This window comes from Zeus faber (assembly GCF_960531495.2).
Source record: "Zeus faber genome assembly, chromosome: 16".
In the NCBI taxonomy this organism is placed as follows: domain Eukaryota; kingdom Metazoa; phylum Chordata; class Actinopteri; order Zeiformes; family Zeidae; genus Zeus; species Zeus faber.
The window spans coordinates 15,374,989-15,511,605 of record NC_137202.1 but is presented as its reverse complement, the minus strand read 5'-3'; the positions used below and the strand labels follow the sequence as shown (position 1 = coordinate 15,511,605).

General features: G+C 44.1%; 1 protein-coding gene across 1 annotated transcript; it reads left to right on the top strand.

Annotated features, from left to right (window-relative positions):
• Positions 1-15,454: 15,454 nt before the first annotated feature.
• On the top strand, positions 15,455-79,584 carry LOC307242056 (contactin-associated protein-like 5; the record flags this gene model as incomplete). The annotated part of the gene is made up of 24 exons (XM_080016393.1): positions 15,455-15,461; positions 16,801-16,911; positions 27,716-27,909; positions 31,224-31,371; positions 32,074-32,271; positions 38,748-38,947; positions 40,644-40,790; positions 41,880-42,150; positions 45,271-45,414; positions 46,072-46,243; positions 52,548-52,654; positions 53,055-53,174; positions 53,815-54,009; positions 54,180-54,342; positions 57,754-57,881; positions 59,884-60,054; positions 62,020-62,238; positions 64,309-64,548; positions 67,610-67,819; positions 75,404-75,537; positions 76,130-76,217; positions 77,473-77,685; positions 78,272-78,343; positions 79,388-79,584. 24 exons carry the CDS (start codon positions 15,455-15,457, stop codon positions 79,582-79,584), a joined length of 3,849 nt encoding a protein of 1,282 aa, XP_079872519.1.
• Positions 79,585-136,617: the final 57,033 nt, after the last annotated feature.

Sequence of the window (136,617 nt, the reverse complement as noted above, 5' to 3'; positions counted from 1 at the left end):
TCAAGGAGTATCAGGGCAAGAGGAAAGTCGCGGGAAACGTCATGCGTGGGCACGGAGAACGCAAATCCCGATCTGTCCGACGGAGCTGTGCCATTTCCGATGCCTTTCCCGACGCCGGCATCTCCGTGAGACTGGCTTTTCGGCGCTTGCGGCACTGAAGACGAAATACAGGAATAAACTGAGCGTTGAGACTGTCGTCCCTTAAGCCAGACGATAAGCATTTGGTGTCTGCCATGCAACACCAGCCTTCTCATGAGGTGAGTTAGTATTTATGTGCTCCTGTTATTGTTGGACGTTACGAACCTTACGCTTAAGTTCCGTAGATATAAGGTTTTTTTTAACCCACCTCTTTTTTTTGTTTCACCGCAACTGCGCCGCATGCATGAGAACCCATATGATGGTTCAAATAAACGTCCCCTGAGAACGCACCGTTTGGGTCCCGTATTACTCCTGGTTGCTTTGGAGATTTTCAAGCAGGTCCGAAAAAGTTGGGAACCGCTGTTCTGGACGTTTTTCCGGCTTGACAGCAACAGAAGTCATGGTTTTGACCCCGGCCGGTCCAGCAGGGCAGGAATTTGATGAATCGAATTGTTGGAAAGGTGGCATCCTATGCCAGTGCCACCAGTTCCTCATTCTACTGCAAATGTTTGTCTAAGGAGACTGCATGACTGTATGCTTCATCTCTTGCACCTGTTTGCAATGGGTGCGGCTGAAATAGCCAAAACCATTCAATTAGAAGGGGTGTACAGTGTCCACATACTTTTGGCGTGTGTTCGTTTTATGGATCAGAAGCAGCCGGAGGCAGGACGTCGCCGGTCGTTTGCTCTTTGAGGTATTTGGGCAGAACCGTGACGCCTCTCCAGCTCCGGGTGGGGGCTGTTCCACGGCCAGACCTCCAAAAACTGAACTCGCTCCCTGAGAAACGAAAAGAGAATTTCTTTATGTGATTCATGAGGCTTCACATTATTATTATTATTATTATTATTATTATTATTATTATTATAATAATTATTATTATTATTATTATTATTATTATTTATTGAAATGAGTGACCCGGGGGAACACTGCGCAGGCAGCGTTTCCATGTTTCCGTGTAAAACTCTTGTGACACTCAAACGCTCGGACGCCGGAGTCTGAGCAGCAGCTTTTGCCAAGCCAGCGACTTGGTGTTAGATTTAGTGGATATTAACTGTGGGAGCTTACAGCGAGATTAAAGCAAATTACTCCACTCACTTAATCAACCCATTGATTATGAAGAGATTTGTTTTCATTCTGGTCATTTGTCTCGGAGTGGGTGGGGGATGCATATGCAAGAAGGTGTGTGAAAATTTTAAATGCGTGGGTTTAAATGTCGTTCTGGCCAGTACGAAAGCCCTGTGTTTTATACCTTCAGGCCTTCAGTGCTGACATGCAGCCTAAGTCCAGGGCTCATGGACAGTTTTGGAACTTACTCACAGAGGAAAAGTAGCCAAACATGAGGAAATGCGCTCCCTCCTTGACCGCATTATTCGTCTCTACTTATTTATGCGAGTCAGCCTTTTCCCACATGAAGATTATTAAGTCCAAATAGCGTTCCACCATGACTGATGATCATTTGGAAGCCTGCTTGAGGCTGTTGCAGGCTGGCTACCAGCAGCTGCTGTCTACGCAACGCTGGCCGACTCCATTCAGTGCAAGTCATCAGAGTAAAGTAGTGACCATAAATGTATTTAATTGTCTTGTGCCGTCAGGGTTCATGCAGAGATGCATGGTACGCCAACGCGTTTTGCGTATATAAAGTATACTCAGTATATATATAAATAAATAGATTTAGCATTTTTCAATGCGGGTCGATCATTTTTGACCTGGTCATTTTTAAAAGTCGCTCGCAAGCCAAAGAAGGGTGGGCACCCCTGGTCTAAACGTATCGTTTATTAAACAGAGCTTTCAGGAGTGAACTTAAATCAGTTACTGAATCAGTGAAATAAGATTCTGCTTCGACATTATATTTTCCTAATTCAGCTTAAATGATGAAAAATATATTCGAGCGATTCTGTCTCGTGCGCTGTTAAAGATTCGGCGGCTGCAGGCAGGGAGCGGCGTGAGTCCTTCTCCAGCACGGCAAGTGAACACGACGCATTTGGAGGCAGCTCTCCCAGCGAATAAAGACACAGGACCAGAGGAGAATTCAGACTGTTCTGACTGAAGGACCCGAATAACCTCCAGTCAGTTTCAAAACAAAAACATCGTAAGAAAATCATCTTTAACCCTCTCAAGACAGAAAGTATAGTTCATACTTTAGGTAAAGCATTTGAACTTACACTGTTCTCATGTAACAGTGCAAAACTGTGTGTGTGTGTGTGTGTGTGTGTGTGTGTGTGTGTGAGTGTGTGTGTGTGTGTGCGCACGCGCGTGTGTGTTTGTGTGTACGTGTATGTGTGTGTGTGTGTGTGTGTGTGTGTGTGCGTGTGTGCGTGCGTGCGTGTGTGCGTGCGTGTGAGGGGGGGGGGGGCGTCTGGGGTCCCCTCCCCCTGGAAATTTTCAGCGGCAAACAATGTCCTGCATTGTGTTGAATTTTTATTCACCAATTTGTGTCTTTCCTGCATCAACTTCTGGTAGAAATGTCTTTATTTGTGTCAAGGAAAACAGAGGCACCGGGTGACAATTCAAAATATAATGGAATTCAACACAGGAAGGCTCTCAGGCATTCTGTTTTTGCTTTCAAATATTTATTCTCCTGTCGATCAACTTTTCTCATTTAGTATTATCCCTTCTGGACTCTTCTGTCCTCTTTCTCTTATTTGGGGGAGGAACCTTTTTAAATGTGCATGTGGCACCTATTCACGTCAATGATACATTTATTCATTCTGATTCATTTTTAAACCCCTTAATAGCTCAATCGGTTTCAGCAAGATTTCTGCTCATGTTCCAAACTTTCAGCACATTGAATTCATATCACACATATCTGTGTTTTGGGATAATCTTGAGGAATCACGTACATCTCAACTATGTTATTGAAGCTGACTGAAAACAAGAATATAAAACCTCTAAATAAATCTGGACAACATATTAATCATGATCATATTTGGGGAGTAAAAAAAAGACGCTGTGCTGAAGATAAACAGGGTCGGACACAAGGTTTTAAGCGTACGCACGCGGGTTATAGCCTCGATATAAAAGCATTAAAACATTATTTTGGGGTATTCCCATTTGGGTTGTCGGGACTTCTCGGTATTTCCCGCTCGCAGCCCATGCCGGGGGCGGGCACGTTGCGCGCAGTCCGGGTTGGAGACTTACGTTTCACCAAAAAGCTACAAGACAGACTTGACGACTGATCAGTGGCATCTTGGAAGCTCTTAGATAGACACACACACACACACACATACACACACACACACACACACAAAGTGAAGGGAAGGTGCGTCCTCACTGTTCTGCTGATGTTGGGACCATAATAGGTCCAAATAGTTTTTGTTCACTAAATAAAATGTTTTATAAATTAAAAATAAAATTAAATAAAGTAAACACAGCCCCTTTGGTGGACGAGGCCCTAAGCAATTGCCTCCCTATGCCTAATGGTAAAACTATTAATATTACTATTACTATTCTGACGCCCCACCTCTGCACGAAATAAAGCAGGATACTGGTTTTGCTTTTTCCCGGAATGGTCTATGAAATTCAAGGTTGGGCGAGAATAGGGATACAGGGTCAAACCCTCAGTATGAATTTCATTACTAGATGCAATTTAACTGGATATAAATATCCGCGTTTGCACGGCTGTGTACCCATCAGACAGTGCGGTAAACATTTCCATGGTTACAGCGAGCTCCACCAATCAGAGACATTGCTGTTACACTTCAGGATTGTGGGTAGTGTAGTCTCCATGACATCGCAAATAATGTATAATGTTTTTCTCAAAAGAGGGTTGACGTCATACAGACTTGTGGCTTCTAAAGGAGCAAGGAAACAATTATTATAAACAATGCGTAATATCTCCCCAGTTATTTATAAACCATTCAAACCCTAACGTTAACCCTGATCAAAAAACTACAACGATCTAAAAAAAGGCTACAATTCCACGCCATTTGTTATGCATCTTGATATAATTGCCTCATGGGTGAGGTGGCTGTTTTAATAAAAACCTAAAAAAGAAACAAATTTATTGGTGAAAAAATGACTTGAATGTGTGACTAGGGGTTTATTGGGTCAGGGAATATACTGGTGTCAGAATTTACATATGCAAATTTCCTATTGACACTACCACCCGTCTCAAAGTACATGTCCAGAGCTGTCCAAAACAGTTGTCCCTATTTTGGGAGCTCTTTTAATTAGTGAGATCTAGGGCTTCAGAGGCGACCACTGGTCAGGGTTCAAAGGTCAGTATCTCAGTTTAGGGTCCACTGAGGTCTCTGAAATTACCATTTGTCAACCCACAAGATGAGACTTTTCCAAAAATATGTTTGGTTTTGTTCTACAGCAAAGTAAAAAAGATCCAACCCTGCCATTTCAGTGGGTGACCATTCACATTCTAAATGAAATAAATTATGATTCTTTTTTTTTTTAACTTTGTCGTCCACGCGATTCAATAGATACATTTCCTTGACACTGAGCACGAATAAGGGTGAGAGGTTGAAAAAAATCATACATTGCAACGGGTAAGAATCTACTTCGGATCCCCCCCTTCCCCGGCAGCTATGGGGCGCCCGTGATCGGTGCGCCGAAACAGTGTGTTTTCATTTATTTTACAAGTAGGTTATTTTATTCCGTTTCCTTATGTAACGATCAAGCCCTGTGCGTGATGGGGAAAGGTTCTCCGTCACCCTCTTTCACCCCAACCCCACCCCGCCTTCCCGACCACTGAGCCATCGACTAAACAACTCCTTCCCCCCAATTTCAGCCAGTTTGCAAACCACTTCGCCCCTGTGCCATCTGGTCTCCTCCACAGCACCGGGCCGCAAGCTGGGTCTGAATATGCTGCGAATGAGGTTGATTCAAAATGCTTTGCGGCTGCCCGTGCAGGCTCGTGACGATTCGCACATTTTCCCGACGGGCCTGTTTGTTTATGTCTAGAGGGAGGAAAAAACCTCAGCGTATAATAACATTTAGAAAATGACAATGAGGAGGAGAATGGGTGGCAAATTTCCTGGAAAAGCCCCGCAATGTGTTTTTTTTTGGGGGGGGCCGTCGCCATTCAGCGAGGTGAGTAAAGGAAGAGGAGGCGAGGCGGGTAAATCCACCCTCGTATTTCTCCCTTAGTGGCGTTCGTGAATATACTGTATGCGGCGGATGTGTTGCCATGAATGGGATCGGATCAAGTCAAGGCTGTGCGGTGGGCGGGCGGCGCCCCAAAGCCTTTCAGTCACGAATCTGGATTTATGAATCGGTCGACTGGTAGTTAAGTGATAAAACTGCCAGAGGGCTGCGGTCCATCCGTCTGAGTTTGCGACACCTTGGTATTTACTCGAGGACGGTCCCGCCACGAATTAGGCTCGGCAAACACCATCCCGTACATCAAAAAGCCCCGCCGTCATTGGCTCGGATAACGTCCCGTCTGTCCAAAAAGCTGTGGCGGGCGGAGAAGGAGAAGCTCTCCTTCAAATGGAGCCAAGGCTTCGCTCTTCGCTCTCAACCGCGGCATTTCGACTCGAAAACCGCCTTCTCTGGTCTGCAGCTTACACTGCACTTAATGTTGGAGATTATGTTTTTCCAAGTTGGACTTTGCTTCACACTCGCTTCGACCCGAACAGGATCAGCATTTTTGATGGCTTTCACATTAACTTTCATATCGGGGCGGCATTAGCGTTTTCTTATCAGCCTTTGTCGAAACCGAGCCGCGAACTGCTGAGAATGTTAAAAAATCTACCCTGCGAACAGATAAAAATCAATAATCACCTGGGGCCCCTTCTTGTTATTTCTAGGCGCCCACTCTATTTCTCTTCTTTGGGACCGTTTGATTACAAGAGCATCCCAGCGATGGAATTTAGAGTGTCGGTCGGGCCAAAACGTAGGGGAAGGGTTTAATTGTTAAACGTCTCCCTTTCTCCTTCAGACCTCCCGCCTCCTCATCCCACGTCTCCTTTGTCTGGGAGCTCACCGTTGGCGAAAAAGTGATGGTGCTCGGCAAACTGTCACCATGCGCTGCTTCCCTCCGACGAACCGCTCCGAAAAAAAAGAGTGGCGTTCGGTAACTCGCCGAGTGAACCAAACACTCTATCACTGGTGTCTGGAAGGCGGGGTTTTTTTTTCCGGTGGATTATACGGTCATTTAGTGACGTGTGAATCAGTCAGTAAAAATGTGTATTTAAAGCAAATTTTTGACAAAGCTTGACAAATTCCACTTCAAGTCATTGTAAAACAACCTTTATGATTATGCACAATTCAATATGCTCCCCATGACACGGTTGGCTTTGGTAGGACCACGGCAGTGTTGCAATCGCCTCAACTTCCACCTCTGAAGCATCACGCAGCCGTAACACCTCCATGCAAATAGTGAGAATTGAACATTTGATGAGTTTATTCTCTGCATCTTCCCCGGTGGTTGTTTAGGCAAGACTATCTTTGCCTTTTTTTTAGACTCTACTGTTTGCCGCCGCCGCCGCCGCCGCCGCCACCGCCGCCACCGCCGCCACCGCCGCCACCGCCGCCACCGCGCTTTACTTATTTATTCATTTGTAGCCGCAGCCTGCTTATTGCCGGACAGGGTCACAGAGGGCTGGAGCCTTCCCAAACTCATTCGGCCCTGAAGCCAAATGAGTTTGGGAAGTGGTCTGGGACGCGGACCGTTTTACACGCACACCCGCACGCACGCACGCACACACACACACACACACACACACACACACACACACACACACAAAAACACACACAAATTAAACCTCCTCGAAATCTGTTTTCATTTTATCACCAGTGAGGAAATCTGTACGTCGTAACAACATCAATGGAAAAAATTCTTGATTAATGTTTTGGGGAACGAAAACAAATGGGCATCGGAAACACTTTTTTTGCAGCCAATCGGACGATCTCCGCCGTGTCTTGCTTAATTTGGGGGTTGACATTTCAGAAGGTCAATATAGAACGAAAACTATTTCCAGAGAACACAGGAAGGTCAAACCGCTTTCCGTTTATTTTTGTATTTATTTCGGTGGTGTCTGCTTGGGGTCCGTGGAGATTTGGCTGCAGCCGCTGGAGATTTTGTCTTTTATTTATCTGTTCATTTCTGACAAATACATCAAAAACATCGAAATACAATGAGCAGATGCAACGAAATGCAGCTCTTGATTTTAAGCCAACGGAGGAGTTCAAATCTGAAAGTCGTGGTAGCCAATTATAATGAGCTCACCATGCCAAGTTTTCCAAGTGTTCCAAGCCTCTATGTACTTTACATGTCTCCTGAGGATGCTCAAACTAACATCCCGCAGGAAAGTGTCAAAGACTGGAGGATGTTCCAATATTGGATGTCAATATACAGTACATTCCCCCAACTAAGCAGCTTAATGCTTAAGAGCTTTTCCTTAAGCCCATAAGAACTGCATAAAGCACCTAATTATGTACAAAAAGCACTTAAAAACGTTTTTTTTTTGTTTTTTTTAACTTAAAAAAATTAAATAATTCCCCTGCCCAGATTCCTCCGTCCTTAGACATTAAAGCGGTGTTTCCTAATTGGGGCCAACAATGCTCAAGTCAACATTTCACCAATTTAAAGAGGACTGGGAAGAAAAATGTGCTGGGTTCAGCTTTGGTCTTTTTCCAACGAGGATGGCAATGTAGCGCACGATAACTTTAAGAGAGATGAATGGAAGGAAGCACTCCCGGGCCTACCCTTGAAATTTCTTTTTATATCAATCCATGTTTCCTAGGAGTAGTGGTTGAGGATTCCAAAAGTTTCCGATATCGATACAAGGACAGGATTGATTGTGTAGTTTATGCTTTCTGTTCTGTGGTTCATCCGACTCATTACTACAACTTAATATTTATATATATTGATTGGTAAATGTTATCTATTAATTATTATTAATTTATTATTCATATATATTTTTTTATTTTAGACTATAGACTACTACAAAACAAATATGATAATATTTATATGATCATATTTAATAATATATTATTTATTTATTATTATTATTATTATTAATAATAATAATAATAATAATAATAATAATTATTATTATTATTATTATTATTATTATTACTATTGTTATTATTGTTATTATTATTATTGTTATTATTATTATTATTATTACTATAATAGAGGAATTTGTTTTCACTATATAAAGTGTATGCTCACGACTCCGACAACAAGAATTCAAATATCCATGCTTGGAACCTGATCGTTTTTTTCAATTCTAAGAAAAAGGCAAGACACATCGAAAAAGTCTTTGGGGCAGATGCTGGACCCGTAAATAAACCAAATGAAGGACAGGGATAAAAAAAATACAAATAAAAAGTCTGCACACGGCAGCTCTGCCTTTTGCAAATTTATTTCAGCACCCACAGAAGCACAATTTATGTGGGAAATGTGGATGCTGAAATATTTGAATGGCTCCCCAGGGGTGATGGCTGAGCAGCGAAGCCATGAAGCCATAGTTTGGGATTACTGCAGCAGGTGAATATGTGGACTGGAGGTGGCTGGTGGTGCCACGTATTTCCTACATACATACAGTACAGAGGCCATTCTCAGAATATTCTTGATTGGGGGCAATATAATATATAAACACACACTCACTGAGAACTTTATTAGGAACACTATACTAATATAGGCTCTCAAAACAGCCTCAGTTCTTCTTGGCATGGATTCCACAAGACATTGGAAGCATTCCTTCGCGTTTCTTGTCCACGTTGACATGATTGCGTCACACTTTACCTGCAAATTTGTCAGCGCCCCATAATGCTGCGAATCTCCCGTTCTATCACATCCCAAAGGTGTTCTATTGGATTCAGATCTGTTGACCGGGAATGGCACCGGAGAACATTGAACCCATTATGTGTGTTCTTTACAATCATGTCAAATTCTTAGTTGCCACGGCAACGTGACGTATAAGGGGTGCCGGAGGGGGGCCGGCACGAAATACGACTGATGATTGGTTATGTTGTTTAGTTTGCATGCTGCATCGTATCCATGACAATACAGCATTCTTTTTCTCTACGCCTTTTTCACACACACACACACACACACACACACACACACACACACACACACACACACACACACACACACACACACACACACACACACACACACACACACACACACACACACACACACACACACACACACACCCCTGGGCAATTCACCTGCGGTGCCTGCCTACACAAAATAAGCGGAAAAATCTGACTTTTAAACTTTCATTCACTGAAACCTTTAACTGCAACACGATCGGCTGACATGTCAAAGCGGGTAAACAACACGTCAATGAGATCGATTTTCTGTCATTGAACTTGTCTGTGCCGTTGTTGAAGAAAGATGTCAGTCCAGTCCATGAAGCACGCAGTATGTCGGCGCTGATACTAAGACGGGTCAGCATTTCTTGGTTCACGGAGGCAGTTTGTGTTGGGTATGATGGGTACCCGCTGCTACTGCACGCAGAGCGAGGGGCGCGTCATTTCAGACGCTCCTTCCAAAAGACCGCTCTGACCAATCGAAACCGGTCGTGTGGTTCAGGTCCGAATCAAACAGCCAAGGGGTTCAGAGGTCACCGATCCGGGACGGGCTTTTTGGATGTTCCACACGGCCAGAGAGCCGCTCGGCTTCGTAATGTGTCATCTTGGAAGTTTTCTGGTACTTTTTTTCACACACTCACCACAGACAGTTTAGTCTAACGTGTGCACGCTCAACGCATGTAGAACTAGCTTATGTGTTATGTATGTATTATGGAAAAGCGGTTAAAACAAAATTGAACGTAGGTTTTCTTTTTTCTGTACGCGTCATGCGCCACGTAAAGTACAACTCCAGGCTTGCCCCGGGATGTTGGTAATGTGTTGCTCTCCTGTGGTTCTGCAGAAGAGAAAGAGCAGGTAATGAGGTGCAGGACGCCCTACTGGTGTTTGATTTTCGCCAAGTCGACTAGAGCTGCTCCTGCTGCTGCAATGCAGGGGTTTCCGCTGCGGCCGCAAACCGCTACGCTGCACAATGCAACGCCTCCATTTGGGAAATGAAAGGCTGGTTGACGTGGCAAAGTCGGAACCTGATGCATTGATTATTATTATTATTTTTTTTTTTAGAAACCCATGCGACGATGAAAGGTGAAAAGTGGATGTACATGCCCTCATTGAGGAGCACGGAGGGCGGTTCTTTGTTTCGGCATTTTTGTTCTCTTGGACCTTTTTTTTTTAATCACTTGCTTTACTTGTTCCTAGGTTGTTTTACATTTTATTAAAGCATCGACCTATGACTTTCCTTCTGCGAAGTGCTGAATGTATTAAACTAAATTGTATAAGAATTCAGGCTTATTCCGTAATGCTGGGGGATGCAAGAGTAAGAAGCGTATAAATCTGATGTGATAGCAAAAAATAAAATAAAATAAAAAAAAAATATATATATAATAATAATTCCAGACATTTTGGGGTGAGAAATGTACATAGAGAGGTAAAGCAGAATAGAACAGAGGAGATGTGTGAAATATGTCTCCAACGGAAAATTGAGAGTCGTTCTGCGGGTGACTGATGATGTCTTTGGCTTATTGAAAACCAAACCAAACGCACTTGAACAACTCCGTACGTTCGTCCCTTTCCTCCGCGCCGTGGGTACCTGTCCTCAGGAACGCCGACGCTCCCCAGCCGCGTGGGGCGGAGCGCCGACTGGGTAATAGGAAGTTATAAACGCACGTATGAAGCTGTCATCTGCTTAGCCGCGTGGATTTGCGGCTGCTTTAATACGTTAAACACATCTCCTCCCGGGACCATTAGGAGGAGCGGCGGAGCCTGCAGCACTCCCTTTAAACTCCCCGTTTGCTATTATAATTCAAAGTGAATCATCATGTTTTGACTCCCTCGTAAGAGCATCTCCCCTACTCAGGGGGATGATTAATAAATAATACATTAGGGTTCTTTAAAAAAAAACAAAAAAAAAACAGTCGAGAAATGCTCTTCGACTGTTTTTTTTGGGGTTTTTTTTTGAGCCCTTATTCATCCGGAGAAGCTTTGAGGAGCTTCATTTTTCCCCCCGTCGACACAGGGAACCGGGGCTCCGGCCGTCTCCATCTCGAAGTTCACGTCGCGGCCGCCGCCCTTCGCTCCGCTCTGTTCACGCCAACGCAATGAGAGGTTTTGAGGCGGGCCCTCTCCGGTGATCGCTCCATCCTGTCACTCGCAACCGTCCCTAATCGCTATATAATGGGTAAAGTGATTGCGCCGATTATGTTAATATCATTTTAAAGAGAAGTAGTTAGTGTAAGTGTGCCACGGAGAGTGTCTTCTGCACACACGCTCGTATGAGGAGACGCCGCCCGACATTTGTCACCATGACGAACGCCGGGAGGCACCGGCCAGGGGACCTGCTGTGTTTTGGGGGCCCGGCGGAGGAAACGCTCAATATCTGTCGGAGGGGGTGGGCTCTGCCTTCGAGGCGAGCGATAGCATAGCTGCTGTGGGATAGTGCAAAGCCCAAATAAAGATAGACTGTGTTAAGGCAGTGAAGTTTCCCAGCAGGGTAACACACGGTCACCCTCATTTTGGGTGAGAAAATATTATCTCTTGTTCTGGTGTGTCTTTATACACTTTATTCACATGCACTTTACTGCACATATCTGTAAATAGCCTATCCCATAAACATAACTATATTCCCTTCTATTTTGTACCCCCACTCTGTATTATATTTTTGAGGCTTATTTTTATTTTATTTTAATCTATTTATATTATTTTATTCACTTACTGCATTATGTTTTAGGGATCAGTTAGTTTCAGTTAGTTGCTAGGTAGGAATTAGGTTAGCTATTATGTTCGGTTTAACATCTATTGTACATAATCTCCGGGCGCCTTGCATTGACATTTCACTGCATATATGTATGAACGTAGGTATATGTATGTGACAAATAAACCGCTTGAATCTTGAAATCTTGAATCGTGCTGTGAAAGTTTCCGTTCCACCTCACCCTCAAAGGTGAGATCGAGAGATCGAGTTCGGGGTGAACAAAGTCAATGTCTAAGCTTATTGAACCTCCTGGATATGATGTGTGATTTGTGGAGATGACCTATTATTGTTCTCGTATCCATTTCTAAAAGCATCGACTGCGGTAGGGCTGAACAATTAATCAATTTTTAATTTTTTATGTTACACATTCTAACCAACAGGGCTGCCAAGGGCTGGCTCTTTCGCCCTATAAGCGAGATAGGCGGCCACCTAGTGCACCTTCCCCCCCGGGATGGGGTGCTAGGCGAGAGTCCTAGTCCTTTTGCGTTTGTTTAAACCCTCCACACTGCCCCACCGGGGAGACCCGGTGCTCTGGCCCCGGGGCCCCGGGGCCACGGTGCACGGCGCGTGCTGCTGGCAGAGCTTGGAACACCTGTAGAGTCCGGACGGAGCCTCTGTTTTTTTGTTTTTGTGTGTTATTTTTTTTTTTTTTACCTTTTTTAAATTTAATGAGTGTAAAGCCGTCCCTCAGCACGTGGAGCGGTGCCCCGTATATGTGGGCGTATGTGGGCGTATGCGCGCAACATTTTTATAAAAAAGAATACATTTCTTCTGAAGCTCTGCATATTTTTGGAATGTTCATTTTCAGATTCGAACAATTGCAATGCTTGACGTTCAGCCAATGAGTCATTATTTTGTTGTAATTTAAGTTTTTTGTTTTTTTTACAATTCAATATTTAAATAAAGATATATTATTCAAATCAATTAATCTCATTTCATCATAACATGTGGGCCTGACCTACAGGAAAGAACAGTTTATATGTTGACTGTATCCAATTTTGTGTTGGTCATACTATAGGATGATTTATTGCTTGTGTTGAGTGAATAATTCAGAAGATAATGAACTTAAAAAAAAAAAGCGCGCTCAATCGCAATTGCAAAGAAATTCGCAATTCGATTATTTTTCCAAATCGTTCAGCCTTAGTCTGTGGCCATAAAGACGAAAGACAAAATAAAGAGAGCTCCACGGATATTAAGGGGACTATCGTGTCCTAAAACAAACATTCCCGACACCGTTGTGCCTCCACCGCCAGCCCGTACAGCTGAAGAAACGGCAGAGTGGATCCACCATCTAGAAGACCCAGCAGAGACGTCGCCATTTGACATCGCACTCCGGTTTCACGTGCACGCTACGCATCGTCTCAGCCAATCCCGGTGTGCGTTTAACTGGAGGAAAATAGAGCCGCCCCATCCGAACCTCATTACCGCACTTTCCCGTCGACAAAGCCTGGACAGACGCTCCTGTCCAAAAAGGAGGGAGCTAACGACCCCTCTGCTCATTGGTCCAGCCAGCTCTCAATCAAAATGTCAGTCCAACTGCCGGGAAAGTACAGCTTGTGAACGGCCATGCTATTTTGGATGGCGACTGACACCGTTGGTGAATGTGGACAAACTTCTGAAAGCAAAAGGTGGAAGGGTTATTATTTTGGGTTATTATTATTAGTACGTCCCGCAACGTCAACGACCAGACACTGTGGAGGTTTCGAAGAACATACTTGAATAATCGTACACGTTTGAAGCGTCGGAGCATCAGGATATTTAACGGTTGGGGAAGGGTTCAAACACTCAGCAAATATGGTGAAAGGAGAAAATAACATTTTTGGACTCCAGATCCCGGTCCGAAAGCATTGTAATTCATTTTTCAGCAAAAAAAAAGTTAATTATATAAATAATGGCTTCGTCATTTCTTTTGACTTATATAAAGTCATCGTAGACGAATCCATCTCTTCCGAAAGTTGATTGAGAAGTTGAATTTTATTTCTTCCGTTAGATTATTATATGAAACACGTGCCTGATTCATTAACAAGCGGTTCTCTCCTACAGGGCTGTCACATCCCAGCGGCTGCTGTCACAACTCGCCTCAAGGATCAGCGGGGGGCATTTAGGGAATGGTTCTCGGGAGCTTCAGCGGGACATAATGCTTGCCAACACGGGGCTTGAAGCACCGGAGCGAAGCTCTCGACTATCGAAGTCGTACGGTTTATGAACTAAACCCAGATCTATTTAAACCAGGCGACGGATTGAGTTCCACGGCCCAGACTGCCGTGGGCTTATTACTCCGCTCATGGAGTGGTTGAATAACCGGTAGATTCACCTCAAGTGCCGCTTAACTGGAGGAGTCCAGGACGGGTTAAAACGATCTGAACTTCTAAATCCTCCGCCCGCTCATCGGTATTCATATGCACTGCTTTCAATCACGGGACGCTCCAGTCCTGTTATTTCTTTCAGCAAAATGGTGAATTGGGCGCAGCGGACGGATGCACGGGCTGGAGTGCAGCCCTCTGTAGTTATCTTGTCTGATGATTTTTTTTAAACCATGTCACGGGTGTCAAGGTCCCCGAAAGACCCGGGAGTGCTTTAAATTGCGGTGGTCTCTGCATGGGAGATCTTTTTAGAATTTCCTTATGAAATATGATGTTATTTTGTATGACAGGCTGTCGCAGTGACAGGAGTTCAACTTAGTTTGCCATTGGATTTTGCTGTTGAACGCAGATGGTTGGAGAAGATGTGGTCTATGACAAGTGTGAAGTTTCACAGTTTCTAATGTATTAAGCTGATGAATAGATAGACAAATAGATAGATAGTGTTGGGATCTGGGAAACCGATCCCTCCCAGGTTGGTTGATGTCGGGAGGTTCTTCAATAAGATGGAGACGGATGCGATGCATAATGGATCCTTTATTGGCACAATAACAAAGACCAAGAGACGAGCCCAAAGCAAGAGCGACCAAGCCAAAGAGAGAGCGAGTCTTTAGACACGCTCCTATATATATATCCTCCTAGGCCAGTTGTCATAAAGGTTATTTGGCAAGTCGTCATAAAGGCTATTTGGATGAGAGATGTCATAAAGAGACATTTTATATGTTGGGCACCATTTTAAGTAAAATGCCCTGTCATTTCTATCAGCCGCCATTTTGTGCACTATACTACATCGAACAATAGATAGATAGATAGATAGATAGATAGATACATTAACATTGTCCAAAGTAAATCTAAATCCCCCATAATGCCTCAGCGGTCTCCCATACCAAATTGAAGCGATCGTCATAGATCTGGTGTGAACAAGTTCCTCAAGCTGCCTCTCGTGCTGGTTATGATGGCATTAACTCCACCGTAGGAACGCCTGGGAGAGAGACAGCGTCTCAGCAAGTCGTGGGATCTTATCGAGTTATTCACATGGAATTCAAGGAATTGAATCCACCGCGGAGCACCATGAAATGACCTGCAGCTCGGTTCACCTCCACCGCTTCCAGAGAATGTACCTCAGGGCCAGTAAAGGTTGATTTACCTTTGAAATCCTTTTTTCCCCCATTTTTTTTTTTTTTTTTTTTTTTAATCGATTTACAACATGGCAGGTAAGTGGCACATAAGGATAAACATCCGAAAATCAGAACCATGTCGAGGTTAGGTGAGCGCCACTCGGCCATGGAGGTGCAGGAGATGAAGGTCAGGCGTTTTTTAATATTCCGCTGGCTCTCCCTCTCCCGTACAAGCAGGTTCAGCGCCGGGGTTCAGCCGCCAGGGGTCCGGCCGGTATTTCTTTGGGCGTTAGCTCCCATTTCCCGCTTTTTTGGGGCTGTCTGCGTTTCAACAGCCCCACCACACCAGCTTTTAAATGCCACGACGTAAGTGAGATGAAATTACCTTTTGTGTTTCCAGATTTTTTCATATTTTTTTTTTTCTGTAAGTGTCCCAGCGGCTGCATTTGTTGTTGTTTTTTTTCTCCATACAGCTATTTGGCGGAGGAGCTCTCTCTCTCTCTCTCGCTCTCTCTCTCGCGCTCTCCTTCTGGAAGGAGTTGTCACTTAGCCAGCGGGGGGCCCAGGCAAATTCTGGGGAGATCTGAAAGGATTAATAAAAAATTATTAAAACATTTTGAAAGAGAAATGTGTTTGTATTTTAATGTGTTGGTCATTTCCTTTCCCGGACAATTTATTCAAATTGCCTGAAAGGGAGAACTTACAACTTCTGTTGAAAGCATCCTGCTGCTTATGGTTAACTTTGTGTAAATTGGTGTGCGTATGTGTTATCCCTTATCTCATTCTAATTGGTATCTCTTCCTTGACTGCATTGTCTTTGCTGCTGTGACGCCGGAACTTTCCCTCTGGGGATTAATAAAGTGTTATATTTTGGGATGGCATACACATGCCACATTAGAGGTCATCCTTTACTGAAATTGCAGATAGATATTGTCTTGCTTGAAGCAGCAAAGTGATTAAAAAAATATATATAAAACGACCACAACATTACATTACATTACAAAAAAACGTCAGATAATATAACATTAGTTGTTTATGAAATGCTCACCAATTCATTTATCTTAAAGAAAATAGACAAAAATAATGACGCCAACAAATCTTCCGAGAGATCTGATCTAACTTCACCTCGTTCCCACACTTTCCAAGCAGCAGGGAAGTGCAGCTTGTAAATTGCCTTGAATACGCAAGTACAATAACTTTTTTTTTTTTTTTTTTTTTGATAAAAAAAGACAGAGTGGCTCCGAGGACGAATCTTGATGAATTGAAAGTTTCGGTTATTATTTCATTTAATGCTGCCTCGGGCGGCTCCGTATTCCCTTGTCCCTTTGTTTGTTTGTTTTAACTGTACTGTGTGAGAGGGAAATGGAATGAATCGAGGACCCCGGTCAAGCCTAGCTCTAACTCCTCCTCGTTCTGCTTTTTGATCGGTCAACAGAGGCGTGTGACGGTCCCCTGGTGTCCAATCTACCGCCGTCCTCCTTCAGAAGCTCCTCCCAGTTGTCCAGCAGCCATGAGCCCGGCTTCGCCAAACTCAACAGAAGAGAAGGTGGGTAAGGGTGACCACTGATGGTGCCCGTGGCTGGGATACAGAAACAAGAAAGTTCAAATTTGGCCAACATATACCGTTCCCATGTAGTGTTGTCTATGGGGCATAATAAAATACATTTCTGTAAAAACCTTTGATACACAGTATGAACTAAATGCACTGAAGCCCATCGAGCAGCATCCCCAAAATGCAGAAGTTGATCCATTCAGGAGCGGAGTGAAGGGCTCACAAATTAGGTTATGGACAGGCAACATTGGTCACAACGAAGCAACAAAAACCGAAACTTTTCAACCGACGGTACATTCCTGCAACACGTATAGTGTTTAGATGCTAGTGCACGGATTCCTCTGTGGCTGCCGCGCAGTCAGTGCCGGGTAGTTGAAAAACTGTCCATTTCGTGCAGTAGCGAGCATCTACTTTTTCCAATTCAGCAACATTAAGTCTTCACGTAACTGAACTGAAGCCTTATTGCTTATTGCGGTTTAGGACTATTGGGTTTGAGATTCATTTTTTTTAATTGCCTCCCCTGAAGGAATTGGTGTAATTGGCTCTCTGCTTCTTGGCCATTGTAGCGTTTCCCCAATGTCACTGGAGCCATCGATCGCACGTACATTTGCAATAAAAGTTACACAATTACGCAAATGTACTTTTTTTTTTGACAGAAAAGGTAACCATTCAATTAATCAAATAACAACATCATCTGTAATGCTCATTTGGCCTGTCTCGATGTCGTTGCAGCGTGGCCAGCCCATCCGTTACCAAAACTTCTATCTCGCTTAAAAAAGGTCGTTTCTTCCTGCTTTCATTATCATTTGGTTTGAAAGCAGGTGGGATTCATCATTACATTTCACTGCATATATGTATGAAAGTATGTATATGTATGTGACAAATAAAAAATCTTGAATCTTGAATCTTGAATCATGAAAAGGTTCTTACAGTTGATGAACCCCATTAATTCGTAAGAAGGAACCTTTTCAATACGTATATTGTACCCTTCACAGAGCTTTCATGCCATTCGACATCACAAATCTTACTTACACTAATGCACATTTCAAAAGCCACACTTTGCCACGCAGTGATACCTTTAGAGCTGCCCGCTTCAGCCTGACAAAAGCCCTTTCAGACGGCGAAGCAAGTTCCTCCGACGGGAACCTTTGCCGTGGGCGAAGCCGCTGAGCGGCTAGACGACGAGGCGGAGGAAAGTGTTGTGCGCTTTTTAGACCGACAGTCATGGATTTGTACCATCGACGTGTCTGGCAGAAGGTAGTAGGAGACTGAGGAGAGCACGTAAAGCTGTCAATTAATTTAGATGAAATTAAACATTATTGAGTGCCTCCCAGAAGGATACACACACAGACTTTCTTGATTTATTTCCTTTCCCTCTCTCTTTTCACAGGGCACACTTTTTTCATACCATTTCCCCTTTAGGTTGAGTTTGCTCCATAATAACAATAATCATTTTCTTTCTGCCTTTCCCATTTGGGCTGTGAGTACTAGTGGGGGAATATTACTTGGTCTCGCCTGTACAGCTCATTTATATTTCATTTAATCTCGGTGTTTTCCGATTTATATACAAGCTAAACGAATCTACCCCCCCCCCCCAAAAAAAAAAAACTGCAGAAAAAAAACAAATCTCTCCTGTGGTAGGGAACTGCGTTCCGCTCATCTTGCTGCAGGCCTGGTTTCCCACAGGACAATGAGAGCGGGGGACATGAAAGACGAGTCTCAGCTGGATTCACACATAGACGCAGGAGGCAGAGAGAGAGAGAGAAAGAGAGAGAGAGAAAGAAAGGGTTGAGAGAAAGAAAAATAGATGAAAGGAGACAGGAATATAGACGAGAGCCCCTTTCACACATGTAGTCTTTCCCAGCAATTAGCTGGAACCGTTCCTGCACGGGGTCATGTGTGAATGGGAGCCGGGATCGATATTCCGGGACATCTGTTCCGGCAATTTCCCCCACCTCAAGACCTTGTAGCATTTCCTTGAAAAGGCCGGTGCTGTGAATGGAAGCAGTGACATTGCCGGAACATGCACGCAAAGTAGGGGTGGAGCTGAAAACGAATACCGGTGAAGCACAAAGAGTGGGTTTTCACAAATATATATTTAGTAAAAATATTTAAAAAAAAAAGGTTTTCTCGAAGGAGAAAAAACGAAAACATTCGGATGAAAAAGCGCATCCGAACCGTGGCGCTCTGGTGCAAAGACAGGGAACTCAAACAGAGACACGTCTTTATATCTTTAAATTGTATTATTTTTCTTAAAAGTGTTACAAGACCCTAGACGTGTTTTTTTGAGTTAGGGGTGCGGTGCGATTCCAATGACGTCATTCTGCGTAATATTTAACCATGTGCTTCTGTATTATGTGCCAAAAGTTAACAAATTAGGTTAACTATAATTTAAACAATCATTATAAATAATAATAATAATTTAATTTATCTATTAATCACACTGAATCTTCCATTAAACAGAAGCACATGGTTCATTATTATGGAGCATGATGTCATCAGACCTTCCTGGGTGCAATGGGACATTTTTCGGACTACTGCACCGGAGCTTGGAACCGGAGAGGGAACGAGCGGACAGGGAGAAATGCAACGGGTGCCGGACGTTCCTTCCCCGGAGGCAGAGAATGCAGGACAGGTTGAAAATGACCACACTGATTTAATAACATTGGGTTAGGGTCATAGCGTTCGGGGATGGGGGCTCTGTCCCCACTCCGTCAGCTGAGGGAACCGAGTCTGTCAGTGAGGGGCGGGGGGATGGGAAGCGAAACGCTGGTCTCTGATGGCTGGGAAAAAAATATATATATTTTCAGATTGTACGTCCGTTGCCGACAGAGATTGTCCAAACAATCGCATCTACACTGGAACGGACTGTCTCTTACCTCATCTATTTCGGCATTATCATGGCATGTGTGAAAAGGCACGAGATGGAATTGCTCCTGAATATAGCTGCATGTGTGAATAGTGAAAATCACCAGCGGTGCCGGAAGGTTATGTGTGAAAGGCGCTAGAAGGGAGATGGCATCTAATCTAGAGATATACACTATACTCTTCTATGTAAACCTGAACAATTTATTACATTTTTTTATTCATTGTATATTGTGTAATTTTTTTCATTTTAAGTTTATCATATATTGCGATAAAAAAGTGAGTTCATTTTTCGGTTTATTATAAATTGCCATTTTTCGTGTATTGCCAATTTATTTAGCTATTTTTTATTACTATTGCCTATTGTTTTGAAACTATGCAATTCCTTCCAGGATGAATGATCTATCTATTGAAAAAAAAAAAAAATTTAATTACAATTTAATTTAAACTCTCTTCTGACCACCACACCCAGAGCATATGTCTGAATCTCTATTTGGCCAACACTTAAAAAAAGAAAATCAATTAAACGAGAAAATGAAAAGGGGGATATTTGAACATCCAATATTTTGTTTTCGGAGCTTTCAATAAGTACGGGCGGTGGCAGATTCATCCAAACACCAGGGAGAGAGATCGGGAGATGTTCAATGTCTTTGTCTTTAACACTGGAGAGGATCCAAATGATTTTTATTTTATTTATTTATTTATTTTTTTAATTGAGACCACAACAGGAAGCCAAGCCGGTGGCATTTCCTCTGCTTTCCTCTGTGCATGTGATGACAGAGCACCACAGCACCAATCCCTGCTCGTACACCGCAGCCCGCCTGCTTCCTCTGTTCGCTGATCCCAGTTTAGACCGTGTGAAATACAGTCTAATTACATCTGAATGCCAGCCGCTTGCATAGTTAATCAACACGGTGAACGGAATGTATAAAATTGATAGGGGGAAAAAAAAGAAGAAGAAAATACTAATCCATGCTGCATATAGAAACTTACTTCCACAAAAATAATATCTTACGTCCTGTATATTGAAGGAATTATTCCGGTTGCATCGAAATAGAAGGCAAAATAAAAAACGCACACCTCAGGTTCTCAAAATAAGTGACGTGTTCCACGTTTTTTGGGTCATCTTCACCGTGTTTTCCGGGACACCAAAGCATCCATCCAAAAAGTCCTGAAAATCTGAGATAAATGCCTTCCATTGACGCGATGTCGGGGAGACATGGATTCCACGGTAAATATGTGCGAGGCGAGTTTGTGAATTCGAAAAAAACCCCCAAAAAAACAGGCAAAGGGGACTTCATTCACCGCTAATGGTGTGCGCCGCCATATTACTCTGACGTCAGTTCTTTTATCTCGGGAAAATGTGTTCCGAAATTCTGACCTTGGAAATCTGACTTAAATGGCATTAAATGTACATTCAATGGAACGTATCAATACTCACAAATAAAGTCAAGCACACGGCTGCACAAAGCATCAAATAAAGAAACACCCTATATGAAAGCAATTCTAAATGAGTGCCTCCTTATTATGTTTTCTCGGATTTTGGATGAACCCAATGTGTAAACACTCCACTTCCACTTTATGTGGAAATGTCAATGGGAGTTTCAAGTGTTTATTGACATCCGTGCATAGTGTGTTTTCAGATGCACATAATGGCGGTTATTTGTCATGTGATACCATAGAAACAGAAGGACTATGTACTCATCACAAAACTAAACCACTGGGATGACATGCTCTCTAGGTACTCCAGTTATAAGCTGCAATTTTCAGCAATAATATAAACATTTCTCATGACAAGGATATTGGATGATTATTTGTTGTAGTCGGGAAATTATGTTTACATGCACAAAGGGAGTAGCTTGATAGTTCATGTTATAAGCAAAACTGTCCCAGTTATAATCAAAATTTTAATGTGCATCGTTATTGCCGCTGCCAATTTCCTCTAGCTAAAATGTAATGAGGAAAGAAAATGGAAATAAAATGGAAGCGATAAACTTAAAAAAATTAACAATAACCAATAAAGCTCTGTATCAAGAATGTATATCTCATGATACAGTTGATATATCACCTACACTAACAATAAAGTTAGTAGTTAGTGAGTGAAGTAAACATAATCAATAATTAAAAGTTTGTTTCAGAGGTGAAAATTGATGATATTTTCCTGCATTTGCTGTTGGTGTTGGTGCTGTTATTGGTGATTGGATGCAGTTGAAACAAAAAATACTAAAACCCTAAAGAAAAGTTAAAAAGATGATAATGTATGATATTGTCACTGCATTACTTGACATCGTATATAATGCAGGAAAAACTCCCAGCTCAAAACCAAAATATCAAACGAGGGTTTGTGCGCTCACTCATTTAGTCACGCCTTTTCCCATAACACTTTTCATACCTTTTTTATTGGATAATTTCCATTTCTTCAATGTTTCCCCATGTTTCCTTCTCTTGCATAAGACCCGGGAGCTGCATTTGACTTTCTTCTGACGTGAATTCAAAAAAACAAATTCTGTTCTATTTGCCAGGTACGGCAGAAATGTAGCTCGGCATATTCTGCTCTTGTGTACGCAGAAAACAAACATTATGAGATGTCAAAAAGAGCAAGGTGTTCCATCGACGGCAGTTGATGGAAAACATGTCGCGGCGTTATAGACCCTAGAATATGTCACCAGAGACGATGTCTCACTCAGTTTATACTCAGGATACAAATACATTATTGTTATCGAATTCACACATAGTGAATAGTTTAAGTGTTGACGTGGGAACAAAAAAAAGCGGAATAAAAAGTAGTGGAATAGACACAGATGATGCAACACTAATGCCAGATGTTCTTGATATTTCTAATAGTGCTAATTAAGTCTTTGGGGAAGGTCAAGACTTGGTTTCATAAGGGCTTTGACCAAAAATATCAACCTTTTCTTTTTAAGTAAAAGTCTTGGAAGTTCTCATCGCCTGGAAGCCTCAGTTTCACTTCAGGGATTTGCTTTCATCACCTCACGTGTGAAAGCAATGCACTGTTCTCATGACAACGCTCTGTTAAAAAGTCTCCTGAACTTCCTGTGCAGGGCTCCTCCCCCGGCCGCAGGGCTCGTACTAAGGAAAGGTGGAAGGTACCAGGTTTCTGTGTGTATTTTATATAAGATCATAGCTGCAATTTGGTACTTTTGTTTGAGTTTATTACAAACAGGATTCACTTCATTTTTTCATTTTTTTTATAATAATGTACTTAAACTGTATATTCTCCAAATAATTAAAATAAATTATGGGAACGATTGAACTTATGTTTCCGTTCATCAGTGTAAGTAAAACTTTGAAGGTGCAGTGTGTTGAATTTACGGATTGGATTTGCCAGATATGGGGCATAATATTCATAAGTGTGTTCTAATTTATTGTATAATCCCATCAAAATAAGAATCATTGTGTTTTTGTTACCATAGAATGAGACGTTTTTATCCACATAGTGAGCGGGTACGCTTCCACGGAGGCTGCCATGTTGCACCACAATGTTTCTACAGTAGCCCAGAACGGACAAACCAAAAGATGGCTCTAGAGAGGGCCTTTCGCGTTTTTCGCGGCCACCATCTCCTCCATGGAGGCCGCCATGTTGCACCGTCATGGAGAGGGGTGTTCAGTTAGTTGCAATCTGGAACCTAACTTCTAGATGCCACTATATTCAAGAAGCTGCACCTTTAATTCTAAATGTGACCGTTAACAAAACACATCTTTCTCCTGTAATTTTTTTAAACTTCTATTCCATTCTATTTCTGACTTAAAATTAAAGATTTTGTTTAATAATTAACATTTGGAGATTTGTTGTTTTCCTCTTGCAGCCTGCACAATGTACACCCACACACACAGAGAACAAGATGGTTTCAGGCCTCAAACTCTTGTGTAGCATGATATAGACCCATCATTAATATTTCTATTTTAGTTAAGTTTGGCACCACCAGATTTTTGCTATGACCTAAAAAAATGAAATTTAGTTTATGGCTGCGCGGTCGGCGATAACGGTCCTCAGCTCTCAGAGAAGCGGTTCTTTTATATTCAGAAAATTCCTACACAATATATCAGATGAATACATGAAAACTTCTTAATCAAACAATGAATATTTATTTTTAATAACAGAGTTTTATAATATTGAAAAAGGTTTGAGGTAGAAAAACTAAGTTAAATTAGGTTAAAACCACAACACACATCTGGGAAAGGAAATGGTGGTTGCTATGAAAAGAGGGAGAAAGTGATCGACTGAGAGAGATTGTATGTAAAGGCACTCTATGTCAAAACGACGTATTTTAAACTAATTACCGGTTAACAGATTATCGCCGTGCCACACCAACATCACGTAGCCATGCTGTACTGGAGGCCCGTGGCTCTTTTTCTGGATCACCGTACCGCATATGTGTCACACTCAAGGCGGGCCAAGTGTGGCGAGAGCTTAAAAGGTCTGATTATCTTATGATGCCGATCATGCCGATCATGTTACCCGTGAAGTGATGGCCTCCCACCACTAGATTGCGGTGTTTCCACATCAGCGCCCTTTTTGCGAATGAAGAAATACAAACAATGATCCCAAAATGTCCAGGAAGAGAAAAATTGATGCAGATGGAAGGCTGTTCCAAGAAAGACGGGAAGGCGAATATATGTTTGTGCTTCAAGGAGAAAAACCGGTATGTCTTTTGTGTTATGAGGCAGTGGCGGTTGTCAAAGAGTACAATCTACGTCGGCATTTTGACACCAAACACGGAGCTAAGTATGCCAAAGTGAGCCTTCAAGAAAAACAACAAATGTTGCAAGAATTAAAATGCAAATTGCGATCGCAGCAGGATGTGTTCAAGAGAGCCACAACCAAAAATAATGCAGCAGTGACATTGTGGCTGAAGAAATTGCCTGCGCTGCAAAGTCTTTTTCAGAGGGTGCATTTTTGAAGCAGTGCATGCTGAAGGTCTGTGAGCAGGTGTGTCCCGACCGGATACAGACTTTTAAAAATGTCAGTTTATCAAGAAACACCATCTTGGACCGAGTTAAGGAACTAGCAGGAAACCTAGCAACACAGCTGGCCGAAGAGACACGCGGCTACATAGCTTTTTTCATTAGCGCTTGATGAAAGCACAGACAACACGGATACAGCGCCGCTATCCTTTTTTATTAGAGGTGTCAAGTCTGACCTTTCTGTCGCTGAGGAGCCGTTGGATGTAGCTGCCATGCATGGGACCACAACAGGACGGGACATTTTTGATGCGGTGGAGAAGTCCGTAAGTAAAAATGCATTAACCTGGGAAAAGTTGGTGGGATAAACTACAGACGGTGCACCTGCAATGTGTGGAGGAAAAGCGGGCTTTGTTGGGCGAATGAAGGAGAAAATGCAAAAAAGTAACTGTCACACGCCTCTGATAACGTATCATTGCATTAACCATCAATAAGCTTTGTGTGGGAAGGTGCTGGGGATAAATGATATAGTGACCACAGTCATGAAAACAGTGAACTTCATTCGGGCGCCTGGCCTAAATCATTGTCGTTGATCTTTTCATGCAGAGTAAAGGCAAACCGTTGTCTGAACTGTCAGATCCAAACTGGCTGTGTGACTTTGCTATGTTGTGTGACATAACTGAGCATCTCGCCCAACTGAATCAGAAGCTGCAGGGACGCAAACAAGTCATCACGCAGATGTCCGATATGATCAAGGCTTTCCAGCGTAAACATGATCCATGGATGTACCAAGTGAAACAGGACAATCTTGTCCACTTTCCTGTTTGTCAGAGCATCTCAGCCGCATTTCCTGGTACGTTTTCATGTACTCAGCTAGCTACCAAACTGAGCCGTTTAATGAATGAGTTTGATCGGCACTTCTCTGACTTTAGGGCACAGCACTCAGGCTTTGCCATCTTTGCCATTCCTTTCACCACTGACGTCTGCACTGCAACCCAACATCTTCAGACGGAGTTAATAGAGCTTCAAAGCGATAGTGGCCTGAGAGCAAAGTTCCAGGATGCTGCAATCCAGGACTTTTACCGTCAACTGCCCCCTGGTTTGATGCCACAGCTTCGACTTCATGCTGCCCGTGTTCTGTCTATGTTTGGGGGCACCTATCTGTGCGAGCAGATGTTTTCAATCACGAATCTAAACAAGACCAAGCACAGATCACACATAACTGATGACAACCTCCGTGCTGTTCTATGGATTGCCTCAGCACAAGACCTAAAACCAGACATTGACACACTGGCCATGGAAAAAAGGTGTCAGAAATCTGGTCAGAAAACACATAGGTAAGCATTTTTAAAAACCTAATTAAAACATAATAAAATTTATTTCAACCAAGAACAAGAATAGTTAAACTGTGTGCAATTTAATGATTGTGCTTGCATTTTGCTTTCTGTTTGTTATTTTCAACACATGATCAATGGATGAGGATGGTGGAGAGGGGATTCATGTGGTGTGTTGAAGGACAGGCAGCATCTCCTCATCAACTTCACCTTAAAACTTGACCAATATAGTTATGAACTGAGACAACCCTTGTGTTGTTATTTTGAGTTTATTACATAGACTACGTTATATGTGTAGCAATGTATTTAGTGTTTGCCGGATTATGTGTTTATGCAAACAAATGTTCACTGTAATCAAACCATCTCTCATTAGTTGGATGTATCCCCTTGCAAGGCTGTGTGCAGCCATTTGTTTATATAAAATGCTACATCTGTCACACATGTTCTTAGCAGCTCACAATTGTTGGTTGGACCGTTATTGTAGTGGTTGTGTGGCATGTTGGCGGCGTTGGGTCTCTGCAATGTGGCTACGTCACGGTTCGGAAAACGTGGTTTTGAAAGGACAAAGAAAAGACACACGGCTTGCCACAGCGCCAGGTAAAAAGTGAAAGTGAGTCCTTCAGGTAAACTTCATGGTCGTGAGAGAGCAAGATCCTTGGGAGTGAAGGAAGTCGTGAGCAGTTGTGTTCCGGTGGTTTTATGTGCTTCGAGGGGCGGAACAGGAAGTGATTTCCTTTCGACGGCCATCGGTCGAGGGTTTCGTGAGAGCTTTTCTACTGATTTCGGAATTCTCACAAAGCCTTTTGTTTGTTCGCTGTAGAGGCGGTCATTCCTCTTCGTTGTGACGGGTTCAAAACCCTATTCTATATTTTGAATCCTACAACCTGTCTCTTTCAATCTCCGTATTAAGTTCATTATATTAAATACATCTTGAAATAAATTAAGACAAAATCACCTATGTAAATGCATCTTTCGAAATGCAAGAATCTGATAAAACATACGTGAATCTTTGGTATGCAAGAACATAAACACATACGAAAAATGAATCTTTGGGATGCAAGGAGAAAAATCGTACACGTCAATAAGTCTTCGGTGCAGAGATATTATTGCACACAGAATGAATCTTTGAAATGCAAGAGGATTAACCCATAAGCTAAACAATAAATCTTTGAATAAGAAATAAACAATAGTTATACACGCTAGGAATCTGTGCTTGGGGTAACACCAACGATAGCCGCTAGAAGCCTCCAAGCTCAGCAAAAGGGAAGGGCAGTTCATTCAGTACTGTGCCTTACTTTGTCAGTGTACACCTCCCAAAGTTGAGAGTGGTGTCGTTCTTTGCACAATCACCTAAGGAAGAATGTTAACGTGGTTACACCTTTGATTAAGATACATTTTCCATCCGATTTCCTTTTAGGGAAAATAGAGTTCCGGTCATGTAAATCTTCTGAGCATATTCTCTCTCAAAGTCCAGTCGGCCTGTCATTACACTTGCATTATGTTTTCAACGAATTGAAGAAACTTGGAATAAAAGCTTTAAATGTCTCTAAAAACACCCTCAAAATGGGAAAAATATGTTTTTCCATCAACAGCCTCTACTGCCTGGATTGCTATTCTTGAATTTTGACTAATGCCCTCTCTCTCTCGCCTACCCCCGCCCCCTCCTCCTCCTCCAGGTGCTGGAGGCTGGTCCCCTCTGAGCCTGGACAGGTATCAGTGGTTGGACGTAGATCTCGGGGGCCGGACCCAAATCACAGGGGTGGCTACACAGGGTCGCTATGGCAGTTCTGATTGGCTGACGTCCTACCTGCTGATGTTCAGCGACACGGGGCACAACTGGAAACAGTACCGCCAGGAAGACAGCATCGGAGTGAGTTGTTTTGCAACTTAAACCTCAGAACATAAAACACATAAGGCACAAGATAACACACGAGACAGAAAGTATAAAGGATAAAAGACATGAAAGATCGATAGTTCTAAGAAAGAAATCACGTGTTCCCTAAGGGACACAAAATGACCAGAATAGAATACTTCCAATGCAACAGCAACAACAAGATAAAATTCCACGGTATATATATATATTTTTTTTTTTCAAAACGGTCATATTTAATTCATTTCAGAAGTTTGCTATGGAAAGTATGGCTTGAAAACAGCAAGAGCAACACAATTCCACAAAATATGGGGCATGGGTTTAAATCTCATTCTGACTATCACGAAATAAAGCGGGATATCACTTTTTCTCTATTAAATGGTCCATTATATTCAAGGTTGGGCAAGAATAGGGATATAGGGTCATACCCTTAGTATGAATTTCATTTCATCATTTGCACGCTATGTCATGGAGAAGTACTACACTACCCATAATCCTAAGTCTACCAGCGATGTCTCTATTTGGTGGAGCTCACTGTAACCATGGAAATGTTTACCGCACTGGCTGATGTGTACACATGTAGGCAAACACTGATATTTATATCCAGTTAAATTGTATCTATAAATGAAATTCAATCTTAGGGTATGAACCCATATCCCTATTTTTGAATTTAACTTTGAATTTAATTGACCATTCAATAGAGAAAAGGCTAAACCAGTATCCTGCTTTAATTTCGTGATAGAACAAAATTTAAACCCACCAGTAGCATGCTTTTATTTTGCGATAGAACAAAGTTTAAAACCACACATTTTACCCAACCCCGTGGTGGTGTACTTTCAGCAGTTTAGTTGTCTTAGTTTTAATGTATGTATCCACGCCCCCCCCCCCCCCCCCCCCCCAAAAAAAAAAAAAGAAGCTGAATAAATCTCGGGGATGAGGAAGCTGAATAAATCTCCCTAATACAAATTAATTGGTTTAAATTTTGTTATGTGTAGCATGTCAGAATGTCGGGCAATCATACTCTGGGACACGATTCAATAGATCAATTTTCGTGACTATGAACTCGGAAAAGCCCAAGACTGGGTTGATTCACCATGTATGGGTGCATCACTCATATGAAAGCACTATGTTCTTCTCTTCCGGTCTTATAAATCATAGAGGTTCTTCCATTTTGACTTAAAGGCAACATCAGTCCATTTCACCAGCACTAGACAGGCCATATGGACAGTTATGGCACGGAGCCATTTCTTCAAGGTTTCTGGTGCAGACATCAATAGCTGTGACAGACGTGATGCCCGAGCTCGTCCCTTTAATCTAAAGTTAACAAGTGGATAAGACGCTTTTTTGGGTAGAAGAGCTTCTCACAACTTAAAAGCGTGTTTATTTGACACTCGATGAGCCCCGTGGTTAATCTGGAGTCTGTTTGAAAATGTTTTCTCAGGCTCTGTGTAGACGGTCAGATGGTCCAGGACCACTCTCTTCTTCTTTTTCTTCTTCTTCTTTGTCTTCTCTTAATTTCAGGAGCAGAGGACTTTATCTCACTCCCTCTAGCACTTTCTGTCTCGTTTCACCAGAGAAGACCAAGTTACAATGGCTGATCAGTTGTTCTTTGTGTTCAGCTGTTTGCTGAAGATCTGACAGTGATTTTTGTAAAGTTTTTTTAAAGGCCAGCGCAGTGTAAACAATATCAACGTTACATTGATAATATGTTGACTACACCTCTCGGCAACCATTTTGGCAATTCTAAGCTCTAAGCTCCATGAATTAGCTTGTGGCCAAGAAAGAGACCAAAATCGCTGTCCCGGACTAATCAGAGAGAATGATTACAATAATTAGTGGAAAAACGCTGGTACAACATAGTTGGAAGTTATAATTAGAACACGCAAGTCAATTTGTAACTACAAATGTTGTCTTTGTCCTTTGGTTGTGGGGCTGTAGTAAAACAGTGATACAACTTGTTTGTTCATCTTAGATTACACCGTGATATACTGCCTAGCTCTCTGTCCAAAACCAGCTTACTTATTGATACAAGGCAGCACCTCTGCTGTCCTTTAGATCTCCCTGTTGTGTCTTCCTCCCCTTTCTTTGTATCTCTCGACCTTTTGTTTATCCCTGAAAATTCTCTGTTTGCCCGGCTGTCTCCATCTCTCATTCTTATCGCCTTCACGAGAGGCTGCCGGCGCCCGGGTGTTGTCCCCTTTTGCTCGTATTTAAATCGGCAATGCCCAAAGTAAATGAAGTGCCGTCCTCCTCAGTGGGAAACAGAGTTGTTTGTTTCAGCTTAACACTTCCCTGCCCAGCCGTGCGAACCTTCCACAGCCTGAATAAAATGCTGATCATAGAATCCCATAACCCTAATGAAGGCCATTTTGCAGCACATGTCAGGAAGACAAGCCAAGGCAGAGGAAGCAGAGAAGCACATTAACCCTCTTGTGCACGCTCGGTGAGGTAAATATTAGAGACAGTGTCACGTGCGAACAGAGCTTTTATGAACACATCGACACATTTCATTAAACACATACTCACGTCCCACAATGTCACGTAGTAACACAGGCATGGATGTGCACATTATTACTTAACTTCACGCACACAAACGCGCTGACCAAAGTCGGTAGTGACCTACATCTAACCCCAAGCCCTAACCTTCATCAGTACATGCCTTAACATTTAACCTGACCTGGATATTGATACTGTTGTTCTGTGGTTGTAAGCACAAAACCAACGGCTGTGTGCCGTAGAAACATTGGGTTGTTTTTGGGCTCACTAGTTTTCATAGCGCTACTTAACTTTAAGTTTGCGTAAGTAAAAGAAAATCCTCCGTCCATCAAAGTATTCTGCTTTATTAAAAACATCAAGACCCAGAATGAAGAGACTGTTGAACCATAGTCGGCAGTGCTCTGGGGGGGAACCAAATGTGCGACAAAGTGCTTTCAACAATTTGAAAGCAAAAAGAAAGAAAGATGGAATTATGAGTGGATTGGATCGGCCATGAGCAGAGGAATAAAGGAACAAATGACACTGGCGGGTCAATGGATAAATGATGGATTACTGGAGGTTTTTGGATGGGTGATTGATGAGTGGAAGGCAAGAAATGAATGACTGGTCAAAGACAGATAATAATTCGATGGATATTTAGGTTTGGATAAATGGAAACAAATGGATGGATATAATCTAGGGATAAAGGGATGGATGGATGACCAATGGACCAGTGGATTGATGGATGTATGTAGCCATTGACCAATTGAGAGGCAAGCATACTGTAGGCCTTACAGTACGTAACCTGCTCACAAACCTTTGGTGGCTTTTTTAAACAGGCCTTTCCAGGAAACAGCAATGCAGACAGTGTCGTCCTCCACAAACTGCAGCAGCCAGTCATCACCCGTTACCTTCGGCTAGTGACTCTGGACTGGAACCCAAATGGCCGGATTGGACTCAGAATGGAAACCTACGGATGCCCTTACAGTATGTACCGCTTCATTTTGTCTGCACAAAAAACAAGGAAAAATTGTTGAAGATAATGTTTAAATACAGTAACTTTGTATGCGTATCCCTTTCCCCCTGCATTGTTTGCCCGAAGGGAGACTCCCGCGGTCCCTGATCATGCTGTCTCTATAGAGCTGAAAGGCAATGGCACAGTTTAGAGGTTTAGTTTCCCATGAAAACACCTGCTGAAAACAATAACAAAAGAAAAGTTTATGGTTAGCAGAGCATCAGTCATTCGCGTCATGGACTCTGAATGCTTGCAATTTGCTGGCCAGCTGTCAGTCACCCCACACATTGGGCTAAAAAACATAATCCTCGGCCCCCACTGCAGGAGGCCTGCACTCCTGTCCATGTCACGTTAAGGAACAAACTCTCCCACCTTCCCTTTTAGAATATGACACACCATCCTTGCACGAGTTCTCCAGTGGAATTAAGCTTTCTGTTGACGGTCCCATGACAGGCCATGTGAAAGGGGCTGCAAAAGTGACAAAAGCAGCTTCTCAAGCACATTACTGTAGTGTGCAGAAGACCTGTTTCTCTGTGGTACAGCAGAAAGTTTCAATGTTTTTCATCCTTTGTCACGCCGCCAGGGGGACATCTGTCACCACATCACGTATAATTCCAGTGTTTTTGTCTATAGTGTGGCAAGTACCGAGCCCCTGCGTTTTGTCTTCCCCTCAGACTCAGACGTGGCCCACTTTGATGGCAGAAGCAGCCTGCTGTACTGGTGGAGCAGCAGGCGGACAGCCAGAGAGGTGATCTCCCTCAAGTTCAAAACTCTGTGGAACTCTGGGATACTGCTGCACGCCGAGGGCCACGCGGGACACGCCCTCACGCTGGAGTTGCAGAAAGGCAAGCTGGTGCTGCTCCTCAAGCCAGGTAAGGTTATTCTTCTCCGTCTAACATCTCTATCTGTAATCGACTTCGGTTTTAGACGATAATAGTTTCAGTCCAGATTTAGTCTGTAGGTATGTAGTATGTATGAGTTTGGTGTGCATTCGTGATTGAGTCTTGTGAAGAGGTATTAAAGCAGACGTCTGCCGTCCCATCTGACCGATGAAACATCCTTCCAAACTCCCATCTCTGTCCCAATCTTTACCTTTTCATCCAAAGCACTCACACCCGCACTGTGTTCATCCTTCCCTCCATCTCTCTTCACCGTTTCCTCTCTCTCTCTCTCTCTCTCTCTCTCTCTCTCTCTCTCTCTCTCTCTCTCTCTCCTCTTTCCCTCCTCCTCTATCCGTCCACATCTCTGTATTCGCCTTCTGTCTCCCGTCCCACATGTCTTCCTGTCCATTGTATCTTCCTCTCCATCTTTTCCCTTCTCTCGCCCTCGCTGAAACTTCCTCCAAATCTGTCCATCCATCTTTAAAAGCCACATTCTGTGAAGACTTTTCTCTCGCAGTGGCAGGGTATTACATCATGTCCTTCAGGTTCAGAATAAGGTGAACTTTTATCATTTCCTGGTGGCGCCTCCCTATTGCTTGTACTCCCTTGTCCATTAAATACCACAGGTTCAATCACGGCGCCGTAATTAATGTTTTCATCTATTCATTACCTCCTCTTCTCCCCTCCTTCTTGGTGGTTTATCGCTCCAAAAGGTGTATTCTTCCATCTTTTCCTTTAAATCTCAAAATCCCTCAATTTGCTCGACTTTCCTTAGGCTCGCCTCTATCTCCTGTATTACATCCGGCTCCCTCCACCCCTCTCTGCGCTGACCCTCGGTTCGTTACTGCGCTCTCTGTCCCCATCTCTCCATCCATTCCTTCTCTCCCTCCTCTGGCTCCTTCCTCCTTTGCTATCTCTGTGGCATGTGGGGACAAACCAACCCAACAAACACGGAGAGTCATTATCTCCTGTCGGAGGTTGGGATTCAGCAGGGGGCTGGCTCAGGAGGTAGAGCGGATCCTCAAGCAATTGGAACATTGCCGGTTCGATCCCCGGCCTCTCCTGCTAGCGTGCTGATGTGTAACCCCCTAACTGCTCCCCAGGCACCACCGTATGGCAGTCCACTGCTCCTACAGTAGATCCATGGGTGAAATGCATTTCATTGCTTCAGTACTTGTGCACTGACAATTAGTAAAAATAAAAACAGCAGGTCATCTCCAACATACTTTGCCCATCATTTCAAACCTCTGCTTTTAATTGATTTATATTTTAGCCCCGTCTCAGGCGTGTAATTGGAATGGACGTGTGTACTCAGGGAATCGGCGTGAGGTTGAAGCCCGGTCTTCCCCGCCGTCTCCATTGAAATGAACAACTGAGTTACAGTTTAGGAACCGTAGCACTCCCGATTTGCATCGCTTCCTCCTCGTGGGTGTAAGATTCGGCTGCCGCTTGGACACCCTGCGCCCACCGAAAGGTTCCGTCTCCTTGTCGGAACAGTAAGAGGCTCACGGTGCTCCGCGATGGCTCGCCTCGTTTTTCTGCCGCCGGCTGTCCAAACATGAGGAATAAATACTCTGCATTATTAAGATTTATGTTTGTGCTCCGCAACCGTTGTGTTTCTTTTCTGCTGAACATTCATCAAAATGTCGCTCCACTGTATTACAGTTCACTGGCTCATAATTAAAACTCAACTCCTTCCTGGTATGGGGGGGCCAGTTCTGGGAAGCCATATATTGGGGAGGGGTCAGCGAGACTTGCTCCAATGCATCCTCTCTGAGATTTTAGATTATTAATATTGTGTCAGAGAGGCGGGCGGGAGGTGTTAATTGGCCAATAGGAGAAGTGGGTTTTGCTTGTTGTGGTTTGTGGCGCAGTTTAACATCATGCCGTGGAGTTGGGCGGCAGTAGCTCAGGAGGTAGAGCGGGTCATCTAATAAGCAGAAGGTTGCTGTTTCAATCCCAGGCTTTCCCTGGCAGCATGCTGATGTGTCCTTGAGCAAGACACTTTACCCCCTGGCACCTCTACATGGTAGCCCACTGCTCCTAGATACATCAGATACTAGGATGGGTAAACGCAGAGAAATTGTGAATTCCCCCATTGTGGCACTGATAGGGATAAATAATCCGAGCATCCAAAACATTTCCAGCCTTTTGTTTTGATCATCTCCGGCCAAAAGCTGATCGGATGCTTCAGTCTCGCGTGCGGGCGTTATCAGTTGTCAAAGCTCGCATACCCTACAAAGCTGTTGTAGACACACACAGACAAAATATAATAACGGCCATGTGTCTTTTTAATTCAACTAGTGGAGCGCCCGTTCAAAACACTCCCGTCTATGGAAGTTGCGGCGTTACTCGCGGTGAAAAAAAAACACTTTCTCACGGGTAAAAAACATACCCAAGTCACCCGCTTTTGGATGAACTCAGCCTTCGCTTGTTTGTTCAAAGTTTGAGTCATGCGTCAGGTGACCGCACCGAACGTGCCTGTTCGGAATGGGCCGATTGCTTTCACAGGAAGCCCCGCCCCCGCTGGCTCGCTGTTCACTGTTTATTCAAAGTTTATTCATATTATTGTCGCATGTCCAAATCGCACCAAATTCGACACTGGCCGCCCTTGGGTCCCCCACAATACATCCGCCACGTAGATCGGATCGAAATTGAAGGAGGGGGGAGGGGGGGTATGCAGAGTGCATCGCACAGCGGTCAGCGGAGTGGAGATTGTGAAGATGGGCGGCGCTGCCAACCTCTTTTTTTTTTTTCTTTTAATTAATTTTTTTTGAAAGGTTAAAAATACGGGATATTTATGGGAGCATAAACAACTGGGGAGGAGGCGGGGGACAGCGGGAAAGAAGGTTAAAATATGGGGAAATCCCAGGATAAACAGAAGGGTTGACAGCTGCGTGATAGCGGTATAAAATAAACAAAAAAGGCTAAATTGTTAATTGCAGTTCTTCATACGACCATCGATTATCATCTAAAATCTCTTGATCTTGACGGTTCTCCAGCCATACAAAAGCATCACAATGAAACGCCAGGCAGGAAAATGTCACCCTCTAAAAATGTATCAGGCAGGCCACAGCAAAGGCAGGAAGGAGGGAAAAGCAGGGCGAGAACAAATGCAACTTCACGTCGACGTTCTTCAAAGACTCAGATCCTTTGGAGAAAGCGGGCAAAGTATTTCATTATTTCACAGCTCGGGTATTCAGAGAAAACTTTACAGTGTTTTGAAGTGGTACAAACAGCGCCAGGGTACAACTCGAATCAAAGCGACTTTAGACTTTTTTCTAATGTGTGTGCCACTCTGCGTGCACAGATATTTCAAAAGGAGCAAAACGAGAGAACCGCCGCGATTTATCATCAGGGAGGAGGAGGAGGCGGAGGAAGCAACAGATGTAAATGCTCTGTTTTGCATTGTATTCATAGCATTTCATGCCAGGAGGGAAAGCGAGGGGTGGGGTCGGGGGGAGGTGGAAAACATTTACATGATTCAAACACAAAGAGATACACACACACAACATAGAGGGACAATGAAGAGAGAGACAAAGAATAAATGTACCCTTCATCACGTCACACCAAGTACATACTATACAAAATGAATAACAAATTTAATCACACTCCTGAATATGTACATGATAATATGAACGTCGCCTCATCCGAGGGTCCGTTTGGTCAAAACAAAAGGCTCTGTGAGAATTATTTACTGATTTCATGCTTTAGTGGTTGACAGAGAGAGAGATAAGGGTTTGTTATTGTGAGCTACATGTAATGTATTTAAATGGACTTTTAATGTTTCTTTATAGCAATGTATGTACATCACTGAGCAATCAGACAATAAGTTATCATGGTATCTTATTGTTTTTACGCCGCCAGATAAATAATAATAAAGCTTGTGGGTGAATGCATTCTATGCATTTTAGTACTAGTTAAAAGAACAATGGCTTCTTGGACGTACTGCATCGTCAACTTGATTTCAGCACTTTTTTGGCTTTTACTGCCATCTTGCCGGTGCATTGCTGGATCCAATGTCATCCTGGAACGTTTTGCATGCTATTTGAGCGTACTATGGTTTTAGAGACGCTAAACACTACATTGGCGTACTAGTGAACAGTTGCTCTGGATAAAAGCCCCTCAGCTACAGGTGGACTGTGACTTCTTGCCGCAACTGTAGTAGTAAAAGTACAACAGCGACTGTTATTCCACCTGGTCCATAGTGGTTAATGGGAGACGTTCCAGTGTTCATAGTCCCATAGGGGTTTGAATACACTGCTCTATCCTCAGATCACATAAAGACTTCCCAAAGAGGTTGTCACAAACCAAACGAGCCCTGGGGGAGGATTCATCGGTAATCCCCCCCCGTTCATTAAATGCTGATTTCACCCCCTGGGTTTGAGCCACACCCCACCCACTGCACAATTTTAAGGGAGAGAATTCCGAAAAGCTTGAAAGTGGCCGTGGTATCGCAGTCCCCGTTCAGTCAATGCAGGGCATTTGCTGGAGATTGGACAGCTATTTTTTTTTTTTGTTTCTCCAAAGGTTGTGACAGAGAGCCTCTAAAATATAAACGCTTTGGGCTGATTTAAATCAGTAGATGGCTCTGTGTCAAACTTATTATCTGCAGTGTCGATGTAATAATCACATTTTTTGTATAGGAAAGTTAATGTTACGAGCGGGATTGACGAGCTCCATCGGAGAAGAGTCATATATTTTACTTTACAGCTCAAAAGACATTCTGGTGAGCAGTGCCTCGTTAATTAAGTACAAAAGTCCATTAAAAGAAAAATACGCAAATCTGCCTTTGCATTTTGACTAGAATGTAGTAGTAGCAGTAGTAGTGGTAGTAGTTCCACTTGAGTCTTAAGTTGTCTACAATTTTGCTGGAAATGGTGCAAGCTGTTAATGGCAGAGATGGACAACCCCAGGTTCAGAAAGTCCCACCGAATTTTTGCTTCAGCCATGCACCGATTCAGCTGATCTCAACTTAGTAGTTGGACCTCCAGGTCGATGCTTATTACTAAATGCACACAAAATCCCGGAGTGGAATTTCACTTTTTGAACCAGGTTTTACGTCATCCTTCATGTGGGTGGACCGTGTCCGTCGATGAGGTGGGCGGACGGACTCATAGAGAGAGGAACGGAACTAAATGAATATGGTGAGAATAAACGTGGCCAAAATCGTATAGGTCCCTGCCGTCACAATCACAGAGAAATCCCCAATAAAGTGGATTCACTGGAATATGCTGCAGAACGTTTGGTGCCATGTTAAAAAAAGAGGGGGGAAAAAAGCTTGCAGGGAAACCCCACGTTGCTTTTTCTTTCTGTGTTCTTCACTCTCTCTGCATCAATGATGCTAAAACTCTATTTTTGTGAATTTTGAGTCTTCCGGCTTCCCATTCCTGCCATCTTTTCTCTGTCTTCCTCGTTCAGACTCTACTCAATCTTTAGTGTCTTGAGTATCAATCTACCCGAGCATGCTTGATGATTAAACACGTTCAGCTCTCTCTCTCTCTCTCTCTCTCTCTCTCTCTCTGTCTCTCATTCATATTTAATGAAGTAGTTCAGTCCAAAGTTACTCCTCTCAGCACAAACTCTCGTCTCTCCCAAACAGTCGATGAAATGCGGTGACGACGCTCCAACTTATTTGTAGCTGCAGGTGTTTTGGTTTTTTTTTTGTTGTTTTTTTTCCGGTCATTAGGAGTTTCCTGTTAGCGATTTAAGAACAGACTCCGCAGCATCATTTGTTGAGCTGGATGCAGATGGCGACGGGCTGCTCAGTGGTGCAGTTCGTATCCCACAGTCGTAACTTCCAGCATTTTCCACAAGACACAAGCTGACACGAGTACAACCAGTTCTTCAGATATGATAATATAAAACTTTCTATATTGCGTTTTTTGCTGGTCAGCACCTTTAATTTAAATGTGGAAAATGCCAATTGAGTTATTTTACAATGGTGCCGTGGAGAAGTGTTTCTCAAATGGGCTGTAGTCGTACCCCTAGGGGTACTTTGAGGGACTGCAGGGAGTACTCAAAAATAAAATTTGGAAATATTGGTTATATTTAGTGTTAAAAACTATAAATACAACAACAACACAGAAATACATATAGAATGTTTGTCTATGTGTATATGACGCCTCTCTCTATTTATTTATTACCCTCTATCTGCTTTGTAACGCCAGTCTGTACCTGCTCATGGTCCCTTGACTTGTTCTATATTTCATTTCATATTTATTGTCGAATAGTTTTTCTGCGTACAAAATATCAATATTCCAAAATAAATCATGTGTACGAATACAAAACACACTGGATGAATAAACGTTTCTTCTTTTCTGATTCTCTCACACACTTTCTCTCATTTATTAATAAAACAATCTTCCCAAAACTCGAACAGAAACTTTCTCTCTCCCGCTCCCTCCAACGTCCCACCTCTCACCCGGTCCTCCGCTCCACTCCCCGGCCCTCCTGCTGTCTTCCAGGCGGGAGTCCCTCGCCCTTCTCCTCCTCCTCGCCCCGGGCCGACAGCCGGCTCCTGGCCTCCCTGGGCAGCCTGCTGGACGACCAGCACTGGCACCACGTGGCGCTGGAGCGCGGCGGCACCCACCTCAACCTCACCGTGGACAGGAGCACCCAGAGGGTGCCTGCCCCCCCCGAGCTCACCCACTGGGACCTCCAGCAGGTGGGGGGACGGTATGCGGGGGTGGGGGTGAGGTGGGGGTGTTGGGGGAGGGTACAAAGCGTGGGTGTGTGACGAGTTTGGATGGATAATAGATAGATAGGGAGAAATACACACACACACACACACACACACACACACACACACACACACACACACACACACACACACACACACACACTTAACACTTTTTGTGATTAACATTACATTTAATAGCATGAAAAAAATACATTGTCACTCAAAACTGTATGGAATCCTGTATTTCCAAAGGTCCAGGTTAAACAGACTCAAAAGTAAAATACAAATGAAACATGAGAAGTTGACTAGTATACTATAAAGACTTGTCAACTTCATAGAAATAGACTCAATAGAGAATAGAAGTGAAATAGAAGACTCAAAAGTAAAATAACAATCCACAGCGCACTGCACCCGCCCACCTGCCACTAGCACTGCAGGAATCGAATTACATTATATTACAAAATAAAAATAATGATAACATTTGATATAAGGTCACCCTGTTTGTTGCACAGTGAACATTAGATGGAAATATTCCTGGTAACTGTGCAAAGTCCACCTCGGCAGAGAAGCACGATGCACCAAGCGTCTCCCTCTTCGTGTTTCGCTGTGTGTACAAGGGAGAGTGCACCTTTGACCAGAATGTTCAGTAGTTCCACAGATCTGGCGATGAAAGTGGGAAATAAACCCGAACATCACCGACGGAATGTCCTCTAGTGCAGAGGTTCCCAACCACCGGCTCACGGACCGTGCAGCACAGAACACAGGCGGGATTTTTTCAGGAGCGATCAGCCATCTGCTCCACAGCAGAGCAGCAGCAGGAAACGGAGTAAACTAAATACATCTAGAGTTTTTATATGCCTTGTTTGGGGAAAAGATTGCTCTGAATGGAGCTGCGGAGCTGCAGGTTGTAATTTTCCTTTTACTACCAGTGTCCCCCTCTGTCAAAAATAGCATCTGTTTTTCTGCACATATTTTGGTGAGTAACTTAAAAGTAGTGTAATTCGTAACTTATTATTCTCAACTCCAGTTTTACTAAAGCTCCTAATTGTTTCGGTGTTTTGTTTAAATATTGTCATATTTTTGTTATTTATTTTTAATATTCAAATAAAAGTTACTTATTAAGAAACAAGTGTTTTCTTTACAAAACAAGACTCGATAGTCCTACAATGGCATAGCCGTCAGTGCTGAAAAAAAGTTTAAAGTTTAAATCGAAAATCAAATCGAAACGTGACCTTAAAATCAAAAGTCTAATCGAATCGTGGATTTGGAGAATCGTGACACCCCTAGTAATTATGTATCTCCAACCTTTCTCCAGGTTTCATTCCTTTTAGTCAAGTCTCTCAACTCTTTTTTGACGTTTACTATACACAGCCCTGGTGGTAAAAGCGCCCCCCAAGATAATATGCGGTTTGTCCCACTACTATGGCGTGGTGGCAAAAGTTAGGCCAAACGACACTTTAGGCAGAATCCTTCGTAGGCATTGGTGGTATTTTGACACCTTAACTCTGATGGGCGCTTGGTGATTTATGGTGGTTATTCTTTTTAAAACACCTTTTTACACACATCCGTTATCATGTTTGCTTTGACAACCCTTCTATATTAACTAAGTATGTGTGGGTGTCTATGTGTGTCTTTGTTTGCATGTGTGTATGTGTGCATATATGTGTGTTTCTACCAGCAGCTGAGTGTGGGAGAGGAGTGGGGCTCCCTTTCCCGGAGGTCACTTCTCCCCGGGAAGAACTTCCAGGGCTGCGTGGAAAACCTCCTCTACAACGGCTTCAACCTGGTGGACCTGGCCAAGCAGAAAGACCAGCGGGTCTCTGTGAGGGTAAGCTCACGTCACGTACGCTGGTCTTGGAAGCCCTATCCACTTCTGACCCTCTGTCACTTGAACCGCTCAACGAGGGGCTTTGTGGACGGATGTGATTCAGCACCCCTGCGTCTCACCGCAGCCCTGATGCTCCCCCGCGTCCACCGGTCGACCTGAGCTGTGATGTATCATGGCTGTCATCCCAAAATGAAGCCGCCGTGTTGGCCACAATTCAAAACATCGGGCCAGTAACAGACCTCCAGCTCTGTATCAGACCCAACACCGCCTATGCACCGTTATATTTCTCTCTGTACTCCCCCTTGTCAACTCCGGCAGCAGTGGTGTTTTGGGACCGCTAAAAGCAGCGGCGTAGGAACTTCATCTCGTCTCCTCCGCCCTTAATGCCGTTCAACTGCACCTGTGTTTACCCAGCCGCTACTCCCGCCACTTACGAGACAAAACAAATAAATTTGTTTTCCAAACCATTTCCACCTTTTACTTCCTCCGCTATAGAATTGTTTTGTATTTCGGGATACTAAAGCTCCTATTGTGAACTTTTTACCCTGTATTCAGAGGTGCAATCTGGGTAAATTCGGTGTTTCTGAATTTTTAAATGTAATTTGAAAACACCCTACATTCTGTACAATCTTTCACCCTCCAACTCCATTTACCCCTCTCTCTGGTCAAGCTGTAATTCTCTCTCTGCTTTATGCTATATCCTATTACATTTGATTATTATTCTTCATGTCTGTCTCTCTTTCGCTCTCTTTCTCTCTCTCTCTCTCTCTCTCTCTCTCTCTCCACATCGCTTCATCTCTCTCCCTCGCTCACCTTTGGGCTCTGACCTCTAAATGTTCTGGTTGACATTGATGGCTCTTGCTTTGTTCCATTGGTGTTTGTTCGGAGGCTGCTCTGTGATCATTATGGTAATGCTCTTATCCTCTCAGGACATTTTTCTGATGAGATTTTCCAGACATCGGGTCACAACATTACGCTGTTGGAAATTAATTAATAATTCATGTTTTCTTGTGTTTTTCTTTTCACAATAACCATCCCTCTCTCTTTTTGTGTTTCTCCTCCTCCTCCTCTCCTTATTTTCTCTCTCAGGGAAATGTGACCTTTACCTGTTTGGAGCCCATCTCTGTTGCCGTGACGTTCACTGACTCCCAGAGCTTCCTCCGGTTGCCAGGTCCAGCAGACCCATTGCCGTTGGGAGGCTTTTCGGTGCGGCTCCGCTTCCGGACGTGGAGCGAGGCGGGGCTGCTGCTGACCTTCGGCTTCCAGCAGAAAGGGGGCGTGATCTGGCTCTACATGAGTAAGGCCAGGCTCCATGTCCGGGTCTGCACGGCCGGCAGTTCCCTGCTGGAGCTCAGCCAAGGTCAGTCCAGCTTCTCACCCCCCTGCCCTCATACCCTCACCTCATATTAACAAAGTTAACAGGCCTGTTCATAGCTTTATTTAATCATGTTGTCTAATTGATTTTTTCAAGCAATACCCAAGAGCAAATGATATGCAAAAACATTAAAAGAAATCGGACAGAAACGATGCGATTCAGGCTCTTGCAGTTCATTCCACTGCTAGGTAGGTAGATAGATAGATAGCTAGATAGATCATTTATTCATGCAGTAACAAGAATAAATATAGCTGCAGGCGGCAAAACATGGGGTCCAGTTTAGTCGATGGTACATAATACAGTTTACTGTATTCTGTGAAACTTACAATTTGCAAGTTTACAGCAAAGTATATTTTTTTTCCACTCGTTTCGTAACTTTTTCCAAGGTTTTCTGAGATTTGTTTGGTCTTACGTGTTTGGACTTACCTCTATGGGTGGATGTTCCGTCCACGCCTTCTTTACTGACCGACGATGCGACTAGGTCAGGGCACACTGAGGAAAACCTGCCATGATTGATTTTTCATGTTTTGTTTTTCAATCAAACATCTGGACCAATCACCGTGCACTGACGTCATTGAATGTTCTAGTTGAATTGTCCCTCAAGAACGGTGTTTTAACAGTTATGACAATTCCTGGATCATGCAGTACGTATACAAAAGAAAGGGACGTTTCCTACAAAGGTTCTTAGAGCATCCTGGGGTGAGACGCATTCTGTGACCAATTATAGTTTTCAGGGTTTTATAAAACCCAGCACGAGTAAAAGTTTTCCCAGTTTCCTTTAAAAGCAGCATCGGCTCAAGTTCTCTGTCTACAAATAGCAAACGTTATGCCGTCCTCAAGGTGCAAGTAGATTGATGCAAATGACAGTTTTTCACAAATTTCTGCTCCAAATGTAGATCGCCATTGATCAAACTCGAACCACAAGACATCTGAAACGTCCTGGTTCTAATGAGCCAGCCATGTCTATGCGTACTGCGATTGTCGTGTTCCAGATATTTTTACTAGAACTAGAAGAACAAGAAGATAGAAGAAAATGTCAATCTACAATACATCTGGAAATTAACAATAAACGAAAAAAATACTTACCCAACAATAACTTGGTAAGTAAGGTGCATAGTGCCCAAAAAACATCTTCCCAATTAAAGTTGTTAGATACCCAGGCAATTTTGACAGCAATGAACATGAAATCAGAGATATGATAACACATTCTGGTTGTTAATGATGACTGTGCAACTTTTCCATTAATCTTCATGAATTCAACGCCTTGAGTGATGGTGGCAGCATGGTGCATGCAGGGTATCTACATAATGAAGACATTATACTGGATTTTATAATGATGTTTGTTTTCTTAAAGGAGAAACATGTTTTTTGTTGGTCTTTTTTTATATTTATTGTTATTTAACATCCTTACACACCCCCTATTGTGTATTGAAAAACATATAGTTTGCATTATAACGTCAATATTTCACTAGAAAAATTTTACGCAAATGATGTGAAACTAATTGTGGGAGACCCTACCCACATGTACGGGTTAAGGGAGGGAGTCGGAGACGTTCTAGCAGTGAAGCGCCGACATGATGAGGATTTTATTAACAATAATAACACAAAGGCTCGCTGGCAAAACACAAACATAAAATAAAATAAAAGGGATGATCAGAGTCTGTTTCTCGTGCTCTGGACTACAGGCGTTTCCGCGTCATCCACCACATGACATCTACTGAAAGACATACAGTATATTATGTGAAAACCCAACACTAACACCTTGACTCCCGGTGTCATATAGGCGGCGCTGCCAATCCCTGGGCCTGGAGCAAATTCTCACGTGAATGCTGTCTTAGCGCGTGTACCTTTACTCTCAGGTCCATAATGTATTGTATCTCGTTCTTACTGGTGCTAGGACCTTCCTCCCAGTTTCTTTAATTGGGTGTAGCACGCCCCGGGGTCTCCTGCCGAAAAGGAGCTCAAAGGGAGAAAATCCCGTGGTGGACTGGGGAACCTCCCGCACTGCAAACAACAGGGGGTCCAACCACTTGTCGTTTCCGTCGTGAACAAACTTCTGAATCAGGTTTTTCAGCGTTTTATTAAAGCACTCCACCAGACCGCTAGTCTGGAGATTATAAACGCAGTTCCCCCGAAGTGTACATGATACAAAGGAAGTGCCCTGGCTGTTCAGGATTTCCTTCGGAATCCCAACTTGGTCACGCTCTGGACCGCCAGCATTTCCACATCATGCACCACACAACCTCCACTGAAAGACAAAACAACATCCGTGAAAATGTCGTGACCAAAAAGGTCCAGACCAGGGCCTGTAAAAAGTCTAGATCTCTGAACGACGTTTCTATCTATTCTGGCTTCAAAAACTTGGGAGAAAAAACTGTGGAACCAAGCAGAGTCTGATGCAAAACACACACACACACACACACACACACACACACACACACACACACACACACACACACACACACACACACACACACACACACACACACACACACACACACACACACACACACAAATATTTCTTTATGTCACATACTCCATCCTACTACTAAGGTGAGCAAGGTGGTGACACTGGGTGTGGAAGTGAACACATTGGGCTTGCCACATCATGTTCATTATCCAGAAAATTCTTGGTGCAAGTTTACCAGTGCCTTTGCATTTTCAACTGCCCATGGAGTACATGGGAGTAAAAAAAAATCTCAGATATCAAGACATTATTTTGGAAGCAGTCGGTCTCGGTAATTTGGCTGTGGAAGTTCACCAAAGGTTTGTTGTTTTTTTACTGACATGGTATTCGTGCGCTTAGAAATTGTAGAGCACTGTACTATAATATGCAGAGCATAGTATGCAATTTGGGATGCATGTCTTTTCACATGAGGAAAGAGTTTTTGATGTGAATTTTGGTATTTGAGTGTGGAAAGAAAAATTATGTTTAGAAGCTCAACAGGCACTACTGTGGAGGGCCGACCCTTTGCTTTAAACCCAAAATCAGACATTTCCAACAGTGATGAACTCATCACAATCCACTTTTTCTTTACCTTAACCCCAAGTTAATATAAGTTTTCTAGGTTCATCATAGTTGAATCTTTCCTTGTGTCTACAAAGGTTGGGGTCTGAACGACGGCCAGTGGCATTCTGTGGAGCTCAGCACCAGACGAGGTCAACTGACTATCACTGTGGATAAAGAAGAAGCCACTCGCTCCAGCGTCGCTTTTTCTTCCATTACAGGAAGTGAATTCTTCTTTGGTGGTAAGCAAGACAACCTGTATGTTTTTGTTTTTTTAAACATTACCACGGATCATTTTGGCACGTGGCATGGTGCATTGCACTGCTGCCTCATAGCAAGAAGGTCTTGGGTTCTATTCCCGCCTGGGGAGCTGTTGGCACCGTGCTCCGGGCGGGTTATCTCCCAAATAGGAGCCTTTCTGTGTGGAGTTTGCATGTTCTCCCCGTGCTCACATGGGGTTTCCTCCACCTAACGTCAGTAAGGACCCCCACCAAAACATGCACACATCATTGTCTGACTAGCGATGGACACTCATCACCAGGTCCCCGGGCCCGTCAATGTATGCTGCCCACTGCTCCTGGCTGCCCCCCCGGAGGAAGAACAAGCCAGGATGGGTTAAATGCATAGGCCTCATTTCACCAGCCACCATCCAAAGCATGTGCATGTGTGTGTGTGCATGTGTTGTAGTGTGGTGTGTTGCGTGATAATGAAAGATTCTTTTCTCTTTTGAATCAACTATAGTTGTAGTTGCTTGGTAATGACATTGCATCAATTGAATCAATATGAATCAATTCTTACGAATGGATTTAAATTCTGACTCCATTGGGACCAGTCGTCCCATTGGTTTGTTCATCTAATGAAGATGCCATCTGAGTGCTTCCGTGCCGTCTCCTGTCCAGGTTGTCCTGCTGAAGGGAGTGTGCATGGCTGCAGAAACCCCTTCCCTGCTTTTCGGGGCTGCATGCGTCTCCTGACCATCAACAACACACCCGTGGATCTGATGAAGGTGCAGCAAAGGCATCCTGGAAGCTACAGCCATCTGCAGATTGACATGTGTGGCATTATTGACAGGTCAGACCCAAGTGGAATCACCTGATCAGTGGTTTATCGCAACTGACTAAACTGAATCAGATACAATTTTTCATTTTTCAGTTTAATTTAGGGACATGGATGAATAATATTCATATCTAAACCTTTGATGCTCCATGCATTTGAAAGCAGGTTAGAAAGAGTCAGAATGAAGCTAATAATGATGTAGTAGAGGCAGGAACACAACACCTACTCATGTGTCATTTTTTCAGAATGTGGGCATCAGCATTAGCACTTCACTAGCACCGCTCAAGCCGTTCCCATGCCACACCGAGCCCCGTGAGATGGGGAGCACCCATAATGCGCTTCGCCAAGGGGACAGGGCCAGTTCAACAGGCCTGTCCTAGTCCAGGTGAGCAGGTTTAAACCAGTCCACTGAGACGCGCTCTGGTTTGCCCGCCAATGTCCACCACAAATGCTTAACTCCCGCCTCCCGGACGCATAAGGGGCCATCATAGGGGTGCTGTAGGGTAGCAGCTGGACAGTGTGTCCAGGACGAAAAGCAGCCTGCCTGATTGGCCGGCACTCAGGGCCCTGACTGAGCACCAGCCCTGGCGTTTCCCACCACGCTAAAGGTGCAAGGTGGACAGCACCGCCTGGCCTTGGTTCCAAATCTGGCATGAAAAAAAAACATAGGCCAGCATCCTGCTGCCGCTGAGGAGCTGCTGTCGCGAGCAGCAGTGGGAAACCAGCAACAGCGCGGGTGCCCCCATGCAGAGCTCACATTGGGATGCGGAGAAATACCTGTCTCCTCCTCAGCCGGCGCAGGCAAGTTGGTTGTGTCGGCGGTAGCCAGAGACGTCTGAACCCGGGAGGGTAGCAGCCGCAGGAATACGTGGAGGAAGAGAAGTCCAGGCTGGTGGCTGCCCAGGAGGACTAGCATCTTGTCCATAAGTTCAGACGGTGTGCTGTCACCTAGGTTGTGCATAGCAGGGAGCCGTCAAGAATGTTGAGCTTCCGATTATTGAAACGTTGGCTTTGAGCATCTCAAATTTATCCTGCTGCAGGGGAGCTGTGAGGATGGCCACCACCCGCACCGCCGTTCGGCTTCCAAGAACCGATACTACATGGTAGTATTTCGTAGCATCCATGTTGATCTCACGCAGAGTGCATTGCACTTCACCTTGGGAAAACCAGGCAGCGGCGGATGACTCCCAAAACTCTGTCAGCTTCAGGGAAACTGCATTTATCGACATGTTCTCTGTGCATGACAGCAGATAAACTTCGGGGTCACCAGTTTGGAGGCAGGAACGCAGAGACAGATGGCCTCTCTTTTCTCTTTGACAACACAACTCGTGTGTCATTTATTCAGAATATAGGCAACAGCATTAGCACCGCTCAAGCTCTTCCCGCACCCATGCCACACTGAACCCCGCGAGTCGGGGACCACCCACAATGCTTTACTCTCTTAAAAGAGACTAACTTATGTGCCCCGGTGACTGCAACCTGTAATGGTGAATACTGTCCATAACAAGTCCACTACAGTAGATCGATTGCATCTTAATTGCAACACCATCATCAACATCACAAGGTGGCTTTGTTGTTGTGGTGGTGCTGCACTACTACTGTACGTATCAATATTACAAACAGATCTTGTTTGACCAAGCACACCAACTGCCATATTCAAATACTGTTAAACGGCTGATAAGAGGTGATTAACATTAACTGCTTGCTTGTAGTACTTGATTCGCCTCACGAAAATAGTACGCCATAACCACGAAACACAACAACCTGACGGAATGGATTGACTACAAGTTTAGTCTTGTGCAGAAATTACGTATCAACCTAACAGTCGCACATTGCGCGTCACGTCCTCCTTATTTTCATGATCTCCACAGTTCCAGCCATGGTGGGAAAGCAATCCTGAAGTAACTCTTTTAGGGACTTCTAAGGATCCTGTTTCAGAGGGTCCCAGATAAATGGTTCCTCATTTAGTTATTTTACCTGGTTGGTAAAGTGGCTTATAATAATTACAAGGTTGTGTCTTGAATGTATAGGTGTAATTTCAAATAGGCTTTTACAGATTCATGTTGTCTTTAGAACTCCATATCCCTAAGCCTAGGAAGAGTCGGAAAACAAAAGTCCAGATGGAAAACTAAAGTCAGCCCTTCCCAGCCAATGGCTAAAAGTCCTCCCCATTAGAACGATAAAGTCTTGGTCCCCTGTCTGCACAGGTGGGATCGGTGTACGGTTTTTAATATATACACACGCACATCATTTCTTTTTTACAACTAATGGAAAGGAAGTCCCTTGAAGGTTGCTGCATAAGTTATTAAGGTGTCTGTGACCTTTTGAAGAATATCTGAACTTCATTTAACACAGAGGAAAACATATTTCTTGCTAACAGGGATAATCAAGCCCACATGTGTATGTGGTGATTACATCTCCAGACTCACCTTGAATCTACTTTCAAGGCTGACCTCAAAGCCCCAGCCTGCTGTTGACAGGAGCTTGTTGTTATGCATTGAAAAAAATGTTTTGTCGCACCATACAATTCTATAATTTTGATTCTCAGTGGAAACCAAAAGCACAAAGCATTGCTAAGATGTTGCATCTTCCATTTTTGTGTTTGTGTGTGTGTGTGTGTGTGTGTGTGTGTGTGTGTGTGTGTGTGTGTGTGTGTGTGTGTGTGTGTGTGTGTGTGTGTGTGTGTGTGTGTGTGTGTGTGTGTGTGTGTATATATATGGATATGTGTATACATATACATATACATATATATATATATATATATATTTATATATATATATTTATATATATATATATATATATATATATATATATTGTTAGTTAGTCCAAAACTCTTATTTGGATTCTCTAGTTTTCACACTAATTTGCGAACAAACCATATCGTCCCAAAGCATTCCTGACTTTGCAATGAATTTTCATTATCGCAGAACCTTTCAAACCAATATACACAAATTTTCCAAATGGATTGAAATAAGAGGTCCATTATGTTTGACGACATCAAAGTAATAGGAAGCAAAGTGAGCTGTTGCCAAATATTCCTCTTTATTTAAGTGCAAATACAGCAGCTTGGTTCTGTCTGGTTCCCGTACTGAGCCATAGCAAGACTTTCCTATCAGTCAGAAACACACATACACCGGAAAGTGTGTTATTCTCGTCTTTTTTTGAAAGCCACGAATGATTGTTTTGTCATCCGACTTTGTTTTGAAGTGCAATTTATTTTCGATTTTTCTTTTTAAGGTAAAACGTGTTTTTTTCCGTTTTTTTTCTGTAATTGATTTTTGGGGAGCAGAGGTATGAGCTGTAAGAGAAAGAGAGAGAGAGATATATAATTACACCATCAAGAACAGCGGTTCTCAAACTTTTATTTTGTAGTGTGTTGATGATCTTGCCCCCGCCGCTGGCATTGGGAGAAAAAAAATGAATATAAATGATGTACTGTATGCACATCGTATGTGTTTTTTAACAGTTCTTTTTTTTTTTCGGAGTACCCCAAAGTACCACGAAGGGTACTCCCCATTGGAAAAACGCTGATCGAGGAGACATCACATGGACACATACTGCACAGGCACACACACAAGCACCAACATGCACACCGATATGAGCACACACTCGTTCAGTAGCAATCAGAGTTGTGACATCACTGGACCTTGTTATTTTGACGTGACTCTGAAAGCCATTCTTAGACTTTTTTTTTTAATTCATAATTTCACAAATTTTCGATGAAACAAAAATGGTCTAAACAGTATATGCCGGAGGAGTGACTCAGCCTCAACGCGTTGAACACCACTATCAGGGAGTTCAGCAGTTCCCACTGCGGCACCAAAGAGGACAAAGAATGTGACCATCAGACCTGGAGTTCACAGCACCTCCTGTGTTCCTACAGTGTTTTGTTTTTTGTCAATTCATCCACTCGTCAACTGCACTTATATACACAAAGGCGCTTAAAATTTTTTTTTTTACATTTTGTCAATTCATCTACAGCATATTCACCCTATTAGAATCTAGCGGTATAAAAGGGACACTGTAAAGGACTTGACACTTTTCCAGCGGTGCTTTGTCCGGGCATGGTGATTTGGAATGCTTCCATTTCCAGCACGGACGACTTTGGAACCATTTCTTCAAAACCTTGATAATTGAGGGCCCTTGACTCATCTTCCTTGAAATGACATTTGGCCGTCAAGTCTCCGCTCTCGGCAAACCCACTGTCTTTCAGCGTCTGACGCAGGCTGTCACAGCTCCCCGTCGGGAGGGCGCTTGCAGCTGAAACATCGGCCGCTCGCGCACGTCTGCTCCCACACGATGTTGTGGATGAATGCCGCTGTTTGAATGTCAGGCCTCATTAGGTTGCCACTCTTTGGGAGGCCATCTAAGTGGCTTCTTATGTTGTCACCATATGGGGGGGAAAAAAAAAAAATGAACTTACAATTACAAAATTCCCACTGCTCAATGCCTTTGTAGGAGCGTCATTAGCCGCTTTTTTACAGTACGGAGATCCCGCAACGCTGCCGTAAAGGAGGCCCGTCAATACTGCAGCTTTGCTTTCTTACACTGCACAGAACAAAGGTGACATAAGGCCACCCCCGCATTTGATTGTAGATGGCTTTCCGGATCAGAGGCGTGGCAATGGGGTGTGATGTCACACAGCAGCGCTGGCCTCTAATGTGACACATATCTTACACATCCGGCGGCGGACATCGATGATCTGGAGCGATCAATAGAGGATCCCCTGGTTTCCACCGGCGCTTGAAGCACTTATTTTATTACCGGTATTAATTATTCATATTAAATTATATTATACATATGATAACCTGGAGCCGCGACTTAATCACTTACACACACACACACACACACGCGCGCACACATACACACGTGCACACACACACGCAGACACGCACACACGTGCACACACACACACCCACACACACACACACACACACACACACACACACACACACACGATCCCCCCGCCTCTTTCCTCTCTAATTGCAGTCACATTTCACTTTCCCTCTCTCAGTCCATCTACACGTCTGCCAAGCAGATGCCTCCATTTCCTCTTTTCTCTCTTTCTTCTGTCGTTCCTTCCATCTATTATCATTTCTCTAATGCTTTGACCATCCGCTACCCACGTATGTCTCTCCCTCTACCTCTCTATCCCTCCCCTCTTTCTGCCTTCCCCGCTCTCCCTCGGTTGCCCGAGCCCACTATCTATGCGCGTGCGTGCGTGCGTGCGTGCGTGCGTGCGTGCGTGCGTGCGTGCGTGCGTGCGTGCGTGCGTGCGTGCGTGCGTGCGTGCGTGCGTGCGTGCGTGTGTGTGTGTGTGAGCCCACGCGTCGGTATTGTTGCCGCACATTCCATGCCTCTTCCCCCACAGGTAAATGAACTTCCTCCAGACCCGCCGGGTGTCACAGCAACATGACATTTCATTCCGAACAACCTCTCCGGCTTCCTGCCGTCGCCATGGCTTCCTGTGAAAGGGGGAGCAACATAAACATAAAAGTGCATTTCCCACCCCACCCCACGTGCTTACCTCTTATTCAACCGGCAGCATTCCAACCCCATAATTTGGTTCACTCACTTTTATGCCAGTGAGCCGTGCAGCAGAGCCTGGTACTAAAGTATCAGGAGAAGAGACACAACACGGTTTGTATCTTCGAAAGGCCTTTGTAATATCTACCGAATCATTTCTCTCGTTTTGTGATACTGACCTCATATTTACCTCATTTTACCACATCTTATTATGCAAAGATTCTCACGGGTAGGTTGTCAAACTAGCATCCGGTTATCTTCTGAACACAACCTCATTGGGTGACTTGTCGTCGGCAGGCGCTCTGTCGCAGCGGTTCCCGACAGCTCTCAAATCTCAATAATGTTTGCGGAGCACATCTGACCACAAGTTCACACTGGGGACGGGCGTGTTTCAGAGGAGACCTGCAGCAGCACACAGCAAACCAACGGCAGTAGTGGCAAAATTGGTATCTATTGGTTCATCACAGGGGTGATTTATTTTCCAAATATGAAGGAATATTAAAATTAAATTAGTACAATTTGTTTTTGTTTTGTTATTTTTATTAAAGGATTTTGGGGGTACACTTGCAGTAGCCTCCCTTTCAAAAAGGTGAAATCGCTGCTCTCTCGCGTAATCTGTTCCTGTCTTTCAGAGGAATAGATTAGATCTCTTTCTGCGGAAGCCCCTAAATGCCCTTGATATTTCTTCAAAGTTTACTTATTACTTATTACCTATTACTTCCATTGACAACCACTGCAAATAACTCTCTCTCGCTCTCTCTCTCGCTCTCTCTCTCTCTCTCTCTCCCCTCAGGTGTTCTCCCAGTCACTGTGAACATGGCGGTCGGTGTAGTCAGTCGTGGAGATCATTCCACTGTAACTGCTCAGACACCGGCTACAGCGGAGCCACCTGCCACACCTGTAAGCCTGTGTGTGTGTGCGTGTGCGTGTGCGTGTGTGCGTGTGCGTGCGTGTGTGTGTGTGTGCGTGTGCGTGCGTGTGTGTGTGTGTGCGCATGTGTGTGTGTGTGTGTGTGTGTGTGTGTGTGTGTGTGTGTGTGTGTGTATGTGTGTATGAACGCACTTACATAGTTTCACAGACAAGCAAACAAACCAAGAGACGTGTCAGCGGTGCTAATTAGTTTGCTCAAAGCAAAAGTGAAAACCTTTTGTAATTAAATGAAGAGGACAAAAAAGATCCAGGGTTAAATGAACAAATGTTTCTGTCATTATTATTATTATTATTATTATTATTACTGCCGAGGGTGCTGATGTAGGTGCTGACGTTGTGATCGTTTCAAAGTTGTGCTTTTTCCCCTCAGCGGTACACGAGCGGTCCTGTGAGGCGTACAAACACAACGGGAACACGTCTGGATATTACTACGTCGACGTGGACGGCAGCGGACCCATCAGACCTCAGCCCACATACTGCAACATGACGGGTTCGATCAAGCCCTTGCTGGGTTTTTGGGTTTTTTTGTGAATGTTCCTCCATCCACATTCTCCCGTCTGCAAATTCACGCGGCTGCCTTTCGCCTCTTGCGTGCGGTGGTTGCACGCTGGCCGGGGAAGGCGGCAGGGCCCCCCACCTACAATAGAAAGAGCATAAAAAGGAGCTCATCCATAACGCCAATACTTTGAATGACTGTTTTTTTGAAAGTTGATTGCTAATGAAAAAAAGTATGATCTTTTATATTTTACTAAATATTCTTATGGATTTCCACTTTAATTACCCTAAGAAAACAGTAGTCTAGTTTAGATTAAATCACAATCTCCTATTCACTACTCAGCTCCGGTTGAGATATTAAAGCGTTCCACACAAACAAACAAGACCAGAATGGGAGATTAACATCACTCTTCCTCTCTCTCTCTCTCTCTCTCTCTCTCTCTATAACTCTCTCTCTGTCACTCTCGCTCTCTCTCTCTCTTTATAACTCTCTCTGTCACTCGCTCTCTCTCTCTCCCTCGCTCTATCTCTCTCTCTCTCTCTATAACTCTCTCACTCTCTCTCCCTCTCTCTCCGTCACTCTCTCTCTCTCTCTCTCTCTCTCTCTCTCTTCATCTCTCCTTCCTCTCATCCAGAGGAGAACACCTGGACGGTGATCCAACATAACAACACGGAGCTAACCAAAGTGCGACCGGGAGACGGTCCACACCTGCTTTACTTTGAATACTCCTCCGGAGAGGAGGTGCTGGCGTCCGTCCTCGGCCAATCAGAGAGATGCGAGCAGGAGCTGGTCTACCACTGCAGGAAGTCCCGCCTCCTCAACACGCCAGGTAATGGCTGTTTGGCCTCAAATGACGAGCTATACCATGTGTTCGCCAGATGGACTGTAGTGTGTGTGTGTGTGTGTGTGTGTGTGTGTGTGTGTGTGTGTGTGTGTGTGTGTGTGTGTGTGTGTGTGTGTGTGTCTGTGTCTGTGCGCGCGTGCGTGCGTGTGTTTCAGAGGGCTCTCCGTTTAGTTGGTGGGTGGGCGGTTCTGGTCTTGGCCGTGTCCAGACCCACTGGGGTGGAGCAGTGCCGGGAAGCCATCAGTGTGGCTGTGGCCTGCAGGGGAGCTGCCTGGACCACAAACACTACTGCAACTGTGACGCGGACCGCACTGAGTGGTACGTCGCACACCTAAACACAACTTTCTTCAACTCTATTCAGTGGAAAGTGGCGTTGGGTGCCCCACTTTGGGGGCGGCTTTGAGGGGTCCACAACCCAACAAACCCCTGTTTTAGTCGGATGGCTGGGAGGTGGGGGGTTGATGGGGGCACTGTTTCTCTATGAGAGATGCCATAAGACAGAGTTACGACTGTAATTCATTCTATAAGATCGGTCGTATGTTAAAACAGTCGTATGTCGAAGGAATTTTTCCCATATCAATTATGAAATCATGAAGGGTGAAAATAAACAAAATACAAAGCACAAACACAGTAAATATGAAAAAAAATGTCGATAAGCCACGAACTACGTGCACACACGAGGTAGGTCGCCTGCTGACTGACTGCTGACTGGCTGCTGACTGGCTGCTGACTGACTGCTGACTGGTTGCTGACTGGCCGCCGACGCGCTAACTGCAAATTTCCACACTCGTATCTTGGATTAGTCGTAAGTAGATGCAGTCGTACGTCGAGGTACCACTGTATCACTTGTCAACTTTGGATAAAATAGAATAATATGGGCCCAAATAATATCCATATTTAAGCAGGCGCCGCTGTGTGGTTTTATTGGGGAAAAAGAAGATAATAACTCCTTTCCCGACATTATTTTTTTATAATCATGGCAGGCCCCCACACTGAATACACACTGAATACTTTTAAAAGCAGGTTAAAAACCTTGCTGTTCGCTACAGTCTATGACTGACTTACTCACTGACTGACGTCTGTCTGTCTGTGATGCTGGCGCTGTGGCCGCTGCTAACCTTATACCTAAACTTAACCCTTGCTTACCTTATGGCTAAAATTAATCATCTCTAACCCTATACCCTAACTTAAACATCTCTAACCTCATACCTCAACTTAACCGTCTCTAACCTGAGTGACTTCTCCGGTTCCAGTGAGAGCTACCACTTCCGGTTCTGGTGACGTCTTTGCGTGTGCGTTGCTGTTGTCTTTTTTGCTGTTGTTTTTTGTTGTTGCTGCTGCTGGAGTTGATGTTGCTGCTGCTGCTGTTATTGTTGTTGTTTTGTGGCTGCTGGTGCTATTTCAGTTGCTGTAGTTGTCGTTTCTGTTGTGATATTACAGTGAGAGGATCATAAGAAGGGTGTGTTTTCGGAGAGAGATAGTCAAAAGGGTCTCCTTCCCGAGGTCAGAATGAAAAACTTGACCCGTAATTTAGGGGCGCTAATTAAAGGACTGTGACTGGATTACGTGCACACAGTTGAAATTTCCGTTTCTGGTGAGGGCTACCACTTCCGGTTCTGGTGACATCTTTGCTGTGCGTTACTTCATTGAGATGAGACGGTACACACTGTTGACTCAATACAGATGAGGAGATTTTTGGTTCCAGTGGGAGCTACCACTTCCGGTTCCGGTGACGTCTTCGCTTGTGCGTTGCTGTTGTCTTTTTTGCTGTTGTTTTTTGTTGTTGCTGCTGCTGGAGTTGATGTTGCTGCTGCTGCTGTTATTGTTGTTGTTTTGTGGCTGCTGGTGCTATTTCAGTTGCTGTAGTTGTCGTTTCTGTTGTGATATTACAGTGAGAGGATCATAAGAAGGGTGTGTTTTCGGAGAGAGATAGTCAAAAGGGTCTCCTTCCCGAGGTCAGAATGAAAAACTTGACCCGTAATTTAGGGGCGCTAATTAAAGGACTGTGACTGGATTACGTGCACACAGTTGAAATTTCCGTTTCTGGTGAGGGCTACCACTTCCGGTTCTGGTGACATCTTTGCTGTGCGTTACTTCATTGAGATGAGACGGTACACACTGTTGACTCAATACAGATGAGGAGATTTTTGGTTCCAGTGGGAGCTACCACTTCCGGTTCCGGTGACGTCTTCGCTTGTGCACTGTTGCTGTTGCTGCTACTATTGCTGCTGCTATTTTCTGTTGCTGCTATTGTTTCTGCTGGTATTGTTGCTGCTGGTGTTGTCGTTGCTGCTGCTAACCTTATACCTAAACTTAAACATGATGGGGCACACAGTTGAAATCTCAGTGTCTGGTGAGGGCTGCCACTTCCGGTTCCAGTGACGTCTTCACTTGTGCGCTGTTGATGCTGCTGTTGCTGCTGTTTTTGCTGCTGATATTGTTGCTGTGGTATAGTAGCTGCTAGTGTTGTTGGTGCTGCTAACCTTATACCTTATCTGGTGTTGTCGTTGCTGCTGCTGCTAACCTTATACCTAAACTTAACCATCTCTGACCTGATTCCTTAACCTAATCATCTCAAACATTATACCTAAACATAACAATCCCTAAAGTTATACCTAAACTTAACCATCTCTAACCATATAGCCAAATTTAAATGTCTCTAACTTTGTACCTCAACTCAGTATCTCTAAAATCGCTACCACTTCCGGTCCTGGTGACGTCTTCGCTTGTGCGCTGTTGCTGCTACTGTTACTGTTGCCGTTGCTGCTGTTTTTATTGCTACTGTTGTCTGCTGCTGGTATTGTCACTGCTGGTGTTGTCATTGCCGCTAGTGCTGTTGTTGGTGCCGCTAACCTTATACCTTAACTGGTGTTGTCGTTGCTGCTGCTAACCAATACCTAAACGTAACCCTCGCTTACGTTTTCCTCAACTTAACGTAACCTTATACCTCAACTTAACCAGCTCTAACCTGAGTGACCTTTCCGGTTCCGGTGAGAGCTACCACTTCCGGTTCCGGTAACGTCTTTGCGTGTGCGTTGCTGCTGCTGCTGTTGCTGCTGGTGTTGATGTTGCTGCTGCCGTTGTTGTTGTTTCTGTGGCTGTTGTTGCTGCTGTTGTTGTTTTCTGTTGCTGTTGTTGCCACTGTGGTTGGAGTCGCTTTTATTGTTGTTTTTGTTGTCTTGGTTGTTGCTTTTGTTGTTGCTGTTGTTTCAGGGGAATTCTTTTGTAATGACCGGCTGACAACTGCATTCCTTCTTTCTTTCTTGTATTTCTTTGTAAAGCGCATTGTGTTGCCCTGGTATGAAATGCGCTCTATAAATGTGACTTGACTTGACTTGAGAATAACGTTGTAACATGAGTGTTTTAATGACTCGCATATTCAATAAATTACTTTATTTAGCTGATAGGATAAAGGAGAAGTGCATACGATGAGCAGGGAGAGGATTTATTTTCTGTGCATGATATGAATATTTATGAGTTACACCTTCTAAATGCGTCCTTATTGGTCGAGTCCAATTGTTGCAATTGGTGTAGGGAGTTCACATCACCAATCAAATTGTATGTATAATTTGAGATTTTATATATATATAAAAGGTCCTCTTAAGGTCTTTGCACAGGCCTGATTACCACTCTTTTTCTCTTCTTACTATTTTACATTTACCTTTTTTCCACATCCTTTTTTTTATTAATGTTTTCCTCCGTGTCCTCCTGCGCTTCCTCTCCCTGCAGGGCCAACGACTCAGGTCTGCTTACCCACAAGGACGCCCTCCCCGTCAGGTCGCTGGTGCTGGGCGACGTCAACAGGCCGGGCTCTGAGGCCGCGTACAAAGTGGGACCACTCCGTTGCCGCGGAGACAGTAGGTCCACTTTGGGAGACCAGGGCATTACGCAAGAATGTCTATGCCTTGGAGATCACTTTTTCGTTTAGGCTGACAAGCATCAGAGTTTTCCTTTAATGACTGAGGACAAAATGTGGGTCTGAGCCTTGACCCATTGAGATTCAATGGTTTATGACGTTGTATTGTTATAGCATGTGTCCCGTTAGAGTTATTAAGTATTTTGGGTGAACTGGGACAAAATTGAAATTTACAAAATTAGGAGAACAAGTCAGAGAGATCTAGATAAATGGATGAATAAATCGTTTTGACCAAAAGCCAACCTCTGTTTTGATTACATACAACCGTATATACAGACCTGTGCTAATAGCACATGTGAGGGGAATCAGGGAGAGGTATTATGAAGAACGATTATGAAGTATTTTTATAGAGGAGACCGAGAAGCGGTTTGAAATGAGAAAATCTGAACGCTTAAGACAGCCGCACCAACGATCTATGACATGGCTCCAGAAAAAACTGTCTAAGGCCAGAGCAAGGTTCCAGCAGGCTTTCATATTCAAAAAATTTTTCTGTGACAACAGTGCACTTTGGAACACATCTTTGCGCTCTTTGTCTTTCACAATGAATTGGTGCATGTAAATATGTAACCCACCGCAGCGAAACCCGCATTGTCGCCCATTTCTAAAATCGCCAGGAGCAGCCAAATAAGTTAAAAAAAACCTTTCTAGAAGGAAAATGTGATTTTTCCATATTTGTGTTCCTTTGTGTTTCTTTTATCTCTCAACGTATTTTCAAAACCGAGTGTGATTCATAAATAGTAGATAAATGTTAAACCGTGCAGTTAAATATTCCCATTAGATTACATGGGGAAACGCAGTTCACTTACCGAGGCGCTGAACAGCGCTGAACAACGAAGATCAATCGTTTCCTTTAAAGCGAGCGCCCAGGTGAAGATCATTCCTTCATATTCCATGTGATGTGAAGTCACAATGTGAAACTGTTTTGATAGAGTTCAACCTTTAAAATCGAATGTGTTCACACATCTGGTTTCATTGTTGTGTAAGCGGCGTAACACGCGAATAAGAAAAGCTGACCTTTCCTTCCGTAAACAGCCCTCGGAAAACTTTGATGGTGATTATCTCAGAAACACAGTTTGCCACACCCTTGTCATTAACAAGCCATAGCTTTAAAAATATTTGCTTGATTCGCACAAGTGACACCTTGTTTTGAAGCTCTGATTCCCCACTTTCAAATGATGTGAAGAAAAAAATAAGTGAAACAGCACCAAAAGAAACTGAAATCTGGTGGGTCACACATGAAACGTAGGTGGTGATACTGTACAACAGAGCTTTAGATAAAGACCACTCCCCATTTAAAGATAAAGGGTCTTTTCTGGTAAGCCACAGACTTACTGCCTGGGAGAATTGCCAAGATATTCTTATGTTAAAGAAACTTTAGCAGAACTAGTACAACTTCACCTCGGTCCCTGCTACTGGGGTCAACAGTGAATTACAAACGTACGTACTGGTGTGCGAGATAAGGTGTTTGCTTGTTTTACCATCTTCACTTCCACCTTTATAACATATTGCACTTGTTCCATTGAATATATGTTCGTGCAGACGGAGCAAATTAGTTTTCGGAAAGATGTTGTTTGGTAGAGACAGGAGCTTGTGCTCACATCATCACAAGCGCATGTCGTCTTTGAAATCCAAGAAAAAGAAACTTGAGGCTTTTCCCAGCATGTTACCTCCGCACCAGTTCTCTGCAACAACACATCCGTCATGTCAAAAACGCTGCAACACTTCCCCTGCTGCTCCGTCCGTCACAGTTCCAGTAGACAATGAATGTGGCGGGGTCTGGGAAATGGCCTCGGGTCTTGGGACGGGTTGTTTCATAAAGCAGAAATATATCAACAAACTGTCTGGCTTTAGGGGGCAGACACTTGTTGGGAAGATAACAAGAAACAAGTTTTTTTAGAAGGGAGTTTCTTTCTATTTCTCCCACTGATTTGTTTCTATTCCAGAGAACCTGTGGAATGCTGCGTTTTTCGACAAGGAGACATCCTACCTCCACTTTCCGACGTTCCATGCCGAGCTCAGCGCCGATGTCTCCTTCCTGTTTAAAACCACGGCCTCGTCTGGCGTCTTCCTGGAAAACCTGGGAATCAGGGACTTTGTTCGGATTGAACTCAACTGTAAGGAAATGTTTCGACCTAAGCTCAACTCAACCATATGTCGGCACATGGAGGTCCATGTTTTGGTCCCGTTTCACTACTTGGAGCCTTCAAAATCCTGTTTCATGCATACATTCACATCAACTGTTGATATTTGAAAATTCCACCAACAATCATCAAACGTTCAAGCTCTGCCTAAAATCCTGTTTGTACCACAAAAAAATACTGCAAAACCGAACCGAGTACCTCCGTCTCCTCAGGGATAGCATTTCCCATTTATTATAACTTTAGTTTATCTGGCGCGGCATATTACGATATAAATATAGCACTGAATCCTTGGAGCGCTGCTGTTCATAAAATCAGTGCATCTGGCCGCTAAGATAAGCTCAGATTTCACTGCTTTACCCTGATATGAAAATGTGGGCAATCCTTGTCTCACTGTAAATGGTAGCATTGACATATATTAAGCTCTTACTGACATTTTTCAGACCTGGCCCTCAAATGGGTCTTTGGTGACCGCCACCAGACCACCGCCACCTCTGAAGGCAGGTCTGAACGTAATCAGTCATACTGAGGATTTGATCCAGAGGTGGTGAGGGAAGCATGCAGCCATGTTATAAGTGGAGCAAGCAGGGGCACATATAATTCCTAAGTGGTTATTTGTGTAATGAGCATGGAAGGAAAATAGGATGTCAAGTGATCACTTGGACTTCGACCACTGTGTGCTCCATCTACCATTGTGTTGGACCGGTAATCCTCAACCTTTTTCATATTAAGTATCCCCAATTTCACACCTGTCAGGAGATGTACCATATTTGATCAGCTTTTGTCAATTCAATTTTAATTTGCTTTATTGGCATGATAAGTGCTCTTACATTGCAAAAGCATAAGAAGACAGGTATGTAACAATTACTGTATAATGTTACACAACAAATAGGAAAATACATTAAGACAATAATGAAATAAATAAATAAATGAACAAATAATAATTTTAAAATAATGAAATAAAGAGGGAAATACATTAGAGCCCAATCTGAGAAGATTTTGATTGTGAGATATGATTTAGTCAAAACTTCTATACCTGTCTATACAGATACTCCTCACCTAACGACCGAGTTATGTTCCTAGGACCAGGTCACTAAGCGAATTGGTGGATAAGCGAGGACCCGTGTTATTTCACGGTAAGGGTTAGGTAAGGGCCTTTGTGAATGCCAGTGTAGTGAATACTGACAGACTGCAGGAACGAGACTGAGACTGAGAACGCTGATGAGATGTATACAGTGTATATAGTAAATAAAGTAAATGTAGTGTGTAAAGTGTATATAGTATAGTGTTAATAGTGTATATAGTGTATATAGCATTTATAGTATATCTAGTGTATATAGTGTATATAGTATAGTGTATATAGTGCATGTAGTGTATATAGTATTTATAGTGTATATCGTGCATATAGTATATATATAGTGTGTATATATATATACTATATATATACTACACTATATATATATAGTGTATATAGTTTATAAAGGGTGATGCGCGATGAGAAGCTTGACGCTGAGACGCCGCCCACGCAGGCGTACACCGTGGTATTGTACGCAGGACAATACATATTGGTCAGAGAGCTGGTGGTAAGTCTGAACGGTCATTAAACAGGTAGGTAGTTAAATGAGGAGTACCTGTATGTAGTTAGGAGTGGGAGATAACAGTGAAACTATGAAAACACTCATTATTGTACATTGTCTAATGTTGCTTAAGTCATTGTAAATTAAGTAATGAAGATGTTTAACTTGTAATAATTTTGCTAGGGACCCTTTGGAACCCCTTTGAAGGACCCCCGGGGGCCCCCAGACCCCACAGGGGTCCAGAACCATCGGTGTAGCCCATGTATTAAGTATGAGCTACATCAAAGGAGAGGCAAAGAGAGGACTTTCCTCTGAGGGAGCTCTGAGGCTGAACTGAATAAACAACTGTCTTTACCCCCGGCAGCCTCCACTCAGGTCCTCTTCTCCTTCGACGTGGGGAACGGGCCGCTGGAGGTGCGGGTGGAGGCGAGCGTCCCACTTAACGACGACAGATGGCACGTGGTGAGAGCCGAACGCAACGTGAAAGAGGCATCGCTGCGCCTGGACAATCTTCCTGCCGCCAGGACGGAAGCTCCGACCGATGGACACATCCGCCTGCAGCTCAACAGCCAGCTCTTCATAGGTTGGGTGTGTGTGCGTGTGTGCGTGTGTGTGTGTGTGTGTGTGTGTGTGTGTGTGTGTGGGTGTGGGTGGGTGTGTAATTTTCTACGGTCTATCTATCTGTATGTCCGTCTGTTGGCAACCAACCTCAGCTCTTTTTCCCTCTCTCTCTCTCTCTCCCCCTCTCTCTCTCTCGCTCGCTCTCGCTCTCTCTCTCTCACACAATAGGGAAAGCAGGGAGGCTTTGCACGGAGATTATTCCCTCCAAAGTAGAAAGTTAGTCACAGAAACGAAAGCTTCCCCGGCAGCAAAACTCCACAACTTCCTGACGACTGATCAAATTTTTTTCACTTTGCTCCAGAAACCGAGCAACATTGTGAAGTGCCGCTCCTGGCTATCCAGGGAGTCGGAGCAGCCCAGATCATCCACAGGGGAGCTGAAACTAAGCGAGATCTAGTAGTTAACTTTTTCTTTTTGCCCGGAGGGAAGGGGGAGGGGGCAATGTTTTTGTCCAAATCATCTCTTTAGCTCCCTCCACATTGAAAAGCATTTGAGCAGTAACTACACACTTACAATTAAACTGCGGTTGCGAGATTCGATTCTGTCATTGTTGTTTCTCAATTATAATGGAGGAGAGATGCACCACTCGCCCACACACACACACACACACACAAAGCGGTCACATTCATTTTGCGTGCCTTTTGTGCGCGCCGGAGACGTTGTCATCGGGGAGTCCCATTTCACTTTGAGTCCTCAGCGCGACGAGGAGTCTGTCCAATGCACTCGATATGAAGTTGGGGAGGGGAGGCGGAATCAAAACAACCGAACACAGAAGAAATATTTCTAGGGATGCAAATTGAAATGCACCTTATGCCCGTCAATGCCGACAACGTTGACCGGGATTTGAGCAACGACTCAATGGCAACGACTGAGGGATTGTGACACTCATCATGTGGAAGTGGAGGTGGAGTCCACGCTGAGTCTTCTATGCCTCGACGCGTGAGGTCCAGCTCTCGCCGGCTGCTCTGTGGCCGTCTTGTCCTGTTTGTCATTATGAAGGCGACGATATCATTTGGACTGAAAAGCAAAAGGGAAAGAATTCACAACAGCTTCATATTCCGCAAAATACTCTCCGAACAGATGTTCCAGCAGATAGCCGTGGACGTAATTCTGATTCAATTGCTAAGTCTGAACGGGATTCAACATTTGCAACCCCAGTGAACGGGGTTGTGCTCCATTTCAGACGTGGCTGTTAAGCAAACTCCTTGGGTGGTTTATTGATAGCTGATTCCATTCGTAGGCTATTAAAAGCTTTGTGAAACGCGGCAAGCTCTCTGGCACCTTCACCGATGCACGTCTTCGAAGGGCTCGGTGTGAAAGCGGAACTTCAGCGCCCACTCTATCGCTGCGCCGCTTCTCAGCACGTGAACAGGAAGATTGTTTATTTGCAGTAACCTTGGAACAAATGAAAATCCGGCCCATCAGTCAAGCTGTCTTTTTATGGTCGTTCTTGATGAGACACAGCGTTCTCATTTAAACCTCATCAGCTGTGGAGGCCCATAGAACAGCATGATTATCATCCTTCATCTTCATCAACGGTCTTGAAGCTGCCAGCTCTTAATTGTGAGGACAAAGATAGTTGCCAGTTTTGCACCCGGAGACGATTCCAAACAAGTCTGACAATGGATTCTGAGCTTGTCACACCACGGGAAACAATAACCTGCCAAGTCTGACGTTCTGAATACGGCACAGCTCCGCTTGGGCCCCGAAACAAAAGGCGCAAGGCATGTCAGATTGACAGAGAGATGGACGGATAGGCAAATCTTACTCAGCCGGAATGCTTTCAGCTCTGTGCGAGGCTGCCTGGGAGAAGGATGATAAAAAATGAGCTCACTCCGAAATTCCCTCTTAATACTTTCCCTCCGAAATAACTTTTGTGTTTCACTGCTGTTTCAACACAATAACCTATTATCAGCACGGTGACAAAGACACACTTTGTAATGGTTGATCTAGACAAGAGGCAGATGGAACAGATGAAAATTCCCAGAGCTGATGTCTGTTTGTCGACATGCCGTCATGTCATCTTTTTCAGGAGGCACGGCATCTAGGCAGAAGGGCTTCCGGGGTTGTATCCGCTCCCTGCAGCTCAACGGAGTGACCCAGGACCTGGAGAGGCGGGCTAAGGTGACCCCCGGGGTGCAGCCTGGCTGCCCGGGGCACTGCAGCAGCTACGGATCCCTCTGCCAGAATCTGGGCCGATGTGTGGAGAGGACGAATGGCTTCTCCTGCGACTGTGGCCTTTCAGCCTACACTGGGACCTTCTGCCATACAGGTATTGATAATAAATTGATGGATACATGGATCGACGGAATGATCGATGAAGGGTGGATGTTTGGACTGATAGATGGATGGATGGTTGGATGGTTGGATAGATGGATGGATGGATGATATACACCCATTAGCCTAAATATTAAAACCACCACTAATATCCACTAATATTGTGTAGTTCCCCCTCGTGCCGCCAAAACAGCTTTGACCCGTCGATGCATGAACTCCCAAAGACCTCTGAAGGTGTCCTGTGGTATCTGGCAACAAGACGTTAGCAGCAGATCCTTTGAGTCCTGTAAGGTGAGGCGAGTTGGGGCCTCCGTGGATCAGGCTTGTTGTTCCAGCACATCCCACAGATGCTCGATCCACATGATGTAACGTGATTCATCATGTGACCATTCATCATCATTCATCACCAGACCACCTTCTTCCGATGCTCCATGTTCCAGTTCTGACGCTCACATACCCATTGTAGGTGCTTTCGCCGGTGCACAGGGGTCAGCATGGGCACCCGATCTGCGCCCGCATATGCTGCAAGCTGTGATGCACTGTGTGTTCTGACAACTTTCTATCATAGCAGCATTAACCTTCAACAGTTTGTGCTTCAGTAGCTCTTCTGTGGGATCCGACAAGATGGGCTAGACTTCGCTCCCCATGTGCATCAATGAACCCATGGGCGCCCATGACCCTGATCAACCGGTTCACCGGTTGTCCTTCCTTGGACTACTTTTGGTAGCTGCTAAGCACTGCATACTGGGAACACCCCACAAGACCTGCTGTTTTGGAGATGCTCTGACCCAGTCCTCTAGCCATCACAATTTTGGTCCTTGTCAAAGTCCTTACGCTTGTCCATTTTTCCGGCTTCCACATCAACTTCAAGAACTGACTGTTCACTTCCTGCCTGATATATCCCACCCCTTGACAGATTCCATTGTGACGAGATGAGCAATGTTATTCACTTCCCCTGTCAGTGTTTTTGATGTTGCTGCTGATTGATGTATATATATATATACCATACTGTTTACTGTATACTATCTATACAAAATTCCTCACTTCAAGAGTCTCCAATTGTATAAAACAAATCACAATAAAATTGATCTAATCTAATTGGATGGCTGGATGGATGGCAGATGGTGGATAGATGGATGGATGGATGATGGATGGTTGGATGGACGGGTGGATGGATGGAATTAAAGATAGATGGATAGATAGATGGATGGGTGGATGGTTTGACAAATGGATGACAAATGGAGAGATGGTCAGATAGATGGATGGATGGATGGGTGGGTTAATGGTGGCGGATCAAATAAAATCCCCAAATATATATTTTCTTTGGCCTGGCTCAGGTGTTTTCATTTATCCAGATAGTATACCCTGCTCTGAGCTTCTCATTCATACCTACGTAAATCTCTGTCTCATCTCTATGGTTATCGGGAACAATTACCGTATAACCATATAATAGGTACGAGGAACATAACTGATATGTAAAAACAATCCTCGTCAGAAGTGTCCTCAAGCCCTCAAAAAAAAGTTCTCAAGGCGTTTCATCATTGATTGCTAAGTTTTTTTAGTCAATAGAGGGTTTAACCGACAATACAGGGAAATGATAAGTTCATTAAAAAATAAAAAAGGTGAATATCAGGGAGATTACAATGGGAGTTTATATAACAAATAATGACCCCTGCTAACTCTGTCTTGTGGGAATGAGCTGTCACAGACATAACTAAGCAGAGAGAAGGTGTGTGTGTGTGTGTGTGTGTAAAGCAGGGGAGTAAGGGAGCGGAATGATCACCCGCTGCCTTTGCTGCACCTCACATCCATCAAGGAAAGTAGAGAGCAGAGGTGTGCAACATCAAGGGCCTAATGGCAGAGTCAGACACATTATGGAGTCTGTCAAGTCCTCTTCATGCTTCCACCATCACAAATGAAGTAGAGAGGGAGGGATTGTCGGAGCTGCAAGCCAGAGGAAAAAAACGCCACTCGAATAGAACAAAGCTATTTTTCCCAAACACAGGTTGATCAGAAATACAGTGGGTAAAATCTCATGCCGCGAACAGCTGTCGGCATGCTCGGCTTACAACCCTGTGGGGCCAATTCACAAAGGAATGGATTGCGGGCGCTAGCAGCACCATGAATTGCACATCAATTGCAACCGCTCTGTTTGCCGTTTTAGCATCCTATCCACAAAAGATGTTGCACTAACGATATGCCGGCACAAACACGGGCATAAAGTTTTTCTGCTGAGTGCCATTTGCCCCGGTTTTGCGTCTGATCGCAATGATGCGTAACAAAAGTTATTAATCCGTGCGTCAGCGGGTAGGGGGCGGGGGTCTCCATTGGAGAGTCATTTGCGCATTTACACCACTGCTCCACACTTTTCTATTTAATGAATTATCAGTCTTATATTTACAGTCGTAAATATAAAACTTTAAATAATTCTCGGACAGTAGTTATTTTGATTTTAAGTGTTTTATGAAAATGTAAAATTGTAAGGAAATGCTTGGAGGGGCTGGGCCGATGCTATGCCAAATCCTGATGGGGGGATTTGAAAATAATGGAAATTGTCTAGGGGGGGGCCCAGGGGGACACCAGGTTTTACTTAGTATTTTTAGGTTTATGTGCAGTGACTAAAAAACATTAAAATAGTATGAGTAAATCTCTAATAAAACGTACTCTTCCCCCACACAGTCAATTGATAACATGAATAAAATATGTATATTTACATTTTTCTTCAAGTTCTCACTGAATCTTAATATTGCAATGTAGAATTGATGACAGTTAATTTGATGTATTTTACTCTACAGGCATTGTCAGGGTTGCAGAGATACTGTAAATATAGAAATTACTTATTCAGCCACACATAATATAATAATGAACCCCAGGAGTGATTTGTATCTTTTTATGCTATATCAATATCTCTATAACGAATCTCTATCTATGATGCATGTATGTCTGTAAATCAAAGAGTGTTTATTCATGTCAGCATTTATCTCATAGGTCACTAAAATGACTATTAACAGGGACAAATGTCTGCAGAAGTCAGCAATTAAACTTCCTCCCCACAGAGGTGTCGGCCAGCTTCAAGTCGGGGACGTCCGTCCGCTACCTGTTTCCGGGGACTGTTGAGCCAGGCAGCAACGGCAGCATTTCCTCTGAGGTCCCCCCAAGAGGAGAGAATATCTCACTCAGCTTCAGGACCAGCCAAAGTCCAGCTCTGCTGCTCTACGTCTCCTCCTACGATGGACAGTACCTGGCACTGCTGCTGAACAGAAACGGTGAGAACACATACACACACACGCACGCACGCACGCACGCACGCACGCACGCACGCACGCACGCACGCACACACACACACACACACACAGACATACAGTACATAGGTCGAAACATTCTGTTTATTACTGGGTTTGACTGGTCGCAGTTCTACTCTAAATTGTGCCATGAATACCTAGAAATCCACTGTGTTCTGATTACTGTGACCACTGAGAGTGAAACATTTTTTTTTTGTGAAACCATTGTAAGGACCGTGTTTACCCCTTACATATTACATAATGACATGACACAGTGTGTCGTTTAATAGAAGTGCAATCTCTTGAGCTACTGAACTAAGGGACAGCACTGGACAGAGCTGGGACAGTTGGAGAAAGTAGCCTGTGACCTTCTTCAGTTATTGAGACAAATTTGATGATGGCCACAAAAATCTCCGCAAAAATGTATGTTCCCATAAACGCCTTGTTTTCGTCCAAATGAGATTGCCAGCTGGCATTTGTCTGGTGTGAAAAATCACACAATGCTGGATGTAGAGCAGAGCATCAAGGATCAGGTTGTGCTCGTTTGGCCAGAAAAGGGTGAAGAATAGGGGTGGCAGATCCTCCGGAGAAGGCAGGTACTGTTTTGAAGAAGAAGGTTTTTGGCTTAGTTGCCGGGCAAATTGGTTTGCTTCATTTTGCTGAATTTCCCCCGATCAATACGCTGTTATCTTATCTTCTTGTAGTGTAATAATTATGGAGTCACGGTCCCTTTCACACACTGACACAATTTACTCCACTGTCTTCAAACCATTTTTGACATCTGCTCGGACTTTCATCCATCTCTCTTCTTCTTCTTCGTCTTCTCTCCTGCCCAGCCAGCATAAATCACTAAGATCGCAAATCTACTGTTGATCATTGGAGCCACTGGATGTCTGTAGGAACTGATTGTTCAGCTTATGAATGAGCTTATTACAAATCGAAAAAAAAGAGAGTTAAAGTAGTATAAACATCTCACATCTGTGTCTGAAGAATTTGTGTTGCCATCGCACTGGACGCTCAATCTACAGAAACAAATCAGGGGGCATAGAATTCAAACTTTCTAAGATGTACGGTATGTACCCCGCATAGCACAGTCTGACAGTAGACTATTATTTAATGACTCATGGACAAACATGTAAATGTGGAGCACTACAGTTGCTATGGCGATTAAGTAGCTGACATGCATTGCTATTAACGCAGACCGCCCAATTATTTCTTCAGCAGGGCTGTACTTTGTGGGCTTCAAGGTGCCACCTCTCTCTCTCTCTCTCTCTCTCTCTCTCTCTCTCTCACTCTCCACTCTACTTTCACCCACCCCAGCCTCCACACATCCTCTCTCGCCTCCGCGCACCCACCCTCAGCTGTCCAGGCTGGTTACTCAGGATCTGAAACTCTCTGAAACTCGCTCATACAGTGCATTCTTTCTGCCTCTTATCACAACGTGTGTGCTGATAACTAATAGATACCGTCTCTAGCTAAGTACAGAAAAATTGTGACTCACCGCTGAGACGACTTTCAACGGGGGCTCAATTACCTTGGTTCAAGAGGGAAAGTTGTGTTATCAAAAGGAAAAAAGACGATGTGTTGAACGCATCAGCTCAGGGACATCGCACAGGACATTCATCAGAACACTGTGAACTTATTTGTCTTTGTGCACAAAGTATTCATGTAAATTAAGATGAGATAAAATAGCACTTTATTTATCCCCTGGGGGGGGGCGGTCAGGAATGAGCTGGTTTTCATCTGGCATTCAAATCTTTCTTTTGAGGGTATCTCTTCAACTACCTAGATACTGGATATTACCACAGCAGAGGACAGAGGTGTCTGATGGTCTGGTGTTATGCTGGAGTGAAAGAAGATGAAGAGTTAGGGATACAAAAAACAAGTTTAATTAAGTACTCGTACAAAGTCCGTGTTCACAGGAGTCTGTTCATGAAGAGAGCCCCGATCATCGGAGCAAGCTGGTAATATATTCTTAAGGGCGGGTACATGTGCATAGCGAGAGGGGCCCCTTATGATAAGACCTTTCCTTTATCTTGGCCGAGTCCAGGTGTTTGAAGCTCCTAACAAGCTCTGTGAAGGAGTTCTTCGTTCAACCATTCTGAGACTCATCATCATTCAACACTTGGAGATGGAACATCTCCACATAAGGCACCGAATAACAGAAACTTCAAAGAAACTCGGAATGAAATGAATAACAACAAAAGGCAAAAATGCATAACAAAATGAAAATCACATCCCAAAACCACACAAAAAAACGTAGAAAAGCTTACTGTAATACACAAATCAAATACACACAAATTATTTTTGAATCAATCACATCAAACATTCATTAATAGTAAAAAAACAATGGTAATAAAAAGTAGACGGGAAGGGGAACAAAAGTGGGGCTGTGTTTGCGGCTATCTTGGGAAAACTTGGGACAATCATTGATGGAAACGAAACAATGCAATGAACTAAAACAATCTTCATCGTTGAAAATATGACCACATGACAGCTTGTCACAGTCCAGGGGGAGGGGAACAGCTGAGTGGAATGGGAGGGAGCGACGGTGCAGGCGCCGGGCCTCTAATGCCTTCGGGAGGTGCGGGTTTCTTCTTCCACCGCCACATCTAACCGGACCTTTCGTCGATCTCCATGCTTATGGTGTGTCCCTCCGTTGGCATAGGCGGAACGGATCCTACACCCAGTCGTTCTCTGTAAAGGTTAAATTGTTATAAACTTTGTTGGTGGACGGACTTATCGTTACAGAGGAAATCAGAGACATGTACTTTATGTTTATAAAGTATTTAATCTTGTACAAGAGGAGCAGTTTCAGTGTGACAACACAACAGAGTGCCACAGAGGAAGTACTCCATTCTCACTGGAGATCTGAGTTTTTTATACAGTTTTCTTTGAGCGGTGAAGCTGGCGAGTCGCTGAGATGTCGGTCAGCTGATGTCGCGATGCCTCCGCATGGGTCCTGCTGATGAGACAGTTTCGCTGATGGGGCAATTTCGTTGAGACAGATCATCTGTTGAAGTTCCCTTTTCTGATGGTCGAGTCATGTTGCCTTTCTCCTCTTCACATCAAGGCACAGAAAGTGACTAGTTCATGTCTTTTTTAAGACATGAACTCTATTTAGCCTTTATTAAAAAAAAGCAACGTACACATACCTTGTACAAAAGTGCATGTAAAAAGTACATCAAGACATAGACATAAAATTCTTATAACATTCTCCTTTTCCCAATCCGACATGGCTAGTGGGGCAGATGGATCTAGGGAGCAGGGAAAGAGATCCGCAAAATCATTATCCTGGTTAGCGACAACGGGCCATTTTTTGCACTCCTACTGTTTTCATAATAAAGGCTCTAACCAGGGGCACCACACAACATCCGATGAACATCAGAATGACGAGCAATATAACACAGGCTTTGGCAAGTAGGGCTCCCCATTTGCCAAACATTTTGTCCAGCCAATCCATGCCCAAATGGCCATGGCCGGCATTGTCTTTTAACTCTTTTCCAAGTTTACGTTTGGCTAGGGCGATATTGAATTTACCGTTGGAGGCTGAATTATTGGATATGAACGTACAACAATCCTCACCAAACATAGCACATACAGCTTGCTGTTCGGCTAGGATCATATCCAGGGCCAAACGATTTTGCCAGGCCACTCGAGAAGTTAGAGGACCTCGAACAAGTCAAACGTGTAGTTAGCAAAGCGTTGTTGATTGTAAAGGATGTAGTTTACCCAATCAACATTTTTGTTAATTGTGCACCAGAGACAAAGTTTATGTGCAAATCCGCCTGCAATTTGGTTTTGTTCCTTAAATTCATTAGGGACCCCCCTTGGAACTCCGATGGCATCTAAGTAGACACCGGGAACGTCCTCGGACCGTGGGGGGCACGTGTACGGTGGGTGTTCTGTGGTTCAGCGCGCACTGTCAATAGAGTGTCCAGATCTGCCAACGGAATTACCGAAGTGCGCTGCACTATAGCAACTCCTGCCCGAGTACCAGTCAAATTGGTTGCTGTTCAATGGGGTGGATATTTTAGTTGCGTCGCGAATCATGCTATCCCACACACAAATTGGTCTGGTCGGTGCGTATGGATGGGTAGATATAGGTGGGTCTGGTCGCGGATACACTGTGTCAGGGTCGTAGACCGCCTGCACAAATTCCGCTGCAGGGCTGGAATCCTCTTTTAGACTTACAGACCTTGTCCATGATCGGGCAACATAGTTTGTCTGCCCTTTGGAACACAATGACATGATTTTTTCAGAATCAATGGTCAAGTTGCCATAACGGTGGCCGTTTCTGCTTGCAAGGTTCCCCATGCAGTATTTAGTTTCTCTCTATAATTTCTGTTGCAAGGCGTATTAGGTTGGTGAATAACGACAAATCCTCTGTTCCCTGGAAGGACGGTGGCAAAAAAAACAAACCTGTTGGCTAGGCACATCCGGTGGTGGGCTCCAGTGAGTGCTATACTATACCAACCGGGACATGACCTATTTGGTTTGCTGGGCGCACGGGGAAACTGAGCTGGCAACGGGGACGGTTGTGGAGGAGGGGAGGTATGTTTGCTGCATTGAGCTGCCGTGTATGGAATGGGGACGACAGTTAACATCGCCCAAGGTGTTTAACATACGTCAATGTTGTTTGGAATACCAAGAATTTCTAAGCAGCGGGTTGGCGAGTTGACCAAGCTCATCTCAGAGCACGTTGGGAATTATCAATTATGTTTACTCAGATTTGGATGTGGATTCTCTCTGAGTAACATCCTCTGCTGTCTCTCTCAGTTGGATGGTGGCGACGGATCGGTTGGGTTCTGGAGCAGGCGTGCAGTGGGTGACGGGGAACCAGACATCTTTTCCGTGAACTTTCACAGCTGTAGGAGTAAGCAGCGTTGTCTGAAATGAGCCCTGTCTGCGGGGCTCGTCCCACTTTCTTTTGTGTACATTCAGGTACACCCAGTCGCTGGCCTGAAGTGATGATCAGGCGGGCACTGGTTTGTCGTTTGGGGATCACCATTGGTGTAACCTGTCGAGAGAGGGCAGAGAAATGTTTTGCATAGTTAATCAGTTCATTTTGACATTGCTCGAGGGAGGGTCCCTTGTGGGGCCCTCTTAGGTATGGCACAGATATAGCTCTTCCTGTCATCATATTTACGGTTATTCTTGGCTGTCAGGGGCTTCTTGTTCTGCCTGTGCTGGATTGTTGCGTGGGCCGCTTCAATGAACTTTGGGTCAATGGAGCCCCTTTTTGGCCATTGGTTTCATATCTTGATGGCCACAAGGATTTATTTATTTTATTTTTAGGTGGCCTCTAATGACTTTCTGAATGAGGTGTTCATCTTGGTCCAGGTTGGGGACGGATGGGGCGGACTCCATAGCCTCGTGGTTAGCAATGGTGGTGGCTTGTATCACTTAAGACTATGTGGCTGATTATTCACTAACATGGATATATGGTATCCTGCTTTAATATCTCATGTGTCAGGCAGAGTATTTGAGTCTAAATGTTCTGTGGAGGACTTTCTCTTAGCTGTGGGGAAAAGGCACGGGAACCTGTGCTTTTTTGGGCAGGGTTAATCACACACGCAGCCACATGTCATAAGCAAAGCGCATGCAGTCAAATTTTACTTCGGTAAATTTCTCAGTACACTCCAACCCTCTAGCCATTCACTTCCTCCTATAGCTCTCTGTGACTGTTAATAGTCCGTATCTCATTCACTTCTCGATTGCCGTTCTGCTCCTCTCAATATCAATCCTTAGACGTTTTTCTTTTTTAATACTCAACATTTATAATTAAACAACATTCATTATCACGAATTCAAGACAAATCCAAACCACAGTTCACACACACAGTTTTCAAACCACAGCTTGATGACAATGTTAACACAAATCAAATTCACTCAAATCACAACACAGTGCACTCCAATCACACAAATATCAGCCCACCGTTGCTGTTTTGGACCGCAGCCCGTTCTCTAGCCCGACGATCGCAACCGAACCCCTGACTGCCCAACCCCAGCTGGCACCAGACTATATCCCGCACTTGACTGTATAACCAGATTTTTGGCCGACCGTGGCTGGTTTTAGAATTGCAACGCTATTTTAGTTTTATCATTACTTATTGTCAACTTGTGACCCACCCTGGTCTTATGCCTTATAATGATAAAACTACCTTTTTGATTATCAGCCAACCGTGGCTGTTTTGGACCTCAGGTCTTTTATTTAGCGTGATACCCGCTCTATATCGTAGTATTCACTCAACACAAACACAGCCAAAAATACTTTCGATTCTTTAGGAGGGGTGAACACACAACTGCCAAAGTCTTACCACGTATCAGACAGTCAATGCCAATACAGATTTTCAAAAACAGCTCTGTTCACTTTTGTTCCTAGGGCCCTTTTGACTGGCCGAGTTGTGGGTCAGATAATGCTCCACGGCGAATGTCACCTCCTGTCTGGTTTTGTGCTGGAGTGAAAGAAGACGGAGAGTTGGGGATAAAAAAAAGTTTTATTCAGCACATAGACACAGGAGTCTGGTCACAAAGAGAGCCCCGATCCACGGAGCAAGCTGGTAATATATTCTTAAGGGCGGGTACATGTGCCTAGTGAGAGGGGTCCCTTATGATAAGACCTTATCTCTATCTTTGCCGATTCCAGGTGTTCAAAGCTCCTAACAAGCTCTGTGAAGGAGTTCTTTGTTCAACCATTCTGAGACTCATCATCATGTCTTCGTTAAGCACCAAAACCTGAGGGGAACTTTCGGCAATTTCATCCTATCAAGCACTGATGCAGAACCGTGCTCATTATATTTCTGATATTATGACCTGAGTAGTAAATATGTGACTTTAATGCATCTTACAATAACCTCACTTTTACTGTTCCTAAAAAGTGAGAGAATCAAACTGAGAGAAAGTGCAATTACGTATTTCTAGAAAGCCACAGTCGGTAGAATAATGTTTTATCAAGTGATTTCTGTACCCCATGGAGCTTGACATAATTTCCCATACACACAGTATTTCCTGCCACTTGTTATTCCCCAAATGAGCTTCTGTGACACCCCAGTCTTTTGAGTCGCAGACTGATGGGCTTTGTTGTTTATACAAGTTCTGTTTCTATATGTTGGCAAGAAAGTTAAAAAACGTTCTATGACTGGAGAAGTCATAAGAAGTATCTATTCCATTTTATTTCATTTTATTTTATTGTATTTTATTTTATATATTTTTATTTTATTCTATAAGTATTCGACTTACTGTATTATGTTTTAGGAGTCAGTTAGTTGGGCTATTAGAAATTTTTCCTAGGACATATTGTGTGTTATAACCGGGTGCGTTGCATTACATTTCACTGCATATATGTATGAAAGTATGTATATGTATGTGACGAATAAAAATCTTGAATCTTGAATCTTGAATCTTGAATCTTGAAGTGTGTAGTACAGGACAGCAGTATATCTGTTTATTTATGGCAAGTTGAAACTTTAATGTAGTAGTATAGTATCGTAGTGTCAAGTATAATGGTCCAATGTTATCTTTTGAAATGAGGTGTGTTTTTGTATTGGTCTTATTCTGTGCGGTTTAGATGACCTGGAGGTCAGATACAAACTGGATGGTGGCGGAAAGGCTGAGGTGTTGAAGAGCAGAGTAAGGAACTTGGCCAATGCACAGCGACACACACTCACCTTCAGCAGACTGGCCGACACTGTGCTTCTGCAGGTAACACACACACACACACACACACACACACACACACACACACACACACACACACACACACACACACACACGGGCACACACACACACACACACACACATACACACACACACAGTCATTAACGCATACATAGTACATGCCGAAACATACCCACAAATACTACTGCTCTTGTCCAGGGGTTCCCAAACTGAGGTCATTGCCCCCCGAGGGGTCTGTGGCAAGAATATGTTAATTTATTTTATTACTCATTATTCAATTACAATTCCTTATACATGAAAATGTACTTGACCAAATAAACAGATTCTGATGAAAAAAAATTGTCACTGTCTACTTGAATGTACATGATTGAATCCAAATAAAAAACTTCAGAGTCCAAAGACACATGTTGGGGTATTTTGACTTAACTCCAACTCTTAAGCATAAAAACACCCACACATTTTTTCTTTTTTCTCTACTATTGTCCTGTTTCTGTTCAATTCTGTACGTCTCTCTCCCCTTAAAAACACTTTATCTTTCATGTTGAAGGAGGAATTTTGCGCTTTTTTTCCGTCTTTGTATTTGCTATCAAATGAAATCATTTTGTTGTTCGTTTAGATTGACCAGCACGCGAGAGAAGACTTCAACCTGACATCCGATGTGGAATTCATGGGCCCGAAATGGCTGGTTCTGGGCAGAATATACGGTGAGGCAGGAGAGAGAGACACATCGCAGAGCTCTCTGGTGGAACCCATTTGACTAATAGCTCTGAGATGTTTGGTCTTGCATATTCATTACTTGAATATGGGATTACTTTAATACCCATCGCACCGGGTGGTCTTCAAATAACAGCTACAGTGTTGTATGTGTATAAACAAAAGCAAATTGTGTTAAAAAAAATAATGAAAATAAAAAATAAATAAATAAATAAATAAATAGGCTTGGAGCTCCGTCATCAAAATGACACACTCAAATTCCCACATCAAGACGATGGAAGTCTCAGGGTTGGATTCATGGTTATTAATTATGACTCAAAGAATACTGCTCAGCTTAAAATATCTTACAAGAAAAACTCATCAAATCAAACTTCCTTAACTTGTTCATCAGCAAGGGGCCAGTGAACCCCGGAGTTAAACTTCAATTATTCCATTTGCTCATTCACAATTAACTATTGTTTGTTAAGGAACACTAGGACTTCCACAAAATAGTTGAGGCTTTGCACAACTTCGTTTTGCACAAACAAAGAAAAAAAATTTCCCTCTGATCGTTCATCTTATTGGGACTATTGGGATAACCCTAACCCTAACCCATTTTAAAACCAGTGATTGGAAGTAAACAGGTATTAGTCATTTTTCAAACAGTCTATGGTCGTTTCTCAATACCAAGTACTCGAGGTCCGGACTTGCGGACTTGGTAGTTCAGACTTGGCAAGTTCGACTCGGGAGTACAGACTCCCGGGGACGGGAGGACGCAGGACGGTCATGGTGCGAAATGCATTCTGGGATACCTGGCTGTCCCAAGTCCACACAAGTCACCACCGATGCATCCTCGATAAAATGGGCGGAGCAAGTCCACATCCGGGCATTTGGACTGGACTTGGCTTGATGCGGACTTTGAATTGGAACGGAACTTGGGCTGCGACTGATGACGTTTCACAAGTCCACAAGAACACAAGTACAGACAAGGACGCAGATTGAGAAAGGCCTCTTGTATGCGTGGGAAGTAACTTCATACCTTTTCTCAAGTTCTGTACGTGAGCAAAATTTCAAGGTTGAGTATTTGTACTTTTCTTGATGAGATGGTATTAACAAATCAAGAGAAAACTATGGCCCTTGCTTTCCCTCTCCCTCTCTCCCTCTCTCTCTCCCCCTCTCTCCCTCTCCACCTCTCTCTCTCTCTCCCCTCCCCCTCTCTCTCCCCTCTCTCTCTCTCTCTCCCCCTCCCTCGCCCACTCCTCCCAGACTCTGATGATGCGTTGGACCCGGACCTGTCCTCTCTGGGTTTCTCTGGGTGTCTCTCAGCCGTCCTCTTCAACTCCGTCCGGCCTCTGAAGGCGGCGCTGCTTCACCCGGACTCCAGTCCCGTCTCCGTCGTCGGCCCGTTGGTCCGGTGCGACTGCGGCGCGCCGCCTCCACCCGATCCCTCCGCCGCCGAAACCACACACCACCTGTCAGGTATGAGGAAGGGGTGCGGTGGGGTTGATGTAAATAAAAATCAAAAAAATGGAAGCGGTGTCGTATAATGGAGGGGGCCCTCTGGGTTTTGAGATATTCATTCATTCTCAAGGTTTTGAGCTTCCTCGATAAAATGGGTGTGTGTGTGTGTGTGTGTGTGTGTGTGTGTGTGTGTGTGTGTGTGTGTGTGTGTGTGTGTGTGTGTGTGTGTGTGTGTGTGTGTGTGTGTGTGTGTGTGTGTGTGTGTGTCTTGTTAAGAGGAGGGATGGCTGTGAAAGTCGTGCTGAGGTGTTTCTCTGGATCCAGAGGAAGGTTTCCACCGGAGCGAGAGAGAGCGAGAGAGAGAGAGAGGGAGAGTCTTCGATCCATCTCCTTACAAACTGCCTCCCTCACTTCACCTCTCCTCCCTTTTTAATCTCGTACTTTTCTTTCATCCCACCTCAGCACCCGTAATTCTCCCCCTCTCCTTCCGTCCGTCTGCTCGCGTTCGCCGCCACTTTTCTAATCGTCTGCTCTCTTTTGCTCCTTCTTCCCCCAAACCTGTCCGTTTCACTCCTGTTCGTCCATGTTCTCTCTCCATCTCCAGATCAGTCTGGGTCGCTGGGTACGGGCCAGCTTCTGGTCAACGACATGAAAGCAGACTCCACGCTGATCGGAGGTACAGTGTCCTTCTGACCTTTACCCTCTACATCTATAAAAGTTCCCTAAATTAAGGGAGATTGATGCAAAAGAGGCGGAGGGAAGCAGCCGCGTGAAAATATTTTTTCAAGGATAGGTTTCTTTTTTTCTGTTTGACTAAAATGGCTTGAGGCATAAAAATAAAACCCAGAATAAGGGTGGGGGGGTTCACCTGTTCTATCTCTAAATATATTTGTCTTCAAGCATTAGTAAACCGTGCCACGGTGTGAGGAATTTTATATCCGGGAAATGTCTGTTTTGTTTTTGCTCATTTCGCTTAAGGAGTGTATGAGAATTTCCACGCACTTGCCCCCCGGGGGTAGAATGAAGTGCAGGGACGTGAATAACACTCCTGATTTGTGTGGAAAAAGTCTTCAGTTTTTATTACGGAGAACAATGTGAGGATGTCATAGATGCGTTCAACGACCGCTTGTTGTCCTTTTGCTTTCAACGATTTATTTAGTGATGTAGACATCTAGACAAGTCATATAGTTTCATGTATAAACCAAACGGAAACAAGTGAAATAACCTCATAATGTTCTCAGGTTTTATATATATATATATATATATAATAAAATATATATAATAAAATAAATATTATAAAAAAAATATATATGTATATATTATTTATATATATAAATAAAAATATATATTATAAAATATATAGAATATATAGAGTACAATACTCGTTTGGAATACTTGTAAAAAAAAAATTTATATATATATATATATATGTATGGAACAATATAATATAATATATACAATATATATAAATATATAGAGAGAGAGATTTTTCTTAAGACAACATAACTTGGTGAAATTACTTGTTCCTTGTTTTCACAGAGGAAGGTGAAACAAAGGCTCATTGATCTTGTCCTCACCGTTTCTCCTCTGTGTTCCAGATCAGTTGAAACGAGAGGAGAGAGTCCCGTGTCCGATGAAAGTTTCCATAACGTTTTAATGTTCTCATTGAGAAAGTAATTCACACGATGAGCTGTTCCCTCACTGTCTCTCTGCTCTCCAGGGGTGATCGCGGCGGTGATCTTCGTGGCCGTCTCCGCGTTGGCAATCGTGGTCAGATACCTCTACCTGAGGAAAGAGACGTTTCAGAGCCAAGTCGTGAAGCAAACCAAACCGGCGGACGAGCCCGAGTTGCCGATCAGCGCTCAGCACGACCGCCACAATGTGAGCGCTGAGAGCCGGAAGGAATACTTCATTTAGAACACTTCACGTAGAATACTTAGTTTGGAATACTTCATTTGGAATACTTCACGTATAAAACTTCATGCAGAATACTTCATGTAGAATCCTTTGTTTGGAATACTCCATGTAGAATACTTTATGTAGAATACTTCATGTAGAAAACTTCATGTAGAATACTTTGATTGGAATACTTTGTGTAGAATACTTCTGTGGTAGTTTCACCTACCACCTGTGGTACCTGTGGTGGTTGCCACGGCTGCTACTCCCCCCGGTCCTCCGCCGGACCCCCTGGTTGCTGCTTCTGCCGGTCAGGAGAGGGTTGGTGCTGGAGTCGCCCGTTGAGGTTGTTCGGGTGCCAGTGTGGCAGTTTCGTCTGCCACGGGCCCTCCAATTGGCGTGTTCAGGGACCTCCGGCACAGAGACACAGATGGTGCAGAGTGGCAGATGGTGGTTGTAGACACACAGTTCATTGTAGAATGTGGGCAAGTTGGAATTAGCCCAGGAGCAGATAGAGAGGTGTGATGACAAGGGCTCCTCCCTCCTGGGTGTGTGTGGGGATGGGGGTTTTACCTGTTGCGCGCTCGACCAACCAACGAGCAACAGGTGTGCAGCCACTCTGATCCTGGATCCACCAATTATCTAGATCCAGGTCGGGTGTGGCTGCTCAAAACACACCACCCCCACACCACAATGACATTGAGAATACTTAATTTAGAATACTTCATGTAGAATACTTCACGTGGAATAGTTCATGTCGAATACTTCACGTAGAATAATTCATCTAGAAGACTTAATTTAGATCACTTAATTTAGAATACTTCATATTGAATACTTCATATAGAATACCTCATATAGAATACTTCATTTGGAACACTTTGATTAGAATACTTCATATAGAATACTTACTTTGGAACACTTTGTTTAGAATACTTCATGTACAATTCTTAATGTAGAATTCTTCGTTTGGAATACTTCATGTAGAATACTTCATGTAGAATACTTTGTTTGAAAAACTTTATGTGTAATACTTCATGTAGAATACTTTGTGTAGAATATTTCTGTGGCAGTTTCACCTACCACCTGTGGTACCTGTGGTGGTTGCTGCGGCTGCTTCTCCCCCGGGTCCTCTGCCGGACCCCCTGGGTGCTGCTTCTGCCGGTCAGGAGAGGGTTGGTCCTGGAGCCGCCCGTTGACCCGCTGGTGGCTCCAGGCGTCTTCAGACGGCCCTTCTGTGTCCCTCCCCCGTGCCGGAGAGTCCCTGTTCAGGTGCCAGTGTGGCAGTTTTGTCTGCCACGCGCCCTCCAATTGGCGTGTTCAGGGACCTCCGGCACAGAGACACAGATGGTGAAGGGTGGCAGATGGTGGTTGTAGACACACAGTTCATTGTAGAACGTGGGCAAGTTGGAATTAGCCCAGGAGCAGATAAAGAGGTGTCATGACAAGGGCTCCTCCCTCCCGGGTGTGTGTGGGGATGGGGGTTTTACCTGTTGCGCGTTAGACCAACCAACGGGCAACGGGTGTGCAGCCACTCTGATCCTGGATCCACCAATTATCTAGATCCAGGTCGGGTGTGGCTGCTCAAACCACACCACCCCCACACCACAATGACATTGAGAATACTTAATTTAGAATACTTCATGTAGAATACTTCATGTAGAATCTTTCATGTAGAATACTTCACGTAGAGTACTTCATCTAGAAGACTTTGTTTAGAATACTTAATTCTGAGTACTTAATGTAGAATTCTTCATTTGGAATACTTCATGTAGAATACTTCATTTTGAATCCGGGAAGGTCCTTTGCACGCTGTATACAGAGCTGAACCGTTGATAGTTCACCATTGATGGACGACAGTGTCAACGTTGGACCGAGCAGTTTGTCGATTGGATGTTTTTGTTGTTTTTTCTTACTGCCTCTGCTCTGTTTTCCACACTCTGCTGGGAGATTTCCTTTGCCTGCAGAGTTCAAATGCTCTGTTCGAGTCAGTATTTTTGCATCCAACAACGAAACCAATGTTCCAGGCGTCTATTGTATTTTTTGTAAATAATATAATAATATATATAGTATATACTAGTATATAAAATATATAAATAATATATATACATTTTATATAATAACGTATATGTATAATTATTATTATATTATTATATACTATAAACAGTTGCGTTTATAATATTTATACTATTTATGAAAGTGTGTGTGTGTGTGTGTGTGTGTGTGTGTGTGTGTGTGTATGTGTGTGTGTGTGTGTCTATATATATATATATATATATATATATATATATATATATATATAGTTTTGTTCTTAAAAGGCGTTAATGCTGACATTTGTAAATAATTGTAAATAATATAAAAAATGTAAATGATTTATTATTGTTATTATTTGTTGTTTGTTATTGTGTTTCTAATGATCCTCCTGCTGTGTATAGCGTAAGGAGTGATTCACTATGAAAGCTGATGAAAGATGAAGCGCTCAGAGCCCGGGTTGATTTTTAAAGAGTTTTTTATATGAAGACGATGAATGTTTGTTTGGAATCCTTGTGTCGGAATCTTGTGAATATATTTATGATGCCTATCAGGAACAGAATGGAAGACACTGATGGATTGAGGTGGACTCTTGCTTGCTTTGTTTCGTGTCTTTTTCTGTCTGCGAGGAGCTGGCGAAACTGTGATATTGGTGTATTAGGGTGCAGCTTTCCACACGGACGAGCTTCTCCAATAACAAACAAACGAAAAGGGGTCATTCATGCTGTAAAAGAAAAAAAGAAAACCCATCTTGTTTGTTGGAAACGCTGCTCATCTTCAACCTGCTGTGTAGATCTGAAACAGGACGACAGATTAGATGGAACTTCAAGGAGGTCCTTTGAAAACTGCAAAGTGCATTTCACCTCCTCTTTTGATTTCACACCAATTGTGTATCATTTTAGAAAAAAAAAATGCTCATATTTCTGGAAGCTCTACTGTCAAAGAATTGCTTCTGCATTGATAATGTAAATATCCCTCCCGCTTTAGTGATGCAGCAAGCCATCCTTTGTTCAGATGTGTAAATGGAGGAGGACTTTGTAACAGAGGGTTTGTGCTAATTAAAATGTTTCTTGCTAAAAAGCAAGATATGTGTTGGGCTGCTGTGTTTTTTAGGTTTTCTAATTCTGTGATTTAATGCTTTTTCTTTTAAAAGATTTTCGTTTTATGTTGCTCAGGCTTTGAGCTGGAGCTTTGTGCCTGAAATATAATACTAATCAAATCAACAACTCGCCAAAGAAAAGTGCCAGAATTTGCCCTAATGTCTTGCAAAGTTGCTTGCATGTACCACAGTTCATCAGAACAAAAGCAAAAATAACATGTTTCTTACGCCCATACAGAAGTACAAAGGACAAAATACATCAAACTACTATATATCCCCAATACAATATGCTGCCGGGTTTTCGCAAACAGGGGTACGAGGACCCACAGGGGGTCCAAGGTACATGTCCAATTCTTCTGTGAAAAAATAATATTCTGAAATGGTCATTTTTGAAAAGCTAAACAATAAGCCCGGTCGAACACGGAAAGGATGAGCTCCTAATTTGAAGCATAGACTTGACCAAACTACCAACCCTTGGATATGCATTACAAATTTCAATAAACCCCACAAACTTCAACAACATAAGTCAAGTCAGTGTCTTCTGCAAGGCAATAGTTGAGCTAGTGTCTCTGCCAAATGAAGCTCCTGTGAAGTTATGTGTCTGTCAACTAGATCAACTAAAGCCAACTTCCTCACGTGGTGTAGAGATTCCACAAGCTCCTAATGTAAAGATCATTCTTTTCAAAGATCCACCCCACCACATGATGTCAAAATGAAAGGGAATGAAGTTCAAGGGGAATATCACCCATTTGCAGTGCTAACATATTGTAGCGACAGGGCTGCACAGTTAGCATTCTGCCCAGACTTTGATATTATTCTGCCCAGACTATGTTATTCAGTTTTATTCTTATGTTAAATTTTTAGATGTCATATGCAAGTGTTATGCATGCTTGTTCAGTGTTGTTAAACTGTTAGTAATCATTATGTTTATGTTGTAAGTGTTTTGAGGAATTAAAAGCTAAAACCATTGTTGCCATTGCTTTTTGGTTTGATGATCCCAACGTTCATTTTCATGCTAATTAAGTCTTCTCATCTCTCAGTTTTGTTCATCAATAAAGAACGCTGTTAAAGCAAACTTTAGTCTTATTTCACTCATCGCCACATTGGTGGAAAAAGGAAAAGGATATGAACAAGAGCTCTGAGAGATTGAAGACTTCATTGGGCGTCTTTGTAAAGATGGTCACCGGGATTTCCTGCCGGTCACCTCCCCAATTTCACTGCCAACTGCCGCCATTACAACACCAGACCCCTGCTGATGTCACATTGCCATCATCAAGGACCACCTTCAGGCTTCCATGGTATGCTGGCATCACATCCCTAGAGCCATACCCAGCTCAAGTAAGATTGGTGGCGATGTAAAAAAACACTGCTGCCCACGTTGCTCTAGTGCAAGGGAAGTGTTTCTCCATCTAACGCCAACTGACCAACAAGACTACCAGACACTGGCCGCTGCATTAGGATGGCGCTTTGGTTGACGGGTCTCAACAAGACCAGCTGACCCACCTGTGCCACCAACGGGGCCAGATGCTGGATGCTTGATCCAGCAGCACGTAAAGAATTAGCCCTAAGTGCCCTCACACCAGAGAGGCTAAAAGAGCACCTCAGCATCACAGCACCGATGACCTTCAGTACTGCGCTGGTAGAGGCAGAAAGTCCCCGGGTGTGTCAGGCCAACATCAGCCTGAGCCTGTCATCAGCCCAACCAGGCCAGAAGTGACGGCCCTTTGGGCCCCGGACGTGCCGGTGCAATTAGCCATACTACCACTGCGGAGAAGCAGGGGACATAGCCAGCTACTGCTTCGTTCCTGCACCATAGCGCTCCGCAGCCTCAAACTAGAGCAGGGTGGCATTGTGGGGAGACTGCCACCCAGCCAACCAACCATATCCTCCATTGAGAACTTTCAACAGATTGGCAGAGGGGGCCACGTACATGGCCTCTACTTCCTCTGCTCCAATAATGGACGCCCGTGCTGGGCCCTCATGGACACGGGGTCCACCATTAGTGTGGCCCACCATTCCACCATGCTGGGGAAGTGACTACTGCCGGTGAAAGCAGGGAACACTGCAACCACCCAGGAGTTTTGGTCGGCCGACATCCAAGACCCCTGCATCCCTGCCACCTGGACTCGCTGTGGGGGCTCTGGTCGATGTGTCGAGGAACACCATCCACCTCAGCACAGAGACCCTGGCCTGCTGGTGCTGTCAAGGGAGGAAGATGGGACGTACCCATGTCCAACTGTCTCCACCATTTACCAGGGTCTAGCCACTGATCCTGCCAAGGTGAAGGCGGTCAAGAAATGGCCAGCTCCCCTCTTCCTAGGGCTCACCTCCTACTACAGACAGTTTGTTGACGACTTTGCCTCCATCGCCAGCCCCCTATCCTGCCTCACCGGCAAGGGGCGATAATTCAACTTAGAAGAAAACTGTGCAGCCGCCTTTTCCCAGCTCCACTTTGCCCTGCCATCACACCCATCCTGGCCCTTACTGATGCTGGGTGCCATTTCATCCTTGACACTGACGCCAGAAATGTACGAGTGGGGACAATCCTGTCACAAGGAGGAGCCGGGGGAGAGAGAGTGGTGGCCCATGAATGCCATGCCTTGAGCCATCTTAAACACAATTACTGCTTTACTCAACGTGAGCTCCTTCCTGTGGTTGCGGCATTCCATCATTTTCGCCCTTACCTCTACAGCCAGCCCTTCCACCTGTGGACGGATAACGCTTCTCTGATCTGTTGGTCAGATTAAAGGAGTACAAGGCTCAAGTGGTCAGGTGGCAGCACCAAGCACAGCATCTGCACAGCAACGCAGATGGCCCTGTACCGACGTCCCTGCAAGGACTGCAGGCAATGTTGGCATCAAGAGGAGATGGAGCGACTCTCCAAGTGGCCACCATGCAACAGGTTGAGCCATAGGAATAGTGGCTGATGTCAGTAGATGGCCAGGAGTGGCAGGCAGCACAGGACAACGATCCCAGGGGGTTGATGCCAGGGTACGCCTCCTCTGGCAAGCTGTCTCTGCCTTGCTAGTTGAGACCAAGGCCTACTTTTCCCAGTGGGCCACTCTGGCCCAGTGTGATGGACTGCTGTACTGCATCTGACATGAGGCGGGTCCAGCAACGTCTGGCTGAGGCACACAACATCGCCCAACTCTTTTTGTCAGGGCCATTACTTTTCTTCTGGAGAGAAGGTGCAGGTCTACAACCCAACTTTGAAGAAGGGAGTGTCACCCAAACTCACCAGCTAGTGGGAGGGGCCTTATATGGTGTTGGAGCAGCTTCTAGATGTCGTGTACAGAGTGAAGCTGTATGACAGGGTGGCGGGCAGTGGTTTTGCATCGGGACCTCTTGGCACCTTAGCGCCCTCCCAGGTACGGCGGGGACGGCTTCCCCGTAGCTATAGGGACTTTATTGTCGGCTAAGGACAGGAGACACGCTGGTGTAATCAGTGTAGTGGCGGGGCTAAAAAGTTTGCATTGTCCCTTCCTGTTTCCCAGAATGCATTGTCTTCAGACTTTGAGTTATGTTAGTAAGTTTATTGTTAAGTATACGTTTTAAATGTCATACGCAAGTGTTAAGCATGATTGTTCGGTGTTGTTAAATTGTTAGTAATTGTTTCTGTTTGTTGTAAGTGTTTTGTAGAATTAAGTGCTGAAACCATAGTTGACATTGCTGTTTGGTTTGAAGCGTTCATATTTGTGCTAATTAAGCCTCAGTTTTGTTAGTCAATAAAGAGACTGTTGAAGTAAGCTTCCGTCTAACTTCAACCAATCAGCATAATATTTTTAGAATCAACTTTTGAATAAATTGCTTGATACCCCAAGTAAAAAAAGCAATATTTTTCCACATTGAAAGTAGCCTATATTTTAGTATATTGTGGGCTAAGGATTGCGCAGCGCAAATAAGAGAAAAACAAAGCGTCTAATTCACAAAGCACGCGCAAACTGTCAAATGCACCGCTTACCTTATTGCCACGCAGCACAGTTTGTGCAATTCATGCGCAATTTATACGCAACTAATGCGCAATTCATGGTGCTATTAGCGTCCATAGTGTCTCTGTGCGCAGGTGCTATTTGGACACTGGTCTTTTGAAATTAGAAATCACTGGACCCTTAACATATATTTTTAATCTCTCGCTTAGCTTGGGGATTGTTCCTAAGATTTGGAAAACTGCTCATGTGCTCCCACTTTATAAGAATGGTGACTGCAGGGACCTTAATAATTACCTCCCAATTTCAAAGCTATCTTCTTTAGCCAAGGTCCTTGAATCTTTAGTTAATTTCCAGCTTCATTTGTTCCTGAGTAGAAATTGCATTTTAAATACGTTTAAGTTTTAGATGTTTTAGAGTTCAGTTGAAGAGTTTTAGATCTGGTCACAGTACTGTATCAGCTGCATCTCTTGTTCTGAATGATACTGTATGAGCAACACTGTGCTGCTTTGTTCATTGACCTCTAAAGCTTCTGATACAGTTGACCATTCCATTTTAATAGACAGACTCGCCTCTATTGGCCTAGATGAGAATGCCTGCCAGTGGTTTACCAACTATCTTACAAATAGAACTCAATGTATTGTTGGTGACTCTTTTCAATCCACTTTTTCAGGTCACCAAAGGTGTGCCACAGTGTTCAATTTTGGGTCCTTTACCTTTCACATTGTATATCAATAACATCATCTCTTTTGATAATGGCTGTAAGGTTTATGACACAGTGCTGTATGCATCCACTCCTACACTGGAAGGAGCAATATCTATTTTGCAGACAGCTTTTGATTCAATCCAGCGTTAATTTTTAGAGCTTAAACTTTGGAGAAAATAAATTGAAAATAAAATATATGCAATTCTCTAGATCACACACCTTGAATGAAATTGACCGCTATATAAGCACTTTAGATGCCGTGGAAACTGAGAGTGTGCCCTACTACTACTAAGTATGTCGGTATATATATTTCTGAAAAGCTGTCTTTCCAAATACATGTTGAGGATCTCTTAAAAGTTTAAGATTGAAAATTGGGTTCCTTTTTAGAAATAGATCATGCTTTTCACGTAAATTGGAAGCTTTTAGTACAGTCTACCTTCCTATCAGTACTTGATTATGGTAACATTCTCTATATGCGCGCCGCCTCTACCACTCTGAACCAGATTGACAATGTTTATCTTGCTTTGTTTAACTACAGGTGATTCTTTTAGAACTCATTATTGTAACCTTTGTCAGGAGGTGGGATGGCCCTCCCTGGCAGCATTTACTCCTGTTTTTTTTTTTTAAAGCTATCTTACACAAGCTATCAAACTACCTGACATCACTCATCAAATTGAATTTAACTAATTAATCACAACTAATTACAACTAATTTCCGGACTAGATCTCAGCTTTGGTTAAGCTCCCTCAAGTTGAAGAACTGCTTTTCGCTACCATGCTCCAAAAGCTTGAAATGACTTTCAAAAGACTTACAGATTGGGTGCCTTAGTCTCTTTGGGCAGTTTTAAGAAACTTTTGGGTTATTTTAATGTCGGGATCTGCAAATGTTTTAGTTAAAAGTTTTATTTCTGTTGTTTTTATTATATTTATTGATTGCCGATGTTGTTTCTGTATTTATTACTTGTACTCTATGATCATTGTAACCAGGGCACCATCGAAAATGAGACCTTAGTCTCAATGGGCTTTCTATGTATAAATAAAGGTTGAATAAAAAAATTACGATTGCACGTATTTAAATCAGGTATTATTCCTCCCTGTGCAATCAGAGCATATATACCTGTCAAGTTAAACATTGGGATTAGAAATTAATAGAAATGGGAGAACCCATTGGGGTTTATTCCAGCAAACACACAGGGGTCAAAACCAGGATATCTTTCAGAGAAGTCAAACTTACTGAAGTGGGCTCTCATTAAGCGGCTTGAGACGAGAGACATGGAAGGTGGGATGGATGCCAGGGATGAGAGACCGGGGAAGATGCAGGCAAACAGCTGCTGGGTTGATGATATTGGATATGGGGAATGGCCCCACAAAGCGTAGGGCCAGCTTTCTGGAGTCAAGGGGGTGAGTCCCACGTAGAGGGCCAAACTTTCTGTCCCAGAGTATAGGCTTGGGCTGGGATGCAGCGACGATCGGCTAATATCTGATAGCGGTGCGAGGTGGGGAGTAGGGTGGCACAGGCCAGCCGCCACGTACGTTGGCACTGCCGGATGAAGACTTGAACAGATGCAATGCTGGCCTCGCGTTCCTGCTCAGCAAACAGAGGAGGCTGATAGCCCAGGAACACAAGAATGGAGAGAGGCCAGTCGCAGAGCTGGACAAGGTATTATAGGCATATTCTACCCATAACAATAGTTGTCTGGACCATGAGGTAGGATTCTGCGAAACCATGCAGCGCAACGCGGCCTTCATCTCCTGGTTGATCCTCCCTGTCTGGCCATTGGACTGATGATGGAAGAGTGCAAAAACCCAGTCCAGAAACAAGAAGTGAATTGATGCCCCCTATAAATGACGATGTCTCTAAGGAGGCTGTACACTCTAAAGATGACTTTGGCACTCTTCCTCGCTGTGGGCAATTTAGGTAGCAGAATAAAGTCAGCAGCCTTGGAGAATCCATCTGCCACAATGACGATAGTAGCGTTCCTTCTGATGCGGGGAGCCCCGTGACTAAGTCCAGAGAGATGTGTGACCACGGAGAATGCCGGGGAATGGGCAGAGGCTGGAAGAGATCAGCTGGTGCATGAGGGGAGCTCTTGTTCTGTGAGCATACAAGACATGCCGTCACAATGTCCTAGGTGTCCCAATCCATACATTACCACCAGAAACATTGTCGGAGAAGACAGAGAGTGCTGGGGACCCCAGGATGGCAAGCTAACCGGGAGGAGTGTCCCCACTGCGGAACATGAGGGCAGAACCACTTACTTCTGTCATTCTTCTCTTTCCTTCTCTCTTTTTCTCCTTCGCCTCTGGGCATCTGGCTTTGTTTTAGGCTGGAATAAGACCAACCAAATAGATGCAAAATACCAATCACGATTGACAGAAATAATACAGAATAACACGCGGACAAAAGCCTTTCTCCATATGAGCCGAAGGACGCCGAGGGTAAATGGATGAAAGCGTCTCGAAATAACACAAAAGGAGAAGACCCGGCGTGTGGTGTACTTGCGGTTTTGCAAGGCGCACAGTAGAGAAATCACATTAGTGTTACATCTGTCCCGTCTCAAGCGTAGTTGTTTATTTTCGGCGCCGGTTTAATGGGTTGAAAACAGTTTTTTTTTAGTCGCCCACCTGAAAGCAGCTGTTTGTCACTGTGTGTTCACACAGCGAATCCTCCGTAGTTCAGACCTTCTTTGGGATTTTGAGGGGTATTTTATCAACTTGTTTTGCTTAAGCTAAAATAAAAGTCTGATTTTCTAACAAAAATATCCTTGGGGATTACTGCTTTAAGTGTGAATGCCTAATGAGAAACCAGGTTGGTTATGCATGAGTTCACAAAGTTCACAGATATTGAAAAAGTATTAAAATATATATTTTTTTATTTTTTCAAAAGTTATCTCAGACATTTGAGGCCATACAGTCACCCCTAGACTACGAAATTGAGTATGAAGATAACACTCATCTCCCATCTCATCTCAACTATAAGATAACATTGAAAGAAGCCAAATGATAATATCGATGTATCGCCACACTTTGGTTGTTGCCCTTGTTTATGAACTTAATGAAGACTGTACATTAAAAATAACTGCTGCGTGAGGGGGAACAAACATCTTCTGAGGTCATAATTAAGAAAATAATTGGGTGCGAATGAAAGGAAAGAAAATTAATTTTCGGCGATCAAAACCCTGAAATTAAAAAAAAAACAGGAGGTCAGTGAGAAGTGTCATTATTGCCATACCCTGCCCTGGAGGGTAACACAGCACTCGAGGACAAAAAGGACAATGCATTCAGCCAGGAGAGAGAGAAACATTTCCAAGTGGAATAAATATTGTGTTTCTTGTGGAACTCTGGAAATATGAATAATGCATTTACAAATGGATCTCTTTAAACCCAGATGACTTTCTCTGCATTCATTTCCTTCAGCGAGCACCGGCGGCTGCAGTCTGGCCGTGGTCACTGCCTGAGCTCATCTTTAATTCCCCTTTCTGTCCGAGCACACTGTTCCATTTAGGAAACTCCTTGGAGTTAACACAACTCCAAAGTTTGGAATATAAAATAGTGTAATGTAACTATAAGCCTACTTATACTTTAAGTTACATTACTTAAATCATATTTTGAATAAATTGTAGTTTTCTGAGTATATGCTTTGAAACAATACTCTTTATCAATTTATTATAGTAAAGTAAAGTGTAGTACAGAAAGAAATAAAGAAAGAATTTGTATAAAACAGTTGCTTGGTGCAGTTCGTAGTGTAGCCGGCTGTTGCCTTTTTTTTTAAATAAACCTCCATACCGGCACGGAGCCGAGGCCTTTGAGAATAGAACCTAAATTCCTTGATCACCGGCAAAACGAACAGTTAATGGAGAGGAGCGCAGGGTTGTGGCGCCCCGACTACAGACTGAATCAAACATTCGTTTCACAGAATGATTACATCCGCCATTCACAGCACACCGCGGAGAGCCGCTCGGAATGGAGATCAGCCGGACCCTGATTGAAGAGGCGTATAGCAGAGCCGAGCGTAGCATGTGGTGAAACATATAAGTGAAGAAAATGGAATTCAAGGGCTGTGCTGTGGGTGTCAAGTGTTTCTTGAGGAGATTGTCACAGGGAAAGCAGAGCGAGACGGCAGCTCATGTAGGGGTGTGTGTCGGCTCAAATATCGAAAATATTTATTCGTCACATACATATTACACTACACAGCATGAAGTGAAATGCTTATTTGGCAAACTCCAGAGGCTGTGCATGGGCAGAGTAGCGAAAATTGAAAAAATAATAAAAATGGGAATTAAAAAAATAAAAATAGGAATAAAATAAAAATATAATTAAATACAATTTCAAATAAAATTATATATGCAGCATTCAAAAATTTACCAATAACGGAAACAAGATAATATATGCAGTAAATGTCAATTGTGGTCATGAAGGGAGGCACGTGGTCAGCAACAATACTCAAATGGGCTGTGGCATTGAAGTGATGATTGATCGGTGTTAACAGGCCCAAAGTGTGAAAATAAGAATTCCCCACACCATCACACCACCGCCACCAGCCTGGACTGTTGACACGAGGCAGGTTGGGTCCATGGATTCGTGCCGTTGGCATCAAATCCTGACCCTACCATCTGTGTGCCTCAGCGGAAATCGAGGTCTGCAGATCGGCAGGTACTGGTCAGCAGCTTCAGGTAATAGGTTCACATCAACCATCAGAATGGGGAAACATGTGATCTCAGTGTTTTCGACCGTGGCACGACAGTGTTGGTATGTTGGTGCAGTCCAAAACAGAGGCGATCACTTCGTCACGAGACCTGCGGTTCCTCGCCCCATTTGGCATTCACACTGTCAGGGCCACCCGCTCCCGGCAGGGTCTTGGATCACAGCTCGGCTACCTTTTCAACTTCACGTTCACACAACACTTTGCCTGCATGCCACGGTTGGTTCCCGAAGGCTCGTGGGTCATCGTCCACCCATTTCCTCCCATGTAAACAGTCGTGTCACGATCACACTTTTTTGATTTGTCGGCCTCCCTGGATGAGACCCGGCCACGCTCTGTTCTCTCAGGCTCAGACCTTGGCTCCGCTGCCCTTGAATTTATATGAATATTGCAATTAGTGCTAATGTCATATTTTTTTTTCTCCTATCAGGCTGACTCGCACAATAATTAAAGAAACTCCTTATCCAGCTTGAGGTACGCCGGGGGCGGTCTTGGGGGAATTAACTATACTCATGAGAGGTGCTGAATGTAGAGGTCCTGAATTGAGAAATATGAGTGTCAGCTGAGCTAAATCAACTTCTGAAAAAGTCACATAAGCAGTTGAAATTTGGATTTTACAATAATAAAAAAAGGTCATGCGGCATATGGGGCATCGAGCATATGGGAACCGTACTGCTACAGCTTGTTCAGTGCTGTCTCACGAGGAATAGCCCGTGAGACAGTACTGTCTCATGAGGACTATCACACGAGGACTGTCTCATGAGGACTATGTTGTGAAGACTGATTCATGAGGACTATGTAGTGAGGACCGTCTCATGGGGACTATGTTGTGAGGACTGTCTCATGAGGACTATATTGTGAGGAGTGTCTCATGAAGACTATGTTGTGAGGACTGTCTCATGAGGACTATGTTGTGAGGACTGTCTCATGAGGACTATGTTGTGAGGACCGTCTCATGAGGACTAACCCACGAGGACTGTCTCATGAGGACTAACCCACGAGGACTGTCTCATGAGGACAATGTCGTGAGAACTGTCTCATGAGCACTATATAGTGAGGACTGTCTCATGAGGACTATGTTGTCAGAACTGTCTCATGAGGACGATATTGTGAGGACTGTCTCATGAGGACTATGTTGTGAGGATTGTCTCATTAGGACTATGTTGTGAGGACCGTCTCATGAGGACTATATTGTGAGAACTGTCTCATGAGGACTATGTTGTGAAGACCGTCTCATGAGGACTATGTTGTGAGGAGTGTCTCATGAGGACTTATTCACGAGGGCTGTCTCATGAGGACCTATTTACAAAGGCTGTCTCATGAGGACTATGCTGTGAGGACCATCTCATGAGGACTATGTTGTGAGGACCGTCTGATGAGGACTATGTTGTGAGGACTGTCTCATGAGGACTATGTTGTGAGGACCGTCTCATAAGGACTATGTTGTGAGGACCGTCTCATGAGGACTATGTTGTGAGGACCGTCTCATGAGGACTATGTTGTGAGCGAAATGCAGACAACCAAGGGACTGTACCACTATTCTGCTATGATAATAAATGAACATATGAAGCCTGATGGGAACCAATGGACTGGGGTATTTTCTTCAATCAGAATCCCATCCGTGTGTAATGTTTCAATTATAAACATGTAAAACAAGATAGCAGCATGCTATCACTCCCACAAAGCTTTTCCTGAGCTGGCGCCAAATTCTTGGAGCCCAAAGGGATCCCCGGGAGAAACAACTGTATGATGAGTCATACAGTAGCTGTGAGTCGTGATGGTTTCTGCAGAGTGCAAACCAAAACCGAAAGAGTTTCAGGTGGAAGTGCTTTGAGGGTGTCCACTTTTCAATTGCCTTGTGGACACTGAGTACTCCTCTGAGGACCGCTCGAGATAGAGGGACGGCTGCCGCCGTGCCGTCCTTGAATTCCCAATCCACTATAAAGGTGGATATTTCTGGGTCACTGCCTTGACTGGAATGCCAGATCAACTGTGACTCACGTCCACCTTCGTTTTGCAGCTTCTAAAGATTTATCCCCTGTTCATTACTTCTTTTCTGCGAAACCCTTTCAGAAAGTGCTAGAATGCACTGTACTGTTTATTGTTTTTAAAACCGTAGATTGGCCACTCAGCACCTATTGAGCAGCTCGCCTCCCAGGACACGCATCCATCTTTTGCTTCATTTCAATGGACTTCTTGAATTTTTACCGTTTAGGGTTGGTGTTGATAAAAATCTCTCTTGCATTGTGTGACTGGAGACCATTTTAAGACGACATGATACGGTTTCTCAGAACTGATTTGTCGGTTTTCATGGAGTAAAACTTCAGAAACATGAACTTTTGGCTGAGGACAAAAGTCAAACAATTACATTTAAAGAGGAGGAATGTGCGTCTCACAGCCAATGGCTGTTTCCAATGTTAACAGGGAAACAAGCCTCTCCACTCCCACTCACTACAAGCTGCTTGGGAAAAGCTGAGATTTTCTTCTCTTTTGGGGGAGGAATTGAATTGTGTGTTTATGTGTTTGCGTTTATGTTTTCCATCACGGATTCCTTTGCCGTGCCGTGGTCTCAAAGTTAAAGATGCAAGATTGTTATTCTCAGTCATCTTCTAACTTCTCCTTCACTTATCTCTGTCCTTTTAACTCTTAGCCCTTAAGTACATACAGTGGAGCTTGTTAATTTGCAATGGCATGTGTGTGTGTGTGTGTGTGTGTGTGTGTGTGTGTGTGTGTGTGTGTGTGTGTGTGTGTGTGTGTGTGTGTGTGTGTGTGTGTGTGTGTGCATGTGTGTGCGTGTGTGTGTGTGGGCGTGCGCGCGTGCGTGTGTGTGTGTGTGTGTGTGTGCACGTGAGATGAATGAGGGCGTCTCTAGAGATGTATTGCTTGGCTGATTGTTGTGATCCCACCGCAGTTGGATTACTTGTAATGGATCAGTCACACACTCAGTGTGGGAAAGGAAGATAAATTACAACCATAAAACAACAGCATTTTGACGTGCTAATCTGCATAATGAACCAAGACAGTGCGGCAGTGCACAGACAGGCCGAGATAGATAGATAGATAGATGGAAAGATGGAAAGATGGATAGATAGATAGATACATACATACATACACACATACATACATACATACATACATACATACATACATACATACATACACACATACATACATACATACATACAGACATACATACGGTACATACATACATACATACATACATACATACATACATACATACGGTACATACATACAAACATACAGTACATACATACATACAGACATAGAGTGGAAGGTGCTGGTAGCAAGTTGTTTCTTTCACAGTATGTCACACTCTGTCTGCGCAGACAATAGCCCAAAGCTGTTTGTCTGCTCATTAACCAGGCTTATGCATGCAACGCACTGCACACATACACAGACCAGAGATAGACAAACACACAGGCGCATGCATGCATGCCTGAAAGCATCACACAGGAAGATACGGGTGGCTATAATGACGACTTGATTCAGCCACTATTATTGTAACATATGTACTGTGGCATAATCCATACTACCATGTCTGCTCCTATGTTTGCCCTTATCTATTTATTCATTTTCTCTCTTCCTCTGGTTTTCAATGATTTTTCTATTGATTTCCAACTTTCTTTTCGCTCTTTATTCTGCCTTCCTTTATCATGTCTGTTAGCTTTCTATCATCATGTGGGGCTGTGGGTGAGAATGAAGCTGAATCTGGTGCGGAACAATATGTGTTTAATATTTCACTTTCTTTCCGCCCTTTTATTTAAATTTGTTCAGCTTTTCCCCTGAACCCCTCCTTGAACTGGTACATTGTAGTCTTATTTATCATTAAATAAATATAGATAATTAAACAATAATGCAAAGCACACTTCCAAGTGTCTTCCAAGTGCAACGTGCTCCATGAAGTTGGCCTTGCCCTGCCACCTGCTGTGCACACATCCGCACAAGCAGAATATTTCTACTGCGCACGTCACAGCACTGACATGTGCAAACCCTGCATGTAGGCACATATACCTTCAACCACGCTTGCATGCACTAACAACACTTTTCTTTCAGCGCAGCCGGAGGCGCAGCGGGAGACTCCCTGGTTTAACTTTTTGTTTCTTTTTACCCAGTGGATACCTTTCGTATCACGGGAGCAGGCAGTGACTAAGTCAAAGCTTAATTATGGCTTGGTTATCACCGGGAGCTCTGTTATCCTGTCACACAGCCGCAGCGCCCCTTAGCAAACTCCTGCAGCTCTCCTGGAGTCAGCTGCAATGCAACACCCCCCCCCCACCCCCCCCCCCCCCCCCCCCCCCCCCCCCCGCGGGGGCCGTGACCACCTTGCACGGCCCAAGTGAGAGAGCGAGAGAGAGAGAGACACACAAAGAGAGAAGAGAAGGAACATGAGAAATAGGATAGGAACCAGGGAAATCAAGAGAGCTGGAGGGAGGTCGACAGACAGATAGATAGATAGATAGATAGATAGATAGACAGACAGACAGACAGACAGACAGACAGATAGAAAGATGGATAGACGGATAGACAGATGGACAGAGAGATAGATATGAAAGACAAAAAGGTGGAGACAGAGCCAGGAACAGGATAAGGTGAAAGAGATAGTGGGGGATGAGATTATTGTCATGAACAAAATTCACCTCTCGGGCCTGCTTCCAATGGCCGATATAGATCCGTCCTTAAATACTGGACTTTGTTTCGGCAATCAAACAAGGGGCAACTGGCAACAATAGAGGAATCTGACTCCATTGTTACTTGCTGTGTCAGGTTTGCAACGGCTAATTTGGTTGGTGTTTGCTGAATGTCTGATGACTCATCTGAAAAGTTCTCCGTACAAATAACTCATGCGAAACTAAAGGAAGCACATTCAAAAGAATCACATTTCTATCTGGCCTCTTTTCGGCCAGCGTGTTTTTTCTGTTTGGGTTTTTTTCCTCTTTTTTCGATGTTTAACGTCCCCAGGGGATAAACAGACTAAAACTCACATGTCGGGACGGGGACAGCAAAACATGCACAAACACAATATAATTTACCTGCTGCACGTCCAAATGCAGCAACACCATTCTGTCTGTTCTAATTGGCTGTCTGCTCTGCCTTTCTACGCATGAGATTCTTGGACACGTGCGCTGCTGCAGTTCGTTCTACAGGGCAGGCATCGTTTGCAAGATGTTTTGACACGTCGGCCGTTGAATTGCTCCACTGTAAAAAGAGCATGTTTTTATGCGGCCAGTGGGGCCGTGGGAGGAGAACGCCACGCAGCTCACAGTGGGAAGTGGGGGGAAGGCTCAGCTTGAATGGCGTGGGAGCTGGCCGGTGGCCGTCCATCGCTGACACTAATTGCTTTTGCCGCCCGGAGGAGGTGCGATGGCTGAACCCCGCCAGCAAAAGGGCCGCTTGGTCAGATCCACCGCTGGTGCTGGAGGTGATTGGCAGGTAAGGGGTTAGAAGTCAGAGCCGGTGTCCACAGTAATGGCACAGGGCCGAGGACGGCGCCATGCCCCCGGGGTTAGGGACCGGGGTGATGCCCGAGAGGATGGGTTTGGATTTTCAAGGTGGAGAGAAAGAGCCAAGGTTGGGGCCATGGCAACCGGGGAAGGGGGAGAGACCTCTGTGCAGGAGACGTGGATTTATGCTGTATTCATCCAGAAAATGCAGCAAACTCATTGTCAATTCAATGCAGTTAATTTAATGTCCCAGGGTTTCTAGCAATCTGTAATTTCTATTTAAAAAAATTGGGCAATCTAATCCAATGCTAAAGCATACATTGCACTCTACTGCCATCTGTTGTACAATTTCTTTATTGCCGTGTATAAAAATAAAAAAATGATGGTTAAAACTGCGTTGACGACGGAGCGTCAATCAAAATGATCATTATTTTATTTAAAATGTAAGTTTAGAATGAGCATAATTTATAATATAATGGTGCTGCATGTGCAGGCTTTCCATCAGACAGTGCCACAGCATCGACGACGACATCGACGACGACAGCATCCGCAAACAAAAACAATGTATTGTTAAAAACGCCCTGACAGACCACGGTCCCTGTCCTTGTTTCAGTTAGAGCTGAGGCAATGTATTATACTTGTATCCATACCACATGTCATGGGATTTAAATGTTTTTCCCTTTTTTTTTTTTTATCAAATAAATCTCAGAATTTCATATGGCAGCAGCATTATTATGGAATGGAAATGAAAACGGACTGAAAACAGAATGGGAATTACATTGGGAAAAAACAACTGAAAATAACACAACTGGATGATATGTGAGAAAAGTAAAGTAAAGAAGTAATAAAGTAATAGAAATAATTTAAGTAATGATGAATGAGATGTAGTGAAATGTGTCAACTGATACCTACTTTAGAGGATATGGAGGGATATGGTTTAAAACATGAATTAATTCTTAAATAAAAATGAATTCTTCATTTCACACAATTGAATGACAGTGCAGGCGTGACTCTCCGATAATTGCCAAGAATGTGCTACGACTGGCAAGAAAACTTCTGGGAGTTCCAATCAAATACTTTTTAAACTGTTATTCTCTTTGGAATGTTATTTCAAAGAGAATAACCGTTTAAAAAGTGTAAGGCGTGGATTTGAACATTTCATTTCATTGAGCCAAAACCTCAAGTGCGAGAATCTGTGCGAGGTCACCACGGTCTGAGCTGTTCTGCCAGTGTTTCGAGTGCTTGTGATGCGCTGAATGCGCCTGTGGACCAACGCGAGTCACACACAATCTGGCCACACAGGAAGAGAGAGAAAAGGGAGCACAGAGTGAGAGAACAATGCAAAAGGAAACAATGACAGCCTATTCATGCATACCTTTTACACCACTGTCAGAAGGCGTAGGTGTGCTTTGAGCTATGAAGATCTTAACTACAATTAAATGTTTGATGAAACTGCTCGAATTTCCTCCTGCCCACAATCTTTACAATCTATGTTTCTTTTTTTTTCTTTTTCAACCTGTGCTGTCAGCATGCTGGGCATACAACACAGAGTATTTGTATGCCATTGCATCCAGGACAGAGTTAGTCTGCGAGTGGAGTTCAACTTCTCAACCTGCAATGCAACTCTTTATTCATTCTTAAATCCTCAAGAACTGCTGCAATAATTCTGTCCTGTGGACGACCTGGAGGATGACAAGAGCACAGTTTTTGGTTATAGAGAACCACCACCAAGCCCCCTTTTTGGTGAACTATTTATCATGTTTGGGTCTATAAACAACTGATCACTGGCCCCGAAGCCCCCCAAACCCCCTAGCCCCGTAGACACCCTACAGCTGCAGGAAAGCCCCGAGTACCCTGCCCTGCAGCCACAGAAGACCCCGGGGCCCCCAGAGAAGCCAGAGGGCCATGGAGCAACTCCCACGCCCCGCCCTGAGGAGCATGACCCAGTCGCAGGGAGCACGAAGAGACCCTCCACCCCAGGGGCGCACACATACAACCAACCCCCAGGTGCAGGCACAAGACGGAGCCGCAGGCACAGAAACCGGGCCGCGGGCGTAAGGCACGCCCACAGGCCCGGATCCCGGCCCTACGGCACCAGACCGACACCCCGCCCCAGCCGCCCGCCCCGCCGGCGAGCCGGCAGGACCCTCATGCCCGCCCATGCCCCGCACAAGGGGGAGGCCCGCCCCACTGCAGCCGATCAGATGCCCCACCCGGCGTGAGTGCCAAGTGCCCCTAAAATCGATGTTTCAAAATGTACCTTTTGCACCACTGGCAGAAGGCGTAGGTGTCCTTTCAGCTGTGAAGATTTTCATTAGAATTAAAAGTTTGATGAAACTGCCCGCAATCTTTTAAATCTATGTTTCAAGATGTACCTTTTGCACCACTGTCAGAAGGCGTAGGTGTGCTTTCAGCTGTGAAGACTTTCATTAGAATTAAATGTTTGATGAAACTGCCCACAATCTTTTGAATCTATGTTTCAAGATGTGCCTTTTGTACCATTGTCGGAAGGCGTAGGTGGGCAATATGCTGTGAAGATTTTAATTAAAATGAAATGTTCGATGTAAGTGCCCACAATCTTTAAAATCTATGTTTCAAAATTGACCACAGAGACCTATTATGTATGATGCATACATTTGCATTTAAAAATTACTTCAACACAAATACATATACAACGTATAAAAACTTTAGCTTATAAATTATAGCTTATAAAAAAAATAACTTACTTTGACAGCTGAACTCTAGCACTACCTGCAAGGAAGAGGGGCATGGACATAGATGGCATTATTTATTAGTTCAAGTTCAAGTTCAAGAGATTATTTGTCACATACATACGGTCATACATATATGCAGTGAAATGTCATGACACCCGGTGATTACGCACCATAAGCTCTACAAGCTCTATTACTTATATAGAATTATAATATTCCTTTAAAAATGTTCAGTTATCCCAGCTATATTGTGCCATGTCAACAGCCAAATGACTCAGAATAAACACTCAGACTGTCTTGCCCCTGAGCTTGTCACCCGGAAGTTCATACACGTTCACATTCTGGGATTCATATTGTTTTTAACAGCTCATGGTCAGATACATTTGCATTCCTGCAATTCCTGCATCAAAAATATATATTGGTCGAGTCATGTTTATCAGAGTTGGTCTCATAGGACTTTACTGGTGACCGTCCAAAGGACAGCTGGACGGCAGAAGCCTGGCAAAAAAAAAGTGCCCCATTACGCAGAGGGAACAGGGGGAGGGACACAAAAGAGCGGTCCCCCTTTCAGAATGGCCAAGTGAGCAGATAAATAAGTGACAATAACAAAACAGGAAGAAAAACAAGAAAAAATCTTTACCTCGAAGATTATGGTGCAAGTAACCAATTCCTTGCAAACAGATGATGCCAAAGCGGTGACCTTCAATTTGGGAACACATACAAGAGAGTGTATAAGAACCTTAGAGTGGAAAAATCGCATATTAAGACAGCACTTTACGAGAAACAGCCTTTCAATGTTTTTGTGTTATGTATGTGCTCCCGTACATACCCTGTTTCCATGTTTGGTGGCAGGGTCCGCCGCCTTCCCTCGCAAGAACGCAATGATCAGCCGTGTACAGACAGCCAAATTTCACAAGCCAGGGTAGCCAGTTGTGGTCAGTAAACTGTCGATGTGGAAGAACATTCACAAAAAATAACAGCACCCTCGGATAGAAAATAGGGATGTTCCTGACGACACTCAACATCGTGCAATATAATGTCAGTCAGCAGCTTCAGTACAAAAGGGTTTGGTTTGGTGGAACTCTATTGTTCATGCACTGCCACAGCTTTTATGTATTTTTTATGTATAAATTGTATACATTTAAAAGACAGGGGGATAACTTAACGTTCTTCCTTAATAGTTCCTACTTGAGTTTGTTTGGTGTGGTGTGTCGGGTCCAGGTGGTCAGGATTTCTACACAGATATGGAAATTAATGTAAATTGAAAATAATTTCTAGATCTTGACAAGTTGTTTTGATCAAACAGTGAAATATTATATTGTTTAGTTCCAGATACCTCCAGCTAAAGGTTTTGTTTGAAATTGCACTTTTTTTTTTTTCAGGTTCATAATGTTTTGTAAAAAAGATAGTTCATTAAATGTGAACATTTTCAGAGTGTACTTGTACTTTTTTGCACTTGAATAAAAAGAAGTTATCATTGTATGTAGGTTATTATGCTATGACTTAACTGGTTCAGCCCACTTGAGATCAAATTGGGCTGTATGTGGCCCCTGAGCTAAAATGGGTTTGACAGCCCTGACTAAAAGGATCCGCTTCCAACGTCTGGGTGCCAGATACCACAGGACGCCTGCAGAGTTCTGGTGGAGTCCATGCCTCCACGGGTCAGAGCTGTTTTGGCGGCACGAGGGGGAGCTACACAAAATGAGTGGTTATTAGTGGTGGTTTTAATGTTGTGGCTGATCAGTGTACGTATCTCCTTTTGGATTTACCAATCCCGCCATGTTCACCTCCTCGCCACCGTCAGGCAGGTGCAGAGGGGGACGGAGGTTGCCCGAGCCCCATGGTGCCCCTTTTATCAGCGAGGTCGGAGCGCACATCGCGAAATACATGAGGGAGTACACAGGTTTACTTTTCTGTCATACAGAGGGGTCCTCGGCTGAAAAAGATTTTGGAAACCACGACAGTATGCATATGGCGTAGGGCAATATAAAACCATTTGCAATAACATCACCACAGTAAGTGCCATTTTGTTGACTTTGAACACTTAGTCATTTTAGCCTTAATATTAACTACCTATGACGAAATTTGAGACTTTAAACATAGACTGAGCCACTCAACACTGCCCAGTGCCCAATACAGATATATTTATTGTTTCAGATAACAATCGTTTTAAGACAAAAGATAAATAGTGTTAATTCATCATTATTCTTCTTCATAATAAAATAAGAACTTGTTAGAAGCTTTTGTTTTAGCGTTCTATTTCATTCGTGTGACAACAAAAGCTATTGAACCATCACCTCAAAGTCAGAACACAGGTGTGTGGATATTTGATGAGTTGTATGTTTTATGAGTGAAAATTCTAATATACAAGTTCAGATTCTTGCGCTACAGGATCTCATCCAATTCTACAAGCTCTCGGGTTTTGCAACAGATTTGCAACTTTCATAGTGTTTACTTAGAGAAAAGGCTGAAGAAGAGCGCCATCACATGGAAGTTCATCTTGGATTTTCCCTGAGGTGTGAGTGTGTCTGTGAGTGTGTTGCTTGCGTATATGCTAATGCTCGGTCACCAACGACCCGATTCTTCTTTTTTTTACTACGTTTTACAGACATATCTGTCATGCTATTTGTTTAAGTGACAGTTATTTTGATACAACTTTACGTGTTTTTTCTTTCATTAAGTTATTTTACTATTAATATTTATGTGTGGAAAAATACGGTTTTATACTCTACCTATTCTGCACGAAGATAACCTACTTGTTTAATTGTTTTTTTATTGTGAAACTTTTTTTTTTTTTTATAAAAATAAATAAGTAAATTAATTATTAATTTAACGGGGGGAAAACATACTTAGGTAGAATATCATATATTTTCACGTGCTATTTATGTCATTTGCTAATACACAGATGTTACAGTCCTCTGTTACAGTCTCCTTTTATTCATTTTATTCTTATAACGTGGCAGCGAAATAAATATGGGATAATAATCAAATATTGGATTTTTCCACAAACTTACCTTACGGAATTGTTGTACTGTTTAAGGCTGGACGAACAACTTTGTGGTTTTTGGGGATGTATTGTTGAATGATGCATGAATAATGATTGTTAAATACTGTGGAGACAAGAAATTGGATTGTTTGAGGGGAACAGTAGTAAAGGAAGTTAAGAGAACGGGTCAAGCCCCTTTGAAGTGGCGGTGTGTTAACTAGCTAAGTAATTCCATGTACCGTTTGGGCCCGTTTGTTCACCCAGTGTGCCGAAACTGAGCAAAGTTTTGGTGATGAACAGTGTTTAACTTGCAAAGTAATTCAGAATTCCGTTTAGGCCTGTTTGTTGAAAGACCTCCAGTGTGCCTAAACTGAGTGATGTCTGGCGATGAAAAATGTTAAACTCAGGCTTCAGATAGGTAGTCGATAGTCGGTGATTTATTTAAGGGTGAGAGGCACCAAGGTGATAGAGGAAGAAAAAAGACTGCTGGCTGAAGCGGAAGTGAAGCGCAAGTTCGACAAGCAGCGCGCACGATGGGCGCTGATGATTGTCGAACATTGCAATAAAATCAAAAATGCCGCAATCATGAAAGTGGTAGAAGCCGAGAAAGAACCCTACCCCCCTCAAGAAGACAAGTTACCGCCCCTCCCCGAACCCATCCCCAAGGTCACACCTCACTCCAACCACACACCACCCCGTCCCTCTACCCCTCCCTGCTGGCCCATGAAGAAACACACCTGAACCCGCCCCTCCCTACAACCCTAAGACAGAGCACACACCTGAAGCAACAGCGCCCCCTGTGCTGAGTGACCAGAAGATAGCCACCCCACCCCCACCAGCAATACAAGCACCCGTATTAGTAATGGAAGGCCCTGATCCAAATCCATTTTCGAGTACAGCCCTCCCCAAAGCCATCTGACAGTGAGAACGAGGACAATGATCAGACATCGCCCCCTGCCGATCTGGACGACGAAGAGTTTCTCTCCTCTAATACGGAGAACAACTGCCATTTTTACAAACCACAAAAAGGCATCAAGAAAGGAAAAAGAAAAATGTATCACAAGGGTTAGCCGCGCAGCTGTCACACTGACTGGACAACGTGGCCCACCACCAGAGGACGCCAACACAAGCCATGTTCATCTCATAGCACCCCCTGCCGACGCTACAGCCAAAGGACAACCCCAAGAAAAACACAAGACCCGAAGTCAGCCCACACCTACACATACCCCCGTAGTAATAAAAAGGAAAAAGCAGCACAGAAGTGGTATTGCTAGGAAAAAAGGATCGGAGATAAGAGAAACATCAACCCAGAAAGACAACAGGCAATGCTCCAGTACCCTAAACCCACCACCGTGCAGCAAATGCTAGCATTCCTGGGACTGTTCCCCTGCGCAAACTCATTGAGGAAGCTGGCCATCGGAACCTCAAGGCATCACTCAACTGGACCACAAGTGCGGAGGAAGCGTTCATAAGATTGAAACAACTCATTGGGAAGGCCAAACACCAGAAGAAAGGAGCTACATGCACCAGCGACCTATGGAGAAGCCACGATGGCCGCCCAGTAGCACCGGCCACACTCCTGGTCTACCTCATCAAGAACGCACATGGACAGACTCATGAAGGACCCAAAAGAACCACCAACAGGCTCAAACATGACTGGTGGCATCCCTACTCCTTCAGAGAAATATGCATAGATTACACAGACATGGGCAGGGACAACAGAGTGCAAGGGTACAGATACCTACTCATGATGGTAGATCGATTCTCCATTTGGGTAAAGGCAGTCCCCTGCAAAAGAGAGGATGCAGAATCAGCGATTAAATGGTTTAGGAAAGAACTCATTCATCGGTGGGGTTACCCCACAGTTATCTGCTCGGACAATGGATCTCATTTTATCAGCGACAAACTCAGACAGGTAGAACAGGCATTAGGTATCTCCCTCCCTCTCCTATCTATGGTTCAGTCTATCACCCCCAGTCACAAGGCCTAGTGGAAAGGGCAAACCAGACGTTGAAAGAAAAAATGGCCAAGGTGCTGGAAGAGACAAAACAGCAACTCAGTATGTCACGAGAGAACATCACGAAAACGACTAGACTAACGTGGGTAGATGCCCTGCCCCTAGCATTAATGTCCATGCAAGCCTCTCCCCATAGTCAAACACATCTTAGCCCACACGAGATATTGACAGGCTGCCCCATGCCAGGTCCTCACAAAATACCAGCTAAATCACCCGCTTTTGATGATTTCCAGGAAAGTTTTTCTGAATTTGTCAAAGCACTGACCGCAGTATCTCGAGTTTTGTATTCACAGGTCAAGAACACTGCCCCAGACTGCCCCACACCCGTGGTGGTCAGTCCCGGAGACTGGGTCCACATCAAGGTCCACAAACGAGGTAGCCCAAGCCAAGGTGGACTGGACCTTGGGAGGTAGTGTTGGCCACCTCACATGCAGTAAAGGTCAAAGGTGAAACTGGTGCTCTCTGGCACCACCTCTCCCACTGCGCCCCTGCCACCCCACCTGTAAGAACTCTCACAAAAATGAGGATCCAGCTGAAAGACACAAGCATTCTGTAATTAACCATGTGGAAATAGTTTTTCTTGTTTGCCCTAGTAGAAGTCCTGGACGCTACACAGTATACATATTCTTACCAAGTGGGACCCCAATTATCGTATGACCAGTATAAGACAAAGGTCGCAGAGTGGGGCTGAACGAAAGAAACAGTTCCTGTCATTCAGGCCTATGAAGGACAAACCCTGGCATTCAAGGTTGATTTCTGTTCCATAATAAACTGTGATTCCACAGGGCAGGAGCAGTACCAGTGGAATGAGAAATATGTGTGTTCCACCAACCCCAGACGAACAAGTGACTGCTGGCTGGACGATGTTAAAGGTACCCATATTGATTGTGGGGCATGGAGTAATGTGCTTATAAACACAGGAACCAGTAGGAGGAATTGAAAAAGGAAGAAAAAGCAGGAATAGATGAGCACATCACTGGTTGGTTTGACTCTATGTTTTCCAAATGAAAAGGCCTCATTCTATCATGCTTAATCAATGTTGCTATCATTGCTGCTCTGTTAGTTGTATGTAGATGTTGTTGTATACCATGCATTCGTACTCTCGTGGAAAATGCATCATAACCGCGTTGGGAAAACCAGAAATACAAGCGACAGGAGAAAGGTGGTGACACCTATGTTGCTGTAGGTATGGACCCCCTTCCCCAGCACCAGGACCCCGACCTCCTCATCCACGATGACTGCATCTAGTTGACCAGGGTTCAAGAGAGATCGCAACGGCAAAGTCAGCACACCTCGCATGAGGTTAAGAGCTAAAAAGCTGCGAGATCCAGTATCACACCCAGGGAGACACTGCTAAGAAATTACGCTGCGCTAGTTTGCTCTTTTATTGTAAATGGTCCAGGTGGTGAGTGAATGCCGTCCACACGTTCAAGTAATACGGATGTTGGCAGGTTTTCCTGCTGGGACAAATGGGGTTTTCCCTGCCAATCACTCCTGGAGCCATGCACTGTGCACATTATGCAAAATTATTTCATTGTATTATACCCTCATTGTATTATACCCCATTGTATTATTATTTATTATTTAATTGTGAGTAAATATATATACAGTATATATTCGATATAACATTACAGATTGAACTAATCCTCGACATCAAAACTATATGTGTGTATACTACAGTCTACATTACATGAATGTATTTATATACATTACTAACTAGGAACTAGGGATGGGCGTATCGATACTCTGGTATTGATACTTCGATACCCGCCGATAGGTACGTAGATATTTTGGAGTCGATACTTTTTAAAATATCGCGGTAGCACTGTGCTAATACAAAACATGCAATTTTTTTTCACTTCTGAGAGTTTTAGGCATTCAATTTATGTGTGAAAACCAGCCCGGTCGTATTTTAGATGGTCTTCCGTGTCACATGATTATGGCAGCCTATCAGATGTCAGAGCCGAAGGCTCACTGCGCGGCCTCAGTCAAGCAAGTGTGCTTATAGTTCAGAGAGAAGAGAAGAGGAGATAATATGAAGTCATAATTCAAATTTGCTTTTTTTTTTTTTAAACAAAACAAAACAAACAAAAAGCAAAAAAGCAACGATGGACTTCTGGAGTTTTATTATATAATAATGTGCTTTATTATAAAATGGCAAAGTACGACACATTGTAACTTGATATATTGTAAGTATATCAACAGTAGGGTAAATTAATTCCTTCAAAATACATGCATTCTACAACGCCACATGAATTGAATTTGAATTGAAACCAATATTGGAAATGTAAAAAAAAAATGAAGTTGGCAGTTTAGAAACACATCTGGTAAAGTCATGCAAACTACAAAATGACACCCTCGGGGTCCTGTGATGAGACATACAAACATGCATCGCTAAGACTTATGAGTGTCTATGACATACGGAGCAAACTGAAACCCACGTGTCACACACCGATCACAGGCTGACTGGTAATCACTTTAAAGTGCCAATCCGTAACATTGTCCGCGGTGGATTCCCAGAATTGCATCCCACAACTCGCCGCGTTGGTTTATCAAGTGCACCGCAGCTGATATAACCTTCATATCTTTCATGTTGGCCCGATCGGTGCATTCTCTCACAAGGGTAGGCAGCGGACTGTGCCACTGACAACGGAAAATGTCATGTAGAGTAGCACATACATAAATAAAAAACACATTGAACGGCTGTTTCTAATAAAATAAAATATGGGTGAACTCCCATATATGGGATTTTCCACAAACGAATCTTACGGATTCACACTTTAACTTGCAGAGGCTGCTAGTTATCTGCCCGTAGGCAGGGACGGACAGACATTGCAAGCGTGAGATTCTAGGGGTTCAGGGTCAGACGCACACATCCGACTGTCTCTCATTTCCCCCCCGGAGCGCTCTAGCACTGTCTCAAGGCCGGCGTCACTGCCGTCCACCGTGGATAGGGTGAGTGGGAATCTGAGAAGATTTTTTTATTGTTGATACGACTTCGTCTAAACTGCCGCACCTGTCTATTTTATACAGGTAGCCGCAAAGATAACAGGATCAAAAGAGTTAATATTGTACATTCTCAAGGGGTGCTGATGTCTTGTTAATGAAATAATGGTGAAGTTTAACGATCGTTTCGTTTTGCCGGGGCCCCGCTTGGAACCTCTTGAGGACCCCTGGGGGTCCCCAGACTGCACGTGGAGAGCCACTGCAAATAGAGGCTTTTGGAATAATTTTATAAAAATGAGGTGTGAAAGATTAGAAGAGGATGGGTTAGGTTGAGTTGCGCCACCCCACCCATCACTACCTCCGCTCCCCCTTCTGCTTGTGGCCATACACGGCGCTGGGCAGGGGCCTGGCTCTGAACACCCGCTCTTCTTTGGGGCCCAGATTCCCCAGCTCGGCCACAATCCTCGCCTCCTTCTTCCTCCTCTCTCTCTCCAGGAAGCTAAACGGCGGCGGTGAAGCGGCAGACGGGACCCGGCGTCCGGCGTCGTCGCGGCTACGATCGGTGCCGCGGGTGTAGCCGCCGCGCCCGCCCGACGCCCGGCGGCTGATGGCCTCGTAGAGGGGGAGGCGTATGTGGGCGGGAGCGGGGCTGGCACGGAATTTCTTGCGGCATTCCCGGAGCTCCTCCAGCTCCCGCCGCAGCAGGCTGTTCTCCAGCTCCACCTCCGAGCGCGTCCGCACCCTCTGGCGTTTCCTCTCCTCCTCCCTCAGCATCATCTGGAAGGGCTTGGGCACCGTGACCTGGGTGGAGGAGCGAGCGCCGACGCCCGCCGGGTGGTGCAGCGGCCGTCCCACGGGCTTCAGGCAGGAAGCCTTGGACAGGAACCGAAGCTGCTTCCGGATTAGCGCCGTTTCTGGGTTCATCAGCATCTCTCTGAGGGTGGAAAATTCATATTTTTTTCATCCTACGCAAATGAGATGGACGGGGATGCCATTACGCCTGAGATCATTTTAAGCCGTGCGGCAAAACTCAACGCCTCTGACCGTCCGAAGGCGCCGGCGATTCCGGGCGATTCGTCCATCTCCGTCTCCAGTTCGGCCACGCCGTCATGCGCACAGAGCTCCGATTGGTCCGAGCCGCTGGACGTCTCGTGGAAGTCCAGCTCCTCCTGGGAGTTGATTCGCTGGAGCCTCCTGTTGGGCGCGGGGCCGACGAGCTCCTCCGCCAGACTGAGGAGGAGAGCGGAGCCGTTAGGGAAGCTCTCACCACAGGTGCAGGACCGTGGCGAAAGACACTCTACTCTGTGATTATAATGTTCACTGCACTTCCAGAATGGTGAAGAAAGGTGGTCAATTATATTTTGCACTGTGAAACGGCATGTTTTTCAATGGTTTTGAGACCTGCAAGAGTATATTTTGGTGAAGTGATAGACAACACTACCAATATAGAAGTGTGGACAATAATGTTTGCAATCACTATTATTTATTAGTGGGAGGTAGAGCTGTCACGATTATTATATTTTTTAATATTATAATAATAATAATAATAATAATAATAATAATAATAATAATGAATGAATATGATGAATTAAAAGCTGAACTGGTGAATTTCCATCAGTTGAGCTGAGGAAAATTAAGATAAAGACGCCCAAATCTTCACGTTCCGATGTTTGACGTTGATTAAAAAAAAAAAAAAAAGCTCTTCTTCATAAGGCGCCTGTGCTTTATTTCAATAGTGATATATAATTATACAAAAAAAGATGTTCATTAATCACAATTATTTGTATGCCAATTGATTAACAGCTAAAATGTTATTATTCAACTCCGACGGTACGACCGGAAGTCTTTTCATCGGAGCTGGGATTAAAATGAAGTAATTAAGTCACGTTATTAACGTGAACCTTTTATGTCGCCACATTCGCTGTCAATAAATCTTTTTTTAATTTCACACTTTGCACACACTTGTATAAAGGGAGTTTTTAAAGCCTCATTCATGGAACATGGTCGAATGTCCTGCTGAGCAAACCCCTCGACCCCAAACGAGCTCTCCCGCTTTACGCTGACATTATCTTCTGACGCGAAAAACCCCGACGCAGTTTATCCAACGGCCACTAGGGAGGAAGGTCAGACCGTCATGTGTGATTATGGGCTAGGGTGTGAAGCAGGCTTTAATCTGTCCCGTGTACCACATGGGGGCCAGGGGGGGGGGGGGGGGGGGGGGGGGGGTGAGACTTGCAGACCTGCCGCCGTTCCCGGCCCCTCGCGCTTTTCCACTCTCCTGGAAGCCGTCGTCCCCCGAGTCGCGCCTGACACCGTCGCCGCCGCTCCGGCTGATGTACATGTTCTCCAGCTCGGCCATGTTCCTCAGGTGGGCTCTCTTCAGCTCCTCCAGCCTCCAGTAGTACTCCCGGTTGGAGAAGTAGACGTCGCACGCCCGCTCCTCCCTCTGAGCGCCGTACGTTTCCAGGGACGGCGAGCGGCGCTCTCTCCGGCCGCCCCTCGCCTCCTCTTCCCCGAATTCTGAATCCAGCTCTGATTCCTGCAAGGGGGGAAGGGGAAGTTTGTACCGAGTGACGGTGCAGGAGTTTGACCCCTGACCCCCTGCAGAACCCTGACCGGCTCCAATTCTATCAACCTTAATGTCGGCTTTTGGTTTCTATTCATGTTTTGTTTGGACAAAATGTGGAAGGATTACATGAATCACATGGTACAATTTTATTTTTTAGGACAGATTCTTAAGATAGACAGACAGACAGACAGATAGATAGATAGATAGACAGATAGATAGATAGATAGATAGATAGATAGATAGATAGATAGATAGATAGATAGATAGATAGATAGATAGATAGATAGATAGAAGCTCTGTGAGGTAAGTACTGGAGGTAAGTTCTGGTTAAGTTTCATTTAAGAGGATTCAGATTTATATTTAATACAACACAGACAATGAATTATATTTAATAATTTTGGAACCCAGAATCGCGATTGTGGCGCCTGCGCGAGCACCGCGTGTCAATTACGCACATTTGAGAATTTTTCGTATTTTTCGAGCTTATAGAGCTTATTGTGCGTCATGACATTTCACTGCATATATGTACGACCGTATGTGTGTGTATGTGACAAATAATCTCTTGAACTTGAACTAGATAGATAGATAGATAGATAGATAGATAGATAGATAGATAGATAGATAGATAGATAGATAGATAGATAGGCAGTGTCCCAGCAGCTCACATCAAAACAATGGGCAAATTAAGAATAAAGCAGTACAATAAAAATATGAAAAAAGAAAATGGCAAGACATGGAAAATTTCTAAATTATACAATAAACCTAACAGGTAACTGTATCCAATAATACACTAAAATTGTCGACAAACAGCATATATAACCTCAAAATAACAGGGGAAAAAAAAAAAAAAAAAAAACAAGGAAAATACCTGAAAAATAAAAGGTCACGTCCAAAAAAAGGAATATAGGGCCCTATACAATCACTTATGAAATAAACTGTGAGAATTGATTAGCCTGTGACACTTTCACCGTATGACAAGCTTCCAGTGTAAACACCCCAATACTGGGGAAATACGCAAATGTTTATTGAGTTTTAAATCGCGGTCAAAATTGTTTACCATGGAGTATTTTTTTGATGTGCCACTGTGAAAAATGGAGCACAAGCTGCTCGCGAATTTTGACCGAGCCCTGGTACTAATTTAACTTGTGGGTTAATCCTCAGTGGCGTGACCTCCTTAGTGTCACCAACACATACTGAGTGACCGACCTGTTAGTGGCAAACGGCAAAGACTATTTTTCGTGACAAGTGGGCGAATGGGTACCGATCCGTCAGAGAATTTAGAATAAAAGCCATGAAAGTTAAAATTCACACCCTGCAGTGGTGGAAAGTAACTAAGTACAAATACTTTTTCACTGTACTTAAGTACATTTTTCGAGTACCTGTACTTACTTACGCTGGTAAATTCTGTTTTCGAGGCTTATGACATTTACTCTACTACATTTCAATACAAATATGTATACTTTATACCCCCGTACATTTCCAGTGTCCCAACAGTCCCATTTCTTTAAGTAAGTAAGGAAGTAAATCTTTATTTAAAAAGCACTTTTTAAGAGGTACGGTTATGATATGATTTACAACGTAGGGTAAGTGGCATAAAAGGAACACAATAGAAGAATTTCATTTCATAGTAAGAATTTCATAAAATAAATAAAATAAAATAAAATAAAATAAAATATTAAACATAAAAAGACAAGCAGACAAGCACAAAAAAGTATGCGTTAAAGACAAGACAAATAGACAAATTCAAACTTGAAAAAAAAACAACAAAAAAAACAATGACAGCACCCATACTGTCATAATTTGTATACACCATGATATGCATTGAGCATCATCTGGGGGAAAAACGTGTTTGAAGTATTATAGTATGGCTAACCGTTATATGCAGGGTACGGGATATGACGAGGTACTTTAAAGAGCAAATCCTTCTATGCTTTTAGAGTCACTGTGTGTGAGTGTATTTGTACCGCCGCAGACGGTCTGGCAGGCGGAAAGAGCTCACCTCGCTGGTGCACCCTTCCTCTGGGATGGAGAAGGATTCTTCTTCACCTCCGTACAGCGCCATCAGCTCCTCGGTTTCAAACGACACGGATCGATACATCGCTGCTCCTTTCTGGAACCAAGTGAAAGGGGTTCTCCTTCTCCTCCCTCTTCTTCTTCTTCTCCTTCTCCTTGTTCTTCTTCTTCTCGAGACTCACAGATCTGTATCTGCATGATTATCTCAGAACACACACACACACACGCACACACACATACACACATACGCACAGGAAGCCTGATCCTCTTATTTCCGGCGAGCATGGCGCTTGTTCCAGATGGCAACATATGGTCCTGATGGACACCACTGAGAGTGAGACAGCTGTCCACCCTGAGGCCCCCAAATCAGATTTATGGATTAACTTTCTTAAATACCAAAACAGGTATCAAGCAAAGTCACAGACACCTGTCGCCCTTGGGAAAAGGCCAGGAGTGGAACAATCACCAGTGTAACAACCCACCAGGATCTTTGGATGGAAAATATATATTTTTTCCCACACTGAAAGTACATAAAGTCTGTTAACAGTATATTTCTACCGATTTGCCTTTATCTTTATGTGCGTATATTTTTTGGTACTTCTTTTCTACTTTTATGTGCTCATTTAAAGTACAGGTGTAGTACACAAGTCATTCATATGCTACACCTATAAACATGCTACACTTGTAAAGTAGATGGAAACATTAACCTAACTAAGATGCACTTTAGTATAATTGTTAAAGGGGCAGCATTTTGGTGGCCAAAAGTAACAGAAAATACACAAAAAAGATATTTGTATATCTGCAGTATGTCTCCGGTCCAACTTCTATCACAGCGCAAATAAAGTGGTTTCAGTTTAAAAACGGTTTTAGTATATTAATTGTGAATACATGAAAAGTATGCTGAATATGCTGAAAATACACATACCTACCTGGTTATGGCACGAACACCCTCACACACACACACACACACACACACACACACACACACACACACACACACACACACACACAATACAGAGAACACTTACACTAGGTGAAATTCAGTCAAATTAAAATAAATACATATATATGTACATATGTATTTATTCATAAATAATATATATTACAATATAATAATAATAATAATAATAATAATAATAATAATAATAATAATAATAATAATAATAATAATAATAATATATTTGCCCAATCCTTTACTTTTTCTTCTAATATTCCTGTTGCAGGGTGCACGTCTGATGATTAGCTTTGGCTTCTTTTCCCACACATATTTCGCCAAAGGCTTTCATTTTAGAGGTATAGGTCAGGGGTTATGAGGTCGGCCTGATATTGGAAATGTCCATCATGTTATATAGCCGATTCAAACAGCAGTTCCTCTCCACCGGCACGCTCCGCCTTCTCCCCGTGCCCTAGCCACACAGGTGGATGGCCCCCTGAGAGTTTGGGGGTGGGTGGAGGACGGAGGCCCGGTGCCAACCGTGCTAATCCCTTTAGCCGGCCTGTCCTGTCAAAACAAGTTGTCTGTGACAGCGTAGCAGCGCCGCGTCCATCTGCAGCCTGTCTCCCTCAATACCGACGCCCGTCCGTCCAGCCTAAGCGTCCGGGGCTGAGCTGATTTGGGCGAGACCTCCCCAGGAGACGTGAAGGGGAATGCTGCCTTAAATCAATCCATCAATTAATCAATCATCCACTTCTTGGGTGAGGATTGTTGATGTCATTACAAAAAAATAATGATTTGATGTGGTGGAGTGATTATTCAGCAGTGAATAATGATGTCGTAATAAAACGTTTTCCAGAATCGCTTTCACAGAGAAATGTAAAAAATGAATCCAGCATGGTTGGATTTAGACATTTTATTCGTAGATGCCAATGAGATTAATTATATATATAATATACTGTTCATACTAAGGTCAAAAATAGACAATAAGAGTAAGATTATATTATATTAAAATTAATGAAGATCATTCTGATCTTTGAAAGACCATCATGTTGAAAAAGTATTATATTTGTTACAAGTACTTGAAAGTCCTTGAATTAAATTCTGTAATGCTAGAATGAACGCTGTTATACACCGATCAGCCGCAACATTAAAACCACTGACAGGTGAAGTGAATAACATTTCTCATCTCACTCCCGTGGCACCTGTCAAGGGGTGGGATATGTCAGGCAGCAAGTGAACAGTCAGTTCTTGAAGCTGATGTGTTGGAAGCAGGAAAAATGGACAAGCGTAAGGATCTGAGTGACAAGGGCCAATTTGTGATGGCTAGACGACTGGGTCAGAGCATCTCCAAAACAACAGGTCTTGTGGAGGGTTCCCAGTATGCAGTGGTTAGTACCTACCAACAGTGGCCCAAGGAATGACAACCGGTGAACCGGCGACAGGGTCACGGGCGCACAGGCTCACTGATGTGCGAGGGGAGAGAAGCCTAGCCAGTCTGGTCCGATCCCACACAAGAGCTACTGAAGCACAAATTGCTGAAAAAGTCCATGCTGCTGTGATAGAAAGGTGTGAGAACACACAGTGCATCACAGCTTGCTGCGTATGGGGCTGCGTAGCTGCAGACCGGTCAGAGTGCTCCTGTGCTGACACGTGAGCATCAGAACTCGACCATGGAGCAATGGAAGAAGGTTGCCCAGGTCTGATGAATCGTGTTTCTTCATCATGTGAATGACTGAGGTTAGGGTCCGATCTGATGGAGCATCTGTGGGATGTGCTGGAACAACAAGCCTGATCCATGGAGACCCCACCCCACAACTTCCAGGACTTAAAAATCTGCTGCTAACGTCTTGGTGCCAGATACCACAGGACACCTTCAGAAGGGGGGGACTACACGAGGGGGAACTACACAATATTAGTGGTTATTAGTGGTGGTTTTAATGTTAAGGCTGATCGGTGTATATATTTTAGGTCACCTTTAGCATTTTCTACTTTAAGAGGTTTAAACATTTTTTGTCTGTATTTTAGTTTATGTCCTTATCTGAAGGTGAGCTTTACTACTTTTAACTTGCCTCTTGGTATTTCTTTTGCCATGGCAATGTAAACCTATGTCGTGTTTATGATGCAAAGGCTGAGATGTCCCTGTGAATACACATAACAGGGTGGCTCACCCTCTGATACCGAGGGCACCTCTCCTCTCCCGTGTCTCACTATCCGTATCGTGAACTCTTCGGTTGGAACGAGGTCGCCACTTATTCAAAACTCACTTTTTCGGTGCCTGTCCACATACATTTGGGTCTCTGGTGAAAGCGCGAAACACACAATCTGTGCAGGAAGACAACCCGGTCAGTTTATTGTGAGCTGTCTGGTTCAGAAAAACGTGTGAATCAACAAGCCGTTCGGATTTGCCTCCCCCTCCCACGTCACGTGGGGGCTTCTTGGAATGAGACCACCTCCACCTGAGTAACTCCACCCGCGGCTGGAGAAGCACGTGCGCCCCCTTTTTTTCCCCCACTCTCGCAAACTCTCTCCCTTTCCATATTTATAAATTATATAGATCGATTCTCACTTGAAAACGGTGGAGCTGTTTGACCAATTATTATAATAATAAATTACCTCTCGAAAAAAAAAATTACGTAAATGATCTTGCGCTTCGTCCCTCAAAATAAAGAATTGTCCGTGTTGGAGAAATATTGAATGACGCTTTCCTTGTTTTACCGATAGTTTTTTTGTTTCTTTGTTTGTTTGTTTGTTTGTTTGTTTGTTTGTTTGTTTGTTTGTTTGTTTGTTTGTTTTAACAGCCTAATCATAAACGACGCGTTCATTTCCGAAGGATCGGTGCCGTCAGTGCGCGTCTTCCCTCCTATTGGCTGCCGCCGGGGGCTCCGCGCTGCTCATTTGCATTAAAGTCGTAAACCTGCCGCGCCCCATTAGCGGTGCGTCGCAGCGCCCTGTCGCCGGCGGTGTGATCCGACCACCAGTGAACGGAAAGGGGATACAGTTGGGGTGTATTTTCGACGGCAACGTCCCAAACCGTGGCATAACCGTGGAAACATAAGCGTTTCACCTTCTCCCCCCCCACGCCCCTGGCCAGCACGGAGGCGGAGCGGGGCGCAGCGGCTCGTCTACAGACACAAGAGACAGAAAGAGCCCGCGGAGAGAAGGACCGGGACAGAGTGGGGGGGGATACAGAGGCATGCTAAAATAATAATAACCATCGAGATAAAGATGTGTTGTTCTGACTACTATTAACATTGAAATAGATCCTCGTAACAACGGGAATAGAGACTTGTCGGGGGCAAATGTTGGATTTCTGAAACTTGAAGCCGCGTAGGATTCAGTGACGAAATTGTCCCAACTGTACCCAGGCCAGGGCCAATGACTTTCGTTCAATTCGGAAACGGGGTGAAATAAAGACATCTAAAAATAAAGAATAAAAAGTGTTCTGTTTTTGTTCTGTTCCCACCATAGAATCAGTTAAAGTGTAAAAAAAAACGTTCGCATCTTTTAGGGGCGAGTAAAGTATAATTTGGCGTCAAATTATCCAACTCCCCCCAGCGTTACAATAGAATGTATTTTATTTTAAGAACATTCGTGATATTGTTATGATGAGAATTAAAAAAAAAAAAAAAATAGCCGTGCTTCTACTAGCATTCAACGCAGGGAAAGGTAATGAATATGTAAATACCTGCTCCTACAATAAAACCCGTCGACCTAAAACCTCTGGAGCTGCAAGTCCACGGTTTCGTCCGCTAGGTGGCGACGTTGGCAAACCTTGAATTGCACTTTGAGTCTTGGGAGACGATCGATTCCAAACGCGAAACATTCTTCACCCGCGCTGGTCACGTCAGGAGCGGCTCTGTCACTGGTTTCAGTCCAGGGAAGTACAATTTCAATACCAAAAAAACAACAAAAAAAAAACAATTTCAACTTCAACTTCTCAACCTGCAGTTGCAACTCTTTAACTCATGAAGAACTGCTGCAACAACTCTGTCCTGTGGACGACCCGGAGCATGACAAGAGCACAGTTTGTTGTTGTGCAGAACCATTTCTGCTTTCCTTCTCCTTTTTTCACGAGTGGTGAAATCGTTTGGTCATCTTCTGAAACCGCCTCAACCGGGCTTCCTGTGTGCGTGTGCAGGTTTCGTGTGCGTGTGTGCGTGTGTATGTGTCTGTGTGCGTGCGTGCGTGCGTGTGTGTGTGTGTGTGTGTGTGTGTGTGCGTTTTACTGTTCTTGAAATGACAACTTGTTGGTTTAGAAGTGCACCAGAAACATGGTAACACTTACAAAAACACTTTCTACGTTTATTTACTCGGACCTCACTTCGATAAAAGTACGAGAATGTGTGTGAAAAGCTGTTTGGTCTGCTGAAAGGCCTCAGCCGCCTGTGTGTGTGTGTGTGTGTGTGTGTGTGTGTGTGTGTGTGTGTGTGTGTGTGTGTGTGTGTGTGTGTGTGTGTGTGTGTGTGTGTGTGTGTGTGTGTGTGTGTGCGCGTGTGCGCGCGTGTGTGTGTGCGTGTGTGTGTGTGTGCTCGCTGGGGCTGAATGGCAGCAGTGTTGGGTGAGATCGGGGACTGCGTCAACATCCCAGGATAACTAATGTAGAAAAGGAACTCACCAGGAGCTGTGGGGGAACCATGGAAACGTCCCGATTTGATAAGGGCCACGATACAATTTAATACCGTCCAACTCGTTGCACATTTTTTACTTTTTCACTTTTCAGTTTTCCGTTCTTACTACTGTTCCGTATTTTAGGCCATTTCTATAGATCTTTTATAATATAATCATATATATTATAATAATATTATACTTATAATATTATAAATTATATTATGATAATAATAAAAACAATTATTATTAAAAAATCTGACTGTTTTACTGTCATATGTCTGTCTGTCTGTCTGCCTGTCCGTCTGCCTGTCTGTCTGTCTGTCCGCCTGTCTGTCTATCTGTCTGTCTGCCTTGGGGGGTCAGCTTTATGGAGTCGCATTCATCACCATGACTCCAATAGGTTGTGAAATACGTTCAAACAAATTTCCACTGCGACAAACGAAGGACATTATCTTAGCCCATAAAAGTTTTGGGCAAATGTAAAACGTGTTATATCATGTCAGGGAACCAGCCATTACAATGACGAGTAAACGTTCAGTAAACGGTTAAAAAAAAAAAGTCCGTCGCCGAACACGTTCTGTTGTCTGTCGTAAGTGTGTGGAAGCCACAACCAAGTAGAACAAGGCTTTCTCAGAAAGGTGCTGGGGGTTGGGAGGAAACCCCCAGACAGACCACACACAGTCCCACGCACACACACACACACACACACACACACACACACACACACACACACACACACACACACACACACACACACACACACACACACACACACACACACACACACACACACACACACACATACCGGAGCGCCATGCCTCCCGGAAATGAGAGGATCAGGTTTACAGATGCAAATCATCTTTTACCAAAAGGAACTTACAAGCATGCTGTATATTGATAGACTGCATTTAGTAAATAGTTCACACACATACTGTTGGCTCACACCTGAACAGGTAGACACACACACGCGTGCACACACACACGCACACACACACACCTCACATTTGGAACGACAAGAGCAATGAATCAGCAGGGAGAGCGATGCTGTTGATAGGCTCTCTCTCTCCCTCTCTCTCTCTCCCTCTCCCTCTCTCTCTCTCTCTCTCTCTCTCTCTCTCAGCCTCCACTCCTCCATGTGTGTGTAGGAGAGGGATATTCAACCCCCTGTATCAACAGCCTCCAGTCGTTAAGCTCCTCAAATCGAGCTCTATCGCAGAGGCTCGGCTTGAGAATGGAGAGGCTGATTGCAGCCTAATTATAACGGCTGACGCCCAGACAAACACGGCTGGGAGCCTGTTGACAGGCGGCAGACTTTATGAGAAGGAGGCATCGGCCGCCCCGACGCGTGGAAATTGCTCACAGCGAGCCCGTTGAAGGTGCTATTAGATGTGTCAAAGTCGGTTTTGGGCTCTCTTACATAATGGCACGTTGTAAATATTCCACTGCTGGGAACTGCTCAGAGCGAAATGTTTTGCCGGCGTGCTTTGAATCCGTCGCCATACTCTTGCTTCAACGTCTGCTTTGTTTATAAAGCCGTGAAGGTGTGACGGACATTCACTACTCGAGTTTCACAGACCAGCGCGGGGGCGCGCTTGGGAAGTCACACTATAGCATGTTTATGTCTGTTCTATCATTTTAAAGCCGCGTGTGGAAAATGTATCAATAGATTTGCTCTTGATTTCCTATGCGGGCAAGGGACAATAACTAAAACCATCATTAAGAATTGAATCCCTTTGACAGTGAGCCCCTCCGAACAGAACCAAATTTGTATGGAGTGACTCATAACTTTTTTGGACGCACCATGACCAATTTGTCTAGAAATCGAGAAAAAATAAAAAATAAAACGCATGAGTGACGGTGATTGTAATCTTCCAGAACAGAATGTTTTTAGTGCAGTATTGATTTCTTCCCTCCTCCGAGCCAAGTCTGAACGTCAGTGCATCATTCCATCCTGTGCGCTCCACTTTTGGGCTACTGCATAATTGATACACATCATATCAAATCCTTTCTGCTCGCGTAGAACATCCATCTCCTTGAAATGTACTCTTTTCCCAATCTGATTATTATATTTTTTTGAATGTATCTTTAACCATAATGACATAATGACTAGCTAGTGTATATAATTGATTGTGTTGATTGTTGGTCTTGAAGGGGACCTATTATTCTTTTTTCTTTTTTTACAGGTCTTTGAGGCCCCAGCAATATTAATATTTTTTTTTTTTTGGTTAAAAATACCACTCAGAAAATACATTAGAGCCATTCTAACACACCTTTAACCCATCCTCATTCCAGGACGCTCTGTTTAGTGGGTGGAGCCACCCTCCCGAGGCCCCTCGTTCTGTGGGCCAATGGCATTTGAGCATGGCTTCCGGCTTCCGTTTTATTTACTCTTCTAACTTTCACTGATCTCACCTTATCGGTGCACCAAAATCTGTTTCTGGACGAATGTGAGTGGAGAAATACGCAAACCAGTGGTTGAATCTTCACTCATATGAGAATAACAAGGCCTCGTTTAAAAGGTTTGTTCCGACCTTCGGTGCCGCGCTCCAGGCTTGTGGGAGACGGGGACACTGCACCGTAACTCTCGCACACGCGGGGCTTTTTTGTTTCGTGTCAACGTCGTAAAAATGAAATAAAATATATACATCAACAATAAAAACACACTAGTTTCATTTTAGTACTGTTTGGAGAAACGCACAGCGGATCTGATTAGGCAGACGACCAAATAGAAAAATCCTTTGAAAAGAGAGCAGTCGGAAAACCCTGAGCGTTTTCTTCCCAGCGATTACCTCGTCATTCGTTTACCTCATTATTTGACACTTTGGCCACGTCTCATACGAACATCCGACATTCTAACATTATATATATATGACAGAAATACATTTTTCAATACATGTTGGCGTCCAGTGTTCACGTTTTTGTGTAAATGTTGTTTGTTTCTATGTTTATTTGTCTCACCATAGTAATTCTCCCCCTCTTGGAGTAGTGATCAGATGTTTATAGACCCAAACATGATAAATAGTTCTCCAAAGAGTTGGGTTGGTGGTAGCTCTCCATAACCAAAACTGTGCTCTTGTCCTTCTACAGGGCATCCACAGGACAGAGGTATTGCAGCAGTTCTTGATGATTTAAGAATGAATAAAGGGCATTGCAGGTTGAGAACTTGAACTCCACTTGCTGACTAACTCTGTCCTGGATGCAAATGGCATACAAATACTCTGTGTTGTATGCCCAGCATGCTGACAGCACAGGTAAAAAAAATTAAATAAAATAAAAGATAAAAAAAAATATATATATATATATATATATATATATATATATATATATATATATATATATATATGACAGAACGTAAGAAAAGGCATAAAAGGTCCCCTTTAAATGCGCCACAGAAGCACTCTACCAGAGGAGGTAACAGTCACAAGCAAACAGGCAGCCCTGTCTTTGCATATGAATGTCCGCTGCCCCGCGTTCGAATCGCTTCGGCCCGGACAACGCCACCCTTTAGAGCGCTAATGTGTTTGTCTGTTTGTTTGTTTTAGCCTCGAATACCCCGTCGCTAAATCCACGCGCCCGAGGGGCTTGGCGGTGTTTTTCTGCAGGATCTGACAAGGGCACAGGCTGCACTTGCTCAGCGCAGCAGATGGCTATCTTCATGTACAGTACGTGCACAAACACTGGTTTCGGGGGAAACTCGGTCGGAGTCACATGGTCCCGGAAGGCTGTTTGTGTCTGGGATCTTTCCATCGAGAAATAGCCGAGGTGAAGACTGCAGCACTGTGCTATGCGGTTCATATGCCGTTATAGATTAGATATAGATTGGACCTTTTGAGGAACCCACAGGCGGTAAGAGGGGTTGTGTGAGGCAGAAAACACTGATTCACTTTTTAGACCCGTTACCATTATCCGCTCTGTCCAGACAGAATAATTATCAAGCGACTGGATCGTTTTTGGGGTGGCTGCAGTAACAGCACAGGAGCCCGCTGGCTGCGATGCCACGATTCCATGTGCATGTCGCTCGCTTGCACGCAAGTGAGAAAAGGGCAACGGGGCTGTGTGATTTTTAGATTTTTTTTTTTTACTCGTTTTTGAACGTGCCTTCTAATTTGGCCTGTAATTAAGCATCCCCTCCACCATGAAAGCGGACAAAATATTTCTGCCTTGCCCCGGGGACTTGTGTTCCTGGCTCGCCTCCATGTTTATTCACTTTTCTTTGGCATGGAGCGCACGGAAATTATGTCCTGTCACATGGAGAAGGGAAAAAAACACTTGACGTCCGGAGTCAGACATGAAATACATTTTAGAATAACAATTTATAACCGCTTGTGAGTTTCTTTCAAATTTCCCAAGATAGTGAAAATCACATGGAAGCACGTGTCAAAATCAGCAGTTGCCAGCCTTTCCTGGCTCTTTGCCCGCTTGAAAATCTTGGAAATGTTTGCGCTGCTGGTGATATGACCACAAGTGACGCGGACGCACGTTCTCGGAGCGCATTTATTTTAGCAATCAGAGGAGCCCCACAGAGCAAACAATGGTGACAGCTCCTATCAATTGGTCCGTCACGGTGGTGATGCATGTTTTACATAAAACTACAATGAAATTCGTTTATAAACTTCTTCTTCTTCTCCTTCTTTAGGCTGCTCCCGTTAGGGGTCGGCACAGCGGATCATCTGCCTCCAATACCTTCTGTTCTGCGCATCTTCCTCCCTTACGCCAACCGCCCGCATGTCCTCCCTCATCACCTCCATAAACCTTCTCTTTGGCCTTCCTCTTTTCCTCTTGCCTGGCAGCTCCATCTTCAGCCTCCTTCTCCCAATGTGACTCTCATCTCTCCTACACGCGTGTCCAAACCATCTCAATCTGGCCTGAGCTGTCCCTCTATTGTACTCATTCTTTATCCTGTCCGTCCTTGTCACTCCCAATGAAAACGTCCAACGTCCTCAACTCTGCCACCTCCAGTTCAGCCACCTGCCTTTTTGTCAGTGCCACCGCCTCTAAACCGTACAACCTGGCTGGTCTCACTACCATCCTACCGACCACTACTCTCTTCTTCACCTCTCTCAGCTGCTTTGGATGGTCGACCACAAGTACTTGAAATTCGCTTATAAACATTTTGAAGAAATACCATGACATTTTTTTTTATTATATATTAAAAAATTATAAGTGTTTATATTTGGCCAATGATTTTGGAGGCCCAATTTGCAGCACGCCCCGTGTGCCATTGCTCACAGGTTGAAAATGTAGCCATGAACGTTGCCTAGATGTTATCAAGCGAGCATCCTTAACATGGATATTTAGGTAAATTTGGTCAATGGGGTCATCGGGAAGTGCAGCAGGGCCGAAGGTCGTGTATTCATCACCGCTTAAACATCTGACGTCTATTTCTGACTGCCCAGGGAGCTCTTCCGTCTCCATCGGTTAACTATCTGATCCTCTGGCTGCAAGAAGGCCCGCTGGCCAGCTGACCTGTCAGCCCTTGGCAGTGAAAAAGAGGGAGGGCGCGACTTAAAGGTGCGGTGTGTCGAATTGGTGTGTCTAGCGGTGGGGGTTGCGGATCGCAACCCAACTGAACACCCCTCCCCGTGACGGTGCAATGCGGCGGCCTCCGTGGAAGAGACGGGGGCCGCGAAACTTGCAAAAATGCGAAAGGGCCTCTCTGGAGCCAGTGTTTGGTTTGTCCGTTCTGGGCTACTGTAGAAACATGGCGGCGCAACATGGCGGCCTCCGTGGAAGCGTACCCACTCCCTACAGTATGTAGATAAATACAGCTCATTCTAAGCTAACGGCAGCACAACGATTCTTAATTTTCATTGGATTACACACTAATTAAAATGTACTTATGAATATTACATTCCATTCCTGCCAAATCCGTTCCGTAAATTCTACCCACCGCACCTTTAAATGAGAACACAACCAATTGGGAGCGGCACAGAGGTTTTCAAAGAGCCACAATGTGCTGTACGTTTCAGAGAAACTGTAATTTCAATCACAAAAAGTCTCAGAGCAAAGTCAAATGTTCCTCTTTGGGCAATCAAGTAAAAAAAAAGAATTCCAGCTTGACTTCAGTTCTCCTGCTCAAAGGGGTTGAAGCTTTGAAAGGTTCGTTCGTTCCCTGAGCGTGTAGGGCTTATAATGTAGAAGAACTTGTCACATCCACTTCCTCCTTTTAGCTGGAATTTTTTCTTGTAATTCCATGAAACAACACGCGTCGTACAAAGAGCCACTGACACTCGCCTCTCGACACTTGTACGTTCGCTGGGTTTCCTCATTCCAAATTGTTTATATAGATAGGACGGGTTTACTGCCGTTTCACATTTCATTGCACGTGTGTGTGTGTGCGTGTGTATGTGTGTGTGTGTGTGTGTGTGTGGGTGTTGGTGTACGGAAAGGATACGCCATACCAAACCCAACCCAACACTGAGACGTCACACATCGGAGGTATAGTCAATTCCAGTTGTTGGCAGATAAACAACCCGTGAAGTAGCCTCACGAAGCCTCGATCTGCTTGAGCTCCGTCGGCCGATCGATCTTTTTAATGATCCAAAATAGTTTCTGAGCGCGGGGGCCGCGGCGGTAATTCACACACCCAAGTGTGCGCCGAGCCTCAATCGTGACTTAAAATAGTAATCCGGCCCACGCGGGGCGGTATTTCAGCCCGCATAGTTAAGCATGCGACTTGACACCCGGCTCTAAAATTTGATTCCACGTGAGCGGGGAGACCACAAGGGAAAGAGAAGAAGAAGAAGAAGGAAAAAAAAAGGAGACAAAGATGGTGTGAAACCGAGCTGCTTTTAATTGCGGCGGTGGGCCTTTGAACGATAAAGTAGAGCGTGCGTGTGTGTGTGTGTGTGTGTGAAAGTGAGAGAGAGACACACAAAGAAAAGGAGAGATTCCTATTCCTTTTATAGCCATTGGCCGGGGCCGCGCAAACAAGTGGGAGTCAGATGCAACCACTGGATCCAAGGAAACCAGAGAGGGGATCAGCAGTGGTAATCTGTCTGTCTGTCTGTCTGTCTGTCTGTCTCTCTCTCTGTCTCTCTCTCTCTCTCTCTCTCTAAGGAGGTAAACTGTACGAAGGAGGAAGTCTGGGCTACAAAGGGAGCCGTCCTTATAGTGAACAGCTGTCTCAAACCTGGTGAAGAAGTCAACAGATCCCTGCGTACTGTACCTAGTTGTCTCTGAAGAGAGATGTCTGTGCTCTTACTGACCTGTGACTTTCCTGTGGTTTGTCTCCATTTTTGTTGTTTTGTGGTTCCTTCGTAATCAAGTTACTGCTGCTGTGACTTGACTTACTGAAAATAAAAGAACCTTAAAAGTTAAAAAAAAAAAAAAAAAAAAAAAAAAGTCTCTCTCTCCCTCCCTCCCCCTGTGTTGTCCCTCATCCTCATACCTCCAAAAAACACGAGCGGTCTCTCGCGGCACTGGTTTACATGTCTGGCGTGGGCCAGCGTCTCAGAGTGGCGTTCGAGATGCCTAACAGTTGAGAGTTCAGCCAGAGTTTAAAAATGTGTTGTTTACACATTCCTGAGACGGCGCAGCCGGAACTAGACCCCGAAGTAAGTTTACGTAGGTCAATTGGGAAGAACTCTCGGTCTCTCGTCTTTTGTTTTCTTTACATTAATAACCAGCAAAATCGACAACATGCAGAATAACCCAGAGCAAAATAACATTTCTGTTGATGTTGTTTATCATTGTTCCTGTATGTGGGACATTGAGTTTATAATTCTGTCAAATGCCTCAACAGCTATCTTTAGTCTTTTGGAAAGATCAATTAATGGACCGGAATCGTACGACTCTTTTCGACCCTTTATGGCCGTCCACAGTGCTTTATGAATGCCTCTGGTTCACCCACTCATACACACATTCTCACAATGACTGTCAGGAGACGGGTTTCCACAACCCTGTGAATCACAGGTGGCGATTGGACAGGCTAATCCGTCGGTCCGTGTTAAACCAATCAAAGTAGTTACGATTAGGGATTTACAAAAGGTGCTATCGCGTAACATGGAAATCAATACAGACTCAACACAGAAGGTATTGTCACAAAAGATATGGGTTGTTCCTCCTTTTCCGACTCAACACCCAGTCGCAAGGCGACAAAACGGTTCCAGGTTTTGCGGCGTCCTTGACGTGGTCCTCCATGCGGATGAGCGACCCAATTGGCTGTAACATTTGGGTCTCAGGGCACTTCAGCTCTTGGCGAGTCCACTCGACAAAAGCACAAAGACGTGACTTTAATAACAGCGTTTAGGGTGAGGGTCACCGATAGGTTTGTCAACCGTCCAATCAGGCGGCAGAAATCTTAAGGGAGCAGCCGAGGGGTTGATCCAGTAACGCAGTGGTTGCCGGACAACTCGCTCCACGTCCTAAACTATTGTTGCTCAGCATCACAAATCAACATCACAATCTGTAACCGTCCTATTGATATGGGATGTGTGGCCTCAGCTCTGATGCTGAGCGCTGATGCATGCGTTCTGCTTGATGTGTGTATGTGTGTGAGTGTGTGTGAGTGTGTGTGTGTTTGTGTGTGTGCGTGCATCAGTTTGTTTATAACATGTAAGTCCATTGATGTAGCTATGTTGTGTTTTCCGTCCTCCACAAAAGGACCTTGAAGTTGTTCCCGCAGCGGCTCTCAGGCCCTCTCATCACTTCCCCTAATCTCTATTACACAACCCCAGTGTCCTGCCTCATCTCTGATTAGCCCCGCCCGGCTCCTTTGAGTGTTTCTGCGGCAGAGCCACAGAGTCTGGTCCGGGACAAATCTAACTGACCCCGTTTATGTGTACGTCTGGCTGACATCATCTGGCTTTTATCGTCTGGCACGTGTTTGTTTCGGAGAGGGCCCTGCTGAACCCAGCAACTTAATCCCCTTCTGCTCTGCTGTTATGAGGGATTTCAAATGAACAAACAAACAAAAAAGTGTTACCTTCATTATAATAGATTTTACTGGTGTGTGGCGTATGCTATGAATAAACAGTTTGCAAAGATGTTGAAAGTAAAGGAAGCGAGTACAGACAAGGCAACAAGGGCTTCTCGTTTCCAGGGTACTCATTGCAAAGTGTCACTTCTAGATGGCAAGAATGATAAATTAGATCCCCCACTGTGTGACAGATCCCTATATCTTAACTGCCTGGGTTTCACAAAAGCACTTGCTACTTTCATCATGTCATGAACAGCAAGTTACAGTTACATCGTACGGTCATTGTACACCTATCGGACACAAACGGTGGCGACCGTGAAGGTGCTTTTCCGCTCGAAAAACTCACCCAAGTGACGTTTTCAGGGACCTCCGGCACAGAGACACAGACGAAAGGGTTTTTAGAAACCACATAAGTTTATTGTGGAGAGGGGGCTCGATAGAACAAGCACTACACCCTAGGCACTGCTGCTACCAGGCGGGAGGGTGTTGGCGCTGGGGCCGCCCGTTGACCAGCTGGTGGCTCCAGGGCGTCTTCAGACGGCCCTTCTGTGTCCCTTCCACTTGCCGGAGAGTCCCTGTTCAGGTGCCAGTGTGGCAGTTTCGCCTACCACCCGCCACCCAAGTGGCTTTTTCAGGGCCCTCCGGCACAGATGAAGGCGACACGGGTCATGACAGGGCTCCTCTTCTGAGTGTGTGGGGGGATGGGGGTTTTACCTGTTGCTCCAACCAACGAGCAACAGGTATGCAGCCACTCTCATCCTGGGTCCCCAATTACCTAGATACAGGTCAGGTGTGGCTGCTCAAACCACACCATCCCCACACCACAATCACTGACTAAACACTGTATATGAATACACATGGAAGAGAGGACTTCCCACCAGCGTTACGTGTACCGCTCTGAGTCAGCGTTTTCCATGGAAGCATGAACTGCCAAACTGCAGAGTTATGTCTGGTCAGGTAGATGCATGGTGTTGCATTTCTCTTTTGTGTTTTGCTATCAGGTAAAGAGAGTTGCAAAAGGTCACAAAGAGGCTAAACGGACAGCACCATAACCATAACTTAAGCTCCGCCTCTATTAAATTCAAATTAAAATATCATGCCCACCCATTATCTTTGTAGCTGTGATCATAGCTGTTAACAAATCCAATTTTCATCTTTTGACTCTTTTCCTTGAAATCATATCGTATTGTAAAGATAAGTAGTTGGTATTTCTCATACCCAACCCAAAGGAACAAGAAAGAAATTTTCAGACAATTATGGGCATTCCTTTTTACATGTTTTAATATTTTGTTTACCTGGGGCGGGTAATGATTATTTAGCATGATAACAGTGTTCTGAGTTTTATCACTATTGTAAAATGTTTATTCTAAATGAAACCTTCAGGGATAGCACTAAAAAAAAAAAAAGCTTTGAATTGTGAGAGCAAAGGGGAACAACTGAAAAGTAAACGTTCCTGGAATTGTAATCTCCTATAAGGATCCATTAAGAACCTGTAAGCGCTGTGGCGAAAGACACAGCCGGAGCACAGTGGAGGTGGAGCGAGCTACGGAGGGACACAGCACACGCTGGTGTTTCCACCGGAGCTCAGGTGACACGGAGGGGCGGGTGCGGTTCGCTCCGCTGGCTTTGTGGCCTTTCCTTTTGTCTGCGCCCTGGCTTTCCCATGTGAGGGAGGTCTCGTAAAGACAAGATGCTGAAGCACACGTTGCTGCTGTTGGGTCCAGGGTCTGGTCCGTGCTGCTGGTGGACTTTTTCTATGGAGTGAATTGTGTAAACGCAGGGTTATTATCGATTTGAGATAATACACATATCTGCTGCAATTTCTTGCCATTGTTGTGTTTGCTATTCTTGATCTCGACCAATCTAATCTAATCTGTGCCTTACTCCCCCTTATTAGTGCCTTTGATTGGGTTTATAGCCACTGGCACATCATGTATCCAATAAGGAGTTATTTTTATTTTTTTTCCTTGAGAGTGGAAAAGACAAAAGAGGCCTAAGGCCACTGGCTGTGCAAGTTGTCTATTCATAGCCTATACAGAGTGCTGCCTATGATTAGGCCAGGATTTCCCAAACTGTTTTATGGCAAGGCCCCCCTGGCAGACTGCGCCCCCCCCCCCCCCACAGAAAAACTTAATCTGCTGATAATAAAATGTGCCGTATATGAACTGCATGTAGTATTTACAGTAACTTCAACTTTTCTGATACTTTCACAACAAATTAACCATCATTAGTAAAGGTAGGGAAATATTATAAATATAAAAAATATAATAAAAAATAAATAAATACACAAACAAACAAATAAATAAATAAATAGATCGATAGATAAATAAATAAATATTTGTGTGTGTGTATATATATATATATGTGAAAACAAATCTTGATGCTCCTTGCAATTCATTCAAGGACCCATACGGCAGTAAGGAACACTATAAGTACAATACACACAGCATCAGTCCTACAGTTAAAACAAGGTGTGTGACAGCACACAAACATCTGCTTGAATATGACAAATTGACAAATACATCAACAAAACAACAACCAAAACAAAAGTTTTTAAAATCATGCGGTGCATTGGTTTAACACTAAGCTTAGATACAAGTTTAGTTTCAGTCAGCCCTTTCTCTCCCCCTCTCTCTTTCTCTCGTTCTCCTCGGTCTCATTAGCATTGCTAAATGGTCGAAACCGGTGGAAAGCACTGTAGATACATAGATAGATTTTCAACTGTTATGGCCGACCGTTTCCTTCTACGGTCCTCTATCTCTCTCTCGCTCCCGTCCCCTGAGGTTATTATCTGCTCTCGCTCGGAGCAGATAATAATGTCAGAGGAAGTCCATGTTGGATGTGAAGAGGGCGCAGAGGCGTCTCTGACATTATCTTTAATTGACCAGAGAACATTGATTTCAGGACCGACCACGAGCGCAGCACATCCTCTGTATCTGTCCGTCCCTCTCCCCTTATCTCTGTGGGAGAGAGATTTGTTTTTCTTGCGGCATCCCTTTCTCCCTTCCTCAGTTTTTGTCTTTGTTTTGTCTCTCTCTCTCTCTCTCTCTCTCCGTATTTTGTGTAATTCCTGTCATTTAGAATGTAGGAACAAGTGTACAAAACAGTCCACAAGGACAAGACGTCTTTGTTTTTCTCAGTATGTATGAGCCTTTCCTTGAATTTGTCCGGGCAGATTGATGGCAAACCCATTACTAAGGTGTGGCACTACAAAGACCGCAGGCCCCGTGTGTGCGTGCGGGCGCGCGCGCGCGTGTGTGATGACCTAAGATTGCTAGGAAATCCATTTTCCCAATGAGGCCGCCGTCTTAATTGAGGCGGAAGGTTCTTCCACCGCATCCAGACAGAAAACACTTTAGCACTGAGAGGGTAGAGCGAGCAGCGTCACGTCTCCACACTCACACTCCCCATTTCCACCTGAACAACAAAAGTAATATGAATAATGTGAGCCGCCACAATACACGATGAGTCTTATTGAATTTCGACAATCCAGTTGATTCATTTTGTTGGACGACATTTTGACTGAAATATCAGATAAGCGAACCAGTCGACTCATTTCTATTTTTCTTTAGGGCTTTAGACTACAACATTGTACAACCCAACACGAAAACACCGTGCACGAGTTGTGCACACGCACAGACGCAATGGGAGCCTGATCCTCTTATTTCCGGGAGGTGTGTGTGTGTGTGTGTGTGTGTGTGTGTGTGTGTGTGTGTGTGTGTGTGTGTGTGTGTGTGTGTGTGTGTGTGTGTGTGTGTGTGTGTGTGTGTGTGTGTGTGTGTGTGTGTGGGTGTGCGTGCGTGGTTGAATGACAGTGAAACAGACAAACACCTAACCAAAACAGTTTTTACATCTTAAACGTTTCACAAACAGTGGCTCAATGATCTCCATTCACGTGATAAACGGGGGGCGGTTCCTCCGACAGCGAAGCCTCCGGTTGACTTCCCTCTTTCGCTTCCGCACCTTCCCGGCAGCCGGGGATCCGGCGGTTACAGGAACCTTGAGGCAAGCAAAGCAGCAGTTCATGACACACCGGGTTTCGTAACCCCGGTCAGGAGGGTTTAGCGGACGCGACATGTGAGGCGTTCTTCTCACGCCGTTGTCTTCTTGAGGCAGGAAACCTCCCGGTGATATTTAAAACAAACCAAAAAAAAAAAACAACCGACTCGTGACACCGCGGTTTGACCACATCCTTACCCCGTCCGTCGACGGATAGGCAGCTCTGAAATATGAATTGATTGAAAGGTCACGACGGTAAAGATGTGAGGGAGGCAAAGCTCTGAGATAGGGGTCCTTTGTGGCACATATTGTCCTCTTATCCCCCTATTGTTGTGCTGCACATCCAGGCCACGTACACAGCCTGAGGGGAAAGGCAAAATATCCGACTCCAACGCACACATTAGCGACGGAAAAAACTTGCAGCTTTCTCTGAGGTCAAACTCAAACCGTGGCCGAATTTCGATGATGAACCATTTGCCCAGTAACGATGCGAATACGATCGTTTTACAGACGATCCGATCGCAACGTCCGTGTCATATCTAGAGCAGCCGCTGCCGGAGACTGTCGTGATCGCGTCCTGCGCGCGAACCTCGACAGAGATAACCATTTTGTCGTAGAGGTCATAATTAGGCGCCGCTATCGCCGGTGTGCCTGAGCGCGGCTCTACTATTGAATTAGCGCTCGAAAGGGTTACAAAGGCACCCCGCCCTCCTTTTTTAAACCGTGCCCACAAATATGGCTCGTAAAGTATCCAAACTCCCATCTGGCTTTGATGGTTTTTTGAAACACCTCTGCCTCTCCCATAAATGAGGGCATGCCCTTGATGATTTTAAAATAGAATAAATAGAATAAATAAAGGGTTGAGCAAATGATGCTCAATTACTCCTTCACTCTTGATGAGAACCAACTACCTCGCCATGCGGCTTTAAAGACGGCGTGGACCATTTTCGCAATTCCAGTGAACTTTCCAGAGTCTAACAAGTTGCAAATACAGTAAAGTGACGCGAGCGCAGAACAGGGGCGATGAGTCAATCTTACCGAGAAGTCACAACCATACCAGCATTCCGTTCCTGTGAACCACACTTCAAGTTGCCCTTATTGGCGTTCTTTCGGTGAAACGAAACAAAGAGGGGAGAGTCACTCTGTCCTGCTCAACCACAGTGCGTTGACGGAGATTCTCCACCGGGGCGGGGGGGTTGAAATAACCGGTAAATCAGCGGTACCGTACCTGCATCCTATCCTTTTTGCTCTCAGATCTAGAATGAAATGGCTTTTTGTCTGGTTTTGCTCGCAGCCGTTCACCGCAAGCGTTCTTCGATTTTATGCGACGTGTGATTGGCTCACTACCGCAGCGGCGTCTCCGCCGGTCTGTTAAAGGATACGCAGGTTCACAAGTCTTCCAAGTCTGTCTTAAAACAACAGTCAGGTGTCGGTATGAGCGGTGAAAGAGGCCTTCCTCGCTCTAATCATTCCTCCTGCACTGGCTATTTTGTTTAAAACTACATTGTACTGTTTTGTACAGTTATTTAATAAATATTTCAATCATTTGAACACTTTCAAAATGTGTAAAAATGATTTGGATGGGGAGGAGCGGTGGGCGTTTTACGCAACTGAATGCTTCCATTCACATGAGGGCAACAGTAGAAAAAAAAAACGGTATCGAATGAAGTACTCTATTGGTATCGGGATCATTTTAAGGGTTCTGGAATTGGTAGTGGTAGCGCACATTTTTAAACAACACCCAGCCCTGATCTCCACTGTCTCCCGTAGGCCCTTCCAGTCAGGAACTCCCGCTGCTAAGTCACTGTAAACACAGCGGGGAAGGAAAGCAGGTTTAACAGCCAGTACGGTCGAGCGGCCTGTCCGCCGTGATACTCATAATCCTAAAGCTAACAGGAAAAAAAATGAAAAAAAAGACTCACGAGGAAAAAACGTACTGAGTCACAGTGTTTGAACATGACTCAAAAACACGATGTACCGCACATGCGGCGACTCCTCTATCGACGTCCTCACAATAGTGCGGCTGATGTGACGTTGCCGCGGCGTGATAGTCTGCTGCGGACTATTGGTTTATAATAAACTTTTCAAATAAAAAATATGATTGTCTTATCACTTGTGTCAAGGATTTTTTTTTTTTTAACTACCCGACATTAAAAGACGGATCGCTTTGTGTTTGCCGAGCGGCGCCGCTTTTAGTTCGGGCCAGCTGTAGAGCGGAATTCCCCCCCTTTAAATATTTCTGAGGTATTTTCAAAGGTAGACTCTACTCCCTCGAGGGAGGAGGACTGATTTTTCCTACGGTTTGAATCGGTCTAATTGTAAGGGAACGGACCTGAGTACATAAAAAAATATATATATTTAAAAACCCTTAAAAAAAAAACATGGCTGATCTGGCAATATGTCCTGGTCAGCGAGTCAGGTGATGCAGGTGGTCAGGTGCCAGTGGTTCTCGGGCTCCGCGTTTTCGGAGCGATACCGCAAGGACACACATCTGGGATCCAACTTCAAAGGATCCCAGGACAGCGCTGCCAGCATCGGGGGCCCCATAGGGGGCCCCCCTCCCAACAACTCACACACAGTGATAATGGGTATTTATTGTATAATTTGTCGGTATCTTTGAGTCGTGACTTAGTTTCAAAGATCAACTAATTAATTTCGGTAACCTGGGACAAAGGGAGATGCTTCGCGGTCGTGAAGATCGACAGTGCAACAGTCGGAGTGTATTCTTTTCGTGTAAACCCAGTGAAATGCAAGGAAAAGGCGGCATTAGAGTAAATTGCCGACAGTAAATTGCCGTGCAGTCTGTCATTTTACTCTACGAGCCACAGTTCAAACAAAGTGGTTATTTAAAAACAGGGCAAACAAGCTTTTTGTTTTATATTTTTCCTGCTTGACTTGGAACTTCCCCTGAAGGTGACAGGATGTTGCATCATGGTGCTCGTGAGGAGTGTGTGCGCGGCGTGTGTGTTTTGTTCTAATGAGCGTATGTGCACAGTATATCCGTGTGTCTGGCTGTGATCCTACAGATGGTTCGGCCGATAAAGAGAATTCCCTCCAGTCTCCACTCAGAAGAACAATGCTTCCCTTGCTGGGAGACAGCTTGGGAATTTTCGTATCAGAAAACGTGACGCCCTTGACGCTCTGTTTCTACGAGGACGTTAACACATTCAAAATGACGGCCCTCCCTCGTTGAGCTGAAGCCTTTGTTTATTGGGGATCCCATTAAAGTGATGATTAAATGCAACAAATTATTTAAAGGGGGGGGGGGGGGGTCAACCCTAATTTCCACACCAATTTGGTCAACATCGTGTGTCTTTTATGAAGAGTAAAAATATAAACATAAAACAAGATCTTAGAAATGTATGAATATATAATCGCATAAAATTTGCATAAATAAATAAATATTTGCAATATATATATATTATTATTATTTTTTTTTTTTGCCAATATCAACCTTGGAGTGCCTCCCCAAGTTGTAGTAGTCGGGGGTTGCCAGATACAAAGTGCAATGCCTCGTGTCTACTAAGGTGTGGCAAAAATCGTCGCCAACATAACTCGGCTGACTGAACTGGCTTCCCTCTCTGTCTTGCCTGAAGGATCTTTCAAAAACGCCTTGAGACGCAGTGATTATGTCACGTCACATTTGAATTCAACACAGAACCCTGGGTGACCTTTGAAGCGGGCCAAATGTGACATTGGCAATGACGGGCAGCCCACAATAGAAGGGTTTACATATGCAAACGACATCCATCTTGGCGGACATAGAGCACGAGCAATCACTCACTGTTGATGTGTTTCTTAACAGCGGGGAATTCTTAGCGTTCTCCGTCAGTGTGACTAATCTGACGTAGTAGCGCCCTGGAGGTGGCCGGTGGGCCGTCGACGTCAGCGGGTTTCACATTTTTGCTTTGTTATCACGTGTTGCCACAATAACAAACATATTTTGTACACAAAGAGTTCTGTAAACGTCGGTACATACTGACATACTCACACACACGCACACACGCACACACACACACACACACACACACACGCGCGCGCGCGCGCACCTCCATGTGAGGCATGAGTGAGTGCCAGCGTTGCGATACTTGTCACCTACTATCCCAGTTCCAGATCAGTAAAGTAGATTGGTGTTAGTGAGTCATTCTTTCCGAGCAGATCCTCGCATCTGCGGCGCACATCCTGCCCTGTCACTGGAACGACCTGTCCTGGGGTGCGGGAGGCGCCCTGCGAAACTGATAAAACATTACATCGCATCACGTTCAGCAGACGCTTTTGTCCACCCATTGTCCGGCGCACAACTCGTTCGTACACCGATGGCGGAGGCTGCCACGCAAGGCAAATTGACCATTGTAGATCATTGGTAGGTCATTGGTGGGCCATTGGTGGGTCATTTTTTCATCTTAAAACGTCGTCCCTAATCGTCCCTAATATTGTTTGGAAACAAAATATCACATTTCATACTTTTTTCGTTGAGCTGCTGCGCGCGAGAAGTCTAAGGCAGCCGTGCTTGTTTTGATCTTTCTTTTTTTCTTTAAATCTGTTTTATTCTATAGCAAGACAGTGTTAGCGGGATACATATTTTATTATCAGTTTGCAGAGTCAAAGAGCGGATAGACCACCCGCTAACAATACGGATGTTTGGTTTGTCCGTTCTGGGCTTCTGTAAAAAACATGGGGGGCGGGGGGCAACATGGCGGCCTCCATGGAGGGGGACCCGCTCCCTAGGTAGATATAAACTCCTTCTAAAGTAACAAAAACACAACATTTATTATATTCACCGGATTACACACAAATTAAAACGTACTTGTGAATATTATATTCCATTACCGCCAAGTCCATTCTGCTGGATCCCACTCAATTTTACACGCTAGCCCTTTCAAAGAACAACAGCCTCGGATGAAAAAATATCCCCCCCGGCATCTCCGGCGATCAAGAAAAATGAACAAATCCATCAGCGGATCAGAGGAAGGGACGCTCTAATGTAGCCATGGGACTGTTCCTTTTCTCAAAAGTGAGAAAAGGAACAGTCCCATGGCTACATTAGAGCGTCAACAAGGGGAAAACCTGGATGTTGGAAAAAAAACAGTATAGTTTGGGATGGAATTCTCTGACTCGTAGTGTAATCCACCCTCAGACTGTCATGCGGATCGGCGCTTTTTGTGTGTGTTTGTGTGTGTGTGTGCGTGTGCCTGTGATCATTTCTCCGTGTGTGTATTATTATTAAAATAGGCCCCTTTAAATGGCTCCTACCCCCCTCCCCTGTAATTATCAGGTTTAGTATTAACACAATGTACGGCGTTCCGGGGCCAGTGAAAGTAAACACTGCCCAAAACCAATATTGTTCTACATAGCTGAAGTCCATTCTGTTGAGTTTCCTGTTTTATTCAAACACTCTCTTTACTGCGCCCGAAAATAAAGGTGAC